Genomic DNA, 144,179 nt, shown 5'->3' on the forward strand with positions numbered 1-144,179 from the left:
TCTTTGGTGTCTTTGTTGCCTCTCTGATTAATGCCCTCTTTGCCTGGTCCGTGAGTTTTGGTGGGGCAGGTTTGTTGCCTTGCCATATTCTTTCCATTTTTTATATAATGGATTTAATGGTGCTCTGTGGGATATTCAACGTTTCTGATATGTTTTTATAACCCAACCCTGATCTGTACTTTTCCACAACTTCATCCCTGACCTGTTTGGAGGGCTCCTTGGTCTTCATGGTGCCGCTTGTTTGGTGGTGCCCCTTGCTTAGTGGTGTTGCAGACTCTGGGGCCTTTCAGAACAGGTGTTTACACTGCTCAAAAAAATAAAGGGAACACTTAAACAACACAATGTAACTCCCAAGTCAATCACACATCTGTGAAATCAAACTGTCCACTTAGGAAGCAACACTGATTGACAATAAATTTCACATGATGTTGTGCAAATGGAATAGACAACTGGTGGAAATTATAGGCAATTAGCAAGACACCCCCATTAAAGGAGTGGTACTGCAGGTGTTAACCACAGACCACTTCTCAGTTCCTATGCTTTCTGGCTGATGTTTTGGTCACTTTGAATGCTGGCGGTGCTTTCACTCTAGTGGTAGCATGAGTCTACAACCCACACAAGTGGCTCAGGTAGTGCAGCTCATCCAGGTTGGTACATCAATGCGAGCTGTGGCAAGAAGGTTTGCTGTGTCTGTCAGCGTAGTGTCCAGAGCATGGAGGCGCTACCAGGAGACAGGCCAGTACATCAGGAGACGTGGAGGAGGCCGTAGGAGGCCAACAAGCCAGCAGCAGGACCGCTACCTCCGACTTTGTGCAAGGAGGAGCAGGAGGAGCACTGCCAGAGCCCTGCAAAATGACCTCCAGCAGGCCACAAATGTGCATTGGTCTGCTCAAACGGTCAGAAACAGACTCCATGAGGGTGGTATGAGGGCCCGACGTCCACAGGTGGGGGTTGTGCTTACAGCCCAACACCGTGCAGAACGTTGTCATTTGCCAGAGAACACCAAGATTGGCAAATTCGCCACTGGCGCCCTGTGCTCTTCACAGATGAAAGCAGGTTCACACTAAGCACATGTGACAGACGTGACAGTCTGGAGACGCCGTGGAGAACGTTCTGCTGCCTGCGACATCCTCCAGCATGACCAGTTTGGCAGTGGGTCAGTCATCGTGTGGGGTGGCATTTCTTTGGGGGGCCGCACAGCCTTCCATGTGCTCGCCAGAGGTAGCCTGACTGCCATTAGGTACCGAGATGAGATCCTTTGACCCCTTGTGAGACCATATGCTGGTGCGGTTGGCCCTGGGTTCCTCCTAATGCAAGACAATGCTAGACCTCATGTGGCTGGAGTGTGTCAGCAGTTCCTGCAAGAGGAAGGCATTGATGCTATGGACTGGCCCGCCCGTTCCCCAGACCTGAATCCAATTGAGCACATCTGGGACATCACGTCGCGCTCCATCCACCAACGCCATGTTGCACCACAGACTGTCCAGGCGTTGGTGGATGCTTTAGTCCAGGTCTGGGAGGAGATCCCTCAGGAGACCATCCGCCACCTCATCAGGAGCATGCCCAGGCGTTGTAGGGAGGTCATACAGGCACGTGGAGGCCACACACACTACTGAGCCTCATGTTGACTTGTTTTAAGGACATTACATCAAAGGTGGATCAGCCTGTAGTGTGGTTTTCCACTTTCATTTTGAGTGTGACTCCAATGTGTTATTTTAGTGTTCCCTTTATTGTTTTGAGCAGTGTATATACTGAGATCATGTGACAGATCATGTGACACTCATCTATTTAACTAATTATGTGACTTCTGAAGGTAATTGGTTGTACCATATCTTATTTAGGGGCTTCATGGCAAAGGGGGTGAATCCATACGCACATACCACTTTTCCATTTAATATTTTTTTTAATTTTTTCAAACAAGTTAATTTTTTAAATTTAACTTCACCAATTTTGACTATTTTGTGTATGTCCATTACAAATAAAAATATTTTTAAATTACAGGTTGTGATGCAACAAAATAGGAAAAAAGCCAAGGTGGATAAATACTTTTGCAAGTCACTGTAGCCTCTCTCTTCCCCAGTAGCCTCAACCGCTCTAGTTATCCCCCTCTCCAACATGTAAACTAGCCCTGGACTCCATAGATATTATAGCTGGGAAAGAAACAAAAGGAGCGGGAGAAAGAGAAGGATAGAGAAAGCATACACATAGTCTACTGAATTTGTTCTCTCTTTCTTTACCTCCTGTTCTTTCTCTCTAGTACCTCACTAGAGACACACACACACACGTAAGTGTAACGGCGTTCGTCTGTTGAAGGAGAGTCGGACCAAAATGCAGCGTGGTGGTTACTCATGTTCTTTAATGAAACTGAACGATACATGAAATAACTATGAATATATACAAAACAACAAACGGAACGTGAAAACCTATACAGCCTGTCTGGTGAACAACTAACACAGAGACAGGAACAATCACCCACAAAATACACAGTGAAACCCAGGCTACCTAAATACGGTCCCAATCAGAGACAACGAGAATCACCTGACTCTGATTGAGAACCGCCTCAGGCAGCCAAGCCTATGCTAGACACCCCTGCTCTGCCGCAATCCCAATACCTACTAAACCCCAATACAAAAACACACCACAAAATAAACCCATGTCACACCCTGGCCTGACAAAAAAATAACAACGAAAACACAAAATACTAAGACCAAGGCGTGACAGTAAGAAATCAAACACAATATGTAAGTGCTAAACCACTCAGGATACCAGGGATAGGGTAGTGGCTGGCACATGGAAGAAAGAGACTGAATTCCAAGTTCACCCTGTTCTTGAGAATGTGAATTGATCAGCTACACGCATGGATATGTATCTCAACAACCACATATGTCAGCTAGGCTCCTTCTCCATGATAAAGACTGAGATACACAGAATTCAAAATACATTTAATATAACGGAAATCCCAACTCTTCAGAAAAAAAAACAAATAACTTCACAGATTTTCATTGTAAAGGGTTTAAACACGGTTGCCCATGATTGTTTAATGAAACATAAACGATTAATGAACATGCACCTGTGGAACGGTCGTTAGGACTCTAACAGCTTACAGACGCTAGGCAATTAAGGTCACAGTTCTGAAAACTTAGGACACTAAAGAGGCCTTTTTACTGACTCTGAAAAACACCAAAAGAACGATGCACAGGGCCCCTGCTCATCTGCGTGAACGTGCCTTAGGCATGATGCAAGGAGGCATGAGGACTGCAGATGTGGCCAGGGCAATAAATTGCAATGTTCGTACTGTGAGACGCCTAAGACAGCGCTACAGGGAGACAGGACGGACAGCTCAACGTCCTCGCAATGGCAGACCACGTGTAACAACACCTGCACAGGATCGGTACATCCGAACATCACACCTGCAGGACAGGTACAGGATGGCAACAACAACTGCTCGAGTTACACCAGAAATGCACAATCACTCCATCAGCGCTCAGACTGTCCGCAATAGGCTGAGAGAGGCTGGACTGAGGGCTTGTAGGCCTGTTGTAAGGCAGGTCCTCACCAGACATCACTGGCAACATCGTCGCCTATGGGCACAAACCAACCGTTGCTGGACCAGACAGGACTGTCAAAAAGTGCTCTTCACTGACGAGTCGCGGGTTTGTCTCACCAGAGATGATGGTCGGATTCGTGGTTATCGTCGAAGGAATGAGCGTTACACCGAGGCCTGTACTCTGGAGCAGGATCGATTTGGAGATGGACGGTCCGTCATGGTCTGGTGCGGTGTGTCACAGCATCATCGGACTGAGATTGTTGTCATTGCAGGTAATGCTGTGCGTTACAGGGAAGACATCCTCCTCCCTCATGTGGTACCCTTCCTGCAGGCTCATCCTGACATGACCCTCCAGCATGACAATGCCACCAGCCATACTGCTTGTTCTGCGCGGGATTTCCTGCAAGACAGGAATGTCAGTGTTCTGCCATGGCCAGCCAAGAGCTCGGATCTCAATCCCATTGAGCACGTCTGGGACCTGTTGGATCGGAGGGTGAGGGCTAGGACCATTCCTCCCAGAAATATCAATGAACTTGCAGGTGCCTAGGTGGAAGAGTGGGGTAACATCTCACAGCAAGAACTGGCAAATCTGGTGCAGTCCATGCGGAGATGCTCTGCAGTACTTAATGCAGCTGGTGGCCACACCAGATACTGACTGTTCCTTTTGATTTTTACCCACTTTGTTCAGGGACACATTATTCAATTTCTGTTAGTCACATGTCTGTGGAACTTGTTCAGTTTATGTCTTAGTTGTTGAATCTTGTTATGTTCATACAAATATTCACACATGTTAATTATGTTTGCTGAAAATAAACACAGTTGACAGTGAGAGGACGTTTCTTTTTTTGCTGAGTTTAGAAGTGTTATTATCTGTAAGTATGTGTGCCGGATCCATCGCTCTGCTGTGGGACTGAAAACCATTTTCCTTCTATGGCCAAGAGGGCTTCGCCACACTGTTTAATGGCACTCTTACTGTATGTCCAATGCAATCTTTATAGCGCAACATAACAGCAGGCAAAAGGCAATAGAATACGAGCAGGCTGTCATTACATGTTGATGGAGCCTATAAAAACACATGATATATTCTCTCCAATCTCCCATGTAGGGACTCCAGGATCCCAAAGCAGTAAACACGATGTAGAGGAGAAATGTAAAACCCTTCCCATCTCTCCTTCAGTTTTCCCCTTTCCCCGATTATCCCCCCCATCTCCCTCCATTGCCTTGCCTCTCTCTATCCTCTGTGTTCAATCCCTTTCTTCTTTCTCCTCCCCCTCTCTGTACTCCCCCTCTACCCCTCTTTTCCCTCTATCCATCAGTGAACTCTAGAAGACTCTACTCAGTGATAGGGAGTGTCTCCCAAAGGGCACCCTATTCCCTTTGTAGTGCACTACTTTTGACCAGACATATGGGTCCTGGTCAAGAGAAGTGCACTGTATCAAATCAAATCAAATTTTATTTGTCACATACACATGGTTAGCAGATGTTAATGCGAGTGTAGCGAAATGCTTGTGCTTCTAGTTCCGACAATGCAGTGATAACCAACAAGTAATCTAACTAACAATTCCAAAACTACTGTCTTATACACAGTGTAAGGGGATAAAGAATATGTACATAAGGATATATGAATGAGTGATGGTACAGAGCAGCATACAGTAGATGGTATCGAGTACAGTATATACATATGAGATGAGTATATAGACAAAGTAAACAAAGTGGCATAGTTAAAGTGGCTAGTGATACATGTATTACATAAGGATGCAGTCGATGATGTAGAGTACAGTATATACGTATGCATATGAGATGAATAATGTAGCGTAAGTAACATTATATAAGGTAGCATTGTTTAAAGTGGCTAGTGATATATTTACATCATTTCCCATCAATTCCCATTATTAAATTGGCTGGAGTTGGGTCAGTGTCAATGACAGTGTGTTGGCAGCAGCCACTCAATGTTAGTGGTGGCTGTTTAACAGTCTGATGGCCTTGAGATAGAAGCTGTTTTTCAGTCTCTCGGTCCCAGCTTTGATGCACCTGTACTGACCTCGCCTTCTGGATGATAGCGGGGTGAACAGGCAGTGGTTCGGGTGGTTGATGTCCTTGATGATCTTTATGGCCTTCCTGTAACATCGGGTGGTGTAGGTGTCCTGGAGGGCAGGTAGTTTGCCCCCAGTGATGCGTTGTGCAGACCTCACTACCCTCTGGAGAGCCTTACGGTTGAGGGCGGAGCAGTTGCCGTACCAGGCGGTGATACAGCCTGCCAGGATGCTCTCGATTGTGCATCTGTAGAAGTTTGTGAGTGCTTTTGGTGACAAGACGAATTTCTTCAGCCTCCTGAGGTTGAAGAGGCGCTGCTGCGCCTTCTTCATGACGCTGTCAGTGTGAGTGGACCAATTCAGTTTGTCTGTGATGTGTATGCCGAGGAACTTAAAACTTGCTACCCTCTCCAATACTGTTCCATCGATGTGGATAGGGGGGTGTTCCCTCTGCTGTTTCCTGAAGTCCACAATCATCTCCTTAGTTTTGTTGACGTTGAGTGTGAGGTTATTTTCCTGACACCACACTCCGAGGGCCCTCACCTCCTCCCTGTAGGCCTTCTCGTCGTTGTTGGTAATCAAGCCTACCACTGTTGTGTCGTCCGCAAACTTGTGATTGAGTTGGAGGCGTGCGTGGCCACGCAGTCGTGGGTGAACAGGGAGTACAGGAGAGGGCTCAGAACGCACCCTTGGGGGCGGCCCGTCAGGAAGTCCAGTACCCAGTTGCACAGGGCGGGGTCGAGACCCAGGGTCTCGAGCTTGATGATGAGCTTGGAGGGTACTATGGTGTTGAATGCCGAGCTGTAGTCGATGAACATCATTCTCACATAGGTATTCCTCTTGTCCAGGTGGGTTAGGGCAGTGTGCAGTGTGGTTGAGATTGCATCGTCTGTGGACCTATTTGGGCGGTAAGCAAATTGGAGTGGGTCTAGGGTGTCAGGTAGGGTGGAGGTGATATGGTCCTGACTAGTCTCTCAAAGCACTTCATGATGACGGAAGTGAGTGCTACGGGCGGTAGTCGTTTAGCTCAGTTACCTTAGCTTTCTTGGGAACAGGAACAATGGTGGCCCTCTTGAAGCATGTGGGAACAGCAGACTGGTATAGGGATTGATTGAATATGTCCGTAAACACACCGGCCAGCTGGTCTGCGCATGCTCTGAGGGCGCGGCTGGGGATGCCGTCTGGGCCTGCAGCCTTGCGAGGGTTAACACGTTTAAATGTCTTACTCACCTCGGCTGCAGTGAAGGAGAGACCGCATGTTTTCGTTGCAGGCCATGTCAGTGGCACTGTATTGTCCTCAAAGCGGGCAAAAAAGTTATTTAGTCTGCCTGCCGGGTTTCTTCTTGTAGTCCGTGATTGACTGTAGACCCTGCCACATGCCTCTTGTGTCTGAGCCATTGAATTGAGATTCCACTTTGTCTCTGTACTGACGCTTAGCTTGTTTAATAGCCTTGCGGAGGGAATAGCTGCATTGTTTATATTCGGACATGTTACCAGACACCTTGCCCTGATTAAAAGCAGTGGTTCGCGCTTTCAGTTTCACGCGAATGCTGCCATCAATCCACGGTTTCTGGTTAGGGAATGTTTTTATCGTTGCTATGGGAACGACATCTTCGACGCACATTCTAATGAACTCGCACACCGAATCAGCGTATTCGTCAATATTTTTATCTGACGCAATACGAAACATGTCCCAGTCCACGTGATGGAAGCAGTCTTGGAGTGTGGAGTCAGCTTGGTCTGACCAGCGTTGGACAGACCTCAGCGTGGGAGCCTCTTGTTTTAGTAGGCAGGGATCAGCAAAATGGAGTCGTGGTCAGCTTTTCCGAAAAGGGGGCGGGGCAGGGCCTTATATGCGTCGCGGAAGTTAGAGTAACAATGATCCAAGGTTTTACCACCCCTGGTTGCGCAATCGATATGCTGATAAAATTTAGGGAGTCTTGTTTTCAGATTAGCTTTGTTAAAATCCCCAGCTACAATGAATGCAGCCTCCGGATAAATGGTTTCCAGTTTGCAAAGAGTTAAATAAAGTTCGTTCAGAGCCATCGATGTGTCTGCTTGGGGGGGGGGATATATACGGCTGTGATTATAATCGAAGAAAATTCTCTTGGAAGATAATGCGGTCTACATTTGATTGTGAGGAATTCTAAAATCAGGTGAACAGAAGGATTTGAGTTCCTGTATGTTTCCTTCATCACACCATGTCTCGTTAGTCATGAGGCATACACCCCCGCCACTCTTCTTACCAGAAAGATGTTTGTTTCTGTCAGCGCGATGCGTGGAGAAACCCGTTGGCTGCACCGCATCGGATAGCGTCTTCCCAGTGAGCCATGTTTCGGTGAAGCATAGGACGTTGCAGTCTCTGATGTCCCTCTGGAATGCCACCCTTGCTCGGATTTCGTCAACCTTGGTGTCAAGAGACTGGACATTGGCAAGAAGAATGCTGGGGAGTGGTGCGCGATGTGCCCTTTTTCAGAGTCTGACCAGAATACCGCCTCGTTTCCCTCTTTTTCGGAGTCGTTTTCTTGGGTCGCTGCATGCGATCCATTCCGTTGTCCTGTTTGTAAGGCAGAACACAGGATCCGCGTCGCGGAAAACATATTCTTGGTCGTACTGATGGTGAGTTGACGCTGATCTTATATTCAGTAGTTCTTCTCGACTGTATGTAATGAAACCTAAGATGGCCTGGGGTACTAATGTAAGAAATAACACGTAAAAAAAACAAAAAACAGCAGTTTCCTAGGAACGCGAAGCTAGGCGGCCATCTCTGTCGGCGCCGGAAGGGAATAGGGTGCCATTTGAGATGCACCCAGGGTAGTTGGATAAGCAGCTATTAGATCTCTATTTGGGCTCGTCTGCTTCAATATCAGTCCAGTGCAGTGGTGTGTAGTGGACGTACGTCTCGGTGCGTGTGAGTTCGTGGCCCTGTCTCTGTGACCTTTCCTCTGATGCTGATGAATATGAATGGACAGATCTGTCTTCACCTCCCCTCTATCCCTCCACCCCAGAATACCATAACCGAGTTACAGTGCCTTCAGGAAGTATTCATACCCCTTGACTTGTTCCACGTTGAGTTTTTGTTAAAGCATGAACACAATCTCCCATAATGACATAGCGAAAACATGTTTTTAGAAATGTTTCCAAATGTATTGGAAATGAAATACAGAAATATCTCATTTGCATAAGAATTCACACCTCTTAGCTATGACACTTCAACTGAGCTCAGGTGAGATGTCACCAGAACTTGATAGAGTTCACCTGTGACCAATACAATAGTTTGGACAATGATTTAGAAAGAAACACACTTGTCTATATAAAGGTCCTAGAGTTGATAGTGCATGTCAGAGCAAAAACTATACCATTAAGTCCAAGGAACTGTCCGGAAATCTCCGGGATTTTGATGCTGCATACACTACCGGTCAAAAAATAACACCTACTCATTCAAGGGTTTCATTTATTTTTACTATTGTCTACACTGTAGAATAATAGTGAAGACATCAACACTATGAAATAATACATATGGAATCGTGTAGCAGCCAAAAAAAGTGTGAAACAAATCAAAATATATTTTATATTTGAGATTCTTCAAATAGCCACCATTTGCCTTGATGATAGCTTTGCACTCTTAGCATTCTCTCACCCAGCTTCATGAGTTAGTCACCTGGAATGCATTTCAATTAACAGGTGTGCCTTGTTAAAAGTACATTTGAAAAGATTTGTGGATACTTTCTGTACCTACTCACACATGTAAATGTACGTTGCAGGTGTGTGTGCGCGATTGAATGTGTGTGTGAGGAAGTGAGGTGATTGATGTGCCTGCTGCCTGTTACTAGTGTGTGTGTGTGACTCACACGGCGCAGGTAGCCCACCGGTACTGGGCCGATAAGCCCCAGGCCTCCAAGAGAGGAAAATCAATACACACCACTCCTCAACTCTGACTGGCTCCGCTGTGAAAGCACGCACACACGCACAGGGATAAGAGGTCTGATGAGGACTCCCAGTGATCGGAAGGCCTCAGGTAACCTTTTCTTATTAAGATTCCTGGAAAAGTTCTCACATAGCCAGCAACTTAACATTACTGTTAACATTACATTACTCTTAACATTACTGGCCATGTTTCCTTAAATGGAACAGACATTTCTCTCACTTATTTCAAGACGGACAAAAATGTCCCATCACGAAATTGGGACATGATAAAACTACTCCTCTCTTTCTTCCATCTCTTTGTGGTAAGGTCTGTTTCGTTTTTCTACTGTATACAGCTCCACGGATTCTCTCTTCCCCCTCTCTCGCTGTCCTTTGTTCCCCTTTACTCAATCATCTTCTATTCTTCAATATAGAGCTCTGTTCCCTCCCTTTCTGCCCTCCCATTTTCCTACCTCTCGTCATTGTTATATTCTCTTCTGTACAGCACTTTGTATCTCTCCGTTCCACCTCCTCCTTTCTCTCTTTCCAGTTTGGCATGTCGCTCAGGCCCCTGTGGCCTCATTATCAGCCCGGCAGACTGAGGGAGCGGGTCACACACACACACAAACAAACACACCCTCTGCCACTCCCTTGGTCTTGGGCAGGTAAATTGTCTCCACTCATCCATGCCATGTAGATTACAGTTTCGTAATCACCAAGGCAACGGGCGAGCCAGGGTCAAACACTAATCTAGGCTCTAATTAAAATGTAGCTGGTGCAGCTCATCAAAAACAATTAACTCACAATAACAGGGATGGGCAGGGAGTTGAGGAGGAAAGGAAAGGAACAACAGCAGCATCTCTCTTTGTCTGCATGTTTCTTTCTACGAGGAACAGAAGGGCGGGGTGGGTGGGAATGAGAGAAGGAGCTAGAGAAGCATTTGCCATATGTGACCACTTCCAAAATGAGAGTGAGAGCGAGCTGAATATGACAGGCGAATGGGGAGGGAGACAGAGATACAGTACAGAGGAAGAACTGCAGAAGGGTAGAAGCGTCCCTAACCTGCCTCACAAACTATTGGCTGAGGATGGAAAGAGAGAGGCAGAGAGGAGAACAGGCGTTTGAGGAAGAGAAAAAAAAACGAGGCAAAGTGACAAAAGGGTGACAGAAGCCAATCTGACAAGTAACAAGTGAAGTCAGGACATGACATAACTAGAACAGAACACAGGGCCTCATCATCCTTCTCTCGCTCTGCATCCCTGGTCTCCCTCTCCATCATCTCCCTCCCTCTCTCTCTCTTTTCCCATCCCTCTGCTCCCTCCCCTTGTTCCTCCACAGATGCACTCGTCTGCCAGCATGTGTTCTTTCATTCTGTTGTTCTCGTGGCCCACGCCATCTCTGTTGGGGAGGGGTTTGGCAGAGAGAAAGAAGGGATGAGAAGTGAACGAGTGTAGATGGCTCAGTGGAACCGTTGTCCCTCATTCTTTCTTTCTCCTACTCTCTCTCTCGGGGGACAGGAAGATGGGGGTTGTTTGACCCAACGGTTCTCGCTTATTTGGTTTTCCTTCCTCTCCTCATCTTGTTGTTTCCTTCCTTCTGTCTTTTTTTTCTCCGGTCTTTCGTTTCTGCCGCTTCCAAAGCCCAGAGCGGGACCTCCAGAGACGAGCTCCCTCGCTTCAGCCTCCAACATCCCCGGACCCATCTGTCTCACACACACACACACACACACACACACAGTTTACATTCCTCAGTATGAATCCTAGAGAGCAGTGAGACAGTGAGAGATGAAAAAAAAACAGTGTCCATGTGGGTATTTATAGTACAGGAGTCTGAGGCGCAGGATGGAGATAAGTATTACGGACAGGGGACTCTTCTCATAGGCTGCATTCCTGTTTACATTGGTTGAGGAGAGATTGGCTGTATGGGCTTCTTAGGGACGCTTCACACAGTGACATTCCAGGATAGACATCACACTAAGTGGTCCATTATCAAACATGAAGGGGGGGAGAGGGGGACATGGAAATGTATGGTGCTTCATACTTCAGTATCGTAGTAGCCAAAGTCAGACAAGGTGGGGAGTCGGAAGAGCAGGATATGGAGAGAAGGTGCCTTTAGCCTCCAGTGTATATTTTGTTTACTTTTCAGAGTCGCGGCCCTCTAGTTCCACTTGATGATCCATCATCCCACACATTTAGTAAACACAGAACAGAATAATAAGAGTATTCAAGTACTGTTTATTTGCAGAGTTAGAGCTGTAGAGTGTTCCATACATCGTATGCATAGTCTATACATCTACGGGTCTTTATACTATAGTTTGGGCGTCATAGCATGCTAGAGGGCATTAACAGGCTACGGGGGTGAGTTATGGAGAGAAAAGGGCAGTTCATAGCACATTCAAGCACGCACACGCGCACACGCTTCTCCTGTCTGCTCCATGCAAGAGCTTGTGTGATAATATCAGCAAAGGAGAAGAACATTCTGTATGAGTTCATCCATAAAGAGAGTTCTCTACTACATCTTCAGACCAATTCCTCAATGCATCCCTGGAACACTATCTATCAACATCTACTAGTGGAGGCTGCTGAGGGGAGGACGGCTCTTAATAATGGCCGGAATGGAGTCAATGGAATGGTATCAAACGTGGTTGCCAATCCGGCCATTACTATGAGCCGTCCTCCCCTCAGCAGCCTCCACTGACATCTACACACAGTTTATTAGTGTACTGCTGAAGAACTGATACGGCCTTTGCTTGGTATCGCTTTAGTAGGTCTGTGACTAAGTTATGCAGACAACTGCTGTTATTGGAACTGCTGGCTTGTGACTCCTAGAGATTACGCGCCTCCACATCTTGATATACGTGGTGGGTCCCACTATCTACAGAGCATTTCGACTGGGCCCTTATGGCCAGGGAGAGTATGGTTACTGTAGGGTTACAGCGGGATGTGTTATACCTGCTCTGCAGGAGGTTAAACTAAGGTAGAGGTGGAGGTGAGCAGGGCAGGGTTAGGACTGGGTTAGCTGGAGCAGGTTAGGACAGGGTTCATCTGGTCCTCTCTCCCTCTATGTCTCTCGCCATCCCTCCCGCTCTTCTTTACTCTAGCAGTAGCCTGCGTAGCTCCTGTGGGTCTGTGACAGGCAGGGCACAGGTGAAGTCCTCACACACGTATGCTGTGGCACTGCCACCCTGGCAGGTCAGGGAGGAGAGGATGGGTAGACGCTGGTACAGATAGCCCTCTGTCTCCCCATCAGCTAACATCAGGACCTGGAGAGAGAGAGAGAGAGAGAGAGAGAGAGAGAGGCAGACAGAGGAATAGCAAATGCTGGTATATATTGTACACACAAGTGTACTTAAAAGGGTACAGACGCTCGTCACTGTTGTGGTACCCTGTTAGGTACAACCATTTAGTTATAGGTACATAATTGTACCCTTGCAGTTTGTACCTTAAAAGAGCCAATAGTGTACCTTGGGGTACGAGAAAGTACCATTCTTATATGTAGTTCATAGGTACAAAAGCGCACCTTTAGAAAAAGGTAAACATTTGTTTTTAGGTTACCACCAAAGTGACAAAGTCGTTCCTTTTATGTGGCAAAAATGTACTTCTAAACATTATTGGGGGTGTTGTTCTTACACTGTAGTGTATAAAAACGTACTTGCATATTTCCCAGGGTGTCTTTCAAGTGAATTTCTTTGTTACCAGTACCACTCACGGCTGTTTGCTAGTAACAGAGACATGGTTGTTGCATTAAATGGCTTTAACCCCTTAAGCCTTCACCAAGTGAGTGCCTAAGCAAATGTTTTATCATTTCAATTAAACTCTTTATGACAAGAAATGTCATAGAGTGCCTTCAGAAAGTATTCACACCCCTTGACTTTTTCCACATTTTGTTTTGTTACAGCCTGAATTGAAAATGTATTCAATTGTGATTTTGTGTCACGAGGCTACACACAGTAACCCATAATGTCAAAGTGGAACTTTGGTTTTAGAATTTTTGACAAATTAATAAAAAATTAAAACCTGAAAGGTCTTCTGTCAACAAGTCTTCAAACCCTTTGTTATGGCAAGTCTAAATATGTTCAGGAGTAAAAATGTGCTTCACATATCAAATAACGAGTTGCATGGATTCACTCTGTGTGCAATAATAGGGGTTAACATGATTTACTTATGACTACCCCATCACTGTGCCCCACACATAAAATGATCTGCAAGGTCCCTCAATCAAGTAGTACATTTGAAGCACAGATTCAACCACAAAGACCAGGGAGGTTTTCCAAAGCCTCGCAAAAAAAAGGCACCGATTGGTAGATAGGTAAAAACTATGGTCCTTCTGTAGCTCAGTTGGTAGAGCATGGCGCTTGTAACGCCAGGGTAGTGGGTTCGATTCCCGGGACCACCCATACGTAGAATGTATGCACACATGACTGTAAGTCGCTTTGGATAAAAGCGTCTGCTAAATGGCATATATAAATAAAAAAGCAGATTCTGAATATCCATTTGAGCATGGTGAAGATATTAAAGGGCCAATGCAGTAGGGCTGTACCCAACATAAAAAAAATGTTGGTCCACTGAGTCATCCTGACCGAGAGTTATCCAATCGATTGGTCGAAATGTTTAAAATTATATTTTCCATATATAGACATACACACCCTGTGTGTTTGAATAAACCAACTACATATGTACTGAGCTTGTCTGATGCTTTAAGCACACTGCTTGATGAAATAATTAAGACATACAAATGACTCAGGAAAGCGCCCGGTGGTCACAGTGTTGGACAAAAAGGACAGCTTTGGGCCTGTGTGACTGGCAAATGTTGCCTCGCTCTCCTCCCTACTGCAGCGAAAAAGCACCGCAAGTGTTTATTGCGCTGTCCGTGCAACATAATTACAGCCATTTAAGCTAAGTTTCTTATTTGTTTCCGACAAAAGTTCTGTTACCGAAATCCCTAATTTGTCTATAAAATACATTCCCTATTCCCTAATCACATCGATACATTGTTATAACCAAACTCTGAACATGGTAACGTCGACAGCAAAATGGATGCGTACGACGTGAAAAAACTCGAAATGGGCGAATGTTCACTGGTTGCTCAGGAGGGAAAGGGAAAGTCAGATCTATGGAAGACATTTGACTTAGTTGTGGAAACTACTGGAGATAAAGAAAATGCTGTTAGATAACAATATCATTCGTTTCTGACCATTTGAAACGGTGTAAACAAGACTAAATAAATAAGAGAGTGTACCAGAGAGTCTGTTCTAACAGAAAATATATATATATATAAAATATTTATTACGGCAGACTAAAGACAGTATCATGCATTTGTGAATTAAGGTTCATTTATTGTTTAGGCCAATTATTCAAAGCTCCCTTTGTTATTTAATTTGAACACTAAAATGCCTGATTTCATTTCAAAGCATGTATGTCTTGAATGCTGTGTGCTCTTTAATTACTTGTTACTTTTATCTCTTATTCTTATCTGTATTTTTTGGAAACTTCATTGTTGGTTAAGGAGCTCGCAAGTAAGCGTTTCACTGTGAGGTGTTGTATACCTGTTGTATGTGACTAATAAAATGTGAGTTGATGGCATATATAGGCCTAAGTAAGTCACAGTAATATTACTCAACAGGATGTGCTCTTAGGCCTACTGGTGATGGTTACACAAGGCTACGAATGACAACAACATTACTGAATATTATAACGATGATCATAATAATACTAATTGAAATGAAAACAATAAGATGGAGATCAAGAGAAATGAGGCTATAGGAGTGAGAGCTGCGTACATATTATGTTTGACAAACAGGTGCTGTTAGATAACAATATTATTTTTCTGCCCGTCTGGAACAGTTTGAACGCTAAATAAATGATGAGTAATACCAGTCTGTTCTAACGAGAGAGAAAAAAATGGGGAAGCTGTTATTACAGCAGAGCAAAGATTTAAAAACAGAGAAATCTGTGAAATTGCTTTATCCAACATTATGCCATCGCATGAGGCTTGGTGCTCACGGAATCATTAGGATATTAAACAAACACTGAAACAGGCAACAGAAGCAAGATCCGTCTTATTTCTAAACACATACAGTCCAATCAGAAAGTATTCAGACCCCTTCCCTTGTATACATTTTGTTACATTACAGCCTTATTCTAAAATGTATTTTTACCTCATCAATCTACACACAATACCCCATAATGACAAATAAAAGTCAGAAAAACCTCATTTACACAAGTATTCAGACCCTTTGCTATGAGACTCGTAATTGAGCTCAGGTGCATCCTGTTTCCAATGATAATCCTTGAGATGTTTCTACAACTTGATTCTACAATTCAGATTGAACACGATTTGGCAAGGCACACACCTGTCTATATAAGGTCCCACAGTTGCCAGTGCATGTCAGAACGAAAACCAAGCCATGAGGTCGAAGGAATTGTCCGTAGAGCTCTGAGACAGGATTGTATCGAGGCACAGGTCTGGGGAAGGGTACCAAAACATTTCTGCAGCATTGAAGGTCCCAAAGAACACAGTGGGCTCCATCATTATTAAATGGAAAAAGTTTGGAACCACCAAGACTCTCCCTAGAGCTGGTTGCCTGGCCAAACTGAACAATTGAGGGAGAGGGCCTTGGTCAGGGAGGTGACCAAGAACCCGATGGTCACTCAGACAGAGCTCCAGATTTCCTCTGTGGAGATGGGAGAACCTTCCAGAAGGACAACTATCTCTGCAGGACTCCAATTAGGCCTTTATGGTAGAGTGGCCAGACGGAAGCCACTCCTCAGTAAAAGACGCAGCACAGCCTGCTTGGAGTTTGCCAAAAGGCACTTAAAGACTCTCAGACCATGAGAAACAAGATTCTCTGGTCTGATGAAACCAAGATTAAACGTTTTGGCCTGAATGTCAAGCGCCACGTCTGAAGGAAACCTGGCAGAAGGGACTAGCAGACTTGTCAGGATCAAGGCAAAGATGAACGGAGCAAAGTACAGAGAGATCCTTGATGAAAACCTGCTCCAGAGCGCTCAGGATCTCAGACTGGGCCGAAAATTCACCTTCCACCAGGACAACGACACTAAGCACACAGCCAAGACAACGCAGGAGAGGCTTCGGGACAAGTCTCTGAATGTCCTTGAGTGACCCAGCCAGTGCCCAGACTTGAACCCGATCGAACATCTCTGGAGAGACCTGAAAATAGCTCTCTGAAAACAGCTGTGCAGCAATGTTCCCCATCCAACCTGACAGAGTTTGAGAGGATCTGCAGAGAAGAATGGGACATACTCCCCAAATACAGTTGTGCCAAGTTTCTATCGTCATACCCAAGAAGACTTGAGGCTGCAATCGCTGCCAAAGGTCTTCAACAAAGTACTGAGTAAAGGGTCTGTATACTTATGTAAATGTGACATTTCAGTGTTTTATTTTTAATAAATTAGCCAAAAATGTGTAAAAAAAATAAATGTTTTGCTTCGTCATTATTGGGTATTGTGTGTAGATTGTAGAAGAAGTCAAGGGATCAGAATACTGTATATGGATGATGTATAAAGCCAGGCACATTTAACAGTTAGGCTATTGATTACAGACCTAATTAAGTTGGGGTTTGTTCTCTCCTCAATTTTCTTAGACCATTAGGCTAACTCCACTTCGCACAGTCACTAGTATTACTAGAGAACGCTGGATTTTTTTTAAACCTTTATTTAACTAGGCAAGTCAGTTCAGAGCAAATTCTTATTTTCAATAACGGCCTAGGAACAGTGGCTGTTCAGAGACAGAACGACAGATATTGTACCTTGTCAGCTCAGGGGTTTGAACTTGCAACCTTCCGGCTACGAGTCCAACGCTCTAACCACGAGGCTATGCTGCCGTCCCACAACGTCTGTCATTCCGTTGGACGATTTGGACGAACCCACTGTAATTCTTTCTTTTTTTCCCCAATAAATGTTACTCTGAAGATGTTGAAATATCTTCACGCCTAGAAAACAAGTCCATTTGTTTCACAAATTTTGAAACCTTACCAAACCATCTCTGGTATAGTGTCACCATAATATTTGAATTGAGGAAGTGTGATCATAATCATTAGGATATTGTGATCTAAACGTCCTCCAGCCTTCAGATGTGAGCTAAACAGTGCACTTGCACGTTAGATGTGTTTTAAGGCTATGGATGCAAAAGTGAATCTATCATTTTCAAATGTTTAGGTCAGTTGTATTCTGCATTGCAATCTATTAACAGCATGGGTTACATTAAATACGCGCAATATTTTTTTATTGATGAATTTGCAATATTCAAATCATACACAGAAAACATGAAGAAAAACATTTACTATGAAAGTTGATACATGATACATCTCTTGTACAGTTGAAGTCGGAAGTTTACATACAGTTAGGTTGAAGTCATTAAAACTCGTTTTTCAACCACACCACAAATTTCTTGTTAACAAACTATAGCTTTGGCAAGTCGGTTAGGACATCTACTTTGTGCATGACACAAGTACATTTTCCAACAATTGTTTACAGATTATTTCACTTATAATTCACTGTATCACAATTCCAGTGGGTCAGACGTTTACATACACTAAGTTGACAGTGCCTTTTAACAGCTTGGAAAATTCCAGAAAATGATGTCATGGCTTTAGAAGCTTCTTATAGGCTAATTGACATAATTTGAGTCAATTGAAGGTGTACCTGTGGATGTGTTTCAAGGCCAACCTTCAAACCCCGTGCCTCTTTGCTTGATATCATGGGAAAATCCAAATAAATCAGCCAAGACCTCAGAAAAAAAAATGTAGGACTCCGCAAGTCTGGTTCATCCTTGGGAGCAATTTCGGTTCATCCTTAGGAGCAATTTCCAAACACCTGAAGGTACCACGTTCATCGGTACAAACAATATTACGCAAGTATAAACACCACGGGACCACGCAGCCATCATACTGCTCAGGTAGAAGACACGTTCTGTCTCCTAAAGTGAAAATCAATCTCAAAACAACAGCAAAGGACCTTGTGAAGATGCTGGAGGAAACAGGTACAAAAGTATCTATATCCACAGTAAAACGAGTCCTATATCAACATAACCTGAAAGGCTGCTCAGCAAGGAAGAAGCTACTGCTCCAAAACCACCATAAAAAAGCCAGACTACGGTTTGCAATTGCACATGGGGACAAAGATCGTAGTTTTTGGAGAAATGTCCTCTGGTCTGATGAAACAAAAATAGAACTGTTTGGCCATATTGACCATCGTTATGTTTGGAGGAAAAGGGGAGGCTTGCAAGCAGAAGAACACCATCCCAACCGTGAAGCACGGGGGTGGCAGCATCATGTTGTGAGGGTGCTTTGCTGCAGGAGGAACTGGTGCACTTCACAAAATAGATGGCATCATGAGGAAGGAAAATTATGTGGATATATTGAAGCAATATCTCAAGACATCAGTCAGGAAGTTAAAACTTGGTCACAAATGGGTCTTCCAAATGGACAATGACCCAAAGCATACTTCCAAAGTTGTGGCAAATGGCATAAGGACAACGAAGTCAAGGTATTGGAGTGGCCATCACAAAGCCCTTACCTCAATCCCATAGACAATTTGTGGGCAGAACTGAAAAAGCGTGTGCGAGCAAGGAGGCCTACAAACCTGACTCAGTTACACCAGCTCTGTCAGGAGGAATGGGCCAAAATTCATCCAACTTATTGAAGGAAGCTTGTGGTAGGCTACCTGAAATGTTTGACACAAGTCAAACAATTTAAAGGCAATGCTACCAAATACTAATTGATTGTATGTACATTTCTGACCCACTGGGAATGTGATGAAAGAAATACAAGCTGAAATAAATAATTATCTTTACTATTATTCTGACATTTCACATTCTTAAAATAAAGTGGTGATCCTAACTGACCTAAGACAGGGAATTTTTACTAGGATTTGTGGAATTGTGAAAAACTGAGTTTAAATGTATTTGGCTGTGTACATAAACTTCTGACTTCAACTGTAGGCAGCACGATCAATTTATCAAATCAGTTATTGTTTCTTGTTCAAAGCGTGAGCAAAACCTGTCAAACGCAGACATTTCTCTCAAAACACAGGGATGACGATTCGCACGGGACTAGTATTATCAGAGGACCTTGGAATACTCCCAAAAACAGTATGTTATTCTGGCTGGAATTGTTACAAATGACTGACATGGCAGATTCGGACGGAACTAAAATGACAGGTGTGGTGTTTTGCGCTTGTGCACATAATTACATTACCCGACCACCCACAGTAAAACTAATCTCGTCCAAATAGGGTTTAAGGCAAGTGCTGTTTCCTCGTCTAGGCTGCCTCCGATGTATTGTTCTCAATCCCAATATGCTGGTTCATTTAGCTTTCCCTATGTTGCACAGAGCAACATAGGGAAAGGCGCCAATTCTACGGCGCACGGAAGATTCTGTTTCAGAAAAATATGGGGTACAGAAATGTACCATTATACTAAATGCACAGTAACTAACACATGCACAGTAAATGGTACCGAACCGTACCATGTGAGATTGTGTACCTCTGAAGGTACATTGTGTATTTTGACATTGTTGTACACCAGGGAACAATAAGGTACCCTAACCCTACCCTTCCGAGAATGTAGCCCTGTCAGAAGAGAGAAGGGGGGTGATGATAACAAGGAGGTAGCTTTTTCAATCAACAAACACTCTTTTTATCGACGAGGGCAGCTCTGCACTGTGCATGACTCACAGTGTGTGAGACTAGGGTGTGTGTATGTGTGTGGAGTTAGGGGGGGTCTGTTTTCCAGACTTCTCATCAGGAAGCGCCACATTCATATCGATCCCCTTTCCACCTCCCTGTGCCTCCCCCTCTCCCCGAAATAACTTCATAAGACTAGGGTCGATGCCCCCCATCACACCAGTTACAGTAACAAGGAGTGTGTGTGTGTGTGTGGGTGTGTGTGGTCACTGAGAGGCAGCAGAACATCTATGTTCCTCAGTCTGCTTCCTGTCAAATGCGTGTCACTTCCTTTAGCCTGTCAGACAATCTGGCTCCCCAAAGAGTGGGGGAGAGAAAGATGGAGGGAGAGAGGGATGGATGGAGAACAGGAGGACTCATGAGAAGAGGAGGAGAGAGAGAGTGACCCGCTGCTGACCTTCTACCTGAGGAATTGCGGTCGGTCTCTAGTTTATCTACATGGATCGAGCGTCTTGTTGCGGTCATGTTACTAATGGGCTGGTTCCATTTCAACTGCTAGTCCCTAACCCCTTGGCACTTCATAGATCTGACAGGATTGGATGGACATTAGAAATGTTGTCATTAACTCTCCCTCTAAGTAAAATGTCCTTTTTTTTCGGTGCTTATCCTCTCAGATCTGAGTGAAGTTACTGGGGAGTAGTGCCTAGTAGTGAACTTGGAACAAGGCCCGAGGTTTAGTGAGCAGTGGGCTTTAATACTGAGACGTGGCAGGACACTATATTTACAGAGCGAGAGAAAGAGCTTTTGTTTGGCATAACACCAAAATATGTTTTATTTTATTTATCTTCGGGGAACACTGGTGAGAAGTGTGATGGAATGTGGGCAGAACAGCATGACTGTTGCCATGGAGACGAAATAAGGATTTCCCCGGCCTGCTGAACCCTTCTACTGGACTCTGCTCTTCCTCTCTTTCAGTCTCTTCCTTCCCCTCCTTTCTTTCTTCCTTCCCCTCCTTTCTTTCTTCCTTCCCCTCCTTTCTTTCTTTCTTCCCCTTCTTTCTTTCTTTCTTTCTTTCTTTCTTTCTTTCTTTCTTTCTTTCTTTCTTTCTTTCTTTCTTTCTTTCTTTCTTTCTTTCTTTCTTTCTTTCTTTCTCTCTTTCTCTCTTTCTTTCTCTCTTTCTTTCTCTCTTTCTTTCTCTCTGTTCCACTCCCACCTCTTTTCTTTCTCTCTTCCTCACTCTTCTTCTCTCTCGGTCTCTTTCTTTCTTATCTGTCACGTGTCAGATAGCATACCTACTTCTCTATGGATGTCATGTTTCTATCTGTATCCAGTCATACACCTGGGGACAATACATGGCAAAGGCTCTATGTGAGAGTGTGTGTATAGTTGGATTCGTAGTCTGTGTGTGTGTGTGTGTGTGTTCTAGGTGAGTGAGTCTGTAGTTCGTTAGCACAGACGGCACAGTTGGCTGCACACAACAGCATTGCTAAACTCCCACAGGCTTCGTCCCCTCATACTCTGACTGACCCTGCTACCGCAGGCACGTACACCGCTGTGTTGCATTTGTGCCAAACTCCACTTCTTCCATGAAGTTTAAACCGTGCAGCGATATTATGAGCTGTCCCACCTGTGTGCGTGTGCGTGTGTGTGTGTGCGCGCTAGAGAACAGATGGCTCAGGCTTATGACACAGAGAGTAATAGAACTAACAGTGTAGCCTACCTGCACTGCCACAAATAAACAGACACATACACAGGAGCCCACTGCCTGTTGACACACACACACACACACACACACACACACACACACACACACACACACACACACACACACACACACACACACACACACACACACACACACACACACACACACACACACACACACACACTTTATGAGCTCCTGAATTCTGACACACCTGAGGAAGAGTGATGAGCATAACATCTCTGAAATCCTGGGCTTTGTGCAGCCATGCATGAAGAGATGTACTCTCTCTCTCACTCACTCACACTCACTCACTCACTCACTCACTCACTCACTCACTCACTCACTCACTCACTCACTCACTCACTCACTCACACACTCACACAGAGTCGAGGACCTGTTCAGTCACTGAAACAACCTGGCATCTGGACATCCCCGCAGGCAACACAGACGCCGCCTGACGTGTGGCGAACAGCACGGGCACACATGCAAAACACACACTCAGTCAGCAGCTCACATCACCGCAAGATACATGTATTAATGTAATATCTAACGAGAGAGAGGGTGAGAGGCCGAGGGAGAGAGACCAGGCGAGAGGCAGAGTGAGAGGTATACAGTGGGGAGAACAAGTATTTGATATACTGCCGATTTTGCAGGTTTTCCTACTTACAAAGCATGTAGAGGTCTGTAATTTTTTATCATAGGTACACTTCAACTTTGAGAGACGGAATCTAAAACAAAAATCCAGAAAATCACATTGTATGATTTTTAATTAATTAATTTGCATTTTATTGCATGACATAAGTATTTGATCACGTACCAACCAGTAAGAATTCTGGCTCTCACAGACCTTTTAGTTTTTCTTTAAGAAGCCCTCCTGTTCTCCACTCATTACCTGTATTAAATGCACCTGTTTGAACTCGTTACCTGTATAAAAGACACCTGTCCACACACTCAATCAAACAGACTCCAACCTCTCCACAATGGCCAAGACCAGAGAACTGTGTAAGGACATCTGGGCTAAATTGTAGACCTGCCCAAGGCTGGGATGGGCTACAGGACTATAGGCAAGCAGCTTGGTGAGAAGGCAACAAGTGTTGGCGCAATTATTAGAAAATGGAAGAAGTTCAAGATGACGGTCAATCACCCTCGATCTGGGGCATCAATGACCATGAGGAAGGTGAGGGATCAGCCCAGAACTACACAGCAGGACCTGGTCAATGACCTGAAGAGAGCTGGGACCACAGTCTCAAAGAAAACCATTAGTAACACACTACACCGTCATGGATTAAAATCCTGCAGTGCACGCAAGGTCCCCCTGCTCAAGCCAGCGCATGTCCAGGCCTGTCTGAAGTTTGCCAATGACCATCTGGATGATCCAGAGGAGGAATGGGAGAAGAGCTTTTTGGTCTAAACTCCACTCGCCGTGTTTGGAAGAAGAAGAAGGATGAGTACAACCCCAAGAACACCATCCCAACCGTGAAGCATGGAGGTGGAAACATCATTCTTTGGGGATGCTTTTCTGCAAAGGGGACAGGACGACTGCACCGTATTGAGGGGAGGATGGATGAGGCCATGTATCGCGAGATCTTGGCCAACAACCTCCTTTCCTCAGTAAGAGCATTGAAGATGGGTCGTGGCTGGGTCTTCCAGCATGACAACGACCCGAAACACACAGCCAGGGCAACTAAGGAGTGGCTCCGTAAGAAGCATCTCAAGGTCCTGGAGTGGCCTAGCCAGTCTCCAGACCTGAACCCAATAGAAAATCTTTGGAGGGAGCTGAAAGTCTGTATTGCCCAGCGACAGCCCCGAAACCTGAAGGATCTGGAGAAGGTCTGTATGGAGGAGTGGGCCAAAATCCCTGCTGCAGTGTGTGCAAACCTGGTCAAGAACTACAGGAAATGTATGATCTCTGTAATTGCAAACAAAGGTTTCTGTACCAATTATTAAGTTCTGCTTTCTGATGTATCAAATACTTATGTCATGCAATAAAATGCAAATTAATTACTTAAAAATGTGATTTTTGTTTTAGATTCAGTCTCTCACAGTTGAAGTGCACCTATGATAAAAATTACAGACCCCTACATGCTCTGTAAGTAGGAAAACCTGCACAAAACAAAACAGCAGTGTATCAAATACTTTTCTCCCCACTGTAGTTGTGGGGTCTGTGTCAGTGAACTAGGAGTTTTATCAGGAAGTCAACAGATGGTCTAAATCACATGGTGACGAGACATCGGAAGCCCTGCCGCGTTCCGTTAGCCAACCACTGACAGCCTAACGTCGCTTCAAAACGACTTGTGTTGGAAGTTGAGCGACGATAAAAAGATATCATCAGGAGATTATCCCAAATATTATCCCAAATAAATAACGCCACTTGACTAGGAATTATTACTCGCTCTAAATGCTAAAATACCACTGGGACATTAGTCCCGTTTCAAAAGTCCCCGTTCACTCCACCTACGTCCCACTAGCGTTGTCACCCGCAGCTCAACAATTACCAAAAGATCAGATTGTGTCAAACTACTGGTTTCACACTAAACTGAAAATGAGTATGTGTTGGGCTAAAGAGGCTGCGAGGGCGGTCTTAAGCTCGGGACGATTTGGAACTGGGTACACACTAATTGGTGGCACATGGAGCCTGGTAACACTTCACATCAAAGTGGGACTTGAAAAGGGGTGTGATTAAAATGGAGGCTGGACGGGGAGAGAGCCCGCTACAGCTGTATTAGACGGGAATGTTAAAAATGCAGAAAATCAGCAAATCAAAATAAACGTTCTACCACATTGACCAATATTCTAATTTGGGGGAAGCTCAATTGATTCTGAGTTCGTGCATATAAACGTTTATCCGTGAAAACTGTTTCTCAAGACTTGTATTTTTCTATTTTTGTGAAAATCACTTGCGCTGCTCATGCTTTGAAGTCCACAATGTAGGGGCGAGTTTGTAAGGGCTATGCTAGGTGGTGATTGACAGGGATCAGCCAATTAAAACCCGTGGCTGTTTCAGCCACACCTGAGTTCTGAGGAACTGTGAAGCCAGACGGTTCGACCGAGAGAGAGCTTGCCTCAGGACTACCTGACATGATGACTCCTTGCTGTTCCCAGTCCACCTGGCTGTGCTGCTGCTCCAGTTTCAACTGTTCTGTCTGTGATTATTATTATTTGACCATGCTGGTCATTTATGAACATTTGAACATCTTGGCCATGTTCTGTTATAATCTCCACCCGGCACAGCCAGAAGAGGACTGGCCACCCCACATAGCCTGGTTCCTCTCTAGGTTTCTTCCTAGGTTTTGGCCTTTCTAGGGAGTTTTTCCTAGCCACCGTGCTTCTACACCTGCATTGCTTGCTGTTTGGGGTTTTAGGCTGGGTTTCTGTACAGCACTTTGAGATATCAGCTGATGTACGAAGGGCTATATAAATACATTTGATGTGATTTGCTAGTGGATGAGATTAGGTACACGCTAAATTATAGTGTTGAATTAGTAGCTGGACACAGTGGTGAAAGCTGCCCAGGGCCTACCTGCCCAGGGCCTACCTGCCCAGGGCCTACCTGCCCAGGGCCTACCTGCCCAGGGCCTACCTGTCCAGGGCCTACCTGTCTTGTCCGGACGCACTGGCCAATCAATGGCATTAAGCTATTTAATCCATGCTTTCTCAAACTCGGTCCTGCACATTTTGTTTTTTGTCCTAGCACTACACAGCTGATTCAAATAATCAAAGCGTGATAATGAGTTGGTTAATTGAATCAGCTGTGTAGTGCGAAGGCTAGGACCAAGGGAAACCCTGATCTGATTCATTAATACGATTCGTCCACGGGAACTGGAGAGTGTGATTGTGTCAAAGAAGTACCAGAGAGGAGAGGAAGAGAGAGGAGAGGAAGAGAGTGGAGAGGAAGAGGAGGAGAGTTAGGGGAAAGAGACAGAAAAAGAAGAGAGGGTTGAGTTAGAGGTAGCAGAGAGTGAGAGAGAGAAATCTCAGTCCCAGACGTCGATAGATGCTACCCGATCCTATAGGACAGCCAAGAGAGGAATGACTGAAGGAGAGGATGCTTGCTCGGCGCCATTGACTAGCTGCCTAATTGAGTGTTTATCAGTCAACAGAAACATCTCCACTCCCTATTGCTCCAAAGCACGCACGCACGCACGCACGCACGCACGCACGCACGCACGCACGCACGCACGCACGCACGCACGCACGCACACACACACACACACACACACACACACACACACACACACACACACACACACACACACACACAGGTTACATCCTCCAGAGTGGGTGGGTGTGTGTGTGTATCAGCCTCTACAATCAGTCAACATCCTCACTCTGTATTGTTCCGACGCACAAACGCGATTGGCTACATATTCCTGATTCTCCAGGGTGCGTGTGTGTCTTATCAGTGTGCCGTGGGTATTATTTACATAGCTGTGTGAATAAGAGCTGAGCCTTGTTGAGGAGTGACAGACAACACGAGACGAAACCGCGGAGAGAGAGACAGCCAAAGAGGATCTGACGTGGGCTACAACTGGAGTCATTGACAGAGACTGATCGGAGTTTAAACACTGACTGAGTTCGCAAACTTCACATATGCACACTCATCCCTCCCCACCCTTCATCCATCCCAACTTCTCCCTCTTTCTTTTCCCTACGGGAGATGAGAAGGTGAGGGACAGATGGATGGAGACGTGACGATAGAGTGATGATGATAGGAGTTGATTGGAGTGTAATCGTGAAGGAAGGAGAAATGGAGATGTCGGAAGGCTGCAGACAGCTCCCTGAGATGGAATCCGTCTGCTAGAATGTCTAGAGCTGTCAATCAATCTATGGTTTGGCCTCTGACTGGTCGATAGGCTCAGCAGGCTCAGCAGGCGATTAACAGAGTGCAATAAAATGGCTAACACACACACACACGCACTCTCTGAGAGTGGACGATGAGAACCCCCGACAGAACTGGACGACAGGAGGAGGAGAGGAAAGAAGGGAGGAGAGCAGGTGGGGGACGAGTCAAGCTGTTGCATGCTGGGTAGCTCCGAGAACACCTACAGCTCAGAAAAGGACATGGGGGGGAAGAGGGAAGGGAGGATAGAGGATAAGAGAAAAGGGAGGAGAGAATGTAAGGGAGAAGAGCGAATGAGAGAAAAGCGTGAATAAGTGAAGGGAGTTGGTAAAAGAGAGGGAAGCAGTAGTGATAGATCAGTAGTGTGTAAGGTGGCAGACTGTTCTATGCTTGTTAAGTCTGCTGTCATCCTGTGTCGACAGCAGGGTTGTTACCATTGCTCCTCTCTCCTCTCTCAGCTCTCCTGCTCCCACTTTCCCCCCCATCCCTTCCACCCCTCCATCTTACTAATTCCCTCTATTCCCCCCCTTTATCTCTCCCCTCCTTCCCTCCCCCTTACTCTGTTGCTGTCTCAGAGGTCTTGTTAGAGAAGTCATTTGTCATTTATTACAGACCATTCTACAGGCCTGGCTGTTAGAGGCCACAAACCTCTGTCCTCAACTCATCCCTCTCTTTCTGTTTCCCCTCCTGAGTCCTCTCCTTATTTATTTTGCCTTCTCATCTTCTCTGCAGTCTTCTCCTGTTTCATCTCTCCATTCCCCTGATCTCCATTCTGCTCGTGTCCTTTCTTACCCCCGTTTCCCTCCTTCCCAAATCACCTGAAAGGATCCCCCAGACTCGCCCAAATACCACCCCCAACAACCCTCCCATATACAAGTACCCCAAGGGCCCCTTCAACACCTGCCACAGACATTTAAGGGCCCTTACAACCCCTCCACATACCCAATCCCCTTCCTGCTGCACTACTTAGTACACTCCCTAGGAAACAAGCCAGAGTAACCTTTCTCATGCTCTTCTCTGGGTCTAATGGTGTACTGCAGACAGTACTAGTGCAGGGAGTCTTCCTAGAAAAGGAATAGTTTAAAGTGGAGGTACATACAGTCTAACTGAGATGTTTTCCACAAGACAAAGTAGCCAGCCAGGCTCCCCCGGACTGGGAGGTGTTAAAATGTATGTTTTGCTGAACATGCTCTATTTTGGTGGCCTCTGGTACATTCGAATGCTAGATTGTAAACAGCAACTATCAGGAAATAACACTGATCAAATGTGTTCACACTTATACAGTGTTTGTTTCATCAGCTGTTGTACAATGTTATATAAAAACACAGGGAAAACTTAATTTTGACTGTCTAGGCCTTTAGGCTTCAAGCTTTCTTCTAAGAGGCTTTTTTTCAGCGATCTACAATCCAGGTATGATTGAAGAAGCAAGCAGGTATTAAACATGGGCTTTGCTACACAGACAGCAGCATTTGACTACTCCACTGTCAACACTTTGGTTGAACTTGGCAATTGATCCGCGCTTCACATGCGTGTTGAACTGCGGGGGGGGGGTGATCCGTACGGATCAACTACGGTCTGTTACACCACTACAGTCTAACAATGATGAACAACCAAGTTGACAGAGCTAGGAGGGTTTAAAAAATAATAAATGGGCAAATATTGTACAATCCAGGTGTACAAAGCTCTTAGAGACGTACCCAAAAAGACACAGCTGTAATCGCTGCCAAAGGTGATTCTAACATGTATTGACTCAAGGGGTTGAACATTTATCTAATCTTGATTAAATAAGTATTCAGCTCCCATGATTATTTGTTATACTCTTAATTAAAGCTCTGTCAAGTTGGTTGTTCATCATTGTTAGACAGTAGTGGTGTAACAGACCGTAGTTGGCAGCGATTACAGCTGTGTCGTTTTGGGCACGTCTCTAAGAGATTTGTACACCTGGATTGTACAATATTTGCTCATGATTCTTTTTTAAACTCTTCAAGCTCTGTCAAGTTGGTTGTTCATCATTGTTAGACAGTAGAGGTGTAACGGACTGTAGCTGATCCGTGACCTGTACGGATCACCCCCCACGGTTCGGCACGCATGTGAACCGCAGATCAATTGCAAAGTTTAACCATCATAGTGTGAAATACAGTTTTACTGCCGGGCTGACTTTTTGAAGTCATAATTCCCTACGTCTCGATGCAGAGCTGCAGTGAAAAGATAGAGGCAAGACTGATGCGTGCTGTGTTTTACTCTGAAGCCTGAAGGTTGATTTGATAATTTAAAAAAAAGCATTTGCGTGCACTGTTCACGTGAACGGGGCACGTTGAATCCCAACGAATCAATCCTGGATGCTCGCGTAGCAAAAAGCAAAGAAGAAAATAAGACCATTGACAGCCATGGAGCTAGCGGAGGAGCTGAAGAACTGGAAAAGCCTCCCGAAAGGGCTTGAGCCACGCTACGAAATCCCCTGGCGCACCCACTTCTGTATGAAGATGGACCGAGCACGCCCCCATTCTCGTCGACCAGGCTGTAGTGGAGCAGGTTGGTGTCCACATCAACAACAAACTAGAATGGTCCAAACACACCAAGACAGTGGTGAAGAGGACACGACAAAGCCTATTCCCCTTCAGGAAACTAAAAAGATTTGTCATGGGTCCTGAGATCCTCAAAAGGTTCTACAGCTGCAATATCGAGAGCATCCTGGTTGCATCACTGCCTGTTACGGCAACTGCTCGGCCTCCGACTGCAAGGCACTACAGAGGGTAGTGCATATGGCCCAGTACATCACTGGGGCTAAGCTGCCTGCCATCCAGGACCTCTACACCAGACGGTGTCAGGGGAAGGTCCTAAAAATTGTCAAAGACCCCAGCCTCCCCTGTCATAGACTGTTTTCTCTACTACCGTTCTCTTTCTACCCCCAAGACATAAGACTCCTGAACAGATAATCAAATGGCTACCCAGACTATTTGCATTGTGTGCTCCCCCCCAACCCCTCTTTTATGCTGCTGCTACTCTCTGTTTATCATATATGCACAGTCACTTGAACTATACATTCATGTACATACTACCTCAATTGGGCCAACCAACCAGTGCTCCCTCACATTGGCTAACCGGGCTATCTGCATTGTGTCCCACCACCCACCACCCGCCAACCCCTCTTTTACGCTACTGCTACTCTCTTTTCATCATATATGCATAGTCACTTTAATCATATCTACATGTACATACTACCTCAATCAGCCTGACTAACTGGTGTCTGTATGTATCCTCGCTACTTTTATAGCCTCGCTACTGTATATAGCCTGTCTTTATACTGTTGTTTTATTTCTTTACTTACCTATTGTTCACCTAATACCTTTTTTGCACTATTGGTTAGAGCCTATAAGTAAGCATCTCACTGTAAGGTTGTTGTATTCGGGTGCACGTGACAAATAAACTTTGATGTAATATCGTGCCAGATCTTTATGAACAGGAAAATATCAAAATTGTTGACGAATTACCCAAGACATCCTCTGTTGCCCTCACCACAGACGGCTGAACCTCCAGGGCAACGGAGAGCTAAGTAAATGTGACTGCTCACTACACCAGAGGCGTGAGAGATGTGAAGTCCGGTGCTACAGACACGCCCCCTCTATCAGAGTCACACAGGCACAAATCTGGCGCAGGTACTGCTAGGAGCAGTAGCAGAGTGGAAGCTAGAGAGGCCCAACAGCAATATCCCAACCATCAAAGATAATGCCAAGAACCAAGCAAATGCAGTGATAGAGGCTGAACTGGGGCCACAGATAGCTTGCTTTGCACATGTGATCAATTTAGCATCTCAAAGGGGAATCTCAGTAAACCAGATGGACCGCCTCCTTGGGAGGATCAAGAAGGTGGTTTCCTTTTTCCACCGGGGCACAACAGCCAATGCTACAGCTACCGACCCACAAGCTCATACACCATGTCACAACAACATGGACCTCCACTTATGACATGTTGGAGCGCCATCTTGAGCAGCTCTATACTCTGCACTGACAGACAAGACCCTGAAGAAAACATAAAGACATAGTCACCTTGTCTGATGATGACGTGGAAGTGTCAGAGGAGGTCCTCCAGGTGGTCAAACCCCCAAAAACGGTTACAACCCTAAGGAGCACTGAAACTGCACCGTCTGTGTCCATGATCCTACCTCTGAAAAACAAGGATTCTACAATCCATGGCCCCAAGTGAGGAAGACAGCACCATTACTAGAGATGTCAAGGCTGCCATTAGAGAGGACCTGAACCCCAGATGCCCCCCTAATGTACTGGACTACCTTCATAGAGCTACTGCACTGGATCCAAGGTTGAAGTCCCTGTCTCACTTAGACCCTGCCCTGCCCCGGAGGACATACAGTGATGTCACCACTGAGATTCTGGCCACTGAAGAGGTAAAAGAAAAAAAAGAAAAAGTGAATTACTTAAATAATAAATATAGTGCAGTCTAATCTTAGTCTATTCTATTGCTATTAGAATCATCCATTTTTGACTTGGAATAATAATGGCTTTTGTCACAATTATAGTTCTATGAAACATGAAAATAAATAATTAGTTGAATAGGTCAAGTCATTTTCTCTGCAGGGTCAAGCCACAGAGCCGACAGGAGCAGAATCAGAGGCACCTCTGCAAAATAATTCAGCCATGAAGGAGCTTTTCGGGGAGACCTTTGCGAGCAAGGGAACAGGCAAGACGTTTGCCAACACCATCAAAGAGGAGGCATCCTACAAGGCAGCAAGCGGCGTTTCAGTGGATGGTGTCCCACTGGCATGGTGGAAAAGCAATGAGCGTAAATACCATCACATTGCCATGACGACAAGACACTATCTGACTGTGCCTGGCACTTCAGTTCCTAGCGAGAGTGTGTTCTCCACGACAGGGGACAGAGTGACTGCAAAGAGGTCTACCCTCTCCCCAGACAATGTAGACATCCTCAACTTTTGGAAAAAAATAATTTTAATTTATAAGCTCAGGTCTGTTTTGCTTTCTTTCTTTTTGTACTTTTGTTTGATGATGTGGACACAGGCTATTTTTTCATTCACTATTGTTCAAAGGAAGAAGGTATCATGCCTCATATTGCACTTTAATTTAACAATTGAGTACTGAATATTTTATTTTAATATTTTATTTAAACATTGAAAAGTTCCTTGCTTTAAGTGTTCTTTAAGTAATAAATGGAAAGCAAAGTTGTGTCTCCCTTTTTATTTTGCTGATCTGAAAAACGATCCGATCCGTGACTCAAAACCGTGATCCGAACGACGAGTTTTGTGATCCGTTGCACCACTACTAGACAGTCATTTTCAAGTCGTGCCATAGATTTTCAAGCCCATTTAAGTCAAAACTGTAAATGGGCCACTCGGGAACCTTCAATGTCGTCTTGGTAAGTAACTTGTGTATATTTGGCCTTGGGTTTAAGGTTATTGTCCTTCTGAAAGTTAAAATATGTCTCCCAGTGTCTGTTGGAAAGCAGGTTTTCCTCTAGGATTGTGCCTGTTCTCAGGTCTTTATTTTTATACAAACAAAACTCCTTAGTCCTTGCTAATGAGCATATCCATAACATGACGCAGCTACCACCATGCTTGAAAATATGACAAGTAGCGATGTTGGATTTCCCCCAAACATAATGCTTTATATTCAGGACAAAAAGTACATTTCTTTTCCACATATTTTGCAGTATTACTTTAGTGTCTTATTGCAAACAGGAAGCATGTTTGCCATATTTTCTTATTCTGTACAGACTTTCTGTCACGACTCCCGCCGAAGTTGGCCCCCCCGCCTGTTCGGGTGGTGCTCGGCGGTCGTCGTCACCGGCCTACTAGCCGCCACCGATCCCTTTTTCTTTTCGGTTAGTTATGTCTCGTTAGTTACACCTGATCCTATTTTGTGTGTGTTTGGGCATTTACTTTTGGTGCTGCATTAAAGTGCATCTTTCCCCTGGACCTCTCTGCTCTCTGCGCCTGATTCCTCTCTACACACCTAGCCAGCCGTGACACATTCTTCTTTTCACTCGTTCATTTATGTTAGTATTGTGGAGTAACTACAATGCTGTTTATCCATCCTCAGTTTTTACAGAGTGAGTCCATGCCGCTTATGTGACTTAAGAAAATGTAGGTTTGCCATAACAAATGTGTTGAATACTTGACTCAAGACATTTCAGATGTCTCAAGTTGAGGGAGCGTGCAATTGGCATGCTGACTGCAGGAATGTCCACCAGAGCTGTTGCCAGATAAATAAATGAACATTAATTTACCAAATTCCGCCGCCAACGTTGTTTTAGAGAATTTGGCAGCATGTCCAACCGCAGACAATGCCAGCCCAGGACCTCCACATCTGGCTTCTTCACCTGCGAGATTGTCTGAGCCCAGCCACCCGGACAGTTGATGAAACTGTGGGTTTGCACAACCAAATCATTTCTGCACAAACTGTCAGAAACTGTCTCAGGGAAGCTCATCTGCATACTCGCAAGCCTCACCATGGTCTTGACCTGACTGCAGCGAGCGGTTTGTGAACAGAGTACCCCGTGATGGCGGTGGGGTTATGGTATGGGTAGCTATGAACAACGAACACAATTGCATTTTATCTATGGCAATTTGAATGCACAGAGATACGAATGACGAGATCCTGAGGCCCATTATCGAGCCATTCATCCCCCGCCATCACCTCATGTTTCAGCATGTTAATGCAATAATCTGTACACAATTCACGGAAGCTGCAAATGTGCCATACTCACCAGACATGACACCCATTGAGCATGTTTGGGATGCTCTGGATCGACGTGAACAGCGTGTTCCAGTTCCCGATAACATGACTAAAAGAATGTGGACACCTGCTCTCATTCCAAAATCATGGGCATTAACATGGAGTTGGTTCCCCGTTTGCTGCTATAAGAGCCTCACACTTCTGGGAAGGCTTTCCACTAGATGTTGGAGCATTACTGCGGGTAATTGCTTCCATTCAGCGAAAACAGCCTTAGTGAGGTTCGGGCACTGATGTTGGGCGCTTAGGCCTGGCTCACAGTTGCCGTTCCAATACATCCTCAAGGTGTTTGATGGGGTTGAGGTCTGGGCTCTGTGCAGGACAGTTAAGTTCTACCATACCAACCTCAACAAACCATTTCTGTATGGACCTCGCTTTGTGTACGGGGGCATGGTCATGCTGAAACAGGAAAGGGCCTTCCCCAAACTGTTGCCACGAAGTTAGAAGCACAGAATCATCTAGTATGCTGTAGCGTAGTGTTAAGATTTGCCTTCACTGGAACTAAGGGGCCTTTCCCAAACCATGAAAAACATACCAAAAGAGAAATGACATGGTTACAGTAGACTAGCCAAGAGGAATGCCCAGCATTTTTTTTAAAGCTTTCTTTTTGCAGACTATCAACAGCAGCTGGCATATTGCTATTATGTTCACTATTGGAGGTTAACCTTTGCAAATCGCTTTCCCTAAAAGAAATACGCTCAGTGAGACATCAGTACTGCTCGAGAAGTTGCGTGGTGGCACTTGAATGAACAGCCAATCAGATTTGTCAAATACAAATAGCATGACATTTACACGTGTAGTCTTCAACGGTAGACTGCGACAGAGCAGGTAGATGTTGAACCGGAATGCAAAAAGGCACTGAAAAGTTACTGGCCCAGTGACTGACGATATCCACTGGCCCAACGTGATTTAGTGGCCCCGGGCCATCGTTACTGTCGGACCCAGCGCTTGAAATAAAATGAATGAATGTGCCATTCAACAATAGGCTGTGTGGATTTCAACTAATCCATAACACATTATATGGGATGTGCAAATTCATGCGCTCTTCCTATGTGTAGAAATTTGACTGCGACCACAGCTCGCACACACACCCAGGTACCGAGAGGCCGGACTGACAGCAGACGGTCAAACCATCCGTGTTTCCCTGTCATCGCTCACTTTGTGACTGACAGACGCCTGTCCTATCAATAGATTGGACGATAGGCATATCCCAGCATTCTAGCAGCAATGGGCTCAGCGGACTTCTTTTTCTGACTAGCCTAGTAAATTTGTGGAAAAAAAGTACCCGATTGAAAAATACTCTGTAATCGGCTGTATAGCCGACAGCCGGCACTAGTGTAAAATACTGCTAATCCCTATTCCCTTATGATAGAAAGAGAGGGTGTGAAAAGGAAGGTGATTTTTAGACTGAATAAGAAAGAGACGAGAAAAGGAAAGAGATCCAGAGCGAAAGGGCGTGTGTAACAGAGATTGGGTACTTGTTAAAAGGTGATCTGTGTTTACTTGTAACCGTCGTAAAACCTATGTGAGAAAAAGGTTAGGCACAACCAGCAACCCTGATAATCAACCCATATTGGCCTTCAATAGAACATCTACCAACATCTAGCACACAGCAATTACAATCAAGGCCGATTTTACACATCATTGTCTGGAGCATTAATTGATATGGGGGGGTTAGGGGAGCATTTAACTCTAGAGCAGGGGTATTCAACGCTACGAGGTCCAGAGCCTGCTGGTTTTCTGTTCTACCTGATAATTCATTACACCCACCTGGTGTCCCAGGTTTAAAACAATGAACAAACACTCTGGAACTAGCGTCGAGATCCAGAGTTGAGTTTGAGGGCTCTAGATTAGAGCAATGAATATACATGGAATAAACAAAGTACGTGCACTTGTGCTAAAATGCATCAAACTGGACACAGCTCATTCCCCTCAATTAACCCTGCCTTGCCTCAGCCCTGACCGACAGATGACTTCATGATTAGAATTGAATTAAACTACATCGTCTCTCCCTCTGCCTAATGTGTCGTGGAGAACACTTCCCTTGTTATTTTATTTCCTCCGCTCTCTCTCTCCCTCCCTCCCTCTCTCCCTCCCTCCCTCCCTCTCTCTCTCCATCCTTTCCTCTCCCTCCCTCCCTCCCTCCCTCCCTCCCTCCCTCTCTCTCACTCTCTCTCTCCCTCGATCCTTTCCTCTCCCTCCCTCCCTCTCTCTCTCCCTCGATCATTTCCTCTCCCTCCCTCCCTCTCTCTCTCTCACTCTCTCTCTCCCTCCATCCTTTCCTCTCCCTCCCTCCCTCTCTCCCTCCCTTCCTCTCTCTCCTATCAGATGTTATGGGAACTGTAGTTCTCCCGCTAGAGGGCAATATTGTACTCAGGGGGCCTTTAGTGTATTAAATCAGTGGTTCCCAACCAGGGGTGCTAACCTGGGGTACTTGGCCTATCCATAGGGGGTACTTGAGAAGACTCATGAGACCATAGGCTTACTGGTAAAATGCACATGAGGGGGAACTTCCGGGGAACTCTGGGCCAGAGCAAAATTCAGAAAAGGGTTGGGAACCACTGTTAGATTATCAGCTCTCGGCCCGCCCAAGGATCTCTCTCCTGGGGTGTGTGTGTGTGTGTGTGTCCAAGGGTACTGCTAATGGCTTTCTGTTTTGTCTACATCTGGATATGCATGTCTGCGGTACCCTCTTTCTTTCTCTCAATTATAGGCTTGTTAAAAATGACAACATCTCTCCTTCCATTCATGATGATATCGGCCCAACCGAGGGTTTCCATTTTCTATCCCTCTTTTTCTGCTCTCCATTCTAAGCCCCAGAAACATCCCGAGGTCCCACGTTATCCCTGACCCTCTTAGCTAGAGCTGACATTGCTCTCTCCCAGAACTTCTTAGGGCATTTGAATATGGACACCCAGCGGTGTCCTGTTACCTTCTCTCTCTTCTCTTGTGCGGCATCATTCTACTCATGGCTTTATCCGGTGCTGCATGACATTCTCTCTACATGTTCATCTGTACGGGTTATTGCTGGTCCTGGTGGTAATCCTCATGGTCGATCTCTATGCTGTGATCTCCTACGTGTTCCCATTACCCCATTGAACTGAGATATCGCCACGGTACATGTTTAAACATGTGAAATAAATGAGCATTATAGCATTTTCTTTCCAAACAAATGACTGCTAAACAGCAGCAGACTACCTCACGATAAAGATAATAGAATTGCATTGAGTGTGTGTGTGACTGTGTGTGTTGGTGTGCGTAAGTGTCAGTGGTCGCAAAGTATAGATTGCCTCGGTCTTTCCTCAGTGGCATTAGGGCATGTTGTTAGACAGTGGCTAGAGAGGACGCCGTAATGAGAGAAACATCACATACTGGAAGAAATAATACGCTACTGAAAACATTAGGATATTCATCCTACAGGATGAATCACTTTTCATTTTCTGCTCCCCATTAAATAAGAGAGGCAATGCAAAACCGCCACCTGTCATCCTTCCTCAATTGCACATGCCGACCCTCGTGACGCTGGCTGCCGACAGTTTTCTTCCTACCTGATTAAAGAGATAAAGTCCAGACAGGCTCGACTTATTTTAGGAAACTCTCTGAATGGACAGAGATAATTAGCGAACTCATACATGCGCACCCACCCACCTAAAAGGACCCATTAATCAAAGCCGCCTGCAGCGCATCTTGCTCAAATCACATTTCTCAGGGAAAAAAAGGGGAAAAAAGTATTAAAAACCTCGTCTCTGCTTCAAATCCTTTCTATAGGACATCAACAACTAGTCGACACTATAGGATAATGCCAAATCAATGTAGCCCATCACATAAATTGACAAGGAAAGTGGAGGGGACATATGGAGACAGCTGTGATATAGGCCTAGGCTACTGTATATGAAGATGAAATTGACAACCATTAGAGAATAGAAACACATGCACGCAGCCTGTCCATATTCTATCTGCTGTTGACACATTTTTGTGAACCAACGGATGGTAATGTTGACACCAGGCCTACATTTGAATCTGTGCAATCACTTATTGACAAGGGTAGCCTAAACTCTGGCGGATATTTCACCGCTCCCTCCTTGTAATTGATGCATCTCCTCTGGCAACTCACCTCTCTCTTAAACAGGTAGCCTGTGCTATATATAGACTCATTCAAGGGTTTTTCTTTATTTTTTACTATTTTCTACATTGTAGAACAATAACAAAGACATCAAAACATACGGGAAAAAAAGTGTTAATAAGTCAAAACATATTTTATACTTGAGATTCTTCAAAGTAGTCACCCTTTGCCTTGATAACAGCTTTGCACACTCTTGGCATTCTCTCAACTAGTTTCACCTGGAATGCTTCACCAACAGTCTTAAAGGAGTTCCCACATATGCTGAGCACTTGTTGGCTTTTCCTTCACTCTGCGGTCCAACTCATCCCAAACCATCTCAATAGGGTTGAGGTCAGGGAGATTGTGGAGGCCAGGTCATCTGATGCAGCACCATCACTCTCCTTCTATGTCAAATAACCTTTACACAGCCTGGAGGTGTGACCTGGGTCATTGTCCTGTTGAAAAACAAATGATAGTCCCACTAAGAGCAAACCCGATGGGATGGTGTATCGCTGCAGAATGCTGTGGTAGCCATGCTGGTTAAGTGTGCCTTGAATTCTAAATAAATCACAGACAGTGTCACCAGAAATACACCCCCACAACATCACACCTCCTCCTCCATTATTCACGGAGGGAACCACACATGCGGAGATCATCCGTTCACCTACTCTGCGTCTCACAAAGAAACGGCGGTTGGAACCAAAAATCTCAAATCTGGACTCATCAGACCAAAGGACCGATTTCCAGAGGTCTAATGTCCATTGTTTGTGTTTCTTTGCCTAAGCAAACCAAGTAGTGGTTTCTTTGCAACAATTCGACCATGAAGGCCTGATTCACGCAGTCTCCTCTGAACAGTTGATGTATCTATTAGTTGAACTCTGTGAAGCATTTATTTGGGCTGCAATCTGAGGTGCAGTTAACTCTAATGGACTTATCCTCTGCAGAAGAGGTAACTCTGGGTCTTCCTTTCCTGTGGCGGTCCTCATGAGAGCCAGTTTCATCATAACGCTTGATGTTTATTGTGCACTTAAAAGAAACTTTCAAAGTTCTTGAAATTTTACAGATTGAATGACTCATGTCTTAAAGTAATGATGGACTGTCATTTTCTTTGCTTATTTGAGCTGTTCTTGCCATAATATGGACTTGGTATTTTATCAAATAGGGCTATCTTCTGTATAGCACCCCTACCTTGTCACACAACGGGTTGGCTCAAATGCATTGAGGAAAGACATTCCACAAATTAACATGGCACACCTGTTAATTGAAATGCATTCCAGGTGACTACCTCATGAAGCTGGTTGAGAGAATGCCAAGAGTGTGCAAAGCTGTCATCAAGGCAAAGAATATAACATCTATTTTGATTTGTTTAACACTTTCTTGGTTACTACATGATTCCATATGTGTTATTTCATAGTTTATGTCTTCACTATTATTCTACAATGCAGAAAATAGTCAAAATAAAGAAAAAACGTTGAATGAATAGTTGTGTCCAAACCTTTGACTGGTTCTGTAGTTTGAAACCGAGAACTTTTCGTGGAGAGAAGCGTTGATCGATCCACTTGTTTGCTGAACAGATATAAAATAGGCGACAGTGTTGGCAATGAACTGTCGTGGAAGTTTGAAAGGTGAGAGCGACGTGAAGCTATGGTATGATGTGATCACACTGGATAAATGGATACATTGCTGCATTGCAAAAAAACAGGCAGAGAGAATTTCATTAATTTATTCATTCACACAACGAACCCACAGACCTGTCGGTGGCAGTGCGTGGACTGTCGGTGGCAGTGCGTGGACTGTCGGTGGCAGTGCGTGGACTGTCGGTGGCAGTGCGTGGACTGTCGGTGGCAGTGCGTGGACTGTCGGTGGTAGTGCGTGGACTGTCGGTGGCAGTGCGTGGACTGTCGGTGGCAGTGCGTGGACTGTCGGTGGCAGTGCGTGGACTGTCGGTGGCAGTGCGTGGACTGTCGGTGGCAGTGCGTGGACTGTCGGTGGCAGTGCGTGGACTGTCGGTGGCAGTGCGTGGACTGTCGGTGGCAGTGCGTGGACTGTCGGTGGCAGTGCGTGGACTGTCGGTGGCAGTGCGTGGACTGTCGGTGGTAGTGCGTGGACTGTCGGTCGCAGTGCGTGGACTGTCGGTGGCAGTGCGTGGACTGTCGGTGGCAGTGCGTGGACTGTCAGTGGCAGTGCGTGGACTGTCAGTGGCAGTGCGTGGACTGTCAGTGGCAGTGCGTGGACTGTCAGTGGCAGTGCGTGGACTGTCAGTGGCAGTGCGTGGACTATCAGTGGTAGTGCGTGGACTGTCAGTGGCAGTGTGTGGACTGTCAGTGGCAGTGCGTGGACTGTCAGTGGTAGTGCGTGGACTGTCAGTGGTAGTGCGTGGACTGTCAGTGGCAGTGCGTGGACTGTCAGTGGCAGTGTGTGGACTGTCAGTGGCAGTGTGTGGACTGCCAGTGGCAGTGTGTGGACTGTCAGTGGTAGTGTGTGGACTGTCAGTGGTAGTGTGTGGACTGTCAGTGGCAGTGAGTGGACTGTCAGTGGCAGTGTGTGGACTGTCAGTGGCAGTGTGTGGACTGTCAGTGGCAGTGCGTGGACTGTCAGTGGCAGTGCGTGGACTGTCAGTGGCAGTGCGTGGACTGTCAGTGGTAGTGCGTGGACTGTCAGTGGCAGTGCGTGGACTGTCAGTGGCAGTGTGTGGACTGTCAGTGGCAGTGTGTGGACTGCCAGTGGCAGTGTGTGGACTGCCAGTGGCAGTGTGTGGACTGTCAGTGGTAGTGTGTGGACTGTCAGTGGCAGTGAGTGGACTGTCAGTGGCAGTGTGTGGACTGTCAGTGGCAGTGTGTGGACTGTCAGTGGCAGTGTGTGGACTGTCAGTGGCAGTGCGTGGACTGTCAGTGGCAGTGTGTGGACTGTAATGTGTTTATACAGACGTAAGGCCAAAGTTTTGCTGGGCAAAGAAAGGAGATGAAACGTTTCTCTATTTGCCATTAAAGGCATTGGAATTGTTCCATGCATCTCTCTCACATAGTAGGGTAGGCTACATACACATACACAATAAATCAACATTATGCTAAGTTTTATATAGGACTATATACAGTTACTTCACACAAATATTTTCATTAATTAAGTGCCTGGGTTTGTAGCCATGAAAAATGAAAAACGCAGACTGTGCCGCAATGATCTCTGTCGGAGCCCACGGGTCCTGCTGTGATGCATCCCTCTACCCCTGTGCGATGGCCAAGTTACCTCACAGCTACCCCCAGTGAAAAATTCCTGATTGCCGCCGCTGAGCAGGACTGTGGTTCTAAGAGGCAGGCTGAACGATTGGCTCATTGGTGATGGTGTGTTAAGAGAAGAAATACTCAGCTATGGAACATCCCCAAATGAGCCTTTTTCTATATCCGTGCTGAGGTGGCGTGATCAGAGAAACCCAACATGTTCACATGCGAACAAAAGAAAAGACAACAAAGAAATGAATAAAACTCATAATGACATGAGATGAATAAAGATAGGAGCTTGGACTGAAATAGGTGCTGGAGGCCTATTTATTTCTGGGACTGGTAGGCTACTGTTTATATGGGCAAGAGCTCCACAATACTTTTGAGCTAATATTCTATATGAGGACAATGAGCTCAGTAGAAAATTTGAGGTGCTGGTTGGCTATTCAGCTCCGGTGACCTCCTGCCCAAGTCAAACACAGGATATAAATGGTAAAGCTATGTCACGGGCAATTGATACATTGAAAGGGGGATACATCTGGGGAAGAAAATAAAGGGCCTCATTGCCAAAATCCAGAAGTATCCATTTTACAAAAGGAGGGTTGCTGAAAAAACTATTCACACAAGGAAACAACTAGGCCTATTTTAGAAATAGGCCTACAGCTACACAGTAGCCTAATGGTGGCTGGCTGACAGGGGTGGAAAAAGTACCCAACTGTCATACTTGAGTAAAAGTAAAGATACCTTAATAGAAAATCAAGTAAAATTCTACTTGAGTAAAAGTCTAAAAGTATTTGGTTTAAAATATACTTAAGTATCAAAAGTTTAAATCAATTCAAATTCCTTATATTAAGCAAGCCAGACGGCACCATTTTCTTTTCTTTTTTTTAATTTACGGAAAGCCACGGGCACACTCCAACATTCAGATATCATTTACAAACGAAGCATGTGTGTTTAGTGAGTCCGCCAGATCAGAGGCAGTAGGGATGACCAGGGATGTTCTCTGTTTAGTGAGTCCGCCAGATCAGAGGCAGTAGGGATGACCAGGGATGTTCTCTGTTTAGTGAGTCCGCCAGATCAGAGGCAGTAGGGATGACCAGGGATGTTCTCTGTTTAGTGAGTCCGCCAGATCAGAGGCAATAGGGATGACCAGGGATGTTCTCTGTTTAGTGAGTCCACCAGATCAGAGGCAATAGGGATGACCAGGGATGTTCTCTGTTTAGTGAGTCCGCCAGATCAGAGGCAATAGGGATGACCAGGGATGTTCTCTGTTTAGTGAGTCCGCCAGATCAGAGGCAGTAGGGATGACCAGGGATGTTCTCTGTTTAGTGAGTCCGCCAGATCAGAGGCAATAGGGATGACCAGGGATGTTCTCTGTTTAGTGAGTCCACCAGATCAGAGGCAATAGGGATGACCAGGGATGTTCTCTGTTTAGTGAGTCCGCCAGATCAGAGGCAGTAGGGATGACCAGGGATGTTCTCTGTTTAGTGAGTCCGCCAGATCAGAGGCAGTAGGGATGACCAGGGATGTTCTCTGTTTAGTGAGTCCACCAGATCAGAGGCAGTAGGGATGACCAGGGATGTTCTCTGTTTAGTGAGTCCGCCAGATCAGAGGCAGTAGGGATGACCAGGGATGTTCTCTGTTTAGTGAGTCCACCAGATCAGAGGCAGTAGGGATGACCAGGGATGTTCTCTGTTTAGTGAGTCCGCCAGATCAGAGGCAATAGGGATGACCAGGGATGTTCGGTTGATAAGTGTGTGAATTTGACTATTTTCCTGTCCTGCAAGGCATTCAAAATGTAACGAGTATTTTTAGGTGTCAAGGAAAATGTATGGAGTAAAAAGTACAAGATTTTCTTAAGGAATGTAGTGAAGTAAAAGTAGTCAAAAATATAAATAGTAAAATAAAGTACCAATAAGTGGTACTTTAAAGTATTTTTTACTTTACACCAGCGCTTGCTGCAAATCAACTAGCCTCATCTTTTTAAAAAAAAGAGACAATTGATTAGATTACTCCGCCAATAAAAAAATAAATACAGAATGTACATGTAAATGTACATGTAGCTCTGAAGCTAGCATCAGTTCACTAACGTTCCTCTGGAACTTTATTTGCGATAGCAAACCATAACGCAAAATGTGCTAATTTCAAAGCTGATTGTTTTTCCCTTGCCAAGACGAACCGCCCAAGCCCAACTGTCTGGCTGCGCGAGTGGAGACAGGAGACAGGAAACAGGAGACAGCGCATATTTTTTTCTAAAAGAAGACAATAGACTACTTAAATGAAAATGTTGTTGATCAGTAGGCCTAAATGGTCCCAAATGAAAAGGGAAACAGATTGTCATCTGCAGCCCCAAAGACCACTGGAATCAGCCAAAACGATCTCAACATCTCAATGGATGAACACACTCCTAATGAAGATGCATCCACCTGTATTGTGAGTAGGCCTAGGCTACATCTTGATTTACCCAGTTTATGAAGAGATTGACCATTCAAATAAATGATAACCATTATGTTGTTATGTAGTTAAATTGTTAAAGACAAAGTCAAATTGATTGTATGGTTGTATAATGTATTTGTTACTGCATATATGGTTGTCTCTGGGAAAAAGTCTCAAAATGTTCAAATTGAATTCTATTTATTATTGTCATAACATATCGGTCTCTTTGACCTCAAAAAATTGGTATCGGACGTGAAAAAAACTCAAATCGGTCGTCCTCTAAATCAGTAGTTTCATTAGGATTCATTTAGGCCTTAATAATCACTTGCGATACAGCGAGGCCACTGTGCCTGACATTTAAACAACACGAGGTTAGCCAACACCCCAGGCACTGTCACAACCAGACCTGCTGTGTGTGTGTGTGTGTGTGTGTGTGTGTGTGTGTGTGTGTGTGTGTGTGTGTGTGTGTGTGTGTGTGTGTGTGTGTGTGTGTGTGTGTGTGTGTGTGTGTGTGTGTGTGTTTGAGACCGTGTGAGAGTATGAAAGTGTGTGTGTGTGTGTGTGTGTGTGTGTGTGTGTGTGTGTGTGTGTGTGTGTGTGTGTGTGTTTGAGACCGTGTGAGAGTATGAATGTGTGTGTGTGTGTGTGAGAGAGATGAATTTGACAACCTGACCTTTTGGTATGATTGCTGTAAAACTCATTATGAGACAAACTTAAGGACAAGAGGATGTGTCACTCCAAAATAACTTAGAAATAATTTAAATAAGCAATAAAGCCCAAGGGGGTGTGGTATATGGCAAATATACACAACGTGTATATTGCACAACGTGGAGTGCTTGGATACAGTCCATATACCATAAAACCCCAAGGTGCCTTATTACTATTTAAACAGGTTACCACCGTAATTAGAACACTAAACAAGCTATTTTGTGTCATACCCGTGGTATATTGTCTGATATACCACAGCTTTCAGTCAATCAGCATCCAGGGCTTGAACGTCCCAGTTTATAAGTAACAACTAACTAGTAATAACTAATTTAGAGAGAGGTTGGTCAGGATGTACTGTACTGGTGGATTGCTGCTAAAAACTGCCTAATAATGGATTTAGCCCTTAATTCTTACCTTGTGTGGAAGGAACAGAGAGTTGACTGTTGCTAGCAGACTGGAGGTGTCCGGTGCATCCCTCTGACCACAGATTACTATCTAGAGAGGAGGGAAGAAAGAGAGAAAGAGAGAAAGAGAGAGAGAAAGAGGGGAGGGGGAAGAGAGAGAGGGATGAGAGAAGGAAGAGAGAGAGAGAGAGAGAGAGAGAGAGAGAGAGAGAGAGAGAGAGAGAGAGAGAGAGAGAGAGAGAGGGGAAAGAGAGGGAGGAGAGAAGGAAGAGAGGGAGGAGAGAAGAAGAGAGAGAGAGAGAGAGAGAGAGAGAGAGAATTTCACGATAAACCAAATTACAACACAGTCAAAACAAAACTATATTGCTTATTGGGAAACACAAATACATGCACAAAGCAAAATGCAGTGCTATCTGGCCCTAAATCGACACTACTGTACACCGTGGCTAAATATTTGACCATGGTTACCATCAAAACCTTGACAAAGTACAGCCTTGCCATTGAGAAGGGTAGACACAGGAAAACCTGGCTCCCTGTAGAGGAAAGGCTGTGCAACCACTGCACAACAGCAGAACCTGAGACGGAGCTGCATTTCCTGACAAAATGTCAAAAATATAAAACAATTAGAGAGTGTAATTTTCCCAAATGTGAAACCCTTATTCAAGGTCATCCAAGGAGAACATTAAAGGGAGAAGGAATGAATGATGAAGAAATTATACTAAGACAGAGAAAGACTGAGCGACCGAGCAATAAAGAGGTATAGGACAGAGAGGATTTGAAGAGAGAGAGATAGAAAAAGAGAGAGAGAAAAGAGAGAAGGATCCAGAGAGAGGCAAGAGCTAGAGGTCAGAGTGGCGGTTGTAGCAGTAACGAGAGAGGAGAAGGTGTGTTCGGGGCTCGGCTAACCTTGTCTGATCCCTAGCTTGTTATCATCAGCCCCCTATCTGACTTATACACACACACACACACACACACAGCTTGTTATCTCCGCCCCCTCGGTGACTTCTCCTCCGCAGGTGAAATATGATGGACAGAACACTTCCAATGTTCTTGCCTTCTTTTCTTTCTCTCCCTAAATGTTTTTTCATCTCCTTTGTTAGCACAAATATCCAGCCGTATGGTAAAAGTTCAGTTTGTTCCACTCCAAACTGTGCAACTTTTGAGTTGGTGTGCGTGTGTGTTTGTGTGGACCGTACACAGTTTGTGTTACCTGTTTGAGTGTGTAGTGGTTAGCCATCAGGCCCCTGACCATCTCTGGCAGGGCTATGGGGACTCTGGTCAGCCGGTCAGAGAAGGCAGCCAGTAGCTGTTGTGACCGCTGTGACCAGTCCTTACGACCAGTGTAGTGGGACAGACGCAGTAGGTTCAAGGCAGACACAGAGTTCGCATTGGGCTCCGCACCATCCTGGTCTGAGAGAAACAGAAAGATGTAAAAGACACTCATTTCATATGTTGGGTGAAAGATCAAAAAGTGTGTACTGTTTTGTATTCAGACTCAGAGCCAACTTCAACTTTTTCAAATGAAATAGATCTTTGACAAGTGACTCCTGCAGTAAGAGAAAAGGCTCCTCTACATACGTTTGCTGGGGAGAACATTTGTTCGGATTATGCCTGAGCGTGCCTGTATGTGTGCGTGCGTATGCATGTGCATCAATGTGTGTCAGATGTGACTTGAAATGACTGACAGGTGACCTCGTGACTCAGTCCTGTTAAATGATTGGTGTTTATCTCCTTTTGGTGGCCAATGAGATCACAGCGCTGCTCTTCCCATTAGTGATGGGGGGGACAAAATAAATTATTGATAGTTACATATCAGGATAATATTTTTTATGATACATCGTATCAACAATATTGCAATATCATTTTTGCAGTAGTTTGCTGTACCAGCACCAGCTTGTTTTCTAGCTTCTTTTTAAATATGGAGCTAATGTTTTCAGCACTTTTATTTCCATGACTGATCAAAACTCGTTTTCTCATGGCTCGAATCGCAATAAAATCACAGTATAGAATCGCAACACATATCGTGTCGGCAACCTCAGTTTTTTGATAATACCGTATCATGTGGTCCCTTGCAATTCCCAGCCTTACTTCTCATGACCTCTGACCTTACGCTACACAGCTAACTCTTAGCAGTCTACCAACACATGAGTGTGCGTGAATGTCTGTCTGTGTGTGTGTGTGTGGGGGGGGGTGGTGATGGGTGATGACTAACACAAGCCATCTGCTTTTGATTCAGACAGACAGATAGGAGATGGTTTCTGACACACACACACACACACACACACACACACACACACACACACACGCACGCACGCACGTACGCGAGAGGCTATAGTCCACTAAATAATTGTATACATTTACTGTGATCCCCAAGGCAGGAGGCCTATGCACACAGTCATGCATAACCACATAGGGTTCACTAAATCGTTTTTCATATCTCTCCTCACCCTGAGCCCCATGGCAGAAATCATACCCACACGGAACAGTGGATTGAGATGAAACACACACACACACACACACACACACACACACACACACACACACAGCAAAGAGTGGTGGAACGGGGTGAGACGCACACAGCTTTGGGTCGGGAATGTAAAATACACAGTGGCACTGTGCAATCCATCTTCCTGTGACAGAAACACACACACACACACACACACACACACACACACACACACACACACACACACACACACACACACACACACACGCACACACACACACGTACACACACGTACACACACACGCACACACACGTACACACACGTACACACACAGAGGTGTAGCATCACTAATGGAGCTGAATTCAACACATTGCGAGCAACATAATGGCCCCGTCAATCCTCAGAGATGAGAAAAGGCCTTGCCGTCTGGTCTAATCACACACACAGGCACCACACATGACACACATGCATTTAAAATGTGGAGTCACGCACACACACAGGCACACCAACACAAGTCAGTTTTAATCTGTCAACAGGCTAAAACAAAAATAATTATCATCTTTTTATCTTGTATCTTTCCATTTGACTTTTTATCCCTACCTTGGTATGTGTTGTCAGAGCCATTTGCACAAGGTGGTGTGTTTGTGCAAGTGTTTGTGCTATTGTCAGCCTGTCTGTCTGTCTGCATGTGCACTTGTTTTCCTACCTAAGTACCTCGATGTCCTTACAATTCACCGAATGTCCTGACAAGGTAGAAAAACTAGATTTTTTTTGAAAAGTCAGGACTTTTTCATGTCCTGAATTTGTTCAAATGCTATTTTAAGCTATAAGTGGCGCACAATTGGCCCAGTGTCATCCGGGTTAGGGGAGGGTTTGGCCGGCTGGGATGTCCTTGTCCAATCACTCTCTAGCAACTCCTTGTGGCGGGGCGGGCGCCTGCACGTTGACTTCCGACGCCAGTTGTACGGTGTTTCGTCCGACACATTGGCGCAGCCGGCTTCCGGGTTAAAAGAGAAGTGTGTCGAGAAGCAGTGCGGTTTGGCAGGGTCGTGTTTTGGAGGACGCATGGCTCTCGACCTTCGGCTCTCCCGAGTCCGTACGGGAGTTGCAGCGATGGGACAAGGCTGTAACTACCAATTGGATATCACGAAATTGGGGAGGGAAAAAAAGGCTAAAAAGTAACCTCCCCCAAAGAAATTCTAAAAATTAATAAATAAAAAATGTAAAAGTCCATAAATGTTACGAAAATAAAGTTGTGTGTGTTCAATTACTGGAGATTGGAGCTGTGCCATTTAGAAATAAGACCTGGTGCTCTTACAAACATTTACTTTTTTTCTCCAGGACAGAAAAACATCTCCTGGCAAACATGACATAATGAGTGGGTAGAGCCATTCTTCATGACTTTTCTACACAACATCATTGAGAAAGAAACTGACCCTGTTTGAGTCGCAGCAGTACGGTGGGATCTGTGGGGTCGCTGCAGTAGTAGCCCCCTCCCTCTGCGTCCCAGAAGAGGAGGTCCTGTCGGTCCTGTAGCTCCTCCCCCCAGCGGAGCCACTCTGGCTGCAGCGTGGCCTCGTACAGGTCCAGCAGACCACAGATAACATACGCATAGTCGTCCAGGAAACCAGCAATGGGTGACACGCTGAGAGACAAAAGGAGAGATACAGTGCATTCGGAAAGTATTCAGACTCCTTGACTTTTTCCAAATTTGCAGCCTTATTCTAAAATGGATTAAATTCATATTTGTCCTCATCAATCTACACACAATAACATAATTTTTTGCAAATGTATATATATATATATATATTTTAAACTGAAATTCATTATTGACATAAGTATTCAGACTCTTTGCTCCTCAAAATTGAGTTTAGGTGCATCCTGTTTCTACAACTTGAGTGGAGTCCACCTTTGGTCAATTCAAATGACTGGACATGATGTGGAAAGGCACACACACTTGTCTATATAAGTTGGCCTCCATTATTCTTAAATGGAAGAAGTTTGGCCAAACTGAGCAATCAGGGGAAAAAAGCCTTGGTCAGGGAGTGACCAATGGTCACTCAGACAGAGCTCAAGAGTCCCCTGTAGGGATGGGAGAACTTTCCAGAAGGACAACCATCTCTGCACTTCACCAATCAGGCCTTTATGGTAGAGTGACCAGATGGAAGCCACTCCTCAGTAAAAGGCACATGACAGCCGTTTGGAGTTTGCCAACATGCACCTAAATGACTCTCAGATCATGAGAAACAGGATTCTCTGGTCTGATGAAAACAAGATTGAACTCTTTGGCCTGAATGCCAAATGTCATGTCTGGAGGAAACCAGGCACCCTCCCTACGGTGAAGCATGTTGGCGGTAGCATCATGCTGTGGGGATGCATTTCAGCAGCAGGGACTGGGATTCTAGTCAGGATCGAGGGAGATGAACTGAACAAAGTACAGCGAGATTAGTGATGAAAACCTGCTCCAGAGCACTCAGGACCTCAGACTGGGCCGAAGGTTCACCTTCCAACAAGACAACGACCCTAAGCACACAGCCAAGACAACGCAGGAGTGGCTTCGGGACAAGTCTCTGAATGCAATTGAGTGGCCCAGCCAGAGTCCAGACTAGATCCTGATCTCTGGAGAGACCTGAAAATAGCTGCGCAGCAACGCTCCCATCCAACCTGACAGAGCTTGAGAGGATCTGCAGAGAAGAATTGGAGAAACTCCCCAAATACAGGTGTGCCAAGCTTGTAGTGTCATACCCATGAATACTCAAGGCTTTAATCGCTGCCAAAGGTGCTTCAACAAAGTATTGAGTAAAGGGTCTGAATATTTATGTAAATGTGATATATCCGTTTTTTCAATTTGTATAAATGTGCAAACATTTCTAAAAACCTGTTTTTGCTTTGTCATTATGGGGTATTGTGTGTAGATTTTTGAGGAAAAATAATTTAAATAATTTGTATAAGGTTGCAACATAACAAAATATGAAAAATGTGAAGGGGTCTGAATACTTTCTGAATGCACTGTATGAATCAAGGATTGATTGATGAATCAAATTATCGATAAATCAATTACTAGTTGTATGAAAACACTGTTTATAAACTGTATAACAAATGTCTATGTGAGTCAAAAAGAAGACATTTTACCATCTTGTATTTCAACCCCAGTAACCACAGTAACTTTTCATATAAACTATACCCCCCCCCCTTCCAGAACTATATTACTATATTTCCTAGGCTCCTGTAAGTCCCTTCCCAACACCCCCACCTGCCCTCCACCACGTACCCCCGGTACCTCCCCAGTACCTTCCACCCACAGCCCCTGTGTCCCCTAGGTTCCCAGCCTGTCTCGTAGGGTGACACCCCGACAAGGTGAGTGTGGGGGACAAACGGTGACATGAGGGCAGATAGCCCTGTGTCTGGGGACGGTGGCGGGGTGAGGTGGGCGATGGAGAAGGCATATCCATCTTTCCATGGGTCAGCCAACACTTCACCTAACAGGACTTCCCAGGCTGAGGAGAGGGGTGAGAGCAACTGTAAGGAGACTCACAGCTACATACCAAATGGAAACCCTATTTTCTATGTAGTGACCTCTACTTTTGACCAGAGCCATTTGGGATGCACCGGTAACAGACTGTCATCTACTCCATGTGTGAAGGTAAGGTAGATAGAGGAAGAGGAAATGGAGAGATGGTGAAATGAAATGGGGTGAGAGAGCGAGAGAGGGATTAATGAAAAAGGAGACGGGTGATGTGGAGAAAGGTGGAGGGGGGACTGACAGGCTGACACACACGTCACATTTACAAATAGTAGCTATCTAGAAATTGAGCAAAAATGAGTTTTTCAAAGAAAAGGAAAATAGACAATGAATGTAGGGTGTTCCAGCAATAGTAGACATCAAAATATTTATTTATTGAGATATCAGGGAAAGCTGTGTGCTTAGTGTGCAAAGAGAGCATCGCTGTCCCGACACTTCCAGACAAAGCATGCAGAGAAGCTGAGGGTGAATTCGATAAAGAATGTTTAATTCACTCCGCAGCAATACTTTGCCCCGACAAGAAAGAGCTGTTTGAAAAGGTTTCCCTGTCAAGACGAACAGTGACCCGGCGTGTTGAGGACATCGCAGAGAATATGGAACACAAGTTGAAAGACAAGGTAAAGGATTTCACCGATTTCTTCTTGGCCCTGGGTGAGAGCAGTGATGCACAATTGTTGATATTCTTACGAGGCATAACCCCAGACTTTGAAACAGAGGAGCTTGCTTCAGTGCAGTCAATGAAGAGCACAGTCACAGGGAAAGATTTATTGGAGGAGGTTAATAAGTGTGTGGCAAAGCTGGGACTGAGTTTTGAAAAGTTATCTAGTGTGACCACTGATGGGTCCCCAAACTTGACAGGAAAACATGTTGGCCATTTGAAAAGGATACAAGATCAAATAGCTGAGCTAAAACCTGCATTGCATTATTCATCAGGAGGTGCTCTGTAAATGTGTTCTGAAAATGAGCCATGTTGTGGATAGTCATTAATGCAGTAAACTTCATAAGAGAAAAATCTTTAAACCACAGGCAATTTGTCTCACTGTTGGAAGAGACAGAGCCGGGTCATGCAAATCTCCCCTACCACACAAACGTGAGATGTCTGAGTTTGGGGAAGGTGCTTAAAAGGATGTGGGACCTGAAGTCGGATATTGCTGAATTTTGCAAATGAAAGGAAAATGTGGATTTCCCTCAAATGCAAGATTTAAAAAAATGGTTGGCTCCTTTTACCTTCACCGATGACATCAGGGCCCTCATGAATGAACTGAATTCCAAACTACAAGGGAAGGGCCTTTTAGCACATCAGATGTACAGCCTTGTCAAAGCCTTCGAGGGAAAATGACTCCTCCTGACCCACCAAGTAGAAGGCAACAATCTCACCCACCTTCCGACACTACTAGTCTGTTCCCTATCAGATGACAACAATCTCACCCACCTTCCGACACGAATAGTCTGTTCCCTATCAGATGACACTACTAGTCTGTTCCTTATCAGATGACAACAATCTCACCCACCTTCTGACACTACTAGTCTGTTCCTTATCAGATGACACTACTAGTCTGTTCCCTATCAGATGACAACAATCTCACCCACCTTCCGACACTACTAGTCTGTTCCTTATCAGATGACAACAATCTCACCCACCTTCTGACACTACTAGTCTGTTCCTTATCAGATGACAACAATCTCACCCACCTTCCGACACTACTAGTCTGTTCCTTATCAGATGACAACAATCTCACCCACCTTCTGACACTACTAGTCTGTTCCCTATCAGATGACAACAATCTCACCCACCTTCTGACACTACTAGTCTGTTCCTTATCAGATGTCACTACTAGTCTGTTCCTTATCAGATGACAACAATCTCACCCACCTTCCAACACTACTAGTCTGTTCCTTATCAGATGACACTACTAGTCTGTTCCCTATCAGATGACAACAATCTCACCCACCTTCTGACACTACTAGTCTGTTCCCTATCAGATGACAACAATCTCACCCACCTTCTGACACTACTAGTCTGTTCCTTATCAGATGTCACTACTAGTCTGTTCCTTATCAGATGACAACAATCTCACCCACCTTCCAACACTACTAGTCTGTTCCTTATCAGATGACACTACTAGTCTGTTCCCTATCAGATGACACTACTAGTCTGTTCCCTATCAGATGACACTACTAGTCTGTTCCCTATCAGATGACACTACTAGTCTGTTCCCTATCAGATGACACTACTAGTCTGTTCCCTATCAGATGACACTACTAGTCTGTTCCCTATCAGATGACACTACTAGTCTGTTCCCTATCAGATGACACTACTAGTCTGTTCCCTATCAGATGACACTACTAGTCTGTTCCCTATCAGATGACACTACTAGTCTGTTCCCTATCAGATGACACTACTAGTCTGTTCCCTATCAGATGACACTACTAGTCTGTTCCCTATCAGATGACACTACTAATCTGTTCCCTATCAGATGACACTACTAGTCTGTTCCCTATCAGATGACACTACTAGTCTGTTCCCTATCAGATGACACTACTAGTCTGTTCCCTATCAGATGACACTACTAGTCTGTTCCCTATCAGATGACACTACTAGTCTGTTCCCTATCAGATGACACTACTAGTCTGTTCCCTATCAGATGACACTACTAGTCTGTTCCCTATCAGATGACACTACTAGTCTGTTCCCTATCAGATGACCAGAGGGAGAAGTATACGTCTCTGCTGTGTGCTTTGAACGGGGAGTTTTCTCGTCGTTTTCAGGATTTCAAAGTGTTGGAAAATGACATGCTGTTGGTTTCCTCTCCTTTCACCTTCAATGTGGATAACGCTCCCACTGACCTGCAACTTGAGCTTATCCATCTTCAGTCTGATGCAGTGATTGGAGAACTATTCAAAACAATGTCACTGACGAGGTTCTATGCATGTCTCGACAAACAAATCCTTCCAAAGATTAGGAGTCATGCTCAGAAGATCTTTGTACTGTTTGGGTCAACCTACATACGTGAACAAACCTTTTCAGTAATGAAATATAACAAGTCAAGGCACAGATCATCTCTTACTGACTCTCACCTCTCAGCAATCCTGCGCATCGCAACGTCAGAAACTATACCTGACTTCACCGCTCTAGTCCAGTGGTTCCCAAACTTGTTATAGTCCCGTACCCCTTCAAACATTCAACCTCCAGCTGCGTACCCCCTCTAGCACCAGGGTCAGCGCACTCTCAAATGCTGTTTTTTTTTGTCATTGTAAGCCTGCCACACACACACTATACGATACATTTATTAAGCATAAGAATGAGTGTGAGTTTTTGTCACAACCCGGCTCGTGGGAAGTGACAAAGAGCTCTTATAGGACCAGGGCATAAATAATAATAATAAATAATTTTGCTCTTTATTTAACCATCTTACATATAAACCTTATTTGTTCATCGAAAATTGTGAATAACTCACTATAGTTTAATAAGAAGGGTGTGCTTGAAAGGATGCTCATAACTCTGCAATGTTGGGTTGTATTGGAGAGAGTCTCAGTCTTAAATCATTTTCCACACACAGTCTGTGCCTGTATTAAGTTTTCATGCTAGTGAGGGCCGAGAATCCACTCTCACATAGGTACGTGGTCGCAAAGGGCATCAGTGTCTTAAGTGTGATCAGCAAGTACCAGAAATCTGCCAGTGGCTTTTGATTAAATTCAATTTTCACATTTTCATTCAATTTTGCTGCAATTTCAATGAGGTTCTCTTGTTCAGATATCAATAAGTGAACTAGAGGCAGGGCATGAAAGGGATAACGAATCCAGTTATTTGTGTCATCCTGTTTCGGGAAAGTACCAGTGTAATTGTGCATCCAGCTCACCCAGGTGCTTTTGACATTGATATTGTCCGTAAGCTTGAATTCATTTGCACACAAAAATATCATACAAATGATGCAAAGACCTTTGTGTTGTGTTTGTTAATGCAGACAGAGAAGAGCTCCAACTTCTTAATCATAGCCTCCTGCACATTGAATATAGTTGCGGAGTCCCTGTAATCCTAGATTTCGTTCATTCAGGTGAGAAAAAAAACATCACTCAGGTCAGTCGTGTGAGAAACTCTTAAACCAGCAAGCGGTCAGACTAGTGGAAATTATAGTCAGTAAAGAAAACTTTAAGCTGATCTCACAATTAAAAACAAAAAAACGCGTCAATACTTTGCCCCTTGATAACCAGCACACTTCTGTATGTTGTAAAAGTGTTACGTGGTCGCTGCCCATATCATTGCATAGCGCAGAAAATACACGAGAGTTCAGGGGCCTTGCTTTAACAAAGTTCAATCATTTTCCACACACAGTCTGTGCCTGTATTTAGTTTTCATGCTAGTGAGAGTGAAGAATCCACTCTCACATAGGTACGTGGTTGCAAGGGCATCAGTGTCTTAACAGCGCGATTTGCCAAGGCAGGGCACTCGGAGTACAGCCCACTCCAGAAATCTGGCAGTGGCTTCTGATTAAATTCAATTTTCACAGAACTGCTTGCTGAAATTTTGATGAGGCTCTCTTGTTCAGATATCGGTAAGTGGACTGGAGGCAGGGAATGAAAGGGATAATGAATCCAGTTGTTCGTGTCATCCAATTCGGGAAAGTACCTGCGTAATTGCGCACTCAACTCACTCAGGTGCTTTGCTATATATCACATTTGACAATGTCCGTAAGCTTGAGTTCATTTGCACACAAAAAAATCATACAATGATTGAAAGACCTGTGTGTTGTCCTTGTTAATCTCACGAGGGTAGGGGGAACTATTTTCACCTCCGGATGAAAAGCATGTCCAAAGTAAACTGCCTGTTTCTCAGGCCCAGAAGCTTGGATATGCATATAATTGGTAGATTTGGATAGAAAACACTCTAAAGTTTCCAAAACTGTTAAAATAATGTCTGAGTATAACAGAACTGATATGGCAGGCGAAAACCTGAGTAAAATCCATCCAGGAAGTGAGATATTTTTTTTATGTGGGTGCTTTTCTCTTGCCTGCTTATACAGTATGTCAATGGTTTGGACCTAGATTGCAGCTCCTATGGCTTCCACTAGATGTCTGCTAAATGGCATATATTATTATTATATTATAAGTCTTTAGAAATGGTTTCAGGCTTGTATTCTGAAAAATGAGGGAGTAAGACCACTCTGAGTCAGTGGATAGTGGGAAGTCCCCAGAGCTGTTTTCTGCACGCGACCAAGAGCGAGTCTTTCTTGTTTTTCTTTTATATTGACGAAGCTATTGTTCGGTTGAAATATTATCGATTATTATGACTAAAAACAACCTGAAGATTGATTATAAACATGTTTCTACAAACTTTACTGATAGTATTTGGATTTTTCGTCTGCCTGTTGTGACTGCATTTGAGCCATTGGATTACTGAACAAGACGCGCCAACAAAGCTGAGGTTTTTGGATATCAAGAGGGACTTTCTTGAACAAAACGAACATTTATTATATAACTGGGACTCTCGGGAGTGCAACCATATGAAGATCATCAAAGATAAGTGATTCATTTTATTGCTATTTCTGACTTTTGTGACTAATCTACTTGGCTGGTAACTGTTTTGTGCGCTGGGCGCGGTCCTCAGATAATCGCATGGTATGCTTTCGCCGTAAAGCCTTTTTGAAATCTGACACCGTGGTTGGATTAACAAGAGGTTCATCTTTAAGCCGATGTATAACACTTGTATGTTTTTGAATTTGGCGCTCTGCAATTTCATCAGATGTTGGCCAGGTGGGATGGTTGCGTCCCACACCCACTAGAGAGGTTAACGCAGACAGAGAAGAGCACCAATTTACTCCAACTTACCGCACATTGAATAAAGTTGCGGAGAGTCCCTGTAATCCTAGATTCAGATCATTCAGGCAAGAAAAAACATCACCCAGATACAGTGGCTTGCAAAAGTATTCACACCCTTGGCATTTTTCCTATTTTGTTGCCTTACAACCTGGAACTAAAACAGATTTTGGGGGGGTGGGTTGTATCATTTGATTTACACAACATGCCTACCACTTTGAAGATGCAAAATATTTTTTATTGTGAAACAAACAAGAACACAAAAAAAATGAAATTGAGTGTGCATAACTATTCACCCCCCCAAAGTCAATACTTTGTAGAGCCACCTTTTGCTGCAATTACAGCTGCAAGTCTCTTGGGGTATGTCTGCTCCAGCTCCTTCAAGTTGGATGGGTTCCGCTGTTGTACAGTAATATTTAAGTCATACCACAGATTCTCAATTGGATTGAGGTCTGGGCTTTGACTAGGGAATTCCAAGATATTTAAACGTTTCCCTTTAAACCACTCGAGTGTTGCTTTAGCAGTATGCTTAGGGTCATTGTTCTGCTGGAAGGTGAATCTCCATCCAATTCTCAAATCTCAAAGACTGAAACAGGTTTCCCTCAAGAATTTCCCTGTATTTAGTGCCATCCATCATTCTTTCCAGTCCCTGCCAATGAAAACATCCCCACAGCATGATGCTGCACCCACCATGCTTCACTTTAGGGATGGTGTTCTCGGGGTGATGAAGTGTTGGGTTTGAGCCAGACATAGCATTTTCTTTGATGCCAAAAAGCTCAATTTTAGTCTCATCTGACCAGAGAACCTTCTTCCATATGCCTGTCCACTCCTCCGTAAAGCCCAGCTCTGTGGAGTGTACGTCTCAAAGTGGTCCTATGGACAGACACTCCAATCTCCACTGTGGACCTTCTGCAGCTCCTTCAGGGTTATCTTCGGTCTCTTTGTTGCCTCTCTGATTAATGCCCTCCTTGCCTGGTCCGTGAGTTTGGTGGGCGGCCCTCTCTTCGCAGGTTTGCTGGTTTGCTGTGGTGCCATATTCTTTCAATTTTTTAATAATGGATTTAATGGTGGTCCATGGGATGTTCAAAGTTTCTGATATTTTTTTATAACCCAACCCTGATCTGTACTTCTCCACAACTTTGTCCCTGACCTGTTTGGAGAGGTCCTTGGTCTTTATGGTGCCGCTTCCTTGGTGGTGCCCCTTGCTTAGTGGTGTTGCAGACTCTGGGCCCTTTCAGAATAGGTGTGTGTGTATATATACTGAGATCATGTGACACTTAGATTGCACACAGTTGGAATTTATTTAACTAATTATGTGACTTCTGGAGGTAATTGGTTTCACCAGATCTTATTTAGGGGCTTCATAGCAAAGGGGGTGAATACATATGCACGTACCACTTTTTTTTTTTTTTTTTTTTTAAGTAATTTTTTCCCCATTTCACTTCACCAATTTGGACTATGTTGTGTATGTCCATTACATGAAATCCAAATACACGAGAGTTCAGGGGCCTTGCTTTAACTAAGTTAATCATTTTCACTGTAGTGTTTATAAAAATGTCTTTCAAGCTGTCAGGCATTCCCTTAGCAGCAAGAGCCTCTCAGTGGATACTGCAGTGTGCCCAAGTGGCATCAGGAGCAACTGCTTGCACGTGCGTTACCACTGCACTATGTCTCCCTGTCATGGCTTTTGTGCCATCCGTACAGATACCAACATGAGCAGCAGCTGCGTTTGGCTACATACGGACCGTTAGTTGAATTCCCACGAGCGAGTAACGGTTAATGTGATTGGATATTAATTGACTACCTGTATTTGACATTGTTGTTATTTCGCTGTACACTAGATGGTTTAGTTTTATTTTTGGCAGTGAAACAACCCTACTCAGGCGAGAAAGAAAAAAAACTTACCCAAAATGTATAGCCCCGTTGGAAAATATAAATGGACTGTTTGAAAATGTGAAGAAAAAAAACTTTTTTTGTTTGTTTGTTAAATGTGAATCACATTCCACTAACACTCCTCACACTGATTGAGTAGTTTAAATGTAATGTTGAGCTCTCTCTCCTTGTGTTTTTGTGCATACCCGTTAACAGGAGTCCTGTCTGTGGTGCTGAATGCACAATGTACTTTCCCTCCGTGTAGTTCATTGCATGTTTAATAATGAAAATACCTACCAAAAGGAGAACATCTCATCTCATAATCGAATGGTTTAGACCGTTTGGAAGTTGACTGACTAGGAGAGTGAGCTTCTCTTCTTCTCCAGCTTCGACCATGCAGTAGGAGTAGCAAAAGTGATTGCTGTCCTCACTACGAAATTATCAACTTGACCCTGTATATGTAAAAATGACCATATATACACTGCTTGCTTCATGCTAAACAACCCCAAAATGTTTACAAAAATCCAAAGTAGGCCAAGTCCCGATCAGCATGTACAGCCATATGAGTTGTCTCCGGCACGATGTTATGTATTTTATAAAAATAACCTAGCAAATGACATTGGTTGTCACTCAACTAATAAAGCCTAATATTGCGCAAGCAATTTCACGAAACATTTAAATGCTGAAGGTGACACGTAGATGTACCAGATCAGGAGTAGGCCTACTGCTCGTTGGTCAGCGCGCACACAGCCCGCAGTTTGACTAGGCTACTGATATTGTCTGGGGTTGTTCGGCATGCAAAATGTGAAGTCACAAAATATGAGATATTTCCGGAAAGTAGAAAGTAATTTGTGCAGCAACAAAAAAATGGCGAACCCGGTGATTCATAACGCTTGAAATCGATTTCCTGACCGATGTATGCTACATTTGGATAGGTTTGGGGTCCCATGGACATATACACTAATATCTTAAACATTTGAGCCGGGGACCGCGTCGGTGAATCGTTACACCCCTAATGACTAGTACAAATGAGACGGGCCCACTGGAACCAGGCCAGTGAGTGTGTATGCATGTGTTCACACACGTGTGGGGGTTCCTACCGTGGTTTCCTGCAGATTCAGTGGCATTTCCACATTTAGGGCCCTATAAAATCTGCGTTGTGGAGAACACAGAAGGAAACACGGAATCCAGACATTAAAAGGGAATTCAACAATATTAGAAAATGTATTGAAATTAGTTGGAAATTAACTAAATGTTTTGAACTTATTAGAAAAGTTATTAATTTGCCCAAGTTTATCATAAGACATGAACTAAATGCACTAGTGATTCGGATTCCCTGCAACTTTCTGAAAAGCCAACAGCAAACTGGATTAGGGCTGGGCAGGGCCTGTTTTTCCATCAATAACTAGGGTATGGGCAGGGCTCGGGTATCACTAACATTTTGAAGCCGAGCCATTCTCTGCTGCGCATTCTCTGCTGCGCATTCTCTGCTGCGCATTCTCTGCTGCGCATTCTCTGCTGCGCATTCTCTGCTGCGCAGTACAGTCGTATCTGTCTCAGACATAAGTGCTTCAACCTCATCAAATATAAGGCAGGAGAGATTAATTCACAGAAAATAATGTTCCTTGAGTTATGTCTGACTAACGAAAAGTAGCTAACAGCTAACTGCTCTCTGGTGCCTCTTCATTTAGCTGAGCAGCCTAATCGGAGCCATTGCTATGGATACTTACAGACTCAGAGCACCATGAGCGAGCTGCGAGCCAGGAGCGGGTGACACAGAGAGGAGCAGCTAATGTTTTTAGTAAAGAAGTTATTTCTGATGTCGGGTTGGGCCAGTCCTTAAATTTGGCAGAAGCAATCGGGCTTGGATAGGGTCGGGCCTGAACCTCGCGGGCATGGGTGGGGCTCAGGTTTTAAATTCATGTCCGTGCACACACTGAATTAAAGGGTAATTGCACTCCAAAACCAACATTTCTTAGATTTTTCCCAGCCCTCAAATGGAGTCTCCTGATGTGGTTCAAACATTGTTGTGGACTTGAACATCCAATTTACTTGTTTTTCTATTTAAAAAGTGTGTTTTCAAGATTGAAAACCCCCAAAAAACAAAACTGAGAAAACAGAATTTGGGAAAAATGGAATCAGGCAAAAAAACATATTTACAAATAAAAACGGATTTCATAGGGCCCTACACAGTTTGTGAACACATTCGCTCACTCATGGAATCTGGGGCAGGAACAACCACAACACCTGGATAAACCATGTGTTGGTCCCCCACCTACCAGCCAGTGTGTATGGCGGATCCAGATCCTTCAAGGACATTATCAGGGACATAATACAATATCCATTTCCATGACAAGCTACAGGACTGTTTCGCTAGCATAGACTGGAATATGTTCCGGGATTGATCCGATGGTATTGAGAGTTTACCACATCAGGCTTCATTAATAAGTGCATCAATGTCAGCAAGACAAAGGAGCAGGTTGTGGACTACAGGAAACTGCTTTCCATCCAACCGCAAAGCGGTACAGAAGGTAGTGCTTACAACCCGGTATATCACTGGGGCTGAGCTCCCTGCTATCCAGGACCTCTATGCCAGGCAGTGTCAGAGGAAGGCCCTAAAGATTGTGAAAGACTCCAGCCACCAAAGTCATATACTGTTCTCTCTGCTACTGCAAGGCATGCTGTACCAATACACCAAGTCTGGAACCAGCAGGACCCTGAACATCTTCAACCCCCAAGCCATAAACCTGCTAAATAGTTATTTTAATAGTTAGTCCAGGTAGCTATTGGTTTTCTGTATTGAACCTTTTTGCATGAACTCTTTTGACTCATCACATTAGCTGCTGCTACCGTTTATTATCTATCCTGTTTAGGGATGCACGATATATCTGTGAACATGTCTAGTTTAACACCGACGTGCAAAACCAATGTCAAAGCTGACGTGCATACCTATATAACGTAGGTACACGACGTAATGACTGTTACGTCCCCCAGTTTCTGTGTTGAAGTTTGTGTATTTGAGTGTGTTTCAGGAGATGCCATCCTGAAATCCCCCAGCAGCTGATTGGTCGACTCCACGATTAATTGGAGAGCTGACCCCGCCCCCTCGTCAGGACACAGCTATCTCCAATTTCCAGTGCCTACTGAAGCTATAAAAGCCAGTGTTCTGTTGTTCAGGGGAGAGTGATTGTGATATAGATCACTGCTGAGAGAGGAGGTTGATGGCTGAGGGGTATAGCATGTTGGTAATTGGTATGTACTGTATTAGTTGTTGCTGGGAGCAGTTGTATGTTCTGTGTGAGTTTGTTGCTCAGTCAGAGCTTATTTGATGTCCTTAGTGAAATTGTTTAATATTCTGTTTCATTTGTTCCCAGGGGGGAAGGGGAAGGCACCTAGGGAGTGCTTAGGCAAGAGACCCGCGGGCATACATAACCCGTAGTATTCACTGTCTAGGCACACTAGGTAAGACCTGGGCGGACCATGCCCTGTATTTTGGTTAGGGAACCAGGTGGTGCTAAATTTGGTAAGTAATGGTTAGGCAGGTAAGATAGGAGATGGGGCTTTGATATTTACTTTGGTTCCGTCCAGCCCCTTTTCCCCATATTACCGTGTGAAGGAATAAATTCCTAGTAAACGGTAAATTCTCTGCCTTTTGTCACCCTTACTCGCACCTACAGTCCATACCTCTTTCACTTCACGGAGAGTTGCGTTGTAACAGGGTGTTGCGTTCCCTCTTCACAGAGGCGTGCGTAACAATGACGTCACGTAAAATGTTGCTCTACACGTATAACACAGCATTCCTAACCTAGCCCACAATGTCTGCTGTATGGATCGAGCCGTCAACAAGCCGAGCAGTCATTTGAAAGAGTAAGAATTTCAGCGAGACAACTCAAAGCTGAAATCCATAAAGGCCAAGATGATGGAATTCATTGCCCTTGACAATCAACCGTTCTCTGTCGTGGGTGATGTTGACTTTCGCCGACTGGTCGAGCACCAGTACACACTACCAAGTGCGCTATTTTTCAGATGTTGCTCTACCGGAGTTACACAGTAATAGCGTCATTGCTATTAGCTTCAAGACATACATACTATGGAATGCCGTTTGGGTCTTTGCATGTCAAAAAAGATACAGTAGCTCTGTCAAAGCTGTACAAAAAAAGTCTGCAAACACCGGCCACGAACAATGTTTTTAAAATACCGCGATGGTAATAAAGCATAATTTGTTTGACGCAACTTCTGGGGTAGCTAGCTTTATCTTGGTACCTAGCTAGCACCAATACAACCAGCCTGAAACAATGATCAGGAGAAACTGCAGTCGTTTTCATTATTCTTAGCAATGATTTAGGAATCCTTGTGAGTAAGTATTAGCTAGGTTGTTCGCCTATTGAAATTTAACTTCAGTTCATGAAAATGAATAGCTAGCCAGCTACTTAACACTGTTGCCCAAAGCTAACGTTATAAGCAGCCAGCTAGCTTCATCTGGCTAGTGAGGCTCAACCGGACTTGGTTATGTGTTGTAAAGCTAGCCACAATAAGGATTAGGCACAATAGTGGAATTTACGGTGTGCCTTCAAAATAAAAGTATGTCATTGACAGTGATGCAAATTAATACAAATAGTAGAATTATGCAATAGTTTTATTTTGATGGCTAACCGCAAAGTCCACTATTGTGGCTAATCCTTATTGTGGCTAGCTTCACATAGATGGGTCTGACCACCATTAATCAAATATGTGGGTTATTTTAGATGACACCTATTTATATAGTTAGCTAGCTAATTAGCTTTACTTTTTTATGACCAGCACTGTAGGTGCACGAGACAACTTTACCAGCATCATAGCATACGTATCGATGAATCATTGTGACATGAAATACAAGTGATAGTTATTACACTAAGTAAATCATGTATGAAGGCGTTAAGTTATTATGTGACGTGAATTCATTTTCAGGTCCTGATTGGTCAACAAACTTATTTGACATGTCAAATAGTGTTATCTACTGGTCATTGTTTTCTTTTTTGAGACGCAAAGACCCAAACGGCGTTCCAAGAAATCCTGGTTGAGAATGAAACGACTGAACAACGAAACAGCACAGCAAGTAAGTGAAAGAGATTTCTTTTACTGGTAATGGGGACATACGTAAATGCCAACAAAATAATTTTTGGGTCAGTGGTGCGTGCGTGTGTGTAACCTTTATTTAACTAGGCAAGCCAGTTAAGAACAAATTCTTATTTACAATGACGCCCTACCCCTGCCAAACCCGGACGACACTGGGACAATTGTGAGCCGCCCTATGGGACTCCCAATCACGGCAGGATGTGATACAGCCTGGATTCGAATCAGGGACTGTAGTGACGCCTCTTGCACTGAGATGCTGTGCCTTAGACCTCTGCGTCCATGTGTGTTAACTATTTATCTGTACTAGAATGCTTAAGGTCGCTAACATTTTAAATATCGGTATAGTTTTTTTTGGCAAGGAAAATATCAGAATCAGCCAAAAATGTGATATATCGGTGCATCACTAATCCTGTTGCTTAGTCACTTTTTCCCTACCTATATGTACATACACTATCTACCTCAATTACCTTGTACCCCTGCACATCAACTCGGTACTGGTACCCCGTGTATATAGCCATGTTACCGTTATTTATTCCTTGTGCTAAATACAATTGTATTTGTGTTTTAGTTTGTGAAACTTATCTAACACGCGGTCAAATTGATGTTGGTGAAAGGTCCTCATGTGTTGTCATCTACCTGCCCAATTCATTGTATTATTCCATTTTTTAAAATTTAACCTCTAATTCAGTCCATTGCTCACTTGCGATATGTGCAGATAATTGAAACTTATGCGCAAATCACACACTGATGTCAAGTACTAAAGTTATGACTTGTCACCTAAACATCCTCATCATTACCCCCCCATCTTACCCCTGCTCCACCTCCATCTCATCTCCACGGTAACAGGAGCGAAGCATGATCTGTCGCTCCGCGTCCCACAGGTGCTCCTTTAGGAAGCCAGCGGCCTGCACCGCTCTCTCCAGCAGAGCCTTGTCATCCAGCACAGCACCGACACGTGCAAAGCCTGATAACATCAGACCTGGAGAGAGAGCAATAAAGAGATATGGGAGGAGGGAGAGAAGGGTTATGAAGCCCATTGTCATATTGCCAAACCCAAAATATTGTCAAGCAACTGCCAGCAACATGGTTTCAATAGAATTCTGTGACATCGTCCCATACTGGAACGCTGTATCATTATCTCTCTCTGGAGCAGCTCAGTGACTCCGTGAGGTGGCAGTTCAGAAGCAACTTGGTGATTACCAGGCTTTGAAGTTCCCCTGGTCGCTGGGTTCCTTTTCTCTCCTTCCCTCTATCCCTCCCTCCATCTTTCATGTCAGTATCAAAGCTTTGGTAGGGAGCAGCCTAGTCATCAAAGCCCAGTAGAGTGCTGTCTGCACTGTGGGACAGCTGATTAATGAAGTGATTGACTAATTAAGGACTAGATGGAGGAGAGAGGTTTAATGGAAGGGTTCCTGGAATCGCCTAGCTTCGTTACCTCACAGATACTGATACACTCCCGCATCAGATGGAGACCTGGGTGCAGTGTGTGTGTGCTCTTACCGTTCCAGGAGGCCAGCATCTTGGTGTCGAGGTGAGGGGCTGGACGGCTCTTCCTGACTTCGGCCATCTTGGCTCTAGCGGAGGCCAGTAGCTCAGAGACCTTTGCTACACTGAGGCCAAAGCGTGCAGCTGTCAGCTCCACAGAGTAACGCACAATCAACACATTCTGGCCCTGCAGCTCCCCATGAGGGTCCTGACACGCCCAGAAGATAATTACAGAAGACACACAGAAAATAAATGTTAATGATCATCAAGATACTTAGGACAAGGTCTATCTTGGGGACCAACGAGCTTGCGCGCACGCGCACACACACCTGTTCCATGTCCACGTTGCCTTGTTCTTTGACCCCGTAGTGGTGCATGAAGATATCAGCCTCTGTAGCGCCCCCTGTTGCTCCCTCCACCACGACAGGAAGTAGTTCTCTGACCTCTGACCCCATCCACACACAGAATGCCCCCTCCCTCTTTTCACTTCCCCCAGCAGCAGGGAGAGAGTCTGCGTCCTCAGCACTGTAGAAGCCCCCAGACTAAACCCCCAAGAGAGAGAGAAGGGGTTTTTAGAGAACAGTGTTAATATCATTCTCTGTATGATAAATGTAATGAATCTTAAACCAATGTTCCGGTCATGTTCCTTGGATTGAATGTTTATTTTTTGTTGTTGATGTAATGGATTACGAAACCAAGAAACTTGCTTAAGGAAATTGTTGCACTTGCTTTCTCAAGGGGTCCTTGGCCTAGTTACATTGTCTGTAACCTGAATAAATGTGTGCATTAAATGTGAAAAGTAATGCGACCAGGCGGTGAATGCATGTACCCAGGGCCAGCTCTGTCTCTTGATCGGCCTGTCCAACCGGATTATTATTATGTTCAGAATGTGGCGAAACAAATAAACACACTAAAAGGCTGGGACTGACGACCGACGACCACCCTAATTGGCAGCACCTGATGTGCTTATCAACCAGGCTCAGCATCTGGACAAGGTAGCTGCTGCCCCCTAGGGAAATGGAGTGTGGAAGTGCTAGCTAGCTGTAGCGCTATCTAAACTACCTAACTCATTACCTAACAATCGTGTGGAAAAAACAAAACAAGGTTCAGTCATTAACTGCTGTTTGTGCACGCCACTGCCCGCAGCACATGAGATTAAAGGTAGATGACATGCAACTACTCCGTTTAACAGTAAGTAAATTAACTAGAAACTCAAATTCAGGCCAACTCCATTGTCTGCACATTCTCTATATTCTCTCTGCGACAATGACTCTGAGCTTTCGAGGGAAAGCCCTGTACGAGGCAGCCGTATAAAAGAAAGTGTCCGTGGTAAATTACCTTCCTTGCGTAATTCCTTACCGTATAATTACATAATAAATCTTGGTGAATAGAATGATCTCAATGAGTGTGGTTTTAATTGTGTGCTCTGTTCTGGGCTGTCGAGACATTAATCAAACTAAGATGGCCGCCGCCTTGCCAGAGAGGAAGAAACAGGTGGACCTTGATAGTAATCCAGGGGCATTATTTAAAAGAGTGCGATACCTGGCCCTCACACACATGCACACACGCACGCACACACACAGAGGTGTTAATGAAGTAGGAGGGAGATGGCTCACCTTGTCACTGAGGTCTCTGGAGACATAGAGGAGAATGTTCCGGGCCACGTCAGCAAAGACTTGCTCCCCCGACACCTGCACCCACACAAGACAACATATCACAAAACCACACTGTAACCATGACACAAGCAGACCACAACCATTCCACAACCAGGCCTGCACTCAGAGAAGACAACATATCACACTGCAACTGTTACACAACCGGAACCCAACCATACGCTACTGTAATTAACAATATTGCACCAGTCTCCTGAGACCTGCACCCACAACAACATATAGCAACGATAACGCAACTGTATTCTGAGCCAACCACTGTACAACACCTATAAAAAACTTCTTGCACTTGATCACACACCTCCCAAATACAGCACCTATATATCCCTGTACTACGCATCGAGGCTGGCTTTACAGTGAATTTACAGTGGCTTTACAGTGAATCATTACCTTTGAGATGAGATCGCATCATGTTCATTATATTTATGAAACCTGCACCCATACGGGTGGTCCTTCTGTAGCTCAGTTGGTAGAGCATGGCGCTTGTAACGCCAGGGTAGTGGGTTCGATCCCCGGGACCACCCATACGTAGAATGTATGCACACATGACTGTAAGTCGCTTTGGATAAAAGCGTCTGCTAAATGGCATATATAAGATGACAAATACATCAGTGAAGTAGCCTTGTTGGTGTTTTCTACTATACTACAGTGTTGATTTATTCTACTGTACCACCAACAAGGTAAGGGACAAGTCTATGGGCCTATACATTGCTATTTGGTATAACGGTTAGCCGCTGAAAATACATTTGACCGGTTGTGCTTATTGGTGTATAGGTTAAAAACTGTTTTGATGGCCACGATTAAAAAGAGCTACTATTTTTATTTCTCAATCTCAACTCATACAAGTGTGAATCCTAATCACTATTCTTGTGCATACTGTAGGCTATAGTCAATGGTTGGCAGGTTCTCAGCGCATCACCCACCACTTTACAATGTGAGCTTGAGGCAGTATAATTGTTTGAAACCTGAACGGTTTACTTTACTTCAGATAATGAGGCATGTCTTACCTTTCTTTAAAGTAGCCTGGCCAAAATCCAATCATAGAAATGTATTATTTTATCATGACTTCCTCTAGCCATTAACCAGCATTTCTCTCCTGTTCTATTGGTTTTCATATCAACTTTATTTCGTTGTCCAGAAGCCAAAAGGCACAATCCTAGTCATATTAGCAACCCATCCTAGTTGCTGCAATTCGTTTCTAACAAAGATTTGAATCTTTGTCACATGGAACCGCTCACATTCGGTGCGCTGTATAGAAGGGTGTTTTCCACTAATTGCCTTTTGGCAAATGTTTGAAAATAAGGGGTGTGGATAGGCTCAGTTGAACAACCTATTTTAGGTCCTGATGTTATTATGCAACTTGACTCTGCACTGAACATCTCTGAAGGGAAGGTGATGTGGCAAATTAGACAACTGCAGGGATCTACAGTTCAGAACCATCCTATTTGGACTACCAAGAAAAATGAGGTTGGAACTTTGGATATGGAACCAGTGTGCTTGACAGGTGGTGCCCCACCTTGCACAAAACAATGGATGCTACTAAAGATCTATTGGACATGGGTATAATTGAAAAGACACATTCTGCCGACATGCTGTTCATACTCTTTTTTGACAATGAATCAAGCTGCACAGGTCACAGCTGCTCGTTGGAACAAATGGAGCCTCCAACTGTGTTGGCTCCTAACATCATAATACAACGTGGCACACCATGTAATCCAGCTACTCTGATGTATCCTACAGATACCACATTACTTGAACACAACTGTTGTGAGTTGGTTTTGGATCAGCTCTCTGATGGGTTTACTAAGTGGCGTCTGTTGGAAAACCCTGAGATTATCTCATACACAGACGGTTCAGGCATTGTGGAGGGGGGTGTGAGGAAGGCTGGGTAGTTCCTACAATGGACAATGTGATAGTGACAGGCACGTTACCTGCAGTAACATCAGCAGAGGTGGCGGAATTAGTGGAAAAACACCTAATATCTACACAGACTCAAGGTATGCTTTTGGTGTTTACCCATGATTTTGGAAAACAGAGGATTCATGACATCACTGGGAGCTCCTGTGAAGAATGGACCAGAGGTGAGAGCTCTACTGAATTATCTCCAGTTACCTGGACAAGTTGCAATTTTGAAAATGAAAACAAATGAAAAAATATTTACAGACCAGAGTAAAGGTAATGAGTTGGCTGACAAAGTTGCCAGGGCGGCTGCCAATAGAACACCTCTTTCACCTAAACTGATTAGGAGATACACATTGGATACATTTCAACACATTAGAGATATGCAAAGCAGTGCACCAAAAGATGAAGTGTGGGAATGGATGGCTGTAGGATAGTCACAGTGGGTACAACATTTCCAATGCACTTCCTTATGAACTCACTCACTGAATCAGCATATAGATTGATATTATTCTCTGAGGCTGCCCGGAACATTTCCCAGTCTGCATGATCAAAACAATCTTGAAGCATGGATTCCGATTGGTCAGACCAGCATTGAATAGTTCTTGTCACGGGTACTTCCTGTTTGAGTTTCTGCCTATAGGATGGGAGGATCAAAATGGAGTCATGGTCAGATTTACTGAAAGGAAGGACGGGAGAGGGCCTTGTATGCATCGTAGAAGTTAGAGTAGCAGTGATCCAGTGTATTGCCCACACAAGTTCTACAATCAATATGCTGATAGAATTTAGTTAGCCTTGTTCTCAAATTTGCTTGTTAAAATCCCCAGCTACAATAAATGCAGCCTCAGGATATATGGTTTCCAGTTTGCATAGAGTCCAGTGAAGTTCCTTGAGGGGGGATATGACAATAACCAACGAGAATTCTCTTGGGGGAAAATATGGTCGGCATTTGCTTGTGAGGAATTCTAGGTCAGGTGAACAAAAGGACTGAGTTCCTGTATGCCACTGCTGGCTTGCTTCTGAAGCTAAGCAGGGTTGGTCCTGGTCAGTTCCTGGATGGGAGACCAGGTGCTGCTGGAAGTGGTGTTGGAGGGCCAGTAGGAGGCACTCTTTCCTCTGGTCTAAAAAATATCCCAATGCCCCAGGGCAGTGATTGGGGACACTGCCCTGTGTCGGGGGATGTTAAACGGGTGTCCTGACTCTCTGAGGTCATTAAAAGATCCCATGGCACTTTTCGTAAGAGTAGGGGTGTTAACCCTGATGTCCTGGCAAAATTCCCAATCTGGCCCTCAAACCATCACGGTCACCTATTAATCCACAGTTTACAATTGGCTCATTCATCCCTGTAACTATTCCCCAGGTTGTTGCTGTAAATGAGAATGTGTTCTCTGGCAATATATTTTTAAATGTTGTTACGATTACATCATGAGGCATACACCCCCGCCCTTCTTCCCAGAGAGATGTTAATTTCTGTCGGCGCGACTCATAAAGAATCCCAGTGGCTGTACCGACTCCGACAACATATCCCGAGAGAGCCATGTTTCCTTGAAACAGAGTATGTCTCTGGAAAGCAACCCTTGCCCTAATTTAGTCTACCTTGTTATGTGGAGATTGGAGAGTAATATAATCGGTAGAGGTGGGTGGTGTGCAGGCCTCCGAAGTCTGATAAGGAGCCTGCTCAATCTACCACTTCTGCGGCTACGTTTTTTTAGGTCCGCCTCTGGAATGATATCCAATGCCCTGGGTGGTGGTGCGAACAAAGGATGCGCTTTGTGAAAGTCGTATTCCTGGTCATCATGTTGGTAAGTTGATGTCGCTCTGATATCCAATAGTTCTTCCCGGCTGTATGTAATAACACTTAAGAAATAATACATACAAAAACTAAATACTGCATAGTTTCCTAAGGACTAGAAACGAGGTCACCCTCTCTGTCGGCGCCATCTTGCTTTTATTAGCTTCATTACATAAGTTGCATGTTCAATAACTGGCTAGAGCATTTTGACTATAAGACGATAGGCTTGCTATTGTGGTTTGTTTTCATTAAGCTCTTATTGAAAAGTGTCAATTTCTTGTATGCATCCATAGTATTTTCTGTTGTTCGCATCATTTTACTGTTTGACATTGTTTTACCGTTTGCTGACCGGTTAATGAGCGTAAGTTAGTCGGCAGCAAAATGTACCGAAATATGTATCCTTATAATTGCTATGCATATAGACTCACAATCACACAATATGCTACAGCTCACTTCACAGCTTCCCCGGGAGGCTACAGCTCACTTCATAGCTTCCCCGGGAGGCTACAGCTCACTTCACAGCTTCCCCGGGAGGCTACAGCTCACTTCACAGCTTCCCCGGGAGGCTACAGCTCACGTCACAGCTTCCCCGGGAGGCTACAGCTCACTTCACAGCTTCCCCGGGAGGCTACAGCTCACTTCACAGCTTCCCCGGGAGGCTACAGCTCACTTCACAGCTTCCCCGGGAGGCTACAGCTCACTTCACAGCTTCCCCGGGAGGCTACAGCTCACTTCACAGCTTCCCCGGGAGGCTACAGCTCACTTCACAGCTTCCCCGGGAGGCTACAGCTCACTTCACAGCTTCCCCAGGAGGCTACAGCTCACTTCACAGCTTCCCCGGGAGGCTACAGCTCACTTCACAGCTTCCCCGGGAGGCTACAGCTCACTTCACAGCTTCCCCAGGAAACTAAGTTATTGTAGCCTCCCGCGGACAAAGAGGTTCGCTTCTGCTGCAGCTTTCCCTGTAAAATATTGCACGCTTTGCGGCAGTGGTTCGAATTGCTATACATACCCTTCACATGATGTGACATCCCCTAACAGAGTTTATTAATCTAGGCGAATTCTGCTGACTAAGACTTTTTTGGCAAAACGATTAAACGATGTGGCTGCCACACAAACACACGCATGCACACACCTGGTAGGCGCTGATGTAGGCCACAGCCAGCTGGGCCTGGTCATAAAGCATCTTCTCAAAGTGGGGAACGTGCCAGGATGAGTCTGTAGAGTAACGATGGAACCCCTGCAAGAGAGGAAGATAGGGAGAGAAAGAAAGAAACGAATGAGAAATACAACAAACGTTCTCCTCTTGCTCATGCCAGCTGTGTTGTGGTGTGCTGTGTGTAGTGGAGTAGCATGTCCTAGGAACGATGGCAAAGTGGCGTTAGTGTGAATAATGAGAGTATGTACCTGTGCCACATGGTCGTGGATGCCCCCCAGGGCCATCATGCGGAGTGTGTGTAGGGTCATCTGGAGCGCCTCGGACCCCTCAGTGGACGAACGGTTCACAGACCAAAATGACATAAGGAACATCAGATTCACTACAGAAAGAGAGGCAGAAGGAAAGTGGGAGAGAGAAAGAGACCGTGAGATAGAAAGAGGAGAGAGAGCAACAGTCAGACACAGACAGACAGAGACACAAAGACAAAAAGAAAGAACTGGAGAACTCCTGTGTGCGTATGTACCTGGTGAGGGGAACTTAGGTGCATCCCTGAATCCTCCATATTCCTCCTCATAGGAGTGTGCGAGCTGTACGAAGCAGCGATTGGCTACATCATGGGCTGGGGGTGGGGTTTCCCCTGGGTTAGCTGCGATAGAGGTTCCCTTCTTCAGAGCTTCTATAACTCTCTCACCACTTGACTCCAACGCTTCACGGTTATCCTGCCACTGAAAGGGAGAGGAACACACACGGTTGTTACAGCACTAATATCTTTGCCACTTACACACCCAACAAGCTACTTGGCATATCCATGTAGGCTACTGTATACACACATTTGAACTTTGTAAAGTGCTGTATTTGTAGAGTTCAAATACAGCTTGGACATTGTTATGACCTGCTCCATAATTCTGGTCAAGACAGTTTTGAGTCCAGGTCTCCGGCCACTGTCCTTTGGGGGGAAGTAGGTGCCCCCAATGAAAGGTCGTAGGTCAGGGGTCAGCCACACACTCATCGGCCAACCACCACCTCCGCTGGTTGCCTAGGGACCAGGGACAGCAACACAGATTAACAAACACAGCAGATATGGGGACTTGATTACTACAGGTTTACACACACAGGCACACAAACATTCACGCAGCCACACACACCTGCACGAAGGTCATGTAGACTTTGTCCACATCAGGTCTCTCTTCACGGTCAACTTTAATACAGACAAAGTTGTCACTGAGGGTCTTTCCAATCTCCTCGTCCTCGAAGGACTCTCTCTCCATCACATGGCACCAGTGACACGTAGAGTAGCCCACTGACAGGAAGATAGGCTTGTCTTCACTCCTGGCTTTGTCAAAAGCCTCTTGTCCCCATGGATACCTGGGAGGTGGGATAGATTCATGTATTTAACTGGCACTATCTTATATTAGTTTACATATACTGAACAAAAATATAAAAACGCAACATGCAACAATTTCAAAGACTTTGGTGAATTACAGTTAATCAGGAAATCAGTCAACTGAAATAAAAGCATCAGACCCTAATCTATGGATTTCACATGACTGGGCAGGGGTGCAGTCATTGGTGAGCCTGGAAGGGCACAGGGCCACCCACTTAGCAGCCAGGCTCACCCACTGGGGAGCCAGGTCCAGCCAATCAGAATGTGTTTTCCCCTCACAAAATGGCTTTATTACAGACACAAATACTCCTCAGCACCACACTCAACCCCCCCTCAGTGGATCCCACAGGTGAAGAAGCCAGATGTGGAGGTCCTGGGCTGGAGTGGTTACACGTGGTCTGCGGTTGTGAGGTCAGTTGGACATACTGCCAAATTCTCTAAAACGACGTTGGAGACAGTTTATGCTAGAGAAATGAACATTAAATTATCTGGCAACAGCTCTGGTGGACATTCCTGCAGTCAGCCTGCCAATTGTACGCTCCCTCAAAACTTGAGACATCTGTGGCATTGTGTTGTGACAAAAGTGCACATTTTAAAGTGGCCTTTTATTGTCCCCAGCACAAGGGGCACCTGTGTAATGATCATGCTGTTTAATCAGCTTCTTGATATGCCACACCTGTCAAGTGGATGAATTATCTTAGAAAAGGAAAACTGCTCACTAACAGGGATATAAAAAAGTGCACACACATTTTGGAAGAAATAAGCTTTTTGTGCGTATGGGAGGGGAAAAAAATTCAGCTCATGAAACATGGGACCAACACTTTACATGTTGTATTTATATTTCTGATCAGTGTAGTCCATTAGATTTAGATTAGTCCTACTGGTGAAAGAGAATAATAAGTGGACTAACCCTCCAGTCCACGGATTGTGTGTGTGTGTGCGTGTGTGTGTGTGTGTGTGTGTCTAACCCACCAGTCCACCGGGTTGTGTGCGTGTTGCAGCAGGTAAGGGGACCTCTCCTGTCCCAGGCGGTTGGGGGGTCTCTGGGGAGTGGACGGGGGGCTACCCTGCCCCTCGCTCCCAGACGCCATACTCAGACTTGCTCTGCTTGTCATACTGGTGGTTCAAGTGAAACACAGAGGTAGCACAGTTTGTAAACTACAACAAAATGACTGACTGAAAATAACATTCTGTGGAGTGTGCCATCAATGCCATCAAACCTGTCCATGTTAGCTAAATCACATGTTATGTTTATAGAAAGGTTATTGCTGGGTGAACTGCGTGCATACTTGGCATGTACGGTATGAGTGCTGCATGATATCAATGTTGGCTAAACAATAGCAGCTTACTATAATCGTTAGCTACTGTAGCTAGTTAGCTAGCTACAGTAGCTACTTCCTCCATGCACGAGCCCTATCAAGTGACAGCTGTCAAAACCACAGTGCTGGCTGTCAAGCATGCTAAAAACACTAGCCTTTGAGCTAGCATGGTTTTTAGTTCTCCAAACTTGCAGAACACACCGTAAAGCATAACCGTGTTATGTCCAGTGTTCACTGGCAATCGTGTCAACACTGCAAAGAGTATCATCAGGTGTATTTACAATTGGGTAAATAGCTAGCTGGCTAGACCAAGGACGAATGGCATCTAGCCTGCTAGCTAGCTAACAACAGCTCATACAAAACCACTTGGCGACCCGCTAACTCCCCAGGCGAGACAATGATGTAATCCACAGCTAATCAATCGTTGCATTATTGTAGCTAGCTGACGTTAGCTAGTTTGCGATTAATGATTTAATTTGACAAGTCAGTCGCAAGATGTCACGTCCTAGGCGATTGTCATGTTATGTGTCTTTTCATTAGCTACTTTACCTGAAGCAGTATTGGGACGTCCTGGGACTCAGCAGCGAGGGGGACTTGTCGCTGGCAGGGGGTGGTGTGAGCCCGCTGATGTCCCGACTCTGTTCTGGGCTGTGCGACTTGTTGTCACCTCCCAGGAGAACGATACTTAGCAGGCGAGCTGGGTCAACGCGGCTATTTTTTGACGAGGACCGTGACCATGCGAGTCTTAACATCTTAATCCAATGTGCCTTGTCAAAGGGCTGGCTGGCTCAGTGGAGGTTTGCCTACTTTGCTTAACACGGCAAGTGCAACTCTCCGACCAACCAACTATGACAGTTGTCACTGACTTTGGGAAGTGTTGCCAACTATTGTTTTGTTTGTGAAAATCGCTATTGGCTCCTTGTTTTGACGCTAGAAGTCGCTAGACTATGTTTGGCCGTCGCCGCGTCGACGTCACAGCACCTATTTGCCTTGGTGCAGAACAGATGCGGTCCCCGACGTAGCGTTTTCACACCCTCTCCCGCCGCACATCTCCTCCACTTGTGCGTCCTTGCCTGTGTGTGGGACTTCTGTTGCACAGACAGCTTCTCCCGCTCTCGTTTGCGTCAGAATTCGGTGAGAAAAGTCTCCAAATGCTTCATGCTATAGCTTCGTTCTATAGCTAGAGGACTCCTGATATCTCCAGGAGTACTGAGTATACTTTTTGTCTTTATTTTGTCGTTGTCTAATACCATAGGAGGAGCTGTAGGAGGACGGGAAATTTGTAATGGTTGAAATGTAAAAGGGGCATATCGAACATATGGAAACCACATGTTTGACTCAGTTACATTAATTCCATTTCAGCCATTACAATGAGCCTGTCCAGGCACCAGCCTCCGCTGTCTATTACTGAATATTTTTTCTAGCTAGGGCCATGTACTTTAGGTGTTGCCTGTCTTCCCAGTAGCCTCCTTGGCGTGTGAACTGCTGACTGCTCATAACATGCAGTTGATTGTTGACACATCAACCAGGATTAAGGGGCAGGGCAATTTGTGACCTTGTTTTGGTAGTCAGTCAGTCAGGCTGTATTGGAGGGGGAGTTGTTTCACCTCTTCTGAGTGTACATAACCAGTTTCTCAGGCTCCATCTCTGTGTGCTTCGTTCTATAGATAGAGGACTGCTGATATCACTCCTGGAGTGATAAGTATAATTTGTCTTTATTTGTTGTTGTCTAGCACCGTCTTTTTACAAGCTAGGGCCGTCACCGTCAAGTGCTGCCTCTTCGCAGTAGCCAACTTGGTGTGTGAACTGCTGACTGCTCATAACGTGCAGAATGATCAACAAGGATTTGTGAATGTACACTGAACAAAAATATAAATGCAACATGTAAAGTGTTGGTTTTATGAGTTGAAATAAAAGATCCCATAAATGTTAAATTTAAAAGCTTATTTTACACCAATTCTGTGCAGAACTTTGTTTACATTCCTGTTAGAAAACATTTATCCTTTGCCAAGATAATCCATCCATGTGACAGGTGTGGCATATCAAGAAGCTGATTAGACTCCATGATCATTACACAGGTGCACCTTGTGCTGGGGGACAATAAAAACCCACTCTTAAAAAGTGCACTTTTGTCACACAACATAGTGCCACAGATGTCTCGAGTTTAGGGAGCGTGCAATTGGCATGCTGACTGCAGGAATGTACACCAGAGCTGTTGCCAGATAATGTAATGTTCATTTCTCTACCATAAGCCGCCTCCAACATTGTTTTGGAGAATTTGGCAGTACGTCCTGCCGGTCTCACAGCCACAGACCACGTGTAACCATGCCAGCCTAAGACCTCCACATCCTGTTTATTCACCTGAGGGATCATTTGAGAGCAGCTACATGGACAGCTGATGAAACTGAATTTGCACAACTGAAGAATTTCTGCACAAACTGACAGAAACCATCCCAGGGAGATTCATCTGTAGGATCAGTGTCCTCACAAGGGTCTTGACCTGACTGCAGTTCGGTAACCAACTTCAGTGGGCAAATGCTCACCTTTGATGGCCACTGGCATCAAATAAGGGTGCTCCTCACGAATCCCAGTTTCAACTGTACCGGGCAGATGGAAGACAGCCTGTATGGCGTTGTGTGGGTGAGCAGTTTGCTGATGTCAACATTGTAAACAGAGTGCCCCGTGGTGGCGGTGGGGTTATGGTATGGGCAGGCAGACATACGCTAGAGACAACAAACACAATTGAATTTTATCAATGGCAATTTGAATGCACAGAGATACAACTAAGACTAAGTTGTTCTGCGTAGTTGTTCGATGAAGGCTCCACTCTCACTTGAGTATCTTAGTTATTCTCTGCTCTTTTGTAGCTTTGGCAACTGTGTTTTCTATACCTGTTCGCTCCTCTCCCTGTTAGCTTTATAGACGCTCCCGACCCTGAGCTGCAGCCCTTCTAATTTAGTGTACCTGTGCGCATAACCCATGTGGAATTCTGGGTCTCTTGTAACGTTTGGAACTGCCGATCTGTGGTCAAGAACGCAGAGTTCAGCCTAAGCTGCCCTTCAGTCTCTTTCATTTTTGGCCCTGATCACTCCAGAGAACACTGCTACTCAAGCTGATCTCTCTTCATCTGACTATGTTTTCTCTCATAGTCCAAGAGGAAATGGTTGTCGCGGGGATGGCACAGGGCCACTCATAACTGGAGATTTTATATTTTCTACCCCTCACCTGTCCATCACTTTCACTTGTCCACTCAAGCTTAACATTGTCATCTATTGCTCACCAGGTGCCCTTGGAGAGTTCCTCAATGAGCTTGACACCTTATTAAGCTAATTTCCTGACGATGGCTCACCGCTCTTCGTATTTGGCGACTTCAACCTCCTGTCTTCTGCCTTCGATTAATTTCTTTCCAACCCTCTTTCCCCTCTTTGCCTCTTTTGACCTCACCCCTTCCTAATCCCCTCCAACTCAGAAGACAGGCAATACACCTATTAACAGACTCACTGCAGCCCCCCCAGGTCTCTGATCACTGTAGTTTCCATTTGTCTCCCTTTCCTTCAACCCTAGCCACTCAGCTCCTACCCAGATGGTAATGCGCTGTCGCAATCTTCGCTCTCTCTCTCTCCCTCTTTTCTATCCTATTATCTCTTCCTTTTGCTGAATCCTTCTCCCTCCTGTTAAATCCTTCTCCCTCCTGTCTCCTGATTCTGCCTCTTTGACCCAACTCTCCTCCCATTCCGCATCCTATGACTCGCACTGTCCCCTTTCCTCCCAGACGGCTCGGCACTCCTCTCCTGCTCCATGGCTGAGTGGCACTCCTCTCCTGCTCCATGGCTGAGTGACTCATTACGAGCTTACAGATCAGGGCTGCGGGCAGCTGAGTGAAAATGGGGGGGAAACGATATTTCCAGAGGACCTATCATTCTTTCCCTCCCTCCTCTCTACCTTGTCTTTGTCTGTATCTGCTGCTAAAGCCACTTTCTATCAATCTAAATTTCAAGCTTCTACCTCTAACAATAGGAAACTCTCTTTTCCAACTTTTTCCAACTCGTGGACTCTTTTCCCTTCTCCCTCTCTGTGGACGACTTTGTCATCAACATTGAAAACAAGATTGATGACATTCACTCAGCCTATTGAGTCCACTGGTCCCACTCACACAGAATTACCCAACGCCTTGACCTCTTTCTCGCTCTCACTCTCTCCCTCTCTCTCCCCCCTCTCTCTCCAGATGAAATCCTGTAACTAGTGATGTATGGCCGCCCAACAACCTGCTCGCTCGACCCCATCCCCTCCTCCTTTCTCCAGACCATCTCTGGAGACCTCCCATTCATCAACTCATCCCTGACCACTGGCTACATCCCCTCTGACTTCAAAATGGCCCGTCACCTCCCTCAAGCTACACTCGACTCATCTGACGTCAAAAACTATAGACCTGTATGCCTTTCCATGCTGTCTCTGATCAACTTTCTCGTTATCGCTGTCAGAACGATCTTCTTGACTCTAACCAATCAGGCTTCAAGATGGGTCACTCAACCAAGACTGCTCTTCTCGCTGTCACGGAGGCTCTCCCCGCTGCCAAAGCTGACGCTCTCTCCTCTGGTCTTATCCTCCTAGATCTATCCGCTGCCTTTGACACTGTGAACCATCAGATCCTCCTCTCCACCCTCAGGGATGAGAGTGTCAGGCTCTGCACACTCTTGGATTGCATCTTACCTGGCAGGCCGCTCCAACTAGGTGATGTGGAGAGGATCTGTGTCTGCACTACATACTCTCACTACTGGTGTCCCCCAGGGCTTGGTCCTAGGCCAAGCCCTGGGGGACATCATATTCTCTCTATACAGCAAGTCACTCGTCTCCATTATATCCTCACATGGTCTCTCCTACCATTGCTATGCGGATGACACTCAACTACTTTTCTCCTTTTTCCCCTTCTGACACCCAGGTGGCGACACGCATCTCTACCCACCACCTCAAGCACAACTTCGACAAGACGGAGCTGCTCTTCCTCCCGGGGAAGGCTTGACCCTCAAAGACCTCTTCATCACTGTTGACAACGCCACAGTGTCGCTCTCCCAGAGTGCAAAGAACCTTGGCGTGACCCTGGACGACACCCTGTTGTTCTCTGCAAACATCAAAGCAGTGACTCGCTCCTGCAGGTTCATGCACAACATCCGTAGAGTACGACCCCAGCTCACACAGAAAGCGGTGCAGGTCCTAATCCAGGCACTTGTCATCTCCCGTCTGGACTAGTGCAAATCTCTGATGGCTGGCCTCCCTGTTTGTGCCATCAAACCCCTGCAACTTATCCAGAATGCTGCAGCCTGCCTGGTTTTCAACCTTCCCAAGTTCTTTCATGACACCCCGCTCCTCCACATACTTCACTGGCTTCCAGTTGAAGCTCGCATCCACTACAAGACCATGCTGCTCGTCCATGGAGCAGCAAGAGGAAATGCCCCTCCCTACCTTCAGCCTATGCTCAAACCCTACACCCCAACCTGAGCAACCCCTACGGGAGGGCAGCTCCTGCTCAGCCCAGTCCAAGCACTTCTCTGTCCTGGTACTCGAATGGTGGAACCAGCTTCCCTCTGAAGCTAGGACGGCGAGTTCAAAGAGTATTTTAAATAGCCCCCCACAAAAAAGATATACAGCACTTCTAGCTCTGACTTTGTTGATAGCTACTTTATTGAGGAAAAGTGTACTTACTATGCCTGTGATATGTGGTTGTCCCACCAAGCTATCTTAAGATGAATAACTAACTATATGTCGCTCTGGATAAGAGCGTCTGCTAAATGGCTAAAATGTAAATGTAGAAACTCTCGGTGACAAAACACCCCAAAGTCGCTGGAGGGTCCAGAGAAACTGGCTAAATATAGAGATAAAGTCGCCTTTGAGTAGTTACATGATTGGCCACATGGTGGCACTATAGGAAAGGGAATGGGTGCACATTATTTTTGGTTTGATCATGCAGTGCATGCTTTATTCATAATCAAAGTATGTATGAACCAAACAGAATACTATCAAACTACTCATAATGCTACGCCTTAGTTTATCATTTTTGGTGAACTAATAATCAATGATACACATAAAGCCCTATGCCTCACTTCCAATCCCAAACTTGCTTTAGAATAGATATTGCACTTGAGAGACACAATGTTTGCTCCTATGGATTATCGGGATATCCATCGCTGATAAGTCTTTGATTTATCCAGCCAAGGCTCACCATGTTCTGGGCTCTGTTGAAGATGGAATAGTACTGTCTGATACCACCCACGATTCGCAGGTTGGAGTGACCAGATGGAGACCAGTGTGTCAGCCATAGTAGGGGGACTGCATGGGTGGCAGAGAGAGAGAACTTGTCAAAACAATATTATGGTCACTTCAGGGCTATTTCAACTCTACTGGGAGACAGGCTGCCCATGGATGTGGAAGACCATTACTGGCTTGATAATGTTACAAATCAAATTGTATTTGTCTCATACACGCGGTTAGCAGATGTTAGTGCGAGTGTAGGTAAATGCTTGTGCTTCTAGTTCCGACAGTGTAGTAATAACCAATGAGTAATCTAACCTAACAATTCCACAACAACTACCTCATACACACAAGTGTGAAGGGATAAAGAATATGTACATAACGATATATGAATGAGGGATGGTACAGAACGGCATAGGCAAGTTCACCACATTCTGAAAAGAGGGAGAAATAGAGGGAGGAGAGAGAGAGGAATTAAGTGAGAAGAGACCATGACTTAAACAGCTTTTGCTGTGTGAGTTTTTTTTAATTAGATTTTTATTAGGATCCCCGTTAGCAGACACCAGTGGTGACAACTAGTCTTTCTCGGGTCTGACGCAGCAAAAAAAAGACATTAGACAAAATACTTTACGATTGAAATACATTGTCTGTATGTACATGTGTCTATCACATGAATGTCAGTACACACACACACACAAGTAGGTCACAAGCCCTTTTTACATCGCCTGATGCAAAAAGGGCTGTATGAATAACATCCGATTGATTGAGAGGCATTGCGCTGTGAGGTGTTGCTTCATTTGTTTTCTGAAACCAGGTTTGCTGTTCACTTGCACTACGTGAGATGGGAGTTCCATTCAATCATGACTCTGTATAATACTTTACATTTCCTTGAATTTGGTTCTGGACCTGGGTACTGTGAAAAGAGCCCTGGTAGCAATTGTGATGGGGTAAGTGTGTGTCAGTGCTGTTGACTAATGCAAACAATTTGTACATTCCAACACATCCATGTTTCTTATTTTTTTTAAAGTGATGCAGTCAGTCTTTCCTCAACTCTTAGCCAAGAGAGACTGGCATGTATAGTATTGATATTAGCCCTCTGATTACAATGAAGAGCAAAACATGCTGCTCTGTTCTGGGCCAGCTGCAGCTTAACTAGGTCCTTCTTTGTATCACTTGACCATATGACTGGACAATAATCAAGATAAGATAAAACTAGAGCCTGCAGGACTTGCTTTGTGGAGCGTGGTGTACCAAAAAAAAGCAGAGCATCTCTTTGTCACAGACAGACCTTTTCCCCATCTTTACAACCATTGAATCAATATATCTTGCTCAACAACCACACCATTCATTACCAGTTTTAGCTGAGGTCTATAAATTAGGGAATGATTAGTACAAAATACAATGCTCTTAGATTTAGAGGTGTTCAGGACCAGTTTATTACTGACCACCCATTCCAAAACAAACCGCAACTCTAAGTTTAGGGTTGCTGTGACTTCACTAGCTGTGGTTGCTGACACGTATAGGGTTGAATCATCAGCATACATGGACACACAAGCTTTGTTTAATGCCAATGGTAGGTCTTTGGCCATCTACTCTTTTCTATTTTTACCAAGTGAACTGCCCTCCGGTACATCACACTTTACATGTTTAACATTAGAGAAGCTTCCATTAAAGAAAACGATCTGTGTTGTATTAGATGCTGTAGCTCTGAATCAACAGTATGGCAGAGGTTGAATGGTCAATAATATCATAGACTGCACTGAACTCTAACAGTACAGCTCCCACGATCTTCTTATCAATTTCTTTCAACTAGTCATCAGTCTTTGTCAGTGTAGTACATGTTGAGTGCCCTTCTCTATAAGCATGCTAAAAGTCTGTTGTCATACATTGTATTTGGTCAGACAGTTTTGTTCAACTTTTTGCTAAGAGCTGGCAGCAAGCTGATGGGTCCGCATTTAGAACCCGTAAAGACCACTTTATCATTCTTAGGTAGCGGAAGGACTTTGGCTTCCCTCCAGGCCTGAGGACAAAGACTTTCCTCTAGGCTCAGATGAAATCTAAATTGTCAATGCCAGGAGGTTTGTCATTATTGATCAATAACAAAACAAAAATCCAGCTCTCCACACTAACTTTCCAAAACCTAAACTTACAATGCTTTTTCTTTCATTAGTCATTTTTTGATGCATGAATACGATGGCATTTCCTGAAAGGTGGAGGTGAATTTGTCTTTCTGCCCATAATTAGATTTAAAGAACTCAAGTTTTCTTCCATCATTCTTTATATCATTGACCGTGGCTTCATAATACAGTTTCTTCTTTTTGTTCAGTTTAGTCACACAATTTCTCAATTTGCAGTGTCAGTCAGTCAGATGTGCCACTCCTTTTTTTGCATCTCTTTCAACCATACAGTTTTTCAATTCCTCGTCAATCCATGGAGCCTTAACAGTTCTAACAGTCAGTTTTATTAACAGCTGCATGTTTATCAAGAAATGCATCAAGTGCAGTGTCTGGGTGTTCCTAATTAATCACATCAGACAAACACATTTTTAATGTCATTCACATAAGTCACACAAAAATATTTTGTATGATCTCTTATCCACTATTTTAGGCCCCGCTTCTGGAACCTTGGCTTTCCTGGATATAACAACTACATCCATTGTTCTAAAGATGTATATACCCAAAGTTCTACAGTATTAGTAAAAATTTCATCAAAACATGTGGATGATCTAGTTCCTTTAGTGTTTGTAAACACCCTGATAGGTTGATTAATAACCTGAACCAGATTACAGGCACTGGTTACAGTGAGATGCTTCCTCTTGAGTGGACAGTTACGCACGCCTTACAGACCCACCCTTGGCCTTGCTCTACTCTTGCTCTACTCTGCCAACTCCTCTAAAGGATTCTACCGCTATGGGACAAAATAGGGAGGGGAAAAGACAGACAAGACAATATGTGGGCATAGGTTCTCGATTTCTAGGGCCCGACCAGAACCATATCCTCAGAAAAATAAAATGATAAACATCTGTCCAGTGATATCCAGATTCGCACAGCTCCCTGTCCTCAGCTCCACAGCCCCAGTTCATCATCAGCACAGCTGCCCACTTCCTCACTCAAATTCGCAGGTAAGGCTTCTCGTTGTCCTCCCCACAGGGTGCCTTGATCACTGGCACACTGTGGGGGAGAACAATGTCTGGTTAGGAAAGCAGGTCAGTTCCAGAAGGTTTCTGGTAAAAGTTCCAAGACCTTCTGGTCTCACTGTTGGAATAAACTACATGGGAGCATAGGCTATACGAGGGGTTTCAACTCTTACCCTACAAAGTCTGCAGCCTGCTGTTTTTCTGTTCTACCTGATAATTAATTGCACCCACATGGTGTCACAGGTCTAAGTCAGTCGCTGATTTCGAAGGGAACAATTAAAAAGCGCAGTGGAACTGGCTTCAAAGTCCAGAGTTGAGTTTGAGGGGGCTACACTATACAACAGTGTGAGAGTATTCAAATCTTTCACTGCCTTCTAAACTGTTATGTGATTGAAATATAGGAGAATAGTAGGAATAACATACGGGATGATGCACTTGGAGTGATAGCCCACATTATGCAAGCCTACCAGATGAGCTAAATACCTTCTGTGCTCGCTTCGAGGCAAGCAACACTGAGCCATGCATGAGAGCTGTTCCAGATGACTGCATGATCTAACATTTGCAAGGCCGCAGGGACAGATTAAATACCAGGATGCGTACTCACAGCATGTGCTGGCAAGTGTCTTCACTGACATTTTTAACCGGTCTGTAATATAAACTTGTTTCAAGCAGACCACCATAGTCCGCATTCCCAAGAACACCTAGGTAACCTACCTAAATGACTATCGCCCTGTAGCACTCGCATCTATATCCATGAAATGCTTTGAAAGGCTGGCCATGGCTCACATCAACACCATCATCCCAGACACCCTGAACCCACTCCAATTCGCATACCACCCCAACAGATCGACAATCTCTATTGCACTCCACACTGCCCTCACCCACCTGGACAAAAGGGCATGCAACACTATAGTCCCCTCCAAGCTCATCACCAAGCTCAGGACCCTGGGACTGAACACCTCCCTCTACAACTGGATCCTGGACTTTCTGACGGGCCGCCCCCAGGCGGTGGAGGTAGGCAACAACACATCGCCATGCTGACCATCAACACTGGGGCCCCTCAAGGGTGTGTGCTTAGTCCCCTCCTGTACTCCCTGTTCACCAATGACTGCATGGCCTCGCACAACTCAAACACCCTCATCAAGTTTGCTGACGACACGACGGTGTTAGGACTGATCACTATGACGACCCTCCCACTCGGTCTGCCGTATTCTCTCTTTGTTCTAGTTTCCTTATTAGGATGCCGGTGGGCGGAGTTGGGAGGGTCGTCAGCTACATGGGAAACATCTGGGCCCGGTGTGTCCCAGGATAAATACACCACTTCCCCATTCATGGAAGAGACTCTCTCCATGCAGATACCTTTCTAGATTGTGTTGTGTTTCTTGGTGGTTTTTGGTTGTTTGTTTTAGCACCTTTCAACACCCTGCATTATCACATTCATGCATGCAAAACACTCACTTACACTACTGATTACTGATTACACACATTATATTCTACTTAGTTGCTTTATTTAATAAATGTTTTGTTACTCCTTATCTCCACGTTGTCTCCCTTTTGTTAGGGGCTTTGAGCCGGTTTGTGACAAGTGGGGGCTCGTCCGGGATATTTTAACGTATTGGTTTGGGAGACCATGGAGGTATGTGTTTGGTTTGCATAATTTGTTTGAGTTTGATAGGCCCAGTATTGGTTGCCTTTGTTGTTTGGTTTGTGTGCTGCGTTGGAGAGAGATAATGGTTAGTTTCCAGGACCTGCCTAGCCTGGAAACTCTTGTTCTACTTTTTGTTGGGACATCAGTCTGAGGAGGTGAGTAAATCGGCTGTGTACCTTGGTAGGAGATTTGTGTAGGGTAGTGGAACTTGCTCCCTGGAGCTATAGCCTTTTTCCCCTGATAGGCTTAGTGACATGTTTCATTTCTGGACATGTTGGGCATGGTTAAATGTTTGTTATTTTTGTGTGGTGTCTGTGGACTGAGCAGTTGTCTCGGGGGCACATCCGTGGCTTGGTGGAATTTGCCAGCATGCTGGGGAGTTCTATTTCCTTGCCAGTGGGCTACAGTGCGTAAATACCCACCGCAAATCTGCACGAAGACTAGGGTTGAGTTATTGAAGCTCCGTATCTCATCTCTCTACTGTGGTGCTCAGGGTGATTTTCATTTCTCTGGTCGTGGTCATGTGTGATGTGCTCAGCAGAGGGGTTGAGCAAGATTATTTACTAATGACTATGGTGTCTCATGAACACAAGTTCATTCGCTTTCCATCAGAGGAACTGTTAGAATTATGCACTAAAGAACAGCTGTTGAAGATCGCTGAACACTACAAGGTTGAATGATTGAAATTAGTGAAATACTGTTACGTTGGGAAGTGACTATGAATCGTTGGGAGTTGTTGTAAAAATTAAGGACACCGATGTTCTTTTCGTTGGAGTTTGTAGCTGTTGTGGTCTTCTGTGCCATGTTCCTGAATGTTTACGTGACTGACCATTGTTTGGGGTTGTCATGTTCTTGTCATTTTCTTTCTTTCCTGTCTGTTCCCTCCTGGTCTTGTGTTCTTCTTTCCTCTAAAACATTGCTTCCTATGCGCAAAGGTTGCTGAGGTCTGGGGAGGAGGTTGGCTGGGGCAGGTGGAGGTGTGAACACGTAACCCCTCATCAATTTGGGACGCAGAGGCTGTGTCACGTTGGGACGCAGAGGCTGTGTCACGTTGGGACGCAGAGGCTGTGTCACGTTGGGACGCAGAGGCTGTGTCACGTTGGGACGCAGAGGCTGTGTCACGTTGGGACGCAGAGGCTGTGTCACGTTGGGACGCAGAGGCTGTGTCGTTGTTCCGGGGCCCTTGTTGGTCTCCGGTTTTATGGGGGGGGGATGTGACGACCCTCCCACACTGTCTGCCTTGTTCTCTCTTTGTTCTTGTTTCCTTATTAGGATGCCGTTGGGCAGAGTTGGGAGGGTCGTCAGCCTCATGGGAAACACCTAGGCCCGGTGTCTCCCAGGATAAATACACCACTTCCCCATTCATGGAGGAGACTCTCTCCATGCAGACACCTTTATAGATTTTGATGTGTTTCTTGGTGGTTTTTTGGTTGTTTGTTGGCACCTTTCAACACCCTGCATTATCACATTCATGCAAAACACTCACTCACACTACTGATTACTGATTACACACACCATTGTATATTCTACTTAGTTGCTTTATTTAATAAATATATGTTTTCTTACTCCTTATCTCCACGTTGTCTCCCTTTTGTTAGGGCTTTGAGCTGGTTCGTGACCTCACCGACGACCATGAAGCAGCCCATAGGAGGTCAGAGACCTGGCTGTGTGGCGCTAGGACAACCTCTCCCTCGACGTCAGCAAGACAAATGAGCTGATTGTGAATTATAGGAGATGGAGGGACAAGCACACACCCATCCACATCGATGGGGCTGTACTTATTACTCTGTAAGCTAGCTTGACGTGCTAGAAAGTAATACACATTAAACTATTTCAAAGGTTTTGGTGAGTTACAGTTCATATAAGAGAATTTATTGAAAAAGATTCATTAGTCCCTAATGTATGGCTTTCACATGACTGGGCAGAGATGCAGCTATGGGTGGGCCTGGGAGGGCATAGGCCCACCCACTTGGGAGCTAGGTCCACCCACTGGGGAGCCAGGTCCAGCCAATCGGAATTAGTTTTTCCCCACATAAGGGCCTTGATACAGACAGAAATACTCCTCAGCAGCACCCCCTCCCTGGAGGTCCCGGGTTGGTGTGGTTACACGGGGTCTGCGGTTGTAGGGCCAGAAGGACGTACTGCCAAAAACTCAAGTATGATGTTGAAGGCGGCTTATCGTAGAGAAATTAACATTAAATTATCTGGAACAGCTTTGGTGGACATTCCTGCAGTCAGCATGCAATGTGCACCCTCCCTCAACTTGAGACATCTTTGGCATTGTCACGCCCTGACCTTAGATTCTGTTTTTCTATATATTTTGGTTAGGTCAGGGTGTGACTAGGGTGGGTACTCTAGTTGTATGTCTAGGGTTTTTGTATGTCTATGTTGGGCTGATATGGTTCCCAATAAGAGACAGCTTTATCGTTATCGTTGTCTCTGATTGGGGATCATATTTAGGTAGCCTTTTTCCCCATTGTTAGTTGTGGGATCTTGTCTATGTTTAGTTGCCGGTCAGCACTAGTTTGTATAGCTTCACGGTTCAGTTGTTTGTTGTTTTTGTTCATTCATTAAAAAGAGTGTACGCATACCGCGCTGCACCTTGGTCCGATCCTTATGACGAACGTGACCGGCATTGTGTTGCATGACAAAACAGCACATTATAGAGTGGCCTTTTGTCCCCAGCACAAGGTGCCCCTGTGTAATGATCATGCGGTTTTAATCAGCTTATTGATATGCCACACCCAGTTCACCAAGTCTGGTACCAACAGGACCATGAAAAGCTTCTACTCCCAAGCCATAAGACTGCTAAACAAAACTGCTCAATAGCTAATTAAATGGCTACCCGCTGCTGTTACTGTCTTATCTATCCTGTTGTGTAGTTACTTTAACCCTACCTATATGTACATACTGTAGCTAGCTCAATTACTTCATACCCCTGTATATCGACTCGGTACTGGTACTCTCTTTATATAGCCATGTTATTTTTACTCGTCATTGTTATTCGTTATTTACTGTATTTATTCCTCGTGTCATATGTTTTTGTTGAAAAAGGGTTCCGTGTAAGTAAGCATTTAACGGTTAGTCTACACCTGTTGTTTACAAAGCATGAGACAAATGAAATGTGATTTGTTTTGACATTTGAGGAAATTCACAACGTAAACAAATGACTTGTTGATTATTTAATGCGGTGTGTCACTACTTGTTACAGATAAGAGGATAATATAATCCACAGTTCTTGGAGATTACAAAATAATCCTCTATTTTAAATGTTTATTATACAGTAGATGCACAAGAAGTACAAGGTATACAACCTCAGCATACGTATGTAGAATACCTCATGCAGAAGCTCTAGTAAAGAGGTAGACAACAGTGGGAAAACCTGTCTCTTGAAGTAGTACTGCGCAATTCATAGCTGGAACCTTAGAGGTTCATACACTAGATACTGTATACCCACAGTAATAGGCTCTTTAATCTCTGTCTCAGTCCCTCTCTCAGTTTCAGTCTATGTCTGTCTCAGGCCCCTCTGAGATCCAGGCCCGTCTCTTCACAGGCACTCCCTCGCTGGCGCGTCTCCTGTCCCCCTCCTCACTACAGGGCCTGGCCTTCGTGTTGACCCCACTACCACCTCCACCAGGGGCCTGGGGGGGCCTCTGAGCTGCATCAGCTGAGTGAGAACTCCCTGAGTGCCAGGCTCGACGTCTAGGAAACTGCCTGGCTCCAGGACACCAGGAAGGCCCGGTGCCCAAGCCCAGGCCAGGGCTCCTTTGTGTGGGTTTGGTTGCCTCGGAGAGGTGAGTGTCCCTGGGTGGGTGTGGGTGAAGCTGGAGAACGACAGACTCGGAGTAGGAGCTGTGAACACGAGGGAGGGAAGGATTGGTGGAGGGAGGGCAGGAGAGAAGGGTAATGGGGTTTAAAGAAGGAGATAAGGAAGTGAGGGAGATGTGAGAATGAGGGGGTAGCAGAGCTGTCCTCCTGCCCATCGCCCCTCCACCTACTCCTCTTTCTTCACTTGTCTCTTCTCTTCTTCCAAGTCTCTGCGGCCTCCTCTTCCTCCTCCTGCTCTGCACCTCCTCGAGCTGGGTCTCCAGACCCTGAACGTCTGCAGTCAGCTGGTTGACGCGGTCGAAACGTGAAAGCAGACCGTTGACGCAAGACAGCAGGCGGTCCAGGTTGAGCTGAACGTCTAAACCCGGAGCGTCGGACATACCCGAGTCTTCGGAACCCAGGGAGAGGGCGGAGGACAGGGGATGGGGGGAGGAGAGGGTGGAGAGAAAGGATCCTTGGGATGATCTGGAGGGAGGCACCACCATGCCCTCAAACTTCACCCTGTGTCTGAACTGTGGAGAGAAGGGAGGGAGGGAGATTTCAGAAGTTTCAATTTGTGTTTAATCAAATGAATGAATGAGTTTCCTCCATACCTCCTTGGCCTTAATGAGTCCCATCCAGAGCTTCAGTCTTTTGATGAAGAACTCCACCATCTCGTAGTCCTGGGACTCCATGGCTGGCCTGTACATCTCAGCCTGCACAACCCTGTATGTGCGGAGCAGAACAGCTCCAGAGAGACGGGCCAGCAGCCAACCTCCCAGCGCCAGCAGAGAGAGGGCGTAGAGGGGTCCGAGGACAGGGTGAGCCCTGCTGAGCCTCTGCAGGACCAGGCGACCACGCAGCACAGACAGCACAGACACACCAGCCTGGTACACAGACAGGAACCCATCTACAGACCTGGAGAAGAGCTGAGACACAAACATATATGCATGAATAGGAAATGCATATTCCCATAGAGTGAGCTGTGTCTCGCATATTCCTGCAGAGAACCTTGGTTACATTACATAATCTTCCATTTCCTACCCTTCCATTTCCTACCATGTGTCCAGTGTGAGCGAAGAGCAGCAGCAGTAAGATCAATAGTAGAGCCACAGCAGCCATCTCTCTCCATGCCCGCTGAAGCACTCGACCAAACACCACCCACCTCCGCACGTACCTGAGAGTACCCACCATCTGAAACACACATTATTGCATTGTTGCATTTTTGCATTGTGTGTGGTAAAACTGGTGTTCCCCGGAAAGACTCCATTATTATGGTCTGGCACAAGATGTGGATTCCTAACCCATGGAGTTAGGAACTATTCATATAACGTCATTCTTTAGGAACTATTCAAATAACGTCATTCTTTAGGAACTATTCAAATAACGTCATTCTTTAGGAACTATTCAAATAACGTCATTCTTTAGGAACTATTCAAATAACGTCATTCTTTAGGAACTATTCAAATAACGTCATTCTTTAGGAACTATTCAAATAACGTCATTCTTTAGGAACTATTCAAATAACGTCATTCTTTAGGAACTATTCATATAACGTCATTCTTTAGGAACTATTCAAATAACGTCATTCTTTAGGAACTATTCAAATAACGTCATTCTTTAGGAACTATTCATATAACGTCATTCTTTAGGAACTATTCAAATAACGTCATTCTTTAGGAACTATCTTTAAGTTGTCCAGTACCTTGAGTACCAGCAGAGTGAGCAGTATGGCTGATATCTGTGTGGACCTCCTGGCCAGCAGGGCGGCGCTGTGGAACTCAGTGAAGGAGTCTGGTCTGGAGCGGTGCTGAGACAGACAGGAAGCAGCCTGGGACAGGAAGCAGAATCGCAGCGCGGCCATCGCCAGGGACAAAGAGGCGAGGAGGAACTGTAGCCAGCGCCAGCCCTGACGCACGTACTGGGCACGGTCAGTAGCCATGACCCATAGCTCCACCCCCAGAAAGAGGAGGGCAGAGAGGAGCAGAAGCACCTTGGGGGAGAAAGGTTTCAAAACCGAGTGGCCAACTGAGTATCTCAGAACGGAACCTATTGACGATATTACATTTTTGAAATCCCTAATGAATGGGAATAATAGTGTTGTTTTATACAAACAAATTGTTTATCAAATGTTACCATGAGTGCAATCTCCAGGTCTGGTCCTGAGGAGGATGGGGGGATGAGTAGAGGATGGATGGAGAGGGAGGAGATGAGTGTGTGTATCTGGGTCTTCTCTAGTAGAACAGACACACACACAAACAGACTCGTCTCTCTGTGGTACTGGGTGAAGTCAATGGACACAGCCTTTAACCTGAGAGATGAAGAGTACAAATAATCATGTAGGATCATTTGTGTGGAACTGGTGCGTGTCTGTGTGCGTATGTGTGTAAGTCACTGTGCTGTGGTCCAGTGTGTGCTGTGTAGAACAAAGAGAAGCTGGCGTATGTCTGTGTGCGTATGTGTGTAACTCACTGTGCTGTGGTCCAGTGTGTGCTGTGTAGAACAGAGAGAAGCTGGCGTGTGGTAAAACTGCTGTTCCCCAGAAAGACTCCATTATTATGGTCTGGAGTGTGTATACAGCATATCCGTGGTAACCCCACCAGGTGGAAGGCGGGGTTCTGATGGAGGTGTGGCACCAGGATTTTGTCCATCCACTGCCACGCCCCCTCCCACCTGAAACCAACACAGAGAGATACATGTGGACACAGCCCCCGCACACACACCAATACACAAATCAGTACAGGGTACATGCACACACACACATCACACACGCAGCCCTTACCCAGTGATGGTGTTGAGGTTGGTGGTCAGTGAGTGTTTGACGGCAGAGTGTAGCAGTCTTCCCTGGGTCTCCTGAACACTGTCCTGGTAGTTCACCATCAACACCACCAACAGGAACAACATGTGGCCCACACAGTGCTGGGGAGGGGGGAGAGAGGAGAGAAAATGAAAGAGAGAGTGAGTATACAGAGGGAATGAACAAGAGAGGAGAAGGGAAGATAAATCATTCAGATGCATGTTATTTTAATTCCAGTACAATACCAAATGGTACTAGGTTGTTAGGAACATAAACAGTGCACCACATATGTTCATTCCAGAGGTTACCATAAGGAGCTGTTTTTGTTTGTTTCCTGTTTCACCTTCATGAGGGATCGTAGCGCTCTCACTTTCCTGGCCTCCTCCTTGGCTTGCAGTAGGCCGAACCCACAAGGGGGGTGCACCTTGCCCCCCTGGTTGCCCCCCTCTCTCTTAATGACGGTCTCCTGCCCCAGCCGATCGTTCACCTCGGGGTCTACAGGCCTTAACACCACAGCATAGAACAAGGCCTGCACACACACCTGAGGAGAGGACAGTACCATTAGTTAATAAGGTTATAAGGTGCATACCTGTCTAGTCCCGCTTAGACTGAACAGATTTCAATAGATTCAAAGCCAGCAAATTACGTTTTACAATCACATGGGTCTACAGGAAATAGAGAAGCCATATGGTTGTGTATCTCTCTCTCTCTCTCTGGTACGGTGAAAACATTCATTGCTAACAATTTGTTGCATTAACTATTGAGCCTCCCCGTGTGTATGTCTCTATCTGCCTACCTTGAGAGGCTCCAGCAGCAGAGCGGAGGTGAGGAAGGCAGACAGGGCTGAGAGGAGCCACATCAGGACCACTGAGCTAGAGAAGTGACTCCCATAGAGGCCTACTACCGCCAGGCAGGCCCCCAGCAACAACACAACCAGGGGGTAAATGACTTGCAGTGCCCAGGGAGGTAGCAGCCAGCTGGGCTTGCCACGGGCCACACCTGGGTGGGGTGAAAAACATGGAGGAAACTATGCTCTATGATGTCTGAAAATATGATTGAGTTGTTTGATATGAATATTCAGATAGTTCAGAGGATTATTCGTGCAAAATAGACATCATTCATAGAAAGTTTTAAAGGGTGAAGTCTCGCATCCACATAGTAATACATTTGTCATAAAGAGGAGGGAATCGTAACAAAGTGTGGATAAGTCTGTGTAGTGGCTCACCTATGCGTGTGGTAGAGTCTGTGGAGTCAGGGGAGGGGCTGGGTAGGAAGGTACTGGCGATGGAGTAGACAGAGAGAGATGAGGAAGGCCTAAACAGCCCTGTCCCGTGCAGAGAGATGGGAGAGCAGGGGGGGTTGTGGATCTCTGTCCCATAGAGTGGTTTGTCCACACTCAGCTCAGACCAGCCACTGCAGGAGCTGCCCCGGCTCTGGCTAAAACCCACAGAGAGATGAGTAAGACTCAGAAGTAGTCCTTGCCAACAGGCAACAGTGCTATACAAATTACTAGGACTGGTTGTTCCCTGCTATCTAGTCCAGTCAGATCAACTCTGATCTCCACTGAAAGAGGGGAGGAGGAGGACTGTATATTCAGAGGATATACTGTAGACAGGGCCAGATACGGTATTTTCTGGGGTTTGGGTCTGAAGTGTACTGGTCAGGCAGGTCTTACCTGTGGGACAGAGAGGTGGTCCTGGGGGAGTAGCGGCCACTGTCTGATGTTGAGGGACTGTCGGACACTCCTGTGTCTGCTGCTATAGACCTCAACAGGTCCTCCTCTGAAACACCATGAGAGACAATCATTGTAAACGTATTCACACAGGAGTCATAGTAACACATATGGGACACACACAAACACACACACCAGACAGGGTAAGGACATTAGGTTGCAGGTTGTGTCCGTGGCTGTGGTCTGGATGCAGGCCAGACAGGGATCGGGATGGACCCACAGGTGCAGTAGAGGAGGGTGGGGGGTTGGAGATGAGAAATCGGGGTGAGGAGGGTGAGGCTAGGCATAGCTTTGTCAGGGCTTTCTTCCTCTTCAGCAGACGGGCATGACCCATGGATGATCCCAAGGGGTCAGAGGTTATTTCCCAGGAGGGCCACAGGGTCATGCCATCTCCTTCCTTCTCCACTCCCAGGTTAGTGGCATTCCAGAACTCAGCGTTGAATGCCTTGCTTCCCATCAGCTACGAGAGAAGAAAAAGATAGCTTTCCAGTTTACAACTTACACAGCGCTTTCTGGCTCTCTTGCGAATCTGTGTACGTGCATGCATTGACACGTGTGAGAGTTTGCACTCTTACAGAAGAGGGTGTGTCTCCACCCAGGCCTGGCAGATCAGGTCCTTCAGGCAAAGACAGGAAGGAGGAGCAGGAAAGATCTGATTGGCCGAGATGGACGCCCATCTCCACTGACTGACACACAGGGGATGGAGGCACTGACATATCCTCCGCTACCTGAAACACACACAGGGAAAGGGAAACCCAACCCAACATTTGTGGCTGAACCAAGCATCATCTCCGTCAAGGACTTTCCACATGACTCTGTTGATTTGGAAGCACTTTCCAAATCAACAGAGTCAATATACAATACACATTCACATTGACCTCTGATTGACTTCAGTTTTTTATTGACAGAAATGATAACAATGTGTGGTTTAATAGGCAGTCATAGGATTTTTTTGTTGTTGACGGGCAACAGGAAAAATGGATGGAGAAGGAGAGAGAGATGTAGGAGAGGTACCTGGCTGTGAGTCTTTCGCAACAGGAAGCAGAGGAGACACTGGAGAGGAAACACCAGGATGGCAATAGTCATCCCCACTGCAACCGTTTCCCAGGTTACAAGCAACCGGGCCGAAACCGGTACACTAAAACACAACACCCTTAAAATGGCTGATTCTTTCACTTAACAGAGTTAATTAGTCTCAGGCAAAACATCAATGTTGTTCAGCGCAGTGAGTTGTCCACAGTGCGAGATTGATTGAATCCCACCTGAGCACATTCACAAGAACCTTCTATTGTGTACACTATTGTCACCTGGAATGTTCTGGTTAGACTGCCATCTCACCTATGCCCCTCTGTGCCCACAGCCCCGTACCACAATGCCCCTAGTGCAAGGTAGAGGTGTAGCAGGAGGGCACACACCGTCACCCTCTGCCCCCGCATGAAGCGGCTGTGGGCGGGGCGTTCCCACAGAGAGAGCCACAGGTGGCGCTCCAGCATTCCAAACGCCAGCTGGGAGGAGAGAACACGTTGGAACTGAGACAGCTCCTCAGGACCTGAGAGATAGATGGAGAGAGAGAGAGAGAAATTTGTCTTGGAGGTGGTCATGCTTTCCCTGAGTGTAAAGACAGATACAGAGAGTTGTAGCACTTACAGGAGGCCAACATCTCCTTCTCCACTGTCCCTCCTCCCTTGTTCCTGTCGTTCTCCACAGACAGCCAGTCTTCTACCAGGAAGTAGAACAGGTGGTCTGTCTGAGGGTCCCACACCACCACATGCTGCACGTACCACGATGGGTCCAGACCTGGGAGACATACACACGAACAGGTATTGTTTTGTCAACCTGTTTGGAATCTTACTACCTGGAGCCTCGATCTCCTGCTTTCCTTGTGTTACAGTAGGCGAGTGAATACAAGACTACGAAGTCTTGCAATGCGAGACTACAGTAGTTACCTGTGTTGTCATGGTTACCTGTGTTGTCATGCCAGAGGCGTATCTTCCACACCTCTCCCAGGTTGCTGTCCGTCTCCAGGTGGAACAGGTCCAGACCACTTCGTTGGAACGCCCCCTCCCGCTGCAGGTGGCGTGAACCGCTTTTAGTCACCCCGTACAGACTGATGCCCACGTGGGCCGTCGTGCCTGATGGGAAGTACAAATGAACGTGAACTTTTTCACTTTGACACGATGCTTTCTCAGCCAGATGTTCTCTCTCTCCTACCCTCGTTCCCTCCCAGACGTTAGGACTGGCTCGGTGAGAACTGTCAGCAATACGACAGAAAAGAAGCGGATCTATTGCTTACACCTACCCAGTCGTCTAAGATCTGCCAGTGCCTTTACCTGCTCCTCGTCGCCAGCCTGTTTTGACCAGGACTCTGTAGCTGTAGCGTCCAGGTCGGCCACACAGTGGTACATGGCATAGTCTCAGGCTCTCCAGGTGGTCCAGTTTGTGGGCGATCAGACCCAGGAGGAAGTGGATCAGAACCAGGACAGCACACACAATCCCCACTACCACATTACGCATTGGACCACTGGACTGGGGTGGTGAGATGGAGGGGGACATGTAATACAAATGAGTAGAATCAGTAGGAGGTTTCAATTAAAAAACGGTGTTCCAAGGTGGGTGAACAGGTGGCCATATTGAATGTATGATCATGTCTCGGAATTCTGTGTCCCTCTACCTTTTCAGCATGTATGTGCATCTATCTAAGGCTGCTGACATGTATTTTCCCTGTATGTACTAATGAGCTATACCAATTCTTGTGTTAACCCGAGGAGTGTCCCAAACATACCGGTGGCAGTAGCACCACAGCATCTGGATGTACAAACAGACTGGCCCCGAACATGGTGAGGTGCTGGGTGAGGCAGTGTGCTGAGTGGAGGGTGCTGCCCTCCAGTGGCCGGAGGCCCTCAGCGCTCCAGCGCCTCTTCCTCAGGCTGTAGTACTGGCAAAGAGAGCTGAACACACACACTGAGGCCTGGACTGGAGCTCCACTCAGACTGGATGTCAGGTTCACAAAGAGAGATTGTACTGTGTTGTTAAGTCTAGGGACGAAGAGAAATAATAGGCAACAAGCTGCATTAGTAAATGACTGGCATGTCATCATACGCCATGTGTGAAAGAAAATCAGGCCTCAAAACATTCTGTCGGTGTAAAAGTGAACAACTTGTAAAAGGTTTTGGAAAACATAACTGTCTAGATACAGAACACTCACAGAGGAGAGAGGAAGATGGTGTCCTCCACGGATGACTGGCTGGAGAGGGAGAGGGCTAGCTCTCTGACTAGGGAATCATGGGAGGCAGGATGACCTGGCTGGGTGGCCACTGTGATTCTCACATGTCCTGAGCCCACCAGAGAAACTCCTGGAAGCAGGCTGAAGTTTAAGGAGATGTACAGTCCAGCATTGGGATCCATATTCTTCATTGCCCTCACTGTAAAATCCAGCCACCCTTCGGCTCGGAGTGTAAAGTTAACCATTGGGGCTCGTCCCTCGGCTCTGTCAATTCCACCAGATCTAGACCCAGACCCACTTCCACTAGCCCGATGCCCAGCGCCGATCCTTCCTACAGTATATATTAAGGGCAAAGTAACCCTGATAGATCTGTCAGTGTCCAGGTTAGCAATGGGTATGGGCTGTCCCTGGGGCGTGGTGAACTCCATGGCAGCCAGAGAAGTAGAAATAGGTGGGTTGGCTGCTGAGAAGAACTCAGACCCCCCTTCCAAACCCAGGAGAATCTGTACCACCTCAGATCCCTGGACCTGACGCTGGAGCTGGGCACTGAGAGAGGAGGGAATGAGGAACTGGCAGGGTGGATGTGCTGGGTATGACTCTGACTTGTCAGGGTTTAATTGCCATTTGTTGGACTGGTTTGATTGGCGGGTGTTGACCGAGGGGTCAGTGGTGCAGAGGAGTTCCGAGGGGTTTCCGTGGTAACCAACGGCACTGATCTGTGGAGCAGAGAGAGAGAGGGGTTCCTCGTCGCGTGGCCGCGAGCGCATCAGAATACGCATGAGAGCCCTGGCATGGTCCAGGGCTGACACTGCAGTTTCAGATACATTAGAGTGAGTGTGAGGACCAGAGGAGACGAGCTTGGACTTGGACACAGCAGCCAACGAATTGCCTGGAGAGAAATAACCGTTTTTGGTCAAAAATCTTGGACTAATACCTGTCGTTGCTCTGTGAGCATGTATCCGTCGATCCCACTCAGAAATTGGTACCGTACCTATCACATGGAGGATATTTCTGCCCGTGTCTATGGCTGTGTCATCTCCTAGTCCCATCTGCTCTTCCATAACCCTGATCATTCTCCCCACAGAATCTAGAACATTCTCCTGACAGCCCTCACACACCACCTCACTTGGGACTGCCTGCAAGAGACAACACACAGGGGCATTCAGGCGTCGAGGACAAATTTGTATCATTTGTGGGTCTTTTTGCCAGGCTTTTATTGGCACAAACTCTGTCTGAGTAGACTATGGCCAGGTTACCTACAGTGGACTGGGCCAGGGCTAAGCTGATCTGGGCTGCATCCTGTAGAGAGTACACAGACAGAGAGGCCAGCGCCTGTGTCACATTCCCCCTGATCTCCCTCCTGTCCCTGAGATCCTCCTCACTCAAAGTCAGATCCACCTGTGACCGAGAGGAGAGAGATAGACAGGTAAAGGAAAGATAATGTTAAGGGGAAGAGAGACACAGCCAGGTAAAGACAAAAGTAATTTCATACCTGATTGAGCTGGCTGGTGAGGGCGATGGAATAGGGAATGAGCTGCTGTGGGTTACCCTGTTGAAGTAAACCCGATAGTTCGGTTTGGCTCTTGTTCCTCAGCCACTCTGTGATCCTATCTCCAGCCACAGGTCTCAGCACTGTTATAGTTCTGAAAAAACAAAAGCATCCATAAATTGTCTTTTCACAACCTCCATAGGTCTCTTGAGGTCGGAACCTCTTCCCTGCATTCTCAGTTTTAAACTCATCTCCAGTTCACCTGTTAAGTGCTGTGACCTTTGACCCCAGGTGGTCCTCTACCTGCAGGATCACAGAGATGATTGACCGGTCCTTCTCTGGCCCCACCTCCCCCAGAGGCACCAGGCTGCCAAATGTATGCTGCGTACCCCTGTAGAGGGTGAGAAGGGGACAGGCTTGGCCCCAGCCTGGGCATGACGATGCCACCTGGAGAATATAGATAATCTGGGGGGACTCACTATCCTCATCCAGCCAACCTATGGAGTAGATACAGAACATCTGGTACACCATGGTAAAACATGGCAAAGACACCAAAAGAAGATGTGATTGTATCTTTGAGTCTTTGTTTCTATTACCTGAGCAGTTGTATGTTACCACAGTCTCCAGCAGGTGTATGTTCTCCCCAGGGCCTGGAGTAAGAGTACACACCCCTCCATGGGGTGGAGGGTTGGGCAGGAGGGTCAGGCTAGCAAACCCCCATCTTCCCCGAGCAGAGTGGGTAACATTTAGGGTGAAGGTATAGTTACACCCCTCCTGCAGCACCCCCGGTCGGACCACCAGTTCAGGAGAGAGACTGCCCGTAGTGGTCACCTTGTTCAGGTCAAGGATCACGCCGTTCTGATCCTTTTCGCTCCATTTGTACTGTGAAAAGAGAAAGACCATACATCAACTTTCCGCCATAAGTCCTACAGAAAGCAGCCATGACAGCTGATGGTGCCTCATTTTATTTAATTTGTCACAAACGGTAAATGTTGTTTAGGTCAGCAAATTAGCTACGTAGAGGGGAACTTACCTGAACACGGCTGCCACACTTGTCACAACGACCAGAGAGCACAATGGGGCGACTCTGGCTGACACGGAAAGAAGAGAGACGACTGCAGGAAACACACTCCACACTTACAGGAAGCACTGCAACTTTAGATACCGCCACCTAGAGGAATGGAGGAGTATTTGACATGTATATCCTCTCAAATAAACATAACACAACCACACTGAAACTGAAAAGTTTATATGGTCATTTTGAACACTAGCGGGTGCATGGTATTGTTATTTCTGGCTCATTAACATATTTTGAGGCCTGCCTTGTAAGAGGCTATATTTGTTGCACCCATTAGTGAGAATGCTGTACCAGTTTAACTGGTATGTGGTAGTAGTGCCCCATCAATTATAAATGTATAGGGGACAGATTGGAGAGGCAGCTAGTCTTAAGCTTTTAATGGTTGAGCATTTGTCTGTTTTGCCCTGCAGTCACATCCAGTTTGGAAACCTTTGTTAAAGGCCCAGTGCAGTCAAACATTTAGTTTTTCTTCTGTTTTATATATATTTTCACACTATGAGGTTGGAATAATGCAGTGAAAAAGCTCTTGTAGTTTAAGAGCTGTTTGAAAGGACCGGCTGAAATTTCAGCCTGTTTTTGTGGGATGATATCACCAGTTGGTAAATTAGTTAATAGACCAATAAGAAAGAGCGTTCCAAACCTCTCTGCCAATAAAAGCTAGTTTTCCCCTCCCCACTCAGACCACTCCCAGACAGTCCCAGCAAAATTCTTGCTTGAGAAATTGCTCTTTGCTAAGAAGCTATTTTTCTATTTTTGTGTCTTTTCACCATTTTATTTGAAAACAATCACAGTTAGGTACTTAACTGTTACCCAGAAATGATTTGATATTGAGATAGAAAAATACCATTAAGGCCTCTACAAGTGCAAGTTATATAAAACACCAAATATTAATTGATATGCTGTCTGCTGTAATGTGTAAAACAGTAAAATCCTGTAAAATACAAACACAATCTCCCTTCAATGAATTTAATTCATTCATCCATCCGTTCATTCATTCATTACGATGACAGTAGCATTTGCTTTTTACAGTAGAGTACGTCAATTATACGGTATTTTACTGTGCGTCATTACACAGTACTTGCTTTGATACTGCATTTAGATTACAGTAGTTGTACTGCAATATGAAAAACAGTAACTTACCTACCACTAGCTGCCTGTAAGTTACTGTCAAATTCACAGCAACCCATTTACAGAGCATGGTTTGCTGAACCACCTTCGTTGCATCAAGATATTGTGGTGTGTAGAGATAATGTGGGACTCACTGACTGTGTAGTAGAGATAGGTCTCCTCCCTTCCTTTTGGACAGTGAGGGTGAAGAGGTAGAGCTTGTCTGGCTGTAGCTTCCTGCTGGGGACAGTCAACCTGCTGCTGTCATACCCTACAAGCTGATCCTGGTCCTGGGACGACCACCCAGTAGAGTTCTACAGGCAGAAACGGACACCATTGGTACAATTAGGAGAAAACATCCAGGTGAGACAGCAATATAAGTTAACATAAATGTAAGTGAACAATCTCGACCTAAATAGTAGAAAGGCAATGAAGGGTTCCTAATTCTGATTTAAATGACCTCAGTGATGAATTCCCAGTGGTAGTTCAGCTCCCCTTCCTCTCCGTCAGGATCATGGGACTCTGACCCATCCAGGATCAGGTCACTGTGGCTTGACACCAGTCTATGCGATCCCCCCCTGATGATGGGTACCAGGGAACTGTGAACCACAGAGAGCCTGGACGTCCTGTACAGACGTAGAGGGGTTCCCTGGAGAGAGACAGTGAACCCCAGGCAGTACTGGCCCACCTCCAGGGCCTGCTTAGGGAGGGACAACAGTGGTGTAGTCACACCCACCAGGTTAATCAGGGTTACTGGATGTCCACTGCTGTCCTGGATTGCTGGGTGCCCACTGCTTTGGGTTACCAGAGTGTCGTCAGTCTTGTCAGCTCCACAGCCACTCCCCTAAACACTTCCCATAGGTACATGGTCTTGTATGCGGTGCAGCCTTTGATGTCTACGCTTGCTTCAAAGTAGCTGGATCTAGACTTGACGATTGTGGATTGGCCCTGGACTAAAGTGACCTGAGGGAGTGAGCACTGGAGTTCTCTCACCTCAGTGAGCAGTTGTGTGGAGACCTGGCTGATGTTATTGAAGGCTGTGACTTGAACAATATATTTTCCAGCAGTGAGATATGTGTGATCCACTGTATTGGATTTTGTGACGACAACTCCTTCACTTGAGTCTCCAAAGCCCCATTGAAACCTCAAATTGCTGCCACCATCTGCTGTGACTGAGAATCTGACACTATAGCCTCTAAAGTTTTCTGTAGAATCACAAACAATCGTGACCTCCCTCACAGGCAACTGAACAATAGCTGTCTCATTCAGGGTTTCAGAGCAGAAGCCATTACTGGCCATCACACCCACAGACAACAAACCACTTCCGGGTGAGGTATATATCACTTCCTGTCCAATGACCTGTAAGGGCTGGAACCCTTCTAATTGGATCGTCCAGGTGTAATCGGTTGGAGAACCACTCGTGACAATTGCTTGGAAAGGGACCTCCTTTAGAGCTTCTAGAGCAGTGGAACAGCAGTTGACCAGTCGTAGGCCTCCGATCCTCTCAACCACCTGGACGGTCAATGACACCTGGGAGTTGCTCACCTTGTTCCAGGCTCGGGCTGTGACAGAGTGAGACCCAACTGGGAGGGTGGAGGTGGTGAAGCTTACCTCAACAAGGTCATATGATGGCTCAACTTCATCAAAGGCTAAAGAGAAGCTGACATTGGTTCCTTTGGAAACGAATGGTGTAAAAGCAATATGATCTTCAGCGCAGACCGTAGACCTGCTAAGGTTTAGAGTCAAGCCCTGAATAGCATCCTGGATGGTGACTCTGTGTGAGACTGCCTGCCAGCTAATACAATTAGAGACGTTCAGAGAGACATTATAGACCCCTACATCTGTAAAGGTATAGATAACTGACTGATTGTTGTCCAAAACCACAGCACCTCCAGTACACTCAACAACTTTCCACTCCCAGTGCTGATCATTCCCTTTATTGACATATCCATAGAGTGCAACTTGAGTATTGGACGTTATAAAGAATGGATGTGTCTTGCCACCTACCTGAAAGTCTGCCTCTCTAACCTCCTCCTGAACTGTGAAATGTTTGGTGGCGTTGCTTGAACTGAGAACATTCTGGACCGACACACTGACAGAACAAGAACCCAGAGTCTCAAACATGTAAAGAAGAAAAGGAACATCAGTCTGTAAGGGTGAAAGGTCTGAGTTCACATTCCAGAGATACTGAAGGTCAGATCCAGTCTCCACAGTTACAGAGATGTTGGTATACTTCTCTAATGGTATGGTGTCTCTAGCTGTAGACATTCTAGCCCCTGAAACTCGCTCTACTGCCTTTAGAGAAATACGGCTGGTCGTCTTACCAAGTCCGTTGGAAGCTGTCAACTCAACAGATATATTACCTGGAGTTTCAGTGAACCACACAAAATGCTCACCAACACTGCCAGTTTGGGTCACACCTCTCTGGTTGGCTAGCCAATGGTAAGTGACATTGGAGCCATGTGTTACTGACGCAGTGAGCAAGACATTCTCTCTGGTTGGTATGTAGCTCATGGATGTCAGGCTCAGACTTGAGAATTGAAGCCCTTGTATTCTCTCTAAAACTATAATCAAAATGGCTGCCTCCTGTTGGCTCACCAGGTTCTGGGCTGTGACTTTGACCTGATACACACCTGCTTTAAGAAACACATACTGAAAGTGAGACGTCCCAAGCTCAGTGGTGGTATCAGGGCCATCCACTGACCAGTAGAAATTGACATTACCTGAAACATTGCCAACTGCTGTTATGACAGTCTTTTCTCCTACTACCGCAAATGGCTGGCTGATTTTCAGCTCCAGGTCTGACACAGGAAGCAGTACGTTCACTTCCAGGTTAACAGAATCCAGGCTAACTGCATTAGAAGCTGTGGCCTTGACTGTAAACCTACCAGCGGAAGTAAAGACATGGGAAACATTTAGACTCTTTGCCAGTGGTGAGCCGTCACCAAAGTCCCACTGCACAGAAACATTGGTCCCAGGGCAACTCTTGACCCAAAGTGTCATCTTCTCATTGACAGTCAGTGTGTTGCTTTGACTGCTATGTGCTATGGATGGTTTACTCACAGGCTTCTGCACAGCAACAGTGGCTTTGGCTATGCTCTGGCTGACTTTGTTACTTACCATCACTGAAACATCCTGGATCCCTTCCTCCTTATACACAAAGCAATGGTGAGCCAGTCCTCTTATAGGAGAGCTGTTGGATGAATGATTGAGCCACAGAAACTGATATCCAGTGGGCTGTCTTTTGGGGGCAGCAACTGCATTAAAACACACCTCTTTTCCTACTGCCACAGCATCCTGTGATGGGTGGATGGTTAACCCGGTAATGGGGGCCTCAATGCAAACGTTGGCATCATAAAAGACATATCCTACTATACTGAGAACAGTTATGTTAACGTTATAAACCCCAGAGTTTGAATAAGTGTGAGTAACAACAGACTTTCCCTTCTGTACTGACAAAGGTGATCCATCCCCGAAATTCCAATGGAAAGTCAGCATGGAAACATTCCCATTCACCAGTGCTTGGAGCGGTATCTCTTTCTCTGTCTCGGAACACTCCGATGGCAGAATTCCACTGATGGCCAACCTGTAGACTTCCAGACGGATGGACTGGCTAGCCTGGCTGACTGTGTTAGACACGGTCACTTTGACTGTGTAACTCCCTGGGGACTCGTAGACATGGGATGCAGAGTTGTCTGTGATGTTTTTATGTCCAGACCCATCACCAAAGTCCCAGTCCCAGTGAAGACTGGAACCTGAAGCCACTTTGCCCTTGATTTCAGTTGCAGACTTCAGTTCACTGGGTCCACTACAGCTCAACTGGAGTCCAGATACCTTCTCCACCACTGCCACGGCCACCCAGGCTGTCAGTGCAGTCAAGGTGTTGTTAGCGCACACAGTCATGTTATAAACCCCAGTGGTCCGAGCAACATGGCTAATTTCGCCGTGGAATCCTTGGATTTCCTTTGAACCGTCCCCAAAGTTCCAAGTGTACAGGATTCCGTAGTGAGATGGGTATGAAGAGGCTTCAAGAAGAAAGGTCTGGTTGACCAGGGGAACCGGAGGAGATGGGGAGATGAGTATACGAGTCAATGGAGGCCGTACCTTCAGTGATATGGCCCCCTTGATGCTGTCGTATTGGTTGTAGACCTGTACAGTCAGTGTGTAGTCATCTGTATGAGTGAGAGACAGAGTGATACACAGTATTTAGACGGCTTTCTTTTTTCTGCGTTTTGTTGCGTCACAGCCTTATTCGAAAATGTATTTAATTAAACAATTTCCTCAGAAAATCTACACACAATACCCCATAATGACAAAGCAAAAACAGGTTTGTAGAAATGTTTGCAAATGTTACATAAAAAATACAAAAAAGATTTACATAATTATTCAGACCCTTTGCTATGAGACTCAAAATTGAGCTCAGGTGCATCCTGTTTCCATTGATCATCCTTGAGATGTTTCTACAACTTGATTGGAGTCCACCTGTGGTAAATTCAATTGATTGGACATGATTTGGAAAGGCACACACCTGTCTATATAAGGTCCCACAGTTGACAGTGCATGTCAGAGCAAAAACCAAGCAATGAGATTGGAGGAATTGTCCATAGAGCTCCGAGACAGGACTTTGTTGAGGTACAGATCTGGGAAAGGGTACCAAAACATTTCTGCAGCATTGAAGGTCCCCAAGAACACAGTGGCCTCCATCATTCTTAAATGGAAGAAGTTTGGAACCACCAAGACTCTTCCTTGAGCTAGCCGCCAAACCGATCAATCAGGGGGAAAAGGGCCTTGGTCAGGAAGGTGACCAAGAACCCCATGGTCACTCTGACAGAGCTCAAGATTTCCTCTGTGGAGATGGCAGAACCTTCCAGAAGGACAAAAATCTCTGCAGCACCAGTTAGGCCTTTATGGTAAAGTGGCCAGAACGAAGCCGCTCCTCAGTAAAAATCACAAACTCTGCTTGGAGTTTATCAAAAGGCACCGAAAGACTCTCAAACAATGACAAACAAGTTTCTCTGGTCTGATGAAACCAAGACTGAACTCTTTGGCCTGAGTGCAAAGCGTCACGTCTGGAGGAAATCTGGCACCATCCGTACGGTGAAGCATGGTGGTGGCAGCATCATGCTGTGGGGATATTTTTCAGTAGCAGGGACTGGGAGACTAGTCAGGATCGTGGCAATGATGAACGGAGCAAAGTACAGAGATCCTTGATGAAAAGCTGCTCCAGAGCACTCAGGACCTCAGACTGGGACGAAGGTTCACCTTCCAACAGGACAATGACCCTAAGCACACAGCCAAGACAACGCAGGAGTGGCTTCATGAGAAGTCTCGGAATGTCCTTGAGTGGCCCAAATAGCCATGCAGCAACACTCCCCATCCAACCTGACAGAGCTTGAGAGGATCTGCAGAGAAGAATGAGAGAAACTCCCCAAATACAGGTGTCAAGCTTGTAGCGTCATACCCAAGAAGACTCAAGGCTGTAATCACTGCCAAAGGTGCTTCAACAAAGAACTGAGTAAGGGGTCTGACTACTTATGTAAATGTGATATTTCTGTTTTCTTATATAAATTATAAAAGACTAAAAAAATGTTTTTGCTTTGTCATTATGGGGTATTGTGTGTAGATTGACGAGGGGGAAAATTACATTTAATCCATTTTAAAATAAGGCTGTTACCTAACAAAAGGTGGAAAAATTCAAGGGCTCAGAATATTTCAGAAGGCACTGTAGATTAATGGAGACATACCCTATTGTATTGAATGGAAAGAGGAGTGATATGCAAGCATCTATACTATTAGAATGAATTCCAATAATTTACACATTGGTAGAGGTATGTTTACCTGGCTGTAGGTAGACGTGGCTCACAGAGTCTTGCACATACACCTGTCTCACTCCTCGCTCCACTGGCCTGTCCTGGGACTCAAACAGGGCAGGAAAGGTGTGGTTTTCCTGGGCACTGCCATCCCCAAAAGACCACCTACAGGAAATAATATTCAATAGCTTAGGGTTTTTAAAAGTCTCATCTGAAAGATGGCACCCTTATGTAGGGCAATGTCCCCTTCACTGCCCTGGGGCAATGGGATCTCCTTACACCAGAGGGAAGAGTGTCCCGTACTGGACCTCCAACACCACTTCCAGCAGTAGTTAATGAGAAAATATGGAGTAAACAGATATGCTACCCTCATTGTTGTAATATCACTCCAAGCGAATACTTCTGCGAAACAGAAAATGACCCTAACCTGAAAGTGACGCCTAGGGAGACATCAACTTTGACCCTGAAAGTGTAGAAACGCAGTGAGGCCACAGCGATAACCTCCTTGACAGAGAGGAATTCTGGGTCGGCCAGAGGTGTCATGGTGTCAGCAGTCAGAGTGACCTCTAGAGTCTGGGAGCTCACAGGGTTGGCTGCAGTCACCTGGAGGAACAGAGACAAGTTATTAGTGAGGCTCTATGGGCACTTTACTCTGTTATATCGGTATTATATTTAAAAAACAAGGTTGGTTTATCTTAATATGAATTATATGAAATGGATGAGCTTAGTACCTTCAGTTTGTACTCGGCTGGCTTCTTGAACATCACACTATAGGTGTCTCCCTCATAGGAAAACTTATCCAGCTTGTCAATCACCCAGGTGTACTTTACTGAGGAACCAGTCTCCGCCATGGCTGTAAATGCCTTAGAAAAAACAGGGAACGGTGACAATGTATAATTTCAGTACAGTAGCAGGGACGTGATCAGCAGAACAAATAAATAAAAGAAAATCAGATTATTTTCAAAGATGCACAAAGAAAACACAGATTTTCAAATAAATACTATAAAATACAATACAACAATACAACTAGTCGGGCTAACTCACCTGTGACAAGTCCACCAGCATCCTCAGATGTCCATGTGGCTCTACACTGAGCCCAGCCACCGGCTCATAGACACACACCTGTACACAGGTACTCTGTTCACTCACTCCATTCACAGCACTGATGTTTAGAGAGTGGACGCCCACTGAGGGTAGCACCAGGGACATGTGGGAGAACCAGCTGTCAGGGGAGTCTCTCTCACAACCAGGCCAGGAGTCAGGTAATTCTCCTGGGCAGGACGGGAGGAAGGGGACCCCTGTCTGGAGCACCGGAGCCAACCAGGAGCTGGTGGCCCCTTTTCCAGAGAATATTTTAACCACAATCAGTATAGGATTGTCAATCAATACATGGATCTGGTTGTCTCCATCAGGCAGAGGATGGATCATACAAAGGCCAGAAATGTGACTTTTTGCTGGGGCAGGAGCTGAGGTTTCAGGGGTCATACTTATGGGCGTACTGATGTTCCCAATGTGAGTGAAGCCACTAAGTTCACTCTGGCCCGAACTTGAAATATAGCCATGCCCATGCAGTGTGTCGACGTACAGCACCCGTAGGTCGCACACCACCCCGTCCACCCACTGCCCTCCATCCGGCTGGGACGAGATGCCCCCCTCCCACCAGCCCCCCCACTCCGCCCCTTGCAGGGAGAGGTAGCTTTGTCGCCAGGGGGAGGAGGATGAGGAGGCGTTGTCGCGGCAACTCAGGAAGGTTCCAGGTCTCCCGGTGTGTTGGATGGACAGAATGTCATCTGGGTAAACACTGATCTCCCTCTCTGGCAGGATCTGACAGAGAGAGAATGAAGCATAGTTATTTGAATTTCATTGATTCGACTTATCCAAAGCATAAAGCATGTAAATAAGAACTGTACATAAGAAACTCTCTGAAAATAAGAACGTCTCACACATACACTAATATGAGCAGGCTCTGAGCAAGGAGCCACTCTCATGGGCAGGTCTGCCACCAGGTGGTAGAAGGGGGGTATGTCAGGGTATCTGGGGGGCAGGGGGTAGCTGCGCTCCCCTGTAGAGGGGGACTGGTTGTAGGGACTGCAGGGGCTGGTGACAGGGACACAGGCCTCCAACAGGTGGCACCAGTACTGTCCCAGGGCACAGCCTCCCGTAGTGTTACACAGAGGGGTGATAGAGCAACAACTGAACGGGTTCAGGAGAGAACTGCAACCTGCATAGAAAAAGAGATGGATAAGGGAAAGATATGGAAGAGAGAGAGAGAACAAAAGAGAGAGAAAGAAAGAAAGAAAGAAAGAAAGAAAGAAAGAAAGAAAGAAAGAAAGAAAGAAAGAAAGAAAGAGAATGAGAGAGAGAGAAAGAAAGAAAGACAACGAGAGAGAGAAATGAGAGAGAGAGAAAGAAAGACAACGAGAGAGAGAAAGAAAGACAACGAGAGAGACAGAGAAAGAAAGACAATGAGAGAGAGCGAGAGAAATGAGAGTGAGTACCAGTTATGTATACTGAAAGATCGATCATCATACATCAGGGAAACACAAAAACAAACAGGAATGAATCAGCACAAACGCACACAGGGCAAGTCTTCCAATACAACAACATCTTTATGAATAACCTGCGGTGGTGTTTCTTTCTTCCTTTTTTCTTATTAACCCATCCCCTCTTCGGAGGACACAAATCCTTTTTGTTTTTACAGCTTTTCTGCAATACATACATACATACATGTACATTTTACATATACCAGAATAAATGATCTAGTGAGTCTGTCTCTTCACAGAAAAATGTACAGAGCTGAGAGTGTTGTATGCCCCATATTATATAGCCTTCAGTTGGTGGCAAGACTTTTGTATAATAATTCAAATTTAAAAAACTTGAAGTGGTGCTTAAAAAGGGTTGTTTTGTGTATCAGTTCATAGACCACGTGCCATTGAATCAGTAAATCGAAAATCTCTTCCATTTTTTTTGCAACCTGTATGGCACAGCTGTAAATATTTTTGTTCTCAAGTTAAACTTTACATTTCTAGTTATGCCAATTCTTTTCAGCCTGTTTGTATTTTTAATATATGTCAGACAAACAAGTTCCCTACCTTCTCCCTCTTCCACTTGTCTCCTCCATTTTGTGGCAATGCTGCAATCAGTTGGTTTTAAGTTTGGACTGAGCAGACATTCCCATATAGTTTCAATAGCTTCATATGTGACATAACTCCACCGTTTCTATTCATAATATCAGTAATAAATATACTTTTTTTAAATTGAAAAAAATCCATAAAGAATGTTTTGTTTTTAAATGAATGAGTAAATTTGAGTTTAAACATAATATTTGTTGTAATACGTGCTCTATCTTTTCTGGAGGATAAAACTGAAATTGGAACCGGCTTTGTAAGGCTTGTTTGAGAAAGGGAAGATACTTTAAACAACATGTCATTTTCAATTAGTTGAAAATGAGAAGTTGTGATCTGCATAAAGGCAAAAATAAAAATGTTGAACAAGGGATGAGCCTTTCGTAATGATCTACAGGACCATTTTGGTGTATCACTTATGTACAGTGAGAGGTTTAAAGCTTTAATATGTAAAGCTTTAAACTCAAATATAAATAGGCACTTTTAATGTTGTCGGGCTTAGCATTCGAAATAAAATGAAATATTTTTTGCTCATATGATTTAAAAAAACGAGTTGTCTGGAGTAGACAGCGCCATTAGTAAGTAAGTAAACTGTGATAAAACCAAAGTGTTAATCAATGTGATTTTTCCATAAACAACAAGTATGTACCTCTCCATGGGAAAAGAATCGTATCTGTTTTTGCTAACTTTCAATTGAAATTGATTGTGGTCAATTCATTTCTATTTTTTGAGATGTGAATACAAAGTACGTCTACTTCACCATCCGCCCATTTTATTGGTAAACTACAAGGTTATGTAAACACTGTGTTTTTTAACGATCCAATACGTAATATGGTACACTTGTCATAATTACATTTGAGTCCAGAGAGGCTAGAAAAGTGATCAAGATCTTTAACGAGATTGTGCAGGGATCCAGATTGTGGTCTTAAGAAAAAAACTTGAGTCATCGGCATACATTGACACTTTAGCTTTTATCCCTTGTTTTTATTTCTGTGTTCTTGCAAGTGGCTGACTGTACAAATCCTCACTTATCAGGATCTGCAATTTGGCAGTACGCCCAGACCTTGTTTTGAGAAAGAAATGAAAGATATCTCCGTTTCAAGGTCTCAGCTTAGAGAGAAGAAGCCTTGTGAGGTGTTGGTCTGTCACATGTTATGAAACAGTATTCGTCAGTCAAAAGAATGAAACAAAACAGCAATGATTAATTAATTATGCTAAATCATGCAAATATAACTTGTATATTTGACAACTGCTGGGTCTGTCCAAAGGGAGCTTCTGATTGACATGTGTACTATGGTGCTTTGAGTTGGTTGGAACCTCTCCGGCGCTGACACACTCTGACCATTATTTGCATTGTTTGTTTCTATGTTTTGTTTGGTCAGGGTGTGATATGAGTGGGCATTCTATGTTGTATGTCTAGTTTGTCTATTTCTATGTGTTTTGGCCTGATATGGCTCTCAATCAGTGGCAGGTGTTTGTCGTTGTCTCTGATTGGGAACCATATTTAGGTAGCCTGTTTTGTATTGTGGTTGGTGGATTATTGTCTATGTGATGTTGCATGTTGGCATTCTGTTTCTATAGCGGTCACGTTCGTCTGGTTAGTTTGTTTTAGTGTATTTTGTGTTTTTTTCCGTCTTCATTAAATCATGCATTCACACCACGCTGCGCTTTGGTCCGCTTCTTACGACGATCGTGACAAGCGCGCTGACAATAAACAATGATTAATTTAAGATTGACTTTGAGTGTCCCTGTGTAAGATTTTTTGCACAACAATATGGCGTCACGAAATGTTTGCTAATTTATAAAAATAGGAAAAAAATCGGAACTATCACATTTACATAAGTATTCAGATCCTTTACTCAGTACTTTGTTGAATTACCTTTGGCAAAGATTACAGCCTTCAGTCTTCTTGGGTATGACGCTACAAGTTTGGCTCACCTATATTTGGGGAGTTGCTCTCATTCATCTCTGCAGATCCTCTCAAGCTTTGTCAGGTTGGATGGGGAGCAATGCTGCACAGCTATTTTCAGGTCTCCAGAGATGTTCGATCAGGTTCAAGTCCGGGCTCTGGCTGGGCCACTCAAGGACATTCAGAGACCTGTCCCGAAGCCACTCCTGCCTTGTCTTGGCTGTGAGCTTAGTGTCGTTGTCACCACAGTCTGAGGTCGTGAGCACTCTGGAGCAGGTTCTCTCTGTACTTTGCTCTCTTCATCTTTACCTCAATCCTGACTTGTCTCCCAGTCCCTGCCGCTGAAAAACATCCCCACAGCATAATGCTGCCACCACCATGCTTCACCGTAAGGATGGTGCAAGGTTTCCTCCAGATGTGACGCTTGGCATTCAGGCCAAAGAGTTCAATCTTGGTTTCATCTGACCAGATAATCTTGTTTCTCATGGTCTGAGAGTCTTTCGGTGCCTTTTGGCAAACTCCAAACGGGCTGTCATGTGCTTTTTAATGAGGGGAGGCTTCCGTCTGGCCACTCTGACATAAAGGCCTGATTGGTGCAGTGCTGTAGAGATGGATGTCCTTCTGGAAGGTTCTCCCATCTCCACAGAGGAACTCTTGAGCTCTGTCAGAGTGACCATGGGGTTCTTGGTCACGTCCCTGACCAAGGCCCTTCTCCCCCGAATGCTCAGTTTGGCCGGGTGGCCAGCTCTAGGAAGAGTCTTGGTGGTTCCAAACTTCTTCCATTTAAGAATGATGGAGGCCACTGTGTTCTTGGGGACCTTCAATGCTGCAGACATTTTTTGGTACCCTTCCCCAGATCTGTGCCTCAACAAAATCCTGTCTAGCTCTACAATCGTGGCCAAAAGTTTTGAGAATGACACAAATATTAATTTCCACAAAGTTTGCTGCTTCAGTGTATTTAGATATTTTTGTCAGATGTTACTATGGAATACTGAAGTATAATTACAAGCATTTCATAAGTGTCAAAGGCTTGTATTGACAATTACATTAAGTTGATGCAAAGAGTCAATACATACAGTGTTTACCCTTCTTTTTCAAGACCTCTGCAATCCGCCCTGGCATGCTGTCAATTAACTGGGGCACATCCTGACTGATGGCATCCCATTCTTGCATAATCAATGCTTGGAGTTTGTCAGAATTTGTGGGTTTTTGTTTGTGCACCCGCCTCTTGAGGATTGACCACAAGTTCACAATGGGATTAAGGTCTGGGGAGTCTCCTGGCCATGGACCCAAAATATCGATGTTTTGTTCTCCGAGCCACTTCGTTATCACTTTTGCCTTATGGCAAGGTGCTCATCATGCTGGAAAAGGCATTGTTCGTCACCAAACTGTTCCTGGATGGTTGGGAGAAGTTGCTCTCGGAGGATATGTTGGTACCATTCTTTATTCATGGCTGTGTTCTTGGGAAAAATTGTGAGTGAGCCCACTCCCCTGGCTGAGAAGCAACCCCACACATGAATGGTCTCAGGATGCTTTACTGTTGGCATGACACAGGACTGATGGTAGCGCTCACATTATCTTCTCCAGACAAGCTTTTTTCTGGATGCCCCAAACAATCGGAAAGGTGATTCATCAGAGAAAATTACTTTACCCCAGTCCTCAGCAGTCCAATCCCTGTACCTTTTGCAGAATATCAGTCTGTCCCTGAAGTTTTTCACGGAGAGAAGTGGCTTCTTGGCTGCCCTTCTTGACACCAGGCCATCCTCCAAAAGTATTGGCCTAACTGTGCGTGCAGATGCACTCACACCTGCCTGCTGCCATTCCTGAACAAGCTCTGTACTGGTGGTGCCCAGATCCCGCAGCTGAATCAACTTTAAGAGATGGTCCTGGCGCTTGCTGGACTTTCTTGGGCTCCCTGAAGCCTTCTTCACAACAATTGAACCGCTCTCCTGGAAATTCTTGATGATCAAATAAATGGTTGATTTAGGTGCAATCTTACTGGCAGTAATATCCTTGCCTGTGAAGCCCTTTTTTCTGCAAAACAATGATGACGGCACGTGTTTCCTTGCAGGTAACCATGGTTGACAGAGGAAGAACAGTGATTCCAAGCACCACCCTCCTTTTGAAGCTTCCAGTCTGTTATTCAAACTCAATCAGCATGACAGAGTGATCGCCAGCCTTGTCCTCGTCAACACTCACACCTGTGTTAACGAGATAAACACTGACATGATGTTAGCTGGTCCTTTTGTGGCAGGGCTGAAATGCAGTGGAAATGTTTTGGGGGGGATTCAGTTCATTTGCATGGCAATTAGTTGCAATTCATCTGATCACTCGTCATAACATTCTGGAGTATACGCAAATTGCCATCATACAAACTGAGGCAGCAGACTTTGTGAAAATTAATATTTGTGTCATTCTCAAAAGTTTTGGCCACGACTGTACAGACAATTTCTTCGATCTCATGGCTTGGTTTTTGCTCTGACATGCACTGTCAACTGTGGGGCCTTATATAGGCAGGTGTGTGCCGTTCCAAATCATGTCCAATCAACTGAACTTACCACAGGTGGGCTCCAATCAACTTGTAGAAACAACTCAAGGATGTTCATTGGAAACAGGATGCACCTGAGCTCAATTTTGAGTCTCATAGCAAAGGGTCTGAATAGTTATGTAAATAAGGTATTTCTGTTTTTTTTTATTTTAATACATTTGTAAAAGATTCTAAAAACCTGTTTTGGCTTTGTCATTATGGGTTATTGTGTGTAGATTTTCTGAGGATAAAAAAAAAAAAAAATGTGGGTTAAGGCTGTAACGTAACAAAATGTGGATAAAGTAACGGGGTCTGAATCATTTCCAAAGGCACTGTATATATATATATATATATATATATATATTGTAGTCGTACTTTATCAAACGCCTTTTCAAAATCTGCTATGAAGACCAGGCCTGGTAAACTTTGATGTTTCACAATGTTCAACTGTTTCAAGTAATTGTCGTATGCTGTCTCCAATATATCGTCCATGTAAAAAACTTGCATCAGGATGAACAATATCTGGTAAAATCTTGTTTGTTCTATGTGCTATGCATTTCACCAGGATTTTCCCATCACAACACTGAAGTGTAAGAGGCCTCCCGTTTTTAAATGGACTGGATCTTTATATTTACCACCTGGATCCTGTTTCAGCAGTAATGAAATCAAGTCATCTTATTGAGTACCTGAAAGTCTACCATTTTTATAGGAGTAATTAAAACATGCAAATAATGTATCTATGAGTACATCAACAAAGGTCTGATATACCTCTACTGGTATACTCTCAAGCTCTGGTGTTTTTCCCAGACTGCAAATATTTAATTACCTCAAAAACTTCCTGCTCTGTAAGGTGGTGTTTTTTTTTTTACCTGGGGGCACCAGGTGATGGTGGGGGCTGCAGTAGGGCCGGAGGATCTGAACTCTGACCCAGGTGGACACTTCTCTGGGCTGGCTGACCAGCTCCACTGATACCACCTGGCCAGCATGGCTGAACCACAGCCCAGGAAACAGCAGCATCTGAGGGGAGGATAATAAAGTAATCAGACACAAGGGGGGTTGTCAATTGGATTTTAGCATGGCTGTGGTCAAAGCCGACACAAGGTGATGCCATGAGTATGACATCCATATCAAGAGTTTTGCCTGAAATCTGACAACATCTTAATATGAATGCAGTCCAGTAGGTCAATCAACAACAAAAAGAGTATCATCAGTGTGAAATATTATGTCACTCACCTCCACTCTCTTTTGGTCAGGGTCTGGGACTGTAGGGAGGACTTGTAGCTGTGACCTGGCGTACACACCCGACATGAGAGGAACACCTGTGATGTAGCTGTCTAACGAAGGCAGGGAAACTACAGGAGACAGAGGTAACATACACACATCCATTAGCACACCACAATATAATGTGTTCATTTGTGACAATGTTACACCCCTTAGGTCTCCCTATGAAGACAACAAACACATTTCATTCTGAATTATAGTTTGCAATGACGTATTAATGCAGTACACTCTCCATGCAGTCTCACCTGTAACCACCTTATCACAGAGGAAGAGGTACTGTCCATCACACACTGTGTTCCTCCTCTGTCCTGGTGAACCCAGGTCCATCTGGGTACAGCCCCCCAGGCTCTCCCTGCCCCTGTCCCTGTCCTGCCCAGGGTGGCTTCCTGTTCCCAAACCCTCGCTTCTATCCGTCCCTTCTCCCCTGCCATCCCTCAGCCAGACCCACTCAGTGGATTTTCTATACAAAAAGATGCATACAGTACCAGTCAAATGTTCGGACACATCTACTCTTTCAAAAGTTTTTCCTTCTGAATGCGTTTGAGCCAATCAGTTGTGTTATGACAAGGTAGGTGTGGTATACAGAAGATAGCCCTATCGTAAAAGACCAAGTCAATATTATGGCAAGAACAGCTCAAGTAAGCAAAGATAAACGACAGTCCACCATTACTTTAAGACATGAAGATCAGTCAATCCGGAAAATTCAAGTGTAGTTGCAAAAACCATCAAGCGCCATGATGAAACTGTTTCTCACGAGGACCACCACGGGAAAGGAAGACACAGAGTTACCTCTCCTGCAGAGGATAAGTTCATTAGAATTAACTGCACCTCAGATTGCAGCCCAAATAAATGCTTCACAGAGTTTGTGTAACAGACACATCTGAAACATCAACTGTTCAGAGGAGACTGCATGAATCAGGCTTTCATGGTCGAATTGCTGCAAATAAACCACTACTGAAGGACACTAATAAGAAGAAGAAACTTGCTTGGGCCAAGAAACACGAGCATTGGACATCAGACTGGTGGAAATCTGTAGTTTGGTCTGATGAGTATATTTGAGATTTTTGGTTTCAACCGTTGTGTGAGATGATCTCCACATGTGTGGTTCCCACCGTGAAGAATGGAGGAGGAGGTGTGACCGTGTGGGGGTGCTTTGATGGTGACACTGTCAGTGATTTATTTAGAATTCAAGGCACACTTAACCAGCATGTTTACCAAAGCATTCTGCAGGGATACGGCATCCCACGTGGTTTGCGCTTAGTGGAACTGTCATTTGTTTTTCAACAGGCTGTGTAAGGGCTATTTGACCAAGGAGAGTAACGGAGTGCTGCATCAGAAGACCTGGCCTCCACAATCACCTGACCTCAACCCAATTGAGATAGTTTGGGATGAGTTGGACCGCAGAGTGAAGGAAAATCTGCCAACATGTGCTCAGCATATGTGGGAACTCCTTTAAGACTGTTGGAAAAGCATTCCTCATGAAGCTGGTTGAGAGAATGCCAAGTGTGTGCAAAGCTGTCATCAAGGCAAAGGGTTGCTACTTTGAATAATATAAGATATAAAATATTTTTTGATTTGTTTAAGACTTTTTTAGTTACTACATGATTCAATGTATTATTCCATAGTTTTGATGTCTTCACTATTATTCTACAAGATAGACAATAGTAAAAATAAAGAAAAGCCCTTGAATGAGTAGGTCTGTTCAAACTTTTGACTGGTACCGCATACCCAACCATTTAAAAGAGGGTGGTGGGGAATTAAGTGAATTAGTGTAGTCAGGTGACAGAAAATAATGTATAAATCTGTTAGAAAGATCATAAACTGTTTACTCACAATTTGAAGGAGTTGTGGATGAATGTCTGAGTTTCAGTGCTTCGGACTGTGGCAAGATCCCCACCCTTCACCTGACGACAGATACCCTTCGCCTCCAGCCATGATGTTGCTGACACTGACAGCCAATAGCATTGCAGACTGGCAAGATGGACCTGGGCTCCTTTGGGGCAAAGGTGCTCATCTGGGGGAACAACATTGACCATTGCCACTTGATTACCAATTCAATTAATATGAACATGATTTATCATACAATTGCCCATTAATAAATTCTGTACAATTTGGAAGAGGTATTTGTTAGTCAAGCACACATGTTATCTCACAAACAGATTATTGTTTTATATGATATCATATATCCCTTTATGTTTAGTATTGGGGGAAAAAACACATACATTCTAATCCGTATCAAACCAGACTAATGTTCAGCATCAAACATCTGATTAGAAGAGAAGTTAAAAAGCAAGTGAAGCTTACCCCATAGAAATACATAAAGATGTCTATGGCTCACCCCCCTGTAATTGAGGGTGATATAAAATGAAGTTCCTCACCAACTCCAGCTGCGAAGATCACTGCCGTCCACAGGCTCCAGATCAGGGCTAGTTTTTCAATGGCTGTCATCTCTGTCACCTTCTGTAGTGAGTCATACTCCTAGGTGAATGGAGAGGAATGGAAGCTAGGCTAGCAGAACGCTGGAGCTGATCACAGCTCCAAAGGGTTCCATTTCACGGCCTGGCCCCCACATATAGTATGCCTCTCTATATGTTCATCTACCTCTGTAGCTCCCTCTACTATCGGCTACATGACCCTCCTCCTCTCATCATGTCTTGTTTTTCTCTCTGACCCTTTTGTCATACTCCACTTCCGCCCTCCTTTCCACTAGTTTAATGTCGTGTAGTGGGGTTTGTCCCTCATCTCTCACTTTGTCTCTCACTTTGTCTCTCACTTTGTATCTCACTCACTCACTCTCTCTCTCTCTCTCTCTCTCTCTCTCTCTCTCTCTCTCTCTCTCTCTCTCTCTCTCTCAGAAACAGGAGCTCTCCCCACATTTAACACAATTGTTTCATTCCCTTTGCCCTTTTCCCTATCTCTAGGGGGGTTGGCAGAGAAGAAAGAGGAGGGGGAGGACATGTTGTTTTAAAGGCCTGTGTTATCCTCTCAGAGAGCCTGGTGACTTCTAGCTCGTCTCTCAGCAACAGGCAGAGGAGCAGTGGACAGAGGAGGCCTGTGAAGCTATTTACATGCTGTAAACCCCCTCCTCACTCAATAGAGACTGAGACAGTTAAAACTACTCAGGCAGGTTACCGCTACAAGGGCCTCCCCAGTCCCTGGGCTCCCTGCTCCCAGTCTTAAATCAGAGCACAAAGGATTTGGGTTGTCAGTGTTGTGTGAACTATGGTAGCCCTGGCTTATCTTTTAAACTTGAGTTTCGGTGAAGAAGTCAGCCAAGACAAAGGACTTTTTTTGTGTTAGCGAAAGTGCCCTCTCTAAAAGGTTTTTGTGAGCATTCTTAAAAAGTTAAATTTGACAATACAGTCATTTTTTCAGCAGACTCTTAGAGGGCACTTTCACTCACAAAAAAAGTCTAGTCCAATCATCTAGTCCTTTACAAAGCTTTGCTGAAACGTTGTGACGCACATGCAGCCCTGCAAAAATAAAGGCTTTTCAACGAGGGACGCCATTGGCGTTGCCTGGCAACCCAACAGATCGAGCTGTGGCCGAGACTCATCATTAACCTTCTGGACAGGAGACATTTCCATGGCAACATGATCTCTCTTTCTCACACCCAAACACAGCTTTGGTGGGAGGATAGAATGAGATCAAATGTAGCTCATTTTAGTTAACAGACAGCTGAGAGCAATATCAAATGCTACAGTTTGGAGCACCTTCTAAATTGCAACTTTTTCTCTAAATCAAGTGAACAACTGCATAAGAGTCTTTATTTTGATGTGCACATGCACTGTTAGTGCAGGGACACAATAAACAAGTTAAATTGCCTTCAACCTCCCAATTGTCCCACTATACTTATCTTGAGTGAGCACGGCCCACTGTGCACACGTCTTTTGCACGTGGAAATGTTGGTAATATTTGGTTGAGACTTTGATCAATAAGATTTAAACCTTTGATTCACCCACTCAAAAAGACCGCCAACAGTTATTGTTTTATTTCGATACTATCGAGTTTGGAAACTATACTCAACTAATAATCAACTACGTTTAAAAATTGGAGTGAAGTTCAGAACACACTGTGACCTGATTTGACCAAAACACACCATGAATTCAACAGGGATTATCGCCAATCATGAAGTGTGTTGATTAGATGTTTGGAAGTAGTTGCCATTTTGTGATGTAGGCTTCTTTACGAGCCTGAGGTAAGAATATGAAAACAAACTGCATCAACCAGGACTTTCTGTTGTTGCACACCTGAAAAGCACCCTGATATGTATAATACAATTCTACTCATGGTGCAAAATGTATCTCCCAGACTTAGGGTCTAATACTACTGTTGGCTATTGTCATTCTGTGTAACACAATTAGAGCAGTAACTTGGAACAGCATTGTATACACTTTTGTCCATGACAAACTGTGAAGCAAACAAAGTCAAGAATGGTTGAAATGAAAAATATATTGCAACACAAAATAGATGTACAAGCCGATTTAAGAAAAAATAAATGCAAAAAAATGGTTTCTGACACAGGCTTCGTGAAGAACAAATTAGATATACAATAAACAAAAAAAAGGCACGGTCGGAACAGGCTTTGATGCTTTTCATTTCTTACGGCATGTTGACATCGCCTGTAGTATTTCTGCCCCTGTAGCCTTTGAATCGCCAAAACTCACACCTGCTCTAAAGGGGGAAAATAAGATATTAGCTAGAGAAGGTATTCAAATGTCAATGTAAATGTCATGATTTGGACTCCACTGTAGACATAATCACGCTGCAAAGGTTGGAGTCCTCAAAAGCCCCCTTCCCTTGGTTTCCATTCATATTCATCGTTGACATGAGGCCGTTTCTCAGGGTTCTGTATAGGACACAAAATATGGACTTTGCAAGCAACACACAATGACCTCATTTAAAGGTGTATCAAATATAGTAATAGTTTACCGGTGGATTGTTCTCTTCACCCGGTATGGGATGTTTTCCCCCTCAGCTTTGAGATCTGAGATATCTGTCATTTTACAAAAGGACACGAATACATTACACATGCACAGGATATTTCCATCCCGTACTACATGGCAATATGTAATTCAACTCATACCAATGAAAATCATTCCCCATTAGCTGTTCTTTCATCTTTAATGAATCTTCCTCTGTCTCATTCAGGTTGAAGTCAATTTTTTTTTTGCCTTTTGCTTCTTAGTGGCACTGGCACAGGTTCTGGCTCTTGGGAGCAGAATTTAGTGGGAGTTGGGTAGGCCTAAAGAAATAAGACACGCAAGTGTCAAATAACATCCAGCATTTGTTTTCTTCTAAACACATTTGTAAGCCAACCTAAAAGGCAATCTAAACACAATCTCATTTCTAACTAACGTTAAAGCCAAAATTCTAAATGGAGAGTTTCATACTTGCGTCTCACAGGAAAAGGGTCTGATCGTTTGCAGCGATTTGGTGAGGGCCTCCGTTAAGAAGGCAGAAGGAGACTTCGAACCCTCGTGCTCCAGGGTTAAGCCATGTGAGAAACCGAGATGATTCTCTGCAATAAAAGATTGGACAACATCATGCCAATTGTTTTTACAATTAGAATACCTGTCTCAATACAACGGTCAAGAATAAAGAGTTGAGTTACATTGTGAAGGATGCTGCATTTTAGCCTTTTGCTTCTTGCTAGCAGTCACACAGGTTTTCTGGTGCTTCTGGGCATATTTTGGTGGGGGCTTGTGTAGACCTTTGCCTGAAAATAAACATAAAAGTGTAAAATAACATCCAGCCTTTTTCTACACACATTTGTCATTTGTTTACGTTTTAATGAAGTGGAAGAAGAACTTTACCCCAACACATTACCAAACTTCAAACTCAAATTCTAAAACATGCCATAGTTCACCTCTCAAGCCCCTACCACCTAGCTTCGAAATCCAGACTGATTTCAGTTCAGTTTCACATTTGTTTCACTACACTAAAAATGGTGAAACATGGAGTGATTCCGTCTGGGTTGAGGCTACCTTCCCACTAGCCACACTCGTCAATTTGAAAGGATCAGTTAAAGTTATACAGTAAATGGTCCTCCGAGTCGATCAAAAGGCAAGGTGGTTGTTCGGTGGCTAGGGTTTAAATGACTTGGAGGCAGTAATGGCTGGAGGTGGGAGATTACATTCCTCATGCGATTCTAAACACAGTAAATTGAATGTACGCAGACTGTCAATGTGTGTTTAAACATACCAATTTTACATGATTTGAATGTAATTCTCCTTCACTTTCTCTTGGAGTTCTCCTCCACTTCACTGGCTTCGGAAATTGACATCTTCACAATACTGTTTTGATTCTGAATGGCAGGGTGAGGGCTCGAACAATTTAACAGTCATCTTTAACAACCAGCAGTTTCTTATTGCATTTTCAGGTATAATGTATCTGCTATTTTACCTGATGTCAGTTTTATCCTGAGAATCTGAAGTGACTTCAATTTTAGAGAAGGTGAGGACCAATCCTTTATTGCTTTGTAATATTTATTTGGGGGCCTTCACACAGTTTGGTATTTGTTCCAGTGCTCTGGAGTAACACATTTGGCTTCTTATTTTCCACCCACACTGCTCTGGCTCACATCTTCTGAGATTAGAACCTGGGGGAATAGACATTATTAGACAACATAATATAAACCAGAATTGCAAACCAAACTATTCCAATAGATGTGATCTTATTTGGCAAAACTGTGCAACAGAGGGATCTGTATGTATTGCCTTTGCTGATGAGGTTCTCCGGAGAAATAATGTATCTTCTGCATTTGTGGATATTTTTGAATACCTGCAATTTTGAAGTCTTTGGAGGCACATGAAAGAAAGACGTTGTCAGTTTGAGGATGGTGAATGACATCACACGAACAAGGATTCCATCGCTTCTTATTTCTTTGGACAAATCGACAGTATTTGTCCTGGAGGAGGAAGCAACCATCTCACATGTTATTCTTGATGTGTGGTTGGATGTTCTTGACAATGTGTTTCACATGGCTTGATACGGACAGTCGCCTCAGTGGGCTTTTGATGGCACATTTAAGCCACTGAAAATGGTTTTCAAACTCAAAGCAATGAAGGTCATTGAGTGAGCAGCTGTGAAATGCAACATCATCTGCCGAGTGAGTGAGACCATGTACATTATACACTGAAAATGTATCACCATAGACACTCTTGCTCATGTCAACAAAGTGCATCAGCAGCTGTTTGGCATAATCAAGATAATGCCTCATCCTGTCATCATCTGAATGTATCTAAATTGACAGGGCTACACTGAGGGACATAAAGTGGTGATCGAGATTATTATAGTAAACCAAAACTGAAACTAAAATAAAAACAAAAATTTGAAAAATAATTTAGAAAGGCTGAAAAAAAAAAACTACAAAACTACCTCAAATAAAATAAAATTCACTTTGGGCTAAAATCGAACGGGGTTAAGCTATTTTTTTATTTAGTTTTTAAGCTTCTGAATCTGGCAGTTTAAAACCTGTTGGGGATAGGGCTGTCTACTGCCCCCGCTGGAGTAATTGCGTGCCCATAGTAAATATATATTATTTTTGTCAAAAGTTGCTAATATATGCAAATAAAATATTATTGAATAGAAAACACTCTAAAGCTTATAAAACCGTGTAAATTATGTCTGTATGTAAAGCAGAACTCTCAGGGCAGTCATTCTCCCAAACTCCCTCTTGTCATCAGAAAAGTTGGCCCAACTTTGACGTCATCGCCCCCACCCTTCCCAAGCACTTACAGGTCTGGGAACAGTCTCTTAGTCTTCAGCGCGATGTCTGCTTTCAATGGGGCTTCTCATTGTGAGAATCGCGCGCTCACGAGAGTTTTGGCGGGCCGAAACCTTTCGGTCACGCGAAAAAACAGGTCACTCTCATGCGAGCTCTGCTCCGGTCCTGTCTTTTTTCCAAGATCGATTATACAATGCATGCGTTTCTGTTCGTCCTCACGATTGCTGTACACCTTTATAACATGTTAAAGCTTGATTATGAACTTAGTTTGACAAGTTTAGTCGACATATAATATGTAAGTTCGACGTTTTGGTGCGCATCCACTTGACTTTTGGTTACATTTCAACCGAAATGTGTCGTGTTTGAGAACCGAAAGACACAGACTGCAAAACTAAACACTGTTTTTGGTAAGTATAATTCCTTCCAGGTCTTCTGATGGAAGAACAGCAAAGGGAAGGGAATATTTATGTGGTAAATTTGGGTTTCTGTGGACTCCAAGATAGAGGAGCCATAATGCTACTTTTTGAGCGCCGACTCATAGTATAGCCTAGTGAACGAAACCTGTAACGTTAAAAATAAATGTAACACAGCGATTGCATTCAGAAGAAGTGTATCTAACTATATATATGTAGAACATGCATATTTAGTCAAAGTTTATGATGTGTATTCCTTGTTAGCTGACGTTATCTGCCGGAGCTATCGTCATTTCTCAGGACATTTGAGTAGCATTTTTTGAACGATGCATCATTGTAAATAGAGATTTATGGATATATATAGCATATTATTGAAAAAAACATAAATGTACTGTGTAACATGTTATATTACTGTCATCTGATGAAGATTTCAAAAGGTTAGTGCATTATTTTTCTTTTAATCCTGCGTTTGTTGATTGCATATTTTTTTCAACTTGGCTATGCAAATTAGCTGTGTTTTCGGTGGTGGTTTGACATAAATATGTGCTATGTTTTCACCGTAAAACATTTTAGAAATCTGACTTGCTGGGTAGATAAACAAGGTGTTTATCTTTCATTTGAGCCATTGGACTTGTTAATGTGTGGAGGTTAAATATTTTTTGGAATATTTTTGCGTTCCAAGCGCCACCTTCCAGCTGAACGTGGGAGGGGGTGTTCCCAAATTGGAACCCTAGTCCCCTTTTGGTTAATACTGACAGTAGATGCCAATATTTCAAAGAGGCTTAGCTTGTGCATCACTATTACTCGCTACCAGGGAAGAAATCCATGGGTGAACACGGAGCGTGATTGGACCATGCTAGAACAGCTTGTGAAGTTCCTGAAGCCATTCACAATCCACACCAACTAACTTAGAATTACATTTTTGTCATTTAGCAGACACTTTTAGCCAGAGTGACTTACAAGAGCAATTAGAGTTAAGTACCTTGTTCACGGGCACATCAACAGATTTTTTCACCGAGTTGGCTTGGGGATTTAAACCAGTGACCTTTCGGTTACCCAATGCTCTTAACCGCTAGGTTACCTGCCCTCCTACACTGACAGCATGACGAACCTCAAGCAGACAGTCGCTGTCTGATGTGTTGCCATGCAGTCTCAACCTTGAGGCACACTTGCTGTCAACTACTGTTCCAAAACAGTTGGCACAGGTCCTCCTGAAGTCACTGCGAGAGCACTTAGCATGTATACTGTATCCTCTGGAAGCAAACTTCCATCCAACCCCTGCAGCAGGTTGCCTGATGGATCCAAGTGTGTCTATGGCACTTCACTCAGAGATGGAGCCACTGATGAGGGAAGTAGAGTCATTTGTACTTCAGCAAATCAGAGTAGAGCTGTGGAGCAGCAGGATGCCAGGAAGATGCCAGCGTGATTAATCCAGCAAGCATCTTGACCACAGTGCTACATAAATATAGCGTCCTTGCATCAAAGACTGTGTCTGAGGTCACTGTCCAGCCAGAAGGGTCAACCTCACAGGGCATGAAGTGCCCCATGTGAGCTGCAGAAATACCTGGAAGAGGTCAAGTGGGGAATGTTTACAGAGTCACCTCTCCAGCTCTGACAGCCAAGGATGGCTGTTTACAGTGGCAGAGCCCAACCTTGTTTAGCATAACATTTTTATCTTTAAAAAAAAAAATCGATTTCTTTTTTTTCCACGCTTTGCATGTTGTTTTGGCATGAATACGTGTCACATATAAGTTTGCAGACTATGTAAAAAAAAAGTTAATAGGGCCGCATACAAACATGGTATCTTTTTTGCTCTCTTGAGTAAGGCAGCTCCAAAATGCAGGTGTTTCAGCCTAGTTCAGTGCGTTCTGTACTGGTGGGGCAGCCAGCAGAAAATACAGAGCGTAGGGGTTGGTAATGTTCTCTAGTTGTGCCGTGATTGGCTCAGTGTTCTGCCATAGACTTACACGAGAAGTCCTCATCCAAGAAGACTCAAGCTCATTGGCCACAGAGGAAATGACATCAAATCACATTATATCTACCAATCATGTCAACATCATACTTTCAAAATCTTAGCTAGCAAGCTAGTGTTAAGGTTTTCTTCCGGTGAAGGAGAGGAGGACCAAAATGCAGCGTGGTTATTTCTATACATCTTTAATAAAGATGAACCATGAACAATACAAAACAATAAACGTAACGTGAAAACCAAAACAGCCTATACTCAAAGAATATAGCTGTCTAAATATGGTTCCCAATCAGAGACAACGATAAACACCTGCCTCTGATTGAGAACCACTTCAGGCAACCATAGACTTTTCTAGATAACCCCACTATACCACAATCCCAATACCTACAAAAAAAACAAGATTAAACACACCACATAATAAACCCATGTCACACCCTGGCCTGACCAAAATAATAAAGAAAACACAAAATAGTAAGGCCAGGGCGTGACAGCTAGAAAAGCAGTCATGACCATGAATCAAGTTGACAATCTACTGACAAATCCTTTGTAATCCTCGACATATGAACATAAATTATAAATTAAACGTAACGGTGCTCATTAGCCATTGGACATAAACATTACACAACAAGTTGTAAATCGCAAATTCAACAAGGGGATGTAAGGACCGATGCCGGAGATGAGAAGCAGGTATGGAGAGTCAAACATTTAATCAGGAACAGGCATGAAACAAGGCATGAACAGCGTCAACACACGGCTATACAAGGACATATTACAATCAATGCTGAGGCAGGGAACAGAGTGGGGAACCAGACAGATATAGGGGAGGTAATGACAGAGGTGATTGAGTCCCGGTTAGTCCAATAATCGCTGAAGCGCTTGTCGGGGGGAAGGCAGGTGTGCGTAATGATCGGCTGGCCCTCGCTACATATTTGTCGCCAGACCCACTGGCTCCAGGTCATCTATAACTCTATGCTAGGTAAAGCTCCGCCTTATCTCAGTTCACTGGTCACGACAACAACATCCACCCGTAGCACACGTTCCAGCAGGTACAGTATATCTCACTGATCATCCCCAAAGCCAACACCTAATTTGTCCGCCTTTCCTTCCAGTTCTCTGCTGCCAGTGACTGGAACGAATTGCAAAAATCGCTGAAGTTGGAGACTTTTATTTCCCTCACCAACTTTAAACATCAACTATCTGAGCAGCTAACTGATCGCTGCAGCTGTACATAGTCCATCTGTAAATAGCCCACCCACCCAATCTACCTACCTCATCCCCATACTGTTTTAATTGTATTTACTTTTCTGCTCTTTTGCACACCAGTATCTCTACTTGCACATCATCATCTGCTCATTTATCACTTCAGTGTTAATCAGCTAAATTGTAATTATTCGCTCCTATGGCCTATTTATTGCCTACCTCCTTATGCCTTTTGCACACACTGTATATAGACTTTCTTTTTTCTACTGTGTCATTGACTTGTTTATTGTGTTATTGGCTTGTTTATTGTTTACTCCATGTGTAGGTCTGTGTTGTTGTTGTTTGTGTCACACTGCTTTGCTTTATCTTGGCCAGGTTAGAGTTGTAAATGAGAACTTGTTCTCAACTAGCCTACCTGGTTAAATAAAGGTGAAATAAATCAAATAATAATAAAAATGGCCTTGTGTCACAAGGATCTGTACACAATTCCTGGAAGCTGAAAATGTCCCAGTTCTTCCATTGCCTGTATACTCACCAGACATGTCACCCATTGAGCATGTTTGGGATGCTCTGGATCAATGTGTAAGACAGCGTGTTCCAGTTCCCACCAATATCCAGCAACTTCGCACAGCCATTGAAGAGGAGTTGGACAACATTCCACAGGCCACAATCAACAGTCTGATCATCTCTGCATGAGGAAAATGGTGGTCACACCAGATACTAACTGGTTTTCTGATCCACGCCCCTACCGTTTTTTTTAAGGTATCTGTGACCAACAGATGCATATCTGTATTCCCAGTCATGTGAAATCCATAGATTAGGGCCTAAATAATTGATTTCAATTGACTGATTTCTTAAATGAACTGCACATCAGTAAAATCTTTGAAATTGTTGCATGTTGCATTTATATTTTTGTTCGGTGTAGGTTTTTCTTTATTTACACTACCGTTCAAAAGTTAGGGGTCACTTAGAAATGTCCTTGTATTTGAAAGAAAAGCACATTACCCATTAAAATAACATCAAATTGATCAGAAATACAGTGTAGACACTGTTAATGTTGTAAATGACCATTGTACCAGGAAGCTTGGCCCCAGTGATGTACTTGGCCCCTTCGCACTACCCTCTGTAGTGTCTTGCGGTCGGAGGCCGAGCAGTTGCCATACCAGGCAGTGATGCAACCAGTCAGGATGCTATCGATGGTGCACCTGTAGAACCTTTTTTAGGATCTGAGGACCCATGCCAAATCTTTTCAGTCTCCTGAGGGGGAATAGGTTTTGTCTTGCCTTCTTCATGACTGCCCTCTTCACGACAGCTGCTCTTTAATTACTTGTTACTTTAATTTTTTTTAAATGCATTTGTTGGTTAGGGGCTCGTAAGTAAGCATTTGACTGTTGTATTCGGCACATGGGACTAATAAAATTTGATTTGATTTAATATTGAGTTGCACCCCCTTTTGAATTCTGAACAGCTTAAATTCGTTGGAGCATGGACTCTAAAAAGTGTCGAAAGCGTTCCACAGGGATGCTGGCCTATGTTGAAGCCAATGCTTCCCACTGTTGTGTCAAGTTGGCTGCTAGTGGATCTCTAGCTCGTTCCTTCTCAGCCCACAGATGCTCAGTTGGCTTGAGATCTGGTGACTGGGTAGGCCACTGCACTAAGCTGAATTCACTGTCATGTTTGTGGAACCATTCCTGGACTATCCTAGCCTTTGTGCCATGGGGCAATATCCTGCTGAAGAAATCCATTCGCAGATGGATACACTGCTGCTATGAAGGGTTGTACCTAATAGGCGGTGATGTTCAGATATCCTGTGGCATTCAAAAGTTTCTCCACTTTTATCAAGGGGCCCAATGTGTGCCATGAAAATGCACCCCACACCATCACACCACCACCAGTCTGAAATGTGTATACACGGCATGATGGATGCATGAACTCATCTGGTTTTCTCCATACCTTAGTCCTCCCACCAGTGTAAAACAGTAGGAATCGGTATTCATCAGACCAGGCAATGTTTTTCAATTTCTCCAGTGTCCAGTGTTTTCGCTCCTTAGGCAACTGCAACCTTTTTTGCTGAAAGAAGACACCCCATTCGTGTCAAGGTACGACGAGTTATGGATTATTTTACGGGTCTTTGGACACCAATGTTGTACTGGACTGTAAGTTGACTAACTGTATCCCATATTTTGCTCTGCAAAATTTGTGTCAGCCTCCTTTGTCCTCTTTCATCAATTACCCATTTTTGACAACTGGCCTGCTCTTGGCTGGATGACCTTTGGGTGGTGGACCATTCTTAATACACACAGGAAACTGTTGAGCGTGAAAAATCCAGCAGCGTTGCAGTTCTTGACACACTCAAACAGGTGCGCCTTGCACCTACTACCATACCCCGTTCAAAGGTACTTAAATATTTTGTCTTCGCAAATTCACCCTCTGAAATGCACACATACACAATCCATGTCTCAATTGTCTCAAGGCTTAAAAATCCATCTTTAACCTGTCACCTCCCCTTCATCTACACTGATTGAAGTGAATTCAACAAATGACATCAATAAGGGATCATAACTTTCACCTGGATTCACCTGGTTGTCTACGTCATGGAAAGAGCAGGTGTTCCTAATGTTTTGTACACTATTGAATATAGGATGAAAACAGACCGTGGTCTAATTGTGAGAATAAGCCCAAAAAAAACACACAAAAAAACGTCTAAAATATGATGAAACCGTGACATGGATCTGATGTTGCATGATCAAGGTATTTACACCACATGACATGAATTGTGTTGCAGCTTCCATGTAGATTCTATGTGAGATTTTTAATTATTCTATGTGGAATTTTCAATGCAATTTGAAATGAGATTGATGTAACAACCTGTTAGTCAGGTTAAGTCATTGTATTTAAATTGAAGTTTTACCCTAATTTCAGTGGTAACCTATAACTCTTCTTCCTAGGCTACTGAATCCACTAGGCCACATCCCTACATCCTGATTTAAACAGGTCCGAGCTTCATTTTAGAGAGGACCTTTCCGAGAACTTAAATTGGTTTGTATTTGTACCAAATGTGTAATTTAGCTGTGGGAGTGTGTGTGTGCGTGTGTTCATGTGTGTATTTAACATTCCAGACAGCATAGCAATGGTGAGAGACATACCCATGGCAATGGGACCAATTTGTAGCACTTCTCCTCTTTCCTTCCCTTTCTCTTTCTACTTGGATTTTTTTTCATACATTTTTAAAACATTATTTAACATTTTCATACATTTTTTATGGGTTAATCATGAACTAACTGTTTATGAAAATACACTTGATATAGGCCTTGATATAGGCCTGAACAATGATCAACATTGGTCGAAATTGCACAGGTTCTATCGTTATTTTAGATGTAATGTATTTGGATGAGAACATACCGCCCTCTACTGGAATAGAGAGTCGAGAGCGAAAGCAATGAAAGCAGTTGGACATTCATGCTGTAGAACATTGAAGGCAATGCAATTATATTCCAAGTAATAACTTTAGAATATTCCGTATTTATTGTATTGAACAGAAATATCCACTACACAAATACTAGATATGTACACACACTGCCACAGAAATCTCCTTAGTAAATGCGAAAATAAATATTGGAGGATGCGGGCATCGATCCCGCTACCTCTCGCATGCTAAGCGAGCGCTCTACCATTTGAGCTAATCCCCCGGATTGTAACCATAAGGAAGTTTAGAGTACTTAAACTCACATGCAAATGTTTACAAAACTGGTATGTTGAGTTCGTTTACAACCACTTTTCATGCGAGTACAGTCATTCATATACGAACAACTGTGATGGAAACAGGACATTTCGATTTAAAAAAAATGAAAAGCCAACAGATATTTGTTCGTTCCAGATGGTGGGATCTTTTTGTGTCGGTAACGCCAGAGGAAAAGCCTTTGTGCAAAAATATTGATAAAATAACCATCATATCTATACTGAACAACAATAGGAACGCAACATGCATCCGTTTCAAATATTTTACTGAATTACAGTTCATAGAAGGAAATTAGTAAATTGAAATAAATGTATTAGGCTCTAATTTATGGATTTCACATGACTGGGCAGGGGCGCAGCCATGGGTGGGCCTGTGAAGATATAGGCCCACCGACTGGGGACCCAGGCCCACCCACTGGGGAGCCAGGCTGATTTTATGTACTGACAAATTCTCTAAAACAACGCTGCAGGCAGCTTATGGTAGAGAAATGAACATTCAATTATCTGACAACATCTCTGGTGGACATTCCTGCAGTCAGCATGCCAATTGCATGCTCCCTCCAAACTTGAGACATCTGTGGCATTGTGTTGTATAACAAAACTGCACATTTTAGAGTAGCCTTTTATTGTTCCAAGCACAAGGTGCACCTGTGTAATGATCATGCTGTTTAAACCGCTTCTTGACATGCCACCCCTGCCAGGTGGATGAATTATCTTGGCAAAGAACATATGCTCACTAACAAGGATGCAAAAAAATTCCAGAGTAGGCTTTCTGCTCATTTTGTTCTGAGGCATTTTATGAGCACCAGTGAATGGGAAATGAATTCAAAGGGAACTCCCTCTGCTGGGGATTTGCTGAATGTGCAATCCTAAAGGAGGGCTGTGGTTGGTTAATGAAATATAACATGCATTTATGTATAAAAATGGGCCATGCCATTAAAAGTACCAGAGAGCAAGCACACTTTGACATTCCAAACAATATGTCTGAAAATAAGCTACATAAAAAAAAAAACATTTTTGAGATATCTTTTTATGTTGAATAAATGAATGTGAAAATGTGTATTTCATCTAGACATACTCCATATTTGAGAACACACTACAAGGAGTATACTGACACTAAGACATCTGTATCATGTATGGTTAACGGATCATAGGGTCTTACAGGAGGCATGTATAGGTCTAAAAAGTGGCTAAAATTATGTGAGGATTGCCAGAACAATCTGAGATACCCAAAATATCTTCTGCCTACGCAGGTGTGGAATCGTCCTATAGGCCAGTGGTTCCCAAACTGTGGGGGGCATGTGATGTACCCCAATGCTGGAAGGGGGGCCTGAGTGAAAAGGTTGGGAACCACTGCTATAGGCATATGCTAAAGGATCATGGCTAATGCTAAAGTAAAGCTAAAGCTTAATTGAAAGTGTTGTTTATTACTGTGTTATGACTGTATTATATACTCTTGTTGTTTCCTCACATCTCTGGAGGAAACTCCTGATCATCTGTCTGCCTCAGGCCTGGTCATCCTCATCCTTAATTAGAACGTCAAACATTCTCTGATGGGCAGCGAGTACCATGGCAGATGAAGACAGTGTGAGGAGGCAGTCGCCATCTTGGAAAAGGCCAGCTTGAGAGATGCCACACTGATGGACCAGGAGGGTGAGAACGAGAGGATATTATATGCTGTTCTATTCTATTCTTATACATTCAAGCATTGTGTTATTTTTTAAATTGTTCCAGATGCTAAGAGCCGATTGGACGATGACACCTATCGAGGGCTCGTCAAGTGATTGAGGAGATGGAGCTTACGGCCCAGGCAGAAGAGGCCCTGAAGAAAGGGACATACAAAGAATTTGTCAAACTCATGGTGGAAAGCCACAACTCACGCAAGTGAATAGAGAACACCCTCAATAAATCCTCAATGCAGTCAATGCACTGACGGCAGATTGCTGTTGAATTCATCCACATATAGAATATGATAGAAATGTAAAGTATCCATCCATAATGTGTTCCCTACTGTCAGGAACCTGTGTGACATGAGCTGTAAGGAACTGGATGAGCTGGTGTCTGCAGCCGTAGATGTGGAAGGTGTGTTCGGCAGCAGGATGACCGGTGGAGGTTTTGGAGGTTGTACTGTCACACTACTGCAGCCTGGAGCAATAGACAGGACCATGCAGCACATACAGGTGAGGAGGAACACACACACACACACACACACACACGCTGTGTGAAGGGGACTTGGGGACAAGATTGCACAAACTGGTCACTGTGGGTAAAAGAGCTTTTAGAAACTCTACTGTCACTTTAAGACAAACTGTGTCTTGCCTGAACAGTCTCCAGACAGTATGTGTCTGTGTACGCGCCCCTGTCTGTGTGTGTGTGTGTGTGTGTGTGTGTGTGTGTGTGTGTGTGTGTGTGTGTGTGTGTGTGTGTGTGTGTGTGTGTGTGTGTGTGTGTGTGTGTGTGTGTGTGTGTGTGTGTGTGTGTGTGTGTGTGTGTGTGTGTGTGTGTGTGTGTGACAGTAGGGGTTACGGCAGAAGAATAAAAGCTAGCAGCGCCCCTTTATTAGCATTCCGGTCCTCTCCCGCCTCGCTGTCCTTCTCTCCCGTCTCTCTCACTGCCAGCTGCTCAGACACAAACAGTCTTATGCAACTAACCAGGCCTCAGCTCACCAACAGGAATCCTACACAGTATGGGACCATGATGGGGAGAAACATAACTACAGATAAATCCACCTGCACAGAGCACTGGCTTTTTACAGATCCAGCTTCCAATCTTTTCTGATCTTTTTGTTATTTCATCCTTTTGGGGTCTTTTTGTGACTTGCTAGTATCCCGGTTACGACTTCGCCCTGCCACTTCTGAAAGGAAAGTCTCTTCAGGCTACAAAAGACGCTTGAGACGTATAACTTCCTTTGAACAGTCTGCTGAATTCCATAGAAAGAGACAGAGAAGTGATATGACAACAGTTCTACCATTTCCAATCTTGAGTGTTCTCATCTAGTGTTCTAGCCTGAGCAGAGGTCGTTTCAGTGCCTGAGGATGCTGAACCTAAACTCCTCGGACAGCAACAGTAACTCCTTGTCGGACCCCGTCTCTCTCAACGTTGGTGGTGAGATCTACACTACGACCCTGGACACTCTGACTCGCTACCGAGACTCCATGCTGGGCGCCATGTTCACCGGACAAATCTCTACGCTTAGGGACAAACGCGGAAACATTTTCATCGACCGCGACGGGAAGATTTTCCGCTATATCCTGAACTTCCTACGTTCCAGCTCCCTGGACCTGCCGGACGGGTTCTCTGAGATGAGGCTGCTGAGGAGGGAAGCAGATTTCTTCCAGATATGCCCCCTACTGGATGAGATACAGCGGCACGTTGAGGCTGGAGCGCTCAGCCTGAGAGATGCACCCAGAAGAGCCTTGCTGCTGGTGGACGTGGACTGCCAGGTGTGTGTGTATTGTTTGTGTGTTAGTATTATAGGTTAAGCATGTGTGTGTGCATGTGGTCTGTTGTGGAATGCAGATGTTCTTTCACACATGCATCATTAGCACTGCAGCATCAGCCTGTCGTTCTCGTTCCAGGTGCGTGTGCTACACTTCAACCTTCGGCGTGCTCCCGAGAACTACGAACTCCGCACATGCTCAGTGCGCATCCTCACCGCCGAAATCTTCTGCACCTGGCGTACCTTTCTGGTTCTCCTCTGTGAGCGTTTCTCTTACCGCACAACCCAGGGTCTTACTTCCCTCCTCCCCAGTGACCGGCGCTACAACCGTCTCAAACTGGAGTGGGTTCCCCGGCCAGACGAACTTCCCCAGGACCAGTATGAGAAACAGCGGTACAGAGGACTCGTCATCTCGGACTCTTGGGCCACACAGACCCACTTTGGTGACCTCTGTGATGCCATCACCCCTAGCCGCAGCCCATGTGAGGTCAAAGACATGCACAGGTTTTTGGAGGAGCTGCTCACGGTGTCTTTGGCAGAGGGTTTTAGGGTTGACTCGGTGACTCCTGACTCCATGGACGTTTTGAACTGCCATACTCTGCAGCTTGTACGGTAGTGATGTAGCTCATTCCAGCTCACCACTGAACCACCAGTTATGATCTTAATCAGACTAAAATACCAAAGGTCACCCAATAATGTTTACAACCTACTGCACATGACTGCTTATGGATGGTCAATAATTAACATACTTTACTAATACTGTAAAGTTCAAAGGTCGCTCTATGATGTTTACAATCCTCTCTTTGGTGTGAAGCTGAGAGTGATCCTGCCATCTGAACCCTCTAACGCATTCTAACCTGCAGTGGAACAGACTGTACTTGACGTGTTCTAGTCTGTTCTAAACTGTAGGGTCGGCCTACATCTGGTTTTACAGAATATACCCTGTACCCAACGATAAGGAATGGTTGTCCGTTCATCCGGTTGATGATCAGTGCAATTCTTAAAGAGGCAGAGAGAGACATAGACCGGGTGTGTGATTAGACGGAGTGTTTGGTGGGGTATCTGTGAGAATGTAGGAGGGGGATACGAACATTCCAAAGAGTGGGTATCAGTACTTCTGCTGGTAATGTTTTGTAAAAAAAAAGTGTTAGAGAACTGTGTAACAAACTGACCAGTCTGTAGAGTTGTTTACAGCACATCAAGTACACTTTAATAAACACTACTAAATGAAAGGTATTACTCCCTGAACCCCTATCAATCAGACTGATGCAAGCTCCTGTCTGGTAGACGGAAGCGGGATAAGATGTGTAATTTTTGATTGGAGGAAGGAAGGAAGATATATATATGTGAGAGGAAAAGATGAGTATGGGAGAGCAACATGGAGGACTGTAGTGCCCAAAAACCTGTTTTAGCATGGGCAGCACCATTGAGGACTTTCATTATTTTTAAGTAGTCAACTGGGTGGTACTTCTTATGTGTTAAGGAAGGATCACATGATTCCATACGGGTCATCAGGAGGGATCAGCCAATTAATTATATTCGTCAACCTTGGCTTTTCAAACAACATGCTCTAGGTGGCAGTATGCACGCCAACTCATAGAAATAGAAGAACAAGAAAATGGACTACTTCAAAATGGAGATGGCCTCAATGGCACTGCCCATGCTCAAACAATTGCCATAATAGGTTAGATACAATAATGTGATTTCTAAGTATATGGAGAGGAAAGATGCCCGGTTGGAAAACAACCTCTAGCCCCTACTCCTACCCCCATTTACTCCTTCCTCCTACCCCCATTTACTCCTTCCTCCTACCCCCATTTACTCCTTCCTCCTACCCCCATTTACTCCTTCCTCCTACCCCCATTTACTCAGCTCGCAATGCATCTGTAACTTGCAGATCCAAAGGAAACATATAAAGTATGTGGTAGGATTATGGTCATGGTTTTGCTATTATCCTTCCAATACTGTTTTCAGTGTTTTGAATAAACTCAAAAGCAAATGAATAAATTCACTGGCTGTATATGTATCTCTACAGGGGCGGTACAGTGGATCCCCAACTTTCTACATCACAACTCCCTCACAAGGAGCTGAGGTCCTGAGCTTATGAAGAGCAAACGCTGTACATTTTTCCATTATGTACAACTTGACCACAAAAAAAGCACATTCCTATTGATTTGCAGGGTCTTTTGTTTGCGGGTGTAGCAATGTTTAATCAAGCAGATGGGGTTGAAATTAGCAGGAAAAGCAATATTTTTGTATGACTTTTCTTCAGAGTGCCTTAAACTATCACGATTCTAATACAGTTAATAATTGCCAAGCACTAAATCAAGTGAAGTATAATCTCTTGTGGTTGCGCCTCAAAGAGTGTTATGTTGTATTATACAATTACTCCGAAAAGTGCCATCAATATGAGATCATTGTTTACACTATAAGTAATACTGCAAAATAAACATAATGAGTTTGAAACCTTATATTTCATGCAACATCTGTTCACAATATAACATTGCTTTCTGAAAATCTACTAGGGGAAATTCCAAAGTTGACTTTATATTAATAAACATCTGACTCTTTACATTCGGAGGCAAACCTATTTGTATGGTCATGCATTACTCCCTTGCTGATTCGTATTGCGGAAGGGGATGTGAAGGGAGGAGTCTCAGCGGAGGCCAGCCAGTCAAGTTGCGCTTTGCGGGTCTGGGGCATCGGGAATCATCACCTCGAGGCTGCGGAGACAGGGCGAAAGATAGGTGGACGAGCGAGCCTCCAAACCAACCAACACAGGGTCTGCATTTTACATACCTCAATGCAAGCAGGCGATGTCCTTTGGATTCTGATTTGGGAAGTTGAAACGTGGCAAACTGGACGCCGACCAAGCTTAGTGAATTAGCGGGCGAAAGCGTTTTGGACACAGCTGGGGCGACGGCCGTTGGGAGTCAGGTGAGTTTCGAAGGGCCCGAGTGAGAGGAGTGTCGCGTCTACAGGTGTTGTAGCATGACGTTAGTTAGCCAGCTAAAATGCTACTACTTAACCTTACTGCTGAAGTGTAATTTAACTGGATAACACTCGCTAGTTAGCACGTCAACAGGGCAACGTTAACCTCGAGATTAGTTGCTGTGTGTTAACTTGACTAACGTTAGCTAGTTAGCTTGGCAGTGTTGGTGAGCTGCTGCCAAGCCATTCAGATTCATTTCCATTCGACCAGGAATTAAAGGGTCTGTACACTTTAGACATAGATTAAATAATCATTAACTTTTGGATGCACCGGACTGAAATGCAAGTACCCTGTTAACTTGCTTGCTGCACAAGTTTGTGAAATAGCTCACGTTAGCTAGCTACCTAACGTTAGCTAACTCAGAACGCTACTGTAACAAACTCGCTAGCGGCCGCTGTGTCTATTAGCTAACTGAAAATATTCCCGGTTCAGCGCCATCAACATCACGAACCATTCACCACGTTTTTAAGTCAACTGAGCTTGCTAACTGTTGCATAATGATGGAAAGGTAAAACTTTGGCAACGGGAACGAGTAGGTGGGAGCAAGGTGTCTTCCTCGTCTCGCAGGTAGTTTGAGGCAACCGTAGAGTAGGGTTTCATCAATGAGTAATTATGTTTGGGGAGGGGGCGTATGGGTTTGTGGTAAGAAGTCATCTGTTAGACCGGTTTGACCGGTTTCGGGGGAAATTCACGACCAAAATAAGATAATATTGTTTTCATTAGAAATGTCAACAAGACTGTTTTGGGTAGTACATGACGTTCACTTCATTCTTGGCTTCTGCAACATGGAGGATACTTAAGATTGTATTCATGTTGGTTGTCATCTGTTTGCAGTTCGGTGAAACCTATGCAAATATGCAGTAATGAATTTGCACACTTTGCTACCTTTTTTATATGGCTTTTACAAGGGTTAAGTATTTACTCAGTCAAGAGTATGAGGCTTACTGTTCCTTTGGGCGGTGTTAGTTTCTATCCAGGAAAAAAGACTGGGACAGACTGGCTACTACTGAAGGACAGACATTCCACTGACACAGCCAAACACCCCTTTGTTCCAAGCAGACCCCTGCCATTGGGACATGATAAACTTCCGCCTGAAACTACGCCCCAGTTTCTAAGCAAAACAAGCACCTGTCCCAAGATGTACAGGTAACTGCCAAAATAAAAAAAACACGAGTGATACAAAGTATATTAAAAGCAGTTGCTGCCACGCTGGTGTCGTTCATGAGTTAAACAAATAAGGTCCCATAATGCTTAGGGTCATGTGTAAAAATTCCCAGTATTTTGGTTGTCATGACTAGAAGGAGCATAGGGGGATTAGGCTGTGTGTGTCTCAGTTGCCAGATCTCAACCCGATTGAACACTTATGGGAGATTCCGGAGCGGTGCCCGAGACAGTGTTTTCCACCACCGTCAACAAAACAATGACAAATTCCATAATTTGGTGAACAATGGTGTCACATCCCTCCAATAGAGTTCCAGACACTAATGAATCTATGCCTAGGTGCATTGGAGCTTTTCTGGAGGCTTGTGGTGGCCCAACACCTTAAGACATGGTTGGTGTTTCCTTTATTTTGCCAGTTATCTGTAGATCAGTCTTGATACGGAAAGCTAAAGAACCATTGAGATCAAATCGCTCAGGCTAAGTTGTTTTCATTAGAGTAGGCCATGATAAGGGTGCTTACTGCTTAGCCAAGCACAGAATGATGGAAAATCATAAAGTTATGAAGGGACAGATGCAGCATTTTTACAAGACACTGACTGACCAGTGACCACATGATTCATTCTCTAAACAACCTAAAGTCTGCTTCGAGTTGGCTAGATGCAATTCCTCACTGAACGTGTCATGCCAGTGGCTCGTTAACCTAAACACTCTACAGTCTCCTATCTTGGCCTAATTCCTGTTTTACCTCTACCAATGTGGAACAGTTTACCTCGCAGGAGAAATAGACTGGTTAGCAAATGAGACAGGTGAGGAAGTAGAGTAGCTAACATTTAACTTAATCTTCAACAGTAATATTAACTTCTCTCGCTTGTTTTACCAAGGCCTCTAGGTCATGTTTTAAGTAGTTAAGTAATAGTGGGGTCAATACAGCTGTGTGACAATATTTTATTAAGATTTGACTCCTGTGTGTACATACATACAGTACTAGTCAAGTTTGGACGCACCTACTCATTCCAGTGTTTTTATTTGTACTCTTTTCTACAGGGTAGAATAATAGTGAAGACATAAACTATGAAATTACACATGGAATCATGTTGTAACCAAAAAGGTAATAAATCAATCTAAATATATTTAATTTTTTTGTTTCTTCAAAGTAGCTACCCTTTGCCTTGATGACAGTTTTGCACACACTTGGCATTCTCTCAACCGGCTTCACCTGGAATGCTTTTTCAAGTCTTGAAGGAGTTTCCGTATATGCTGAGCACTTGTTGGCTGCTGTTCCTTCACTCTGCGGTCCAACTCATCCCAAACCATCTCAATTGGGTTGAGGTCAGGTGATTGTGGAGGCCAGGTCTTCTGATGCAGCACTCCATCTCTCTCCTTCTTGGTCAAATAGCCCTTACACAGCCTGGAGGTGTGTTGGGTCATTGTCCTGTTGAAAAACAAATGATAGTCCTACTTAGCACAAACAAGATGGGATGGCTTATCATTTGCAGAATGCTGTGGTAGCAATGCTGGTTAAGTGTGCCTTGAATTCTAAATAATTCAGTGTCGCCCGCGAAGCACAATCACACCACGACCTCCATGCTTCATAGTGGGAACCACATGCGGAGATCATCCCTTCACCTACTCTGCGTCTCACAAAGACACGGCGGTTGAAACCCAAAATCTCAAATTTGGACTCATCAGACCAAAGGACAGTTTCCGTTGCTTGTGTTTTTGTCCCAAGAAAGTCTTCTTATTATTGGTGTCCTTTAGCAGTGATTTATTTGCAGCAATTCGACCATGCAGGTCTGACTCACGCAGTCTCCTCTGAACAGTTGATGTTGAGATGTCTGTTACTTGAACTCTGTGAAGCATTTATTTGGGCTGCAATTTCTGAGGCTGATTTCTGAGGCTCTAATGATCTTATCCTCTGTAGCAGAGAACTCTGGGTCTTCCTTTCCTGTGGCGCTCCTCATGAGAGCCAGTTTCATCATAGGGCTTGATGGTTTTTGCAACTGCGTTTTGAAGAAACTTTCAAAGTTCTTGAAATAATAACAATATGGACTTGGCCCTATTTGGTAAATAACTATCTTCTGTATCCCACCCCTACCTTGTTTCAACTGATTGGTTCAAATGCATTAAGAAGGAAAGAAATTCCACGAATTAACTTTCAAGAAGGCACACCTGTTAATTGTATTGCAGGTGACCTCTTCATGAAGCTGGTTGAGAGAATGCCAAGATTGCAAAGCTGTCAGGGCAAAGGGTGGCTATTTTGAAGAATCTCAAATATATTTAGATTTTGTTACACTTTTTTGGTTACTACATGATTCCATATGTGTTATTTCATAGTTTTGATCTTTTCACTATTATTCTACATTGTGTCAACTTTTGTCTGGTATTGTAAAAAGAAAATTACTACTCTGGGTAGGGGTAGTCAGCTGTACCTGCACTAAAACTCCAGTATTTGTCACCCTAAAGATTCTTCTCTATCTTCTCTTTAAATGGTGAGGCTGTGTGTTTTAAGCATTTTTATTTCCCGGACTGATCCAAACTCATTTTCTCAGGCTCTCTGTCTCTGTAGCAGAGATATAGTGCAGCAGAGATATATGTTTGGCGCATCAAATCGCAATAGAATTACAGTATTGAATCGTCAGAATCGCAATACATATCATATGGTCACCTAAGCGTTGTGACAATATCGGACCTTGAGGCCCCTGGTAATTCCTAGCCCTAAGTAATGCATCAAAATGTATTCCAACAACAGTCAATAATGAACAACTAGGAAAGAATGTGACAACAATGTGTTGCATAGATTTTATTTTTCTATTCAAGTCGGTGCACATTGTATAGCTTTTGTTCTAAATGTTGCACAGCTATAGGAGCTGCTTGATACATGAAACCACAAGAAAAAAAACAAAAATTCTCAAGGGGATTATAATAACAGAAAGTGCACTCTACTCTACACAGTAGGTTATGAGCAATAATACAACCAGTAGCATTGTAACTAAACAGCCGTGAGGCCATTGTTAACTGTTGTCCTGTCTGTGTGATTACAGGAGAGAGGGGAATGACATCCTGTCCACCAGACCCCCGAAAATATTTTATTTCTGTCCACAGTTACGAGAGAACCATCTCTGCTCTGAGTCCCGTGAATATATTCTTCCTTGAATCCCTGTAATCAATTATCCTTGTCACTGATTGTAGATGTGAATATCAAGGTTATGATGTTATTGGTTTCACAAATCCAACCTTACTGGCAGATCAGTGATGAGATTCATTTCTAAAGTATTTGAGGAGTCTGGTCCCATCCGTTGATGCTGAGTGAGAGGACTCATCACTAAGAATAAGCCTAGCCCTGCAATGAGTGGTTATGGATCAGCCTGTGACAGCCTACATAGCCGCCCTTCCCTTTTCTCGCTTATTCTCCTTTTTAGACGTTGAGGCCTAAATTGAATTTGTGTGCTGCATTGTCGTGCAGGCCGACTCCGTATGAAGGATTTCTAGACGTTCAGTCCTATGCTCTTGCGTCTTAGGACAGGTTAAGAGTCTGTTTGCAAATTCACCGAGAAGCGTGACTAAATTATTTGGGGTCAGTGAAACTCAAATGTCCCACTCTTCCATAGTGAGAGAGTGCAGGAGAGGAGGTAGCTGAGCCTCTGTATGCCATGAGCGAGGGAAGAGAGTGGGAGGAGGACAGAGGTGTAGTCTCATCTTAATGTTTTCATGATCACACCACGTTTGCCAACACAGCTAATTCTCCTTGGCTGTATTGTCTCCTGCACTCGTCAGACAGGTTTTCTTATTGTTTGTGTGTGAGTGAATTAGGCTTTTTAGTTTTATAGACACACTTTTAACACCAAACATGAACTCCCTCTTCTCGGGTTAATTAACTACTTGTTTTTGCTTATCGGCCGGTTTCATGGGAGTGACTTATTAGTCGCTTTTTTTCTACAAGCTCTGACATAGCTGGTGATTGCATAAGAACGTAAGTAGAATATTTCAGATGCCAGGCATTTTTCCTGGCCATTCGGTCTGAATTACAATGTCAGCTATGTTGTTTAAAGACAGGGCTTAATGTAACTGTCCAGTGTTTCCAGAATTCTATGAAATATGACCTATAATTAATTACAATATGAGTGAAAAGTTTTCCTTCTGAAAAAAATGGTAATTACATCTGTTAAAGCAGATTTTCTGTGTTGGACTTTTGTGAGTATACGCCAACAACAGAATGGTGTACATATATACCGGTCATAGACAAATATAAATTAGAGTATACTGCTGATTGGTCATCCCCGATGAGGAATTTTTTTAGCGGTCTGTTTTGAGGTTGAGTTTTTGAAGTGTTTTCTGTCCAATTTATTAGATTTTTTTGGGGGGTGCGGGGGGTGGATTGATAGTTACATATCTGGATTTTCTTTAAAAAAATAAAAAATACATTACGGTGTATCGACAATATCGCAATATTTTTGTGCTAGTGGCTGTGGCTGTACCTGCACCAGAACTCCAGTATTTTTTTTTCATCATAGCTTGTTCTCCTTTTAAATATGGAGCCAAATTATTTCCAGCCCTTTTTATTTCTGTGATTGATCAAAACTTGTTTTCTCATGGCTCTCTTGTCCCTCTGCAGTAGATATATGGTGAGCAATATGTTCGGAACATCGAATCGCAATACATATAGAAGCGTGAGAATCATAATACAGCTCATATCGGCAGCTAGCCTAAGTATCATGATAATATTGTCTTGTGAGCTCTCTGGCAATTCCCAGCCCTACAATTCATGGTTTGACCACAAATATGGGTGTAGAATGAGTCAGCAACTTTATTTCAGGATGGGTAAGCCTTACAGAATATGAACTTTTAAAAGTGAGATTTTCACTGTAGCCGTAAGTTACTAAGTCTAGTTTACGTCTGATGCCCTGTCCAGGCACGTTTGTGTGTTTTCTTCTCTCTGTACATCCCCTCTCATCTCTGATGGTTTGAGTTGGTAGAATGCTGGGAGTTTGATGTCCCAGGTGAGCGTTGTTAACGAACCGGGAGTGTGATTTCCTCCCTATCCAAGCATTTCCAAAGAATTGAATATTAATTTTGTTGATGCCATGCAGCCATATCACCCCCACTTAAAACAATGCTGCTCTCGTTCAGTTTGTTTGATCTGTGTCATCAGGAATGACATCCGTGTTGTATAAGAGCAAGGCCAGGTCAACTTCATTGTCTTGTAAATCTTTGACCAAGTTTCTAAACTCTGTTAACGGCCCTTGCTGGTTCGGATAATTGCTGTGTGAGGTGGGTGTCTGTCTGTGTACCTATTTCTCAACACAAGGCCATTACCCTGCTCTGTCCAAATGGAATTCCTGGGAAAATCCATGGTTGATTTCTCTCAGTTAGTGGAATAGAATGGCTGTGCTGTCCACTCACTGACACTGTGGATGTTTGCCACTTAGTTTCTGTGTCACTGGCTTCAGCATAGCATTGTTTTTCCAAGTAATGAACAAATCCCTTCCCTTTGGGGACTTCCCCTAAGCCTTATTGCCAGAATACTGTCCACAGGGTGTTATGAATGGAAATGTAGTCTGTCTGTTAGGATATGTCATGTGACATACTGCACATGATTCCCCAGCTCCAAACCTGTCTAACTGTACTGTAGCCTTGAATTAGTCAGTAATTTTCAGTTTGCTCCATTTTCCAAGCCTTTTGTACTCTGAAGAAAAGAGAGTCGCAAGGAAGCCACGGGAAGAGGTGGAACTTGCTGTTTGAATTGACAGTTCTAAACACTACTGTTCTGCTAGTGAGGTTCTAATGGGAGCGTATGGGATGCATAATCACTGGGTAGGCCTTGCCTAACTGTCACACTGGTTGAAATCCTACAATTAATCACCATGTTGTCTGTTTCAGTAATGTAGACTGGCTTCCTTGGGTCTGTGTTTACATTGAACACTGCCATAAGACTGCCGGGTTTTTCCATACTGCGGTGTGCCTGCATGTGCGTTGTGTTCCTCCTACAGCTACCATCAGTTTTCATCAGCAGAGCAGATTCTTGTCCTTGCCTAGGAAGCCATTCTTTGTGTGAAGCCCTAAAGAGGACCTCCCACCCAGCCTTTGTTAGCAGGCTTAGAGCACTGAGCTGCTTCTTTCTGCTCTGCTGGCCCCTTGGGTCTACATTGGTGGACTCAGAGGAACAGAATGGGTACTAGACCAAGGTGTACGACACACATTTAACATGGAACTCTCTTCTATTAAAAAAACTAAGTATATTACATTTATTTATCACAGATCTAGGGTAAGCCTACCCTCCACAAATCCTTAAGCATGCAACTTCATCCCACTCCCTTAGTCTCCAGGATCCAAACGAGGAAGTTTACTTGGTGAGGGTGTGAGTCAGTCCTCCACTATCCCATAATCCCTCACACGCCTAATGACTAACGGCATCTTGCCGCTGATATCAGGGTAATAATAACAAAAGTATGTCTCACACTGTCTCAAAGACTGAGTAGGCCTAGACAGAAAATACGGTCTCATAGCTTATCCCGGCTTGCAATATTATAATTTGTAGTTTTTATGAAATCATTGACATTTTTTTTTGTTTAACTTTAAAATCAGCTAGGCCTGAAACACTGGCCTGTTTTTTTGTATGTCTTTTGAGGGGGAACATTTCATTTTTGTCATCACCTAGGGAGAGACAGCTTTGAGGTTGAGTTCAGTCAGAGTAGACAGGTTTATATGCTGACAACGCCTGCGTCGCAAAATACATTTACATATAATTCAATCATTGAACGCACACTGCTTGCGCGTGGCTGTGTAGTCAGGCTCTAAAATAGAACCCGGTTCTATTTGTGACGCTTGATGCACTGCAAGTCCCTCC

At 44.6% G+C, this 144,179-nt stretch overlaps 3 protein-coding genes and 1 non-coding gene across 10 annotated transcripts in view; 1 reads left to right on the top strand and 3 right to left on the bottom strand.

Moving 5' to 3' along the window:
* Positions 1 to 11,700: 11,700 nt before the first annotated feature.
* Positions 11,701 to 75,238, bottom strand: spata20 (spermatogenesis associated 20). Of its 3 annotated transcripts, none has more exons than XM_052478177.1 (15): positions 74,332 to 75,230; positions 73,436 to 73,579; positions 72,225 to 72,444; positions 71,972 to 72,115; positions 71,603 to 71,804; positions 71,328 to 71,458; positions 71,056 to 71,160; positions 66,176 to 66,250; positions 64,889 to 65,101; positions 64,575 to 64,767; positions 63,885 to 64,053; positions 48,187 to 48,395; positions 45,514 to 45,713; positions 44,314 to 44,394; positions 11,701 to 12,748 (listed from the first exon to the last, which is right to left on the bottom strand). In XM_052478177.1, the coding sequence occupies exons 1-15, from the start codon at positions 74,532 to 74,534 to the stop codon at positions 12,578 to 12,580; spliced, it is 2,460 nt and encodes an 819-aa protein (XP_052334137.1). In that variant the 5' UTR covers positions 74,535 to 75,230; the 3' UTR covers positions 11,701 to 12,577. The 3 variants fall into 3 exon arrangements, 2 of the variants coding, with proteins under 2 accessions (XP_052334137.1, XP_052334138.1); XM_052478178.1 differs by lacking the exon at positions 11,701 to 12,748 and adding an exon at positions 30,979 to 31,068 and having other exon boundaries at positions 74,332 to 75,232; XR_008078566.1 differs by lacking the exon at positions 11,701 to 12,748 and adding an exon at positions 59,060 to 59,111 and having other exon boundaries at positions 74,332 to 75,238.
* A 12,684-nt stretch (positions 75,239 to 87,922) lies between these two features.
* On the bottom strand, positions 87,923 to 116,733 carry pkd1b (polycystic kidney disease 1b). Its single transcript, XM_052478433.1, has 37 exons — positions 116,531 to 116,733; positions 114,943 to 115,157; positions 114,650 to 114,768; positions 114,286 to 114,433; positions 107,799 to 108,076; positions 106,900 to 107,679; positions 106,587 to 106,718; positions 106,283 to 106,428; positions 105,884 to 106,020; positions 100,851 to 104,217; positions 100,506 to 100,812; positions 98,894 to 99,031; positions 98,457 to 98,742; positions 98,123 to 98,357; positions 97,864 to 98,014; positions 97,632 to 97,769; positions 97,363 to 97,507; positions 96,354 to 97,260; positions 95,931 to 96,183; positions 95,479 to 95,674; positions 95,113 to 95,280; positions 94,796 to 94,945; positions 94,487 to 94,697; positions 94,163 to 94,286; positions 93,724 to 93,876; positions 93,284 to 93,608; positions 93,092 to 93,197; positions 92,642 to 92,853; positions 92,213 to 92,415; positions 91,760 to 91,957; positions 91,402 to 91,538; positions 91,092 to 91,292; positions 90,756 to 90,930; positions 90,325 to 90,612; positions 89,679 to 89,813; positions 89,234 to 89,548; positions 87,923 to 89,152 (listed from the first exon to the last, which is right to left on the bottom strand). Exons 1-37 carry the CDS (start codon positions 116,731 to 116,733, stop codon positions 88,313 to 88,315), a joined length of 12,222 nt encoding a protein of 4,073 aa, XP_052334393.1. The 3' UTR covers positions 87,923 to 88,312.
* A 12,888-nt stretch (positions 116,734 to 129,621) lies between these two features.
* Positions 129,622 to 129,694, bottom strand: trnaa-agc (transfer RNA alanine (anticodon AGC)). Its single transcript has one exon. It is a non-coding gene; the product is annotated as a tRNA-Ala (tRNA).
* A 6,106-nt stretch (positions 129,695 to 135,800) lies between these two features.
* Positions 135,801 to 144,179, top strand: part of LOC118399216 (LLGL scribble cell polarity complex component 2-like) — a 25,503-nt gene continuing 17,124 nt past the window's right edge. For all 5 annotated transcript variants that reach the window (XM_052478180.1, XM_035795115.2, XM_035795116.2 and 2 more), the window contains exon 1: positions 135,801 to 136,119. The gene's annotated coding sequence lies outside the window, so the exon portion shown is untranslated. The remainder of the gene's footprint in view (positions 136,120 to 144,179) is intronic.

The sequence above is a fragment of the Oncorhynchus keta genome, chromosome 24 (genome assembly GCF_023373465.1).
Source record: "Oncorhynchus keta strain PuntledgeMale-10-30-2019 chromosome 24, Oket_V2, whole genome shotgun sequence".
NCBI classification, from domain to species: domain Eukaryota; kingdom Metazoa; phylum Chordata; class Actinopteri; order Salmoniformes; family Salmonidae; genus Oncorhynchus; species Oncorhynchus keta.

What these genes read in the sequence shown, in the direction of transcription:
- spata20 (XM_052478177.1), bottom strand. Translation starts at nt 74,534, where the DNA reads ATGTTAAGACTCGCATGGTCACGGTCCTCGTCAAAAAATAGCCGCGTT. An exon ending in TCTACATGACCTTCGTGCAG is followed by an intron (nt 72,116 to 72,224) that starts GTGTGTGTGGCT and finishes CCTGGTCCCTAG; the next exon opens with GCAACCAGCGGAGGTGGTGG. An exon ending in TCCACGACCATGTGGCACAG is followed by an intron (nt 71,161 to 71,327) that starts GTACATACTCTC and finishes CCTCTCTTGCAG; the next exon opens with GGGTTCCATCGTTACTCTAC.
- pkd1b (XM_052478433.1), bottom strand. Translation starts at nt 116,733, where the DNA reads ATGGTCAATGTTGTTCCCCCAGATGAGCACCTTTGCCCCAAAGGAGCC. An exon ending in CTGACCAAAAGAGAGTGGAG is followed by an intron (nt 114,434 to 114,649) that starts GTGAGTGACATA and finishes TCCTCCCCTCAG; the next exon opens with ATGCTGCTGTTTCCTGGGCT. An exon ending in ACAAGACTGACGACACTCTG is followed by an intron (nt 100,813 to 100,850) that starts GTAACCCAAAGC and finishes AATCCAGGACAG; the next exon opens with CAGTGGACATCCAGTAACCC.